Source organism: Mauremys reevesii, linkage group 2, assembly GCF_016161935.1.
Source record: "Mauremys reevesii isolate NIE-2019 linkage group 2, ASM1616193v1, whole genome shotgun sequence".
NCBI lineage: Eukaryota > Metazoa > Chordata > Testudines > Geoemydidae > Mauremys > Mauremys reevesii.
The window spans coordinates 89,298,486-89,442,664 of NC_052624.1; the positions used below are offsets into that span (position 1 = coordinate 89,298,486).

The 144,179-nt window shown below is 41.9% G+C and overlaps 1 protein-coding gene and 1 long non-coding RNA gene across 3 annotated transcripts; one reads left to right on the forward strand and one right to left on the reverse strand.

Annotated features, from left to right (window-relative positions):
- Window positions 1–8,470: 8,470 nt before the first annotated feature.
- On the reverse strand, window positions 8,471–55,416 carry TBX20 (T-box transcription factor 20). Of its 2 annotated transcripts, none has more exons than XM_039527294.1 (9): window positions 55,223–55,416; window positions 54,810–54,952; window positions 51,113–51,347; window positions 47,614–47,778; window positions 41,705–41,813; window positions 35,405–35,563; window positions 30,856–30,932; window positions 17,023–17,135; window positions 8,471–14,253 (listed from the first exon to the last, which is right to left on the reverse strand). In XM_039527294.1, exons 2-9 carry the CDS (start codon window positions 54,934–54,936, stop codon window positions 13,913–13,915), a joined length of 1,326 nt encoding a protein of 441 aa, XP_039383228.1. In that variant the 5' UTR covers window positions 54,937–54,952; window positions 55,223–55,416; the 3' UTR covers window positions 8,471–13,912. The 2 variants fall into 2 exon arrangements, with proteins under 2 accessions (XP_039383228.1, XP_039383227.1); XM_039527293.1 differs by having other exon boundaries at window positions 55,157–55,416.
- Window positions 55,417–58,163: 2,747 nt separating this feature from the next.
- Window positions 58,164–59,478, forward strand: LOC120396387. Its single transcript, XR_005593092.1, has 3 exons — window positions 58,164–58,246; window positions 58,399–58,473; window positions 59,037–59,478. It is a non-coding gene; the product is annotated as an uncharacterized LOC120396387 (long non-coding RNA).
- The last annotated feature ends 84,701 nt before the right edge of the window (window positions 59,479–144,179 follow it).

The following is a 144,179-nucleotide window of genomic DNA, read 5'->3' on the forward strand; positions in this document are numbered from 1 at the left end:
GATTTACCCCCCACAGGGCTACTGATGTGTAAGTTCTCAAAGACCTCTAGAAAAGCATCATCGAGCTTTTCAGAAAAGAAACAGCTCATCATCTCAAAGCCAACTAATAGAGCTAAAAGAATCAGCATGGATACTTGGTTTTCTTTCTTAACTAGAAGGAGGAGATTAACTAACAAATCCAGCACAGCCTCTATTCTACAAATGGATTTTCCAACATAAAGAAGCCATGGGGCTTCAGGTATTGCCAGAGTTGCATTGAAAGGATCTTCTCTATAACTTTCCTCTAAAAGGAATGTTAGAGACTGGGTAATAATATTACCAATGTCAAGAGATAGCTTAGCGAGCCAGTATCTAATAACTGCTTCGTTGAGAGATGTTATCCAACTCTCCTGAAAAGCAGCACTCGCAAACTCTTCCATCCTGTTACAGACTCGGTGTACCCTCACTGCATTGACATAGACCAGCTTGCATATTATAGCCTACAGTTCCCCAAGGACCTCTAGAGCCTCATTGAGCAACACTGACTATCACTTAATGACTGACTTCAGTAGGGTTAGGATCAGGACATTAGACAGTAAACGCCATTGATAAATTAATTTCTTATTTTTAGATAATAAACAATGACAACATTCTAATAAAATTTTTGAACTAATACTGTAGAATCTAATATTTCAATACACATTTGATATTGCTCAGCATTCTTAACATATAGTATTAAAAAGTATTCACTGTATACACATTTGTTTAGAAACTCAGTATGCCACTCTCCAGAGCATTTATCTCCTCCATAACTGTATGCTTCCAGTGGAATATTTACATGCTGACCTACGTATCCAATATAAATTAGAGTGATCCTATTCTCATTGTTTCTGACTCATCTCTGTTCAGAAGTATAGCCACTCTCATTGAAGACAGTAGTTCAGGATCAATATTTTATTTAATTCTTGGCTTCTCTGCTGAGACTGAAATCAAAGGTACCAACTGCAATAGTGTATTGTCTGGACATCTGCTTACTAAGGACTTGATGCTACAAGATACTGAGCACTTAAGCCTCTGCTTAATTTTAAACAGGTGAACAGCACCACTGACTTCAGCGTGGCTACTCATGCTTAAAGTTGACCATGTTTTTCATTGGCTCAGGGACAGAGTGCTTAGCAATGGCACTGACCCTGATTTAGCAAATCACTGAAGCACACACTTAAGTCTATCTATATTCAGGAAAACCTTTAAGCACATGATTAAAGTTGAGAATGTGCTCACAGGCTTTACTGAAAGTGGGACCTAAAAACTGGAGGCCACTGAATATCTGATAGCTGTTAATTAGATGTTTTATTACTAATGATCCATGCAGGATTAAAAAATGCAACAGATGTGAAAGATGCTGCATGCCATTACCAGCTCTCTAAGCAATCTTGTCTTCTGAAGAGCGACCAAAAGTGTATTTGAATTACTTCACGCAAATGGTGCAGTGGATTTCATGCTGTTCTTCTCATTTAAATTCATGGACAAAAACCTTTATTAATGTAGTGTTCAGGTTGCCTGGTAGTGCCTCACATCCTTCCAGAATGCTGAGTTCACCTACACTTAAGCCTCTGAAAACTAGAAATTGAAAAGTTTAGGTACACACCATCCCTCGCTGCAACCTTAATGCTGCCCTCTTACATGACACATATCAGCACTCTGTCTGTGCAGCTGCTCCAGAACACTTGGAGAACAGAGCTGAACGCTGTACAACTAACACCTTCTCTTTTGTAAGGCAAAACTGGTATAAGTGAGGTGTAGCAAACAGCAGCTACCTACCTACCCCTGGCCTACACTCAAACACTGACTCTACACAAACCACCCCAGACTTGCTAAATGTTACCTTCACCTTTGCCCTGAGGATTCCTGCTGAGCCATTGTCTTCACTGACCCCTTACTAAGCCCTGGAGATTACTGCCATGTATGCCACGACCTTCAGGTTGATAGCAAAAAAATGGGCTATACCTGGAACCAGCCAGTGAGTGGGCCCAGGAGAGAGAAGACTGAGGGAGATCTGTGGTGGGGGCCCATACCGGGGGGGGTGACGGGCATGAATGAATGATGATGATGATGATGATGCCACGAGAGTCCTGACAATCCCCATGGTAAGAAGACCCCTGTGCGCAGCTATGGACAAAACCTATATAACTCAGTGCTAAAACAAGTCAGACTGGATCCCTCCTGGCACATGTGCATGCACACACCCCTCCTCCTATCACAGTAATAGTTCTGCCAGGCTGCTCCAACTAATCCTGCCACCATTCAATACTGTTACCCTGAACAGAGAACGCGGCTGAAGTACATGCAGGTAAGTGTTGGGATCCAAATTTGTGGAGCACAACACAAACAATGGCATGTTCTCTTAGCTGCTGTTCATGTACTTATGCTAGCCCTCTTACTGAACCATTCCCAGGACTATTGTCAGCTCCAGGGGACAGAGGTAAGGTTGCATTGTGGGGCTGTCCCTTAGCTTTATATTGCCTGGTTTTCAGAAGTTTACATTTGTGTTACTATAACTCTTCATTTCCTGGTTTTTAGAGAGGAGTGTAGCTGAACTCAATGTTCTAGAAGGACATGAGGCATGATTTGGTAATCTGAACTCTAATAATTTTTTCCTCATAAATATGGCCTTATGAACAGTGATACATATTGGAACCTCGAGAAAAGAACTGTGCTACTCAAGCCAAATTTTTTAAAAAATGATGCTACACATATGGATTAGGCAATAATAAAGTAATTAGAGACCCTTCCCTAAGGCTACTCAAGCCAAAGTTCTCCCCCTAAAAAAATTTAAACCCCCTTTCCTGCAGGTAGAGAGTAGCACCATGCCCGGTAGTGACTCTGAGCTATTTGCTCATGGAAGGAATTGAATTCACAGACAATGAAGAGGGCTGTGATTCAGTGACTACAGCATGTTGCCATTACCTACTCTATGACTGAGGGATTAAATATGCTTCTACATGCTTTTCCCCATCCCAACCGACCCTAACTGATTCTTTGGTGCATCAGTTTAGCTCATTTTTAATCTAATGCCTGGGGGAAAGCCAACAGATGCAGAGGAGCACATGGTTCAGATGGAGATGCCCCTTAGGGATGAATTTATTTATTAAAGGGGGAATGCTACACCCTAATAAAGAGGATGGGGGGAAAGTTGGTAAAATACAGGTAGGAGCTAGTGAGAAAAAGTTACGGTAAATCAAACAGAGTCCTATTTAAATATAACCCGTGAAGGCAAGCAACTGAATATTGTCAAAATGTACAAGTAACAAGTGCTTATGTTACACATGCCAAAAGTTTAACTACTAAGATGGGCAAACTAGAATGCTTGGCATTAAATGAGGATATTGGAAACTTGGTAGAATGAGGATAATCAATGGGGCATGGTAATACCAGGGTTTAAAACATATAGGAATGACAACGTAGGTTGTGCTGGTGGCATTATATGCTGAAGAAAACACAGAGTCAAATAAGGTAAAAATCTTACATGAAACAAGCTACCATTGAATCTTTATGAAATTCCATGCTTGAATAAAAAAAAAAGTATAGCAGTAGGAATATACTATCAACCTCCTGACCAGGATAGTGACGGGTCAGGGAGATTAGAGAGGCTATAAAAGCAGAAAGCACAATTATAATGGGTGATTTCAACTATCCTCATATTGACTGGGTAAATGTCACCTCAGGGTGTGATGCAGAGAGGAAATTTCTAGGCACCATAAATGACTGCTTCTGGGAGCACCTTGTCCTGGAACCCACAAAGGGAAAGGCAATTCTTGATCTAGCTCTAAAGTGGAGCACAGGACCTGGTCCAAGAGGTGAATATATCTGAACTGCTCAGTAATAGCAACCATAACATCCTTGTAGAGGGGATAATGCCCAAACCCCACCGTGGGAACATTTAACTTTAAAAAGGGGAACTGCTTGAGAATGAATGTGCTTGTTATACACATGGGGTCTATTTCAAAATACCATAATAAAGGCTCAGACTAAATGTATACCCCAAATCAGAAGAACAGTGAGAGGACCAAAAGAATGCCACCATGACTAAACTGTAGAGTAACAGAGACCATTAGAGGCAAAAGAGGGTATGTTTTAAAAATTGGAAGTTAAATCCTAGTGAGGATAATAGAAAGGTGCACAAACTCAGGAAGGTTAAGTATAAGGCAGGCCAAGAAATAATTTTAGAAGCAACTTGCTAAAGATTAAAAAAAAAGTTACTGTTAGCCTTTGTAAGTATACCAGATGCAGGGAACGTGCCAAACAGGAAACTGGGCCAATAGACAACCGAGGTGTTAAAGGAGCACTCGAGCCAGAGAAGGCAATTGCAAAGAAGCTAAATGAATTCTTTGCCTTGGTCTTCAGTGCAGAAGATGTGGGGGAGATACCCAAAAAGAATAGTTCTGATGTGGGTGACAAATCTGAAGTACTGTCCCACACTGATGTGTCAATAGAAGAGGTTTTAGAACAAAGTGAAAATTAAACAGTAATAGGTCACCAGGACCAGATGGTATTCACCCAAGAGTTCTGAAGGAACTTCAATATGAAATTGTAGAACTACTAACAGTAATATGTAACCTATTGCTGAAACAAGCCTCTGCACTAACCTATAATGTTGATTTTTAAAAACAGCTCCAGAGGTGATCCTGGCAATTACAGGCAGGTGAGCCTAACTTCAGTACTAGGAGCATTAGTTGAAACTATAGTAAAGAATAGAATTATCCGACACATAGATGAACATGATTTGTTGCAGAAGAGTCAACACAGCTTTTGCCAAGGGAAGTCATGCCTCACCAATCTATTAGAATTCTGTGAGGAAGTGAACAAGCATGTGGATAAGGGTGATCCACTTGAGACAGTGTACTTGGATTTTCAGAAATCCTTTGACAAGATCCCTCAAAGGCTTTTAAATCATGGGATAAGAGGGAAGATTCTTTTATGAACTAGGAACTGGTTAAAAAATAGGAAACGAAGGGTAAGAATAAGTGGTCTTTCACAGTGGAGAGTGGTAAACAGCAGGCTCCCCCCAAGGATCTGTCCTGGGACCTGTGCTGTTCAACATATTCATAAATGATCTGGATAAGGGGAGTGAACAGTGAAGTGGCAAAGTTTGCAGATATCTTCCTTTTTGTGCAGCATCACAGTTAACTAGTTCCACTGATAGTCACCACTGTCACAAAGTTGCAAAAAAATCTTTGACAAAGTATATCATGTCAGGTATCAATGGAAAAGTTACTGTTAAGTATCATCATCCTGTTTATATGCATGTACCATTTTTGTATCTCAAGTTATGAATATTTGCTATGCATTTGTATCTAAAACATGTGTTGTGTTCCTCTGTGACACTTCCCCCCGGCCCAGATCTGCATCAACCCTAGCCAGCCTACTTGATGGCCCATTAAGAACAATCAAGTATTCTAGGGAGCCTCCTGAAAACTCCTCAAGAAGCATGTACTCAGTGAATGCCTTATGACTCAATGAGATGTGATAAGGAAATATGATCTAAGACTCCATCTTTTACCAGTGACTTTCCATGCTCATGTGACCATGGATCCCTTATTGGTCAGTAACTTTCCATTGCACTTGGGCTCAGCTATAAATTGCAAGCTATGACATCACTGCTTTGTCTTCATTCCTGCTTTTTCATCTCTGGACTGTGATTTTCTAAGGAAGCTTTGAACAAAGGATTGAATGACCCCCAATCTGCTTAGGTGATTTATTACAAGCTAGTAGATTTAACATCACTGCTATTATCCTGACCTGCAAACTCTGAAATCAAGTGTAATGTATCTGACTTTTATTAATATAAAAAGAAAAGTTATTAAATGGTTAAACCTTTTGTTTTTAGTTACTAAAGGAATTGGCAAGTGTGATATTTGGTAAGATCTAAAGTATACATATTGACCTGGGGAAGTGGCTGATCCTTTGGGATTAGAAGAATCTTATGTATAATTAATCTGGTTTTCAGTAACTTCTCATCATAAAGACCAGATGTCTGGGTGGTGATAGGGGATAGATTGCTTAAGGAGACTGTATTTTTAGCTTCTTTTTAAGCAGTGTAGTGATACAGGAGCTCACTTGTTACTGGCTTGGTGAGTTCACCAATTCTGGGGTGTACCTACCCTGGTTTTTATCAGCTTGTCCTGAATTTGGCACTCTCAACTGTGACCCACACCAGGAATGGTCTACAATAACTATCTTGAATGTTTTTGTAAATCTAAAGCTGACTACAGAGAGTTACAGGGGCATCTCACCAAACTGGGAGACTGGGCAACAAAATGGCAGATGAAAATCAACGTTGATAGTGCAAAGTGATGCGTATTGGAAAAAATAATCCCAGCTACACATATATAATGGATTCTTAATTAGCTGTTACCACTCAAGAAAGATTTTGGAGTCGCTGTGGATAGTTCTCTAAAAACTTCAGTTCAATGCATAGCAGCAGTCAAAAAGGCAAACAGAAGGTTAGGAACTATTAGGAAAAAGGATAGAAAATATCATAATATTATATAAATCCATGGTGTGTCCACACCTTGAATACTGCATGCAGTTCCTGTTGCCCCATCTCAAAAAAGGATATAGTGGAACTGGAAAAGTTTTAGAGAAGGGCAACAAAGATGATCAAGGATATGGAATGGCTTCCATATGAGGAGGGACTAAAAAGATTAGGATTGTTCCATTTAAAACAGATGACTAAGGGGGATACATAAAGGTCTGTAAAATCATGAATGGTGTGGGGGAAAGTGTTATTTACCCTTTCCCCACAATACAAAAACAAGGGGTCACCCAATTAAATTAGTAGGCAGCAGATTTAATACAAGAGGAAATACTTTTTCATACAACACAATTAAACTGTGGCACTCATTGTTATGTGATGATGGCCAAAAGTGTAACCAGGTTCAAAAATGAACTAGGTAAGTTCATGGCAGATAGGTCCAGCAATGGCTATTAGTAAACATGGTCAGGGTTGCAAACCCATGTTTGGGGCAACCTTACACCTCTGACTGCCAGATGGGGAAGACAGGAATGGATCACTAACTGCCCTGTTCTGTACACTCCTCCTGAAGTTCTGGTATTAGCCACCATCAGAGACAGGATACTAGGCTAGATAGCGTACTGGTCTGACCCAACATGGCAGTTCTTTGCCAACCTGGAATAGTCAGCTTAATCCTCAATAACTTTTCCAGTGTTGCTTCCCCCAAGGGCCAACAGGTTCGCACTAGCTGAGAAATCCCAAGTGGCTGATATCAGTTTGGGGAGGATCAGAACCATAATCAGAGCCACAGGTGTGTGCACAAAGACATTAGAAGGATTAGATTGTCACAAGGCTTTCAAAGGGGTTTTTAATCTAGGGAACCCCTTGCTCAAACAATCCCAAATATCAGCTAACCTGCCCTATCCTGGGCCCTTATGAGGCACAGCAATTTTCAAGACAGTCTAAGCAAGCAGGTGGATTTCGGACACTAATGACTTTTCTATTAAACAGTAGTCAAGTGTCAACTACACTTAACTGTAGCAGAGTTACCACTCTCCTATGATGACTGTGGCTTCAATATGAAGTTAGGCTACCTTTCACACATCAACAGTCATGCCTGACTTTTGCATGCCATCACAAAAGTGCATCAGTGATTAACTGGAGACCACCAGAAGGAGGAAGCTTCGTATAAATAAGGATTATATCAAAACACCCAATATTTTAATGAAAGAAAATGGATATCCACACATTTGCACTTATGTACAATTTTGTGATATATATAATTTTAAGCTGTTTACAAATAACATTTAATGCTTCAAATATTACATAATGTTGATATATTTCTAGCAGAAATAAATATATTGCACTTAAAAAGAAACTTTTCATTAGATGTTGCTTCAAAGTTTATGTTCATAACTTTTTTTCATAAAAAGATTTCCCCTCCATCACCCCCTCCCTACCCCCTCTCCCCAAACACACGCTTTCATTACATGGTGAATGTGCTCACTCAAGACATTATAAACAACAAATTAAACACAGCAAACAGCAGGTCTGTGGTACATTCTGTTAAAGAGGCTACACATCCAGTTTACCTTCCCTGTTTTTAAAAAGAAATCTTTACCCATTTCTGAAGGTACAATAAGAAAATAAGAGACTATTTAAAATGTGCCAGAAGTAAAATACAGCAAATTGTATTTCTTGTCCATATATTAAGATAAGAAATTACTTCACAGAGTGTTTATTTAGATCACTGCTCAATTTCAAAAGGGAAAATAATGCAATAAAAAGGTGTATGCAGTGTTGTTGTAGCCATGTCTGTAATATCCTGGGACTGACAAGGTGAGTGAGGTAATATCTTTGACTGGACCAACTTCTGTTGGTGACAGAGACAAGCTTTACATAAAGCTCTTCTTCAGGTCTGGGAAATATATTCAGTGTGTCACAGCTAAATACAAGGCAGAACAGATTGTTTAGCAAAAGTAGTTACTAGGCCACTTCACCTTGAATGGTCCCTTGAAATGTGTTAACTATATTAAACCATCTGTTTCACCTTGTTTTAGCTGTGACACCCTGAATATGTTTCCCAGACTTGAAGAAGAGCTCTGTGTAAGCTGGAAAGATTGTCTCTCATTTTACAGACCAGAACCCACATTCAATGACAGGTTACCAGAGAGTCCAAAATGCCACCTCACTGTAGGACAGAAGTTGTAAGTAGCGAAACCACATTTTCTGCTGCAGAAAGGGACAGTAAGGAGTGGTAAGAATTAGGTCTCACCAAACGAACATACATTTCAATGAGTAAAATTCACCCTGTGCAGAGAAACAGAATGGCTCTTGCCACAGAGCCTCTTCAAATAATGAGACATGCGGTGCTTAGGCCTGAATGCTGACTCTACATGGGGGTGAATTTCACCCAACTGGTATAAGCTTTCAGTTTAGGACACTTCCCAAAAAAATTTAAAAACATTTTTCCAGTAATACTTCTGATCTCCCACAATACACAAAGATCTCGTGGGATCTAAACAAGTCATCAAATCACCTTTGTTTTTAAAAACAAGTTGATTTTTAAAAGTCTAATATTTGCTGAATCTTGGGATGTTGCTCCCCCATGGGCCATTGCAGTACAGGAAAAGTTATTGCCTGAATGAATGGCCAGACTTTTAGAAGCACTTGGTACCTACCGTTGCTTTCAAGGCCTTAAGGGTGTGTGTTTGCTAGGAAATTTGGTAGATTTTTCAGCACTGGTGCAGTTCCACTGGTGCCACCAAAGATATAAGAGCTAGTGCAGACTATGCACAGGCCATGATGTCAGTGACAACCTGTAGTCTGTCTCCACTACACCTTACCCATAGGTGGGACTGCACCTGTGCTGAAAAATGGCTACAACATTTCCCAGAGTAGAGAAGACTTAACATTTTCCTTGGACCGAGCAAGGGCCATTTTTATCTGAAATGAAAAAAATCTCTTCTTAGTTTTGGAATTTAACCCATTTCGTCTATACTGCTTAAGTCAATTCACATGTTCTGTATCTCCACTACAATCAATGGCTCTGAATTTGTACCCAGCACTGTCCTGCAGAGTAGGCAACAGACCAACTAGGGCACTTCTGAAAACTGAACAGCTAAATTTAAGATGTGTTTTATGTCTTACTTCTTTCAGGTTTCCAGAAATAAAAAGGAAATTGGATAAAGGCATCTAAGTCATTTGCCTCAGTCTGGGATTCCTTTGATTGATACAAGATGTGAATATTTCTGGGTAACAGAGTAATTAAAAAAAACCCATCCAAATTTATTCATAACACTGAGCCAGGCAATAAAACAATGGACTGAAGATAATCTTACCATTCTGTTTGAAAAGCATATTTGGGCATGTTCATCCAGCCCTTTTTAAAAGAGAAGATCACCCATTCTGCTTAGCCGAGAAAGCTTGGGAAAATGAGGAGTGTTCTATATCAGGCATAAAATGTGAAATACATAGAAATATACCAGTTTAAATTATATTTGGCATTGCTAAGCCATCTACCAGTGGCAGACATTTTCCCTCAAAGTGATATCATTGGGATATTGGCAATTCAGGAAGAGATTACTGGAAGAGATTACTGAGCCAGCATCAAAGCAGAACAGGGATTCTTTTTTTAAGCAATCATAAAAAATTCAATGTTTAAGCAGTTAAAATCTGGATTACATTTCTAAATTTATCTACTTATTCAAATCAATGTAAAGCAGCCTGAAAATTGGTTACTAGTCTCCTCTGACAAGTTCCTACACTGGCATTGTCACTAATGTCACTGTCCAGCTAGCGAGACGCCATTAGTGAGATTGGAAAAGCTTGGTGAAATCTTGTTCCCATTAAAGTCAGTTACAACTTTGCTACTGACTTTAGTGGGGCAAGGATTTCACCCCCTAAGAACCGTCAGAATTTACACTCAGATACAGCCTTCTGCTGGAAGGCAAGGAGGGGAGCAAGTCAATAATATAGATCAGAAATTCCCCATACTTATGTCAATACTGGCATGGGTGCTCCCATTCAGTAACATTGCTCTCCTCTACCACCAACTAAAACCCTTCTACAAGATCCATAAGACTGAAGACCCCTGGATTAACGCTGCTGGATGATTTGTTTTCTTGGCTGCACTGATGGGGAATCCAATGGGTGCAGTGGTTCAAAAGGGATTATGTTGCTGTGGAGAGGAACTAGTCAGACAGCACAAAAGGAGGGGTTGACTACTCAGAGACCCTAAGGGATGTGGAATCAGCCTGTGGATCCTCAGTCACTGAGGTTCAAAAGCCTTGTCCCCTTCCTGACTGATAGGATGGCAAACCCCTCCCTGCTGTGGGGAGTAGTCCATGAGTTTTGGAGAGAACGTCCCACTCCATGCATGTTCTCTACATAAGGAGAGGGCTAGTGCCATATTTTTCATAGACATTTCACATTTTATTCCTAGTGAAGAAGCATTTGCCTTTCACTGGATATTTTAGCATTCGTCTGTTACTATACTTGTACCCTAGGAAGAAATAGAACTTTCTTTGAAATTTTTTCATACTCCATTAGCATCATAGCAGAAATTTCACATGGAGAATACTGGCGCTATTAGGATGGACTCATGAAAATGGCTAAAGAGGTCAAAGAATTTATTGCTTAGACTTCGCTTTATAGAGGAACAGCAGGTCAACGTGAGAAGATTGGTCTCAAATTATAAAGGCTCCATCAGCCTACCTGTTTCAAATTTACTTCTTGAGTCAACTGAAACAGAGAGCCACTGTACTTGCTTGAGCATTTTCTGGTACGTGCACACACAAAAGAGTTTTAAAGCAACTAGGCTGAATTCTTCACACAGTAACACTGCATGCAAAACCAGATAAGTTACCAAAGTTGCACAGGATATATACAAAGTCACAATTTTCCTCAGATTTTGCCATTAGCTAGCATAGGATTAGCACCTGGTTAAAAATGAATGACACATTTATGCTATGTAAGCCAAACAATTGAAAGGGGAGGGAAAAAACTGTCAATTGTCCCACCAAATCTACACTGAAAATATTTAAAATGTGGCATTATCTATATATTTGAGAGGTTAACTGTAACTTTTGCAGCATATGTATCTGTTCCACCAATATTCTCAGATTTCCCCAAAAGTAGGGCTCTTCATATCAAAACAGGGCATGATTAGCCAAAAGTGTGACTTCAATACAAATAACTTGCAGCTAAGTCTGACAGCCAAGTGCAAACTCCAGTATATAGGTACAGCTGGCCAAATACGACATCTATTTGCAGCCCATGCAAGCAGACAGAAGGCTTGGCCCAGTATATTGATTTGTGACATTCCCCAGAGGGCCTCCGAGTCCAAAAATCATGAATGGCATACCATGTTCACCCATTCAAAAACAAAAAACCACAAAAAAACCCACAAGACAAAAAACTCAGTTGCCTCAGATAATTTTACACCAGTCTTTGCAGCATCCCCTACGCAAAGTTGGGTGAAGACAAAATAATACCGCGATTACTGAGGTAATGGTACCTATTTGTTCAAGGGAAAAATTGGCAAGATTTTAAAGGCAACCAACTATTCTTGATTTATCAGTACAGGTCTCATCTGTGAGACAAATATCCTTTGTTTTAATCAGCTGCAACGGAACATAGCGTAAGAATTAGGCAAAGTGTGAGATGGTGTTACAGCATTTTGTGGCAGGACAGCAAAAGGCAAGTCAGTGGGCTACAGCCAAAAGACTGTCATGTGACATGCCTTTCCATTCACCCAGACGTGTGGCATATCACATAAAAAGCTGCGATCTCTACTGCATATACTGTTGTAACACACATTGGTCGGGTATAGAACAGAATAATGCGATGAAGACCGGCCTTCCACTCTAAGCCTTACTTCTGATCAGCCCCTACAGCCCCTGGTAAGTTCTCTTTACAGAACTCATGACTAGGGTGTAAGAACTGGGGTCAATAAGCATATGGTATTTCTTACCTATATACAGAAACTATACAGTGGCTGAGCTGATTGGACCCTGCTCTTTCATCTGAACGTTTATTCTTCACAGATGTTGAAATTCACCCCGTACAGAGAGCCAGCACAAGGCATCAACACCTCTTAAGACTTCAGTGGTGCACAGGCCTCAAGTTGGATCTCTGCAGAGGAGCACATCTGACCCATTATTCTAATTACATTATTATATTACAGACAAAAAATAACTAGAAAATCTGGATTGCAGCCAGAATCAGACCTATTGTTTACAAAACCATGTTTAATTAGAAACCCATTAAAAGATAGATATGAGTAAAATATTGTGGGCCAAATTACATGCTTATTTATACCCCAGACCATTCCACTGATCAAACTGGGACATATACAAGCACAGAATTTGGCTCTGGTCTGCCTGGCAGGACAGCATAGCTGGCAACATTATCCATCACCATGAAAATCAGAGGAGAAGCTAGTAAATTCTTATGCACTGGTCATGCACCAGGATCCACTGACATTTGCAAGTTGGATGGGCAGACCTTTATAGTAAAAGAATTTGGCTCTGTTCCTTTATCTCATACAAGTGCACATCTGGAGAGAGGGGTCCTTTAGTATCAGTGGCAGATAAATGATTCAGGGTGAAGATTTGAGATCTTTCATTTTCAGATTAAAAGTAACAGATCCTTCAGAATAAATATTTCCTTCCATCACTCCTGACAGATGCTTAAATTGCCCCCTTCTGGGATATGTGAGGAGCTCATTTTTAGACAAAGCACAGAATATAACATTTTTATATAGTTCTCAAACAGTCTTTTTTTTCCTGAACTGATAACTCTGTGAACTCAAAGAAAATAAAGAATTCAAGGCTTGTTGTGTGATCATATTTTCTTGGTATTTCCCCTTAGGAACTAAAACTGTTCTTATTGAAGATAAGCCAGTCTTTAAAAGAAGGACAATCTTTCCCCCTCCTTTTCTCCCAGCAAACTAATGCTGAGATAGCCTAAACATGCTCAAAGCTATAGCAATAAATCTTTCCATATTGGCTCTCATTATTCAGAAGGAAGAATGGACTCAAGTAAGAGTATTGCCTCTTTCAGGATTCTTTTAGCAGGTGGAAAAAAAACTATACACAATTAATTTGTACATTGCTGCGTAAACGCACCTTCTTACTTCGCTAGACATAATGCGCCTTTGGATCAAGCTGCACTTTGCTAAAAGTCCTGTGAACTTTGTGATCCATTTGGCTGTAGCACATAGATCCTTTTGCAACTCCAAGCTTCACTCTCTCTCGCTGTGACCCCTTGATGGAGGAATCTGTATCCATAATGCATTATGTTAGCCAGTCTGTTATGAGTTCAGCTCTTTCTCCATAGGTTTTTTGGGAAGGTCCCCTGTATTTTCATACCAAATTTGCACATTTAAAAATCTCGATTTCCCTTGTTTTATGTCAGTCATACAAATGGTGTCATCACTGCAGAGGAATGACGCAGTCCTTGAATAGCTGCATAAGGCCCTTGCTGAAAGTAATGGTGGTATCTGGGCATGTGGAATGATGGGAATGTTGGGCCACTACCTTGCATTGAGCTGGCTATGGCAGAAGGTGTAAGAGGCATTCCCAGGCGGCTGTATGGAGGCAGAGATCCTTGGATTGGATGAGGTATAGGTGTAGCTATGGATGCAGTGCTGGTACCAAGGGCAGTCAAGGACTGTGGGTGCTGAAATCCAGGAAAACTGGTTGAAGAGGATACCCAGGAGCTGAGGGATAAGTTATCGGAGGTTGTAAAAGCTGATCCTGCAAAGAAAATAAATGGCTGAAGCCTAAGGTAGCTAAAATAGCAAAGAGATAGAAAAGGAAAGGGAATCTTTCACAGCAAAGTTGACATGGAAGACATTCCACAGATTGACTGTGCACTTCATTGCCAGGGGATGTTGTGAAGGCCAAAACTATAATTGGGTTAAAAAAATAATTAGAGAAGTTCATGGAGGATAGCAGGGGTGCTGGAACAATTTTTAGAGTGGGGGTGCTGAGAGCCATTGAACCAAACTGTAAACCCTGCATATGATGGAAACCACTTCAAGCCAGAGGGTGCGGTAACACCCCTAGCATCTCTAGCTCCGGCACTTATGGCGGATAGGTCCATCAATGGCTATAAGCCAAAATGGGCAGGGATGCAGCTCTGGGTGGATATTAGACAGGATATTAGACTGGGCGGACCACTGATTTGACTCAGTATGGCCATTCTTATGTTAAGAGGGGATGCCATTGGAAATTAAATACTCTAAAAGAATTCCTTAACTGTTTAGATTATTCCAGGATTGCTCCCTTTTATACCTACACCTTAGATGAGGTTTCATTTTAAGAAACTGGTTGAAGTTGTTTGGAGAGCAAAATCAGCATTGCTCATTTATTTTACATAGCACCTCAAGGAATACACCACTTTAAAATAGAATTTTATTCTGCAGTTTGTCAGTCTGTAGATGGATATCAGAATGCCATCCACTGTTAATACTGGTGCCAAAAATGGAAACATCTGGCTAGCAGAGGTAAAGTCTCATTTTAGTGCAGCACTTTGTTAAGAAACATGCTCCTAACATTTTATATCAGCTGGTCACCAGGGCTGGTTAAAATTTTCCAAAATTTGAGTTTGATAAAAATTTAATCAAAGATTGATTTTAAAAAGGATTTTTTTCCAGTGAAATTTTGTCAAAATTTGGGGGGCAGTGGTTGGGGTCAGGAAACCAAATTAAAAAATAGGATCTTTTTGAAAATGTTTTATCAGTTTTCAGCGAGCTCTAGTGGTCAGATAGTAACCATAAGAGGTAGGATCAACAGACTTGCCTGGCTACTGAAATCTCTCCAAATATATTGGAATATTGGATGCATTGTGCATTGGATGCACAAAAATGTGCTCTAAGGCAGAATTTTCTAACCTAATAAGGGTTTATTTGTTAACTTCCAAAAATTGCTGTTTTCTGAAACCTCACACCCTATAGCATTTCTTTGCTATTCCTCTCCTTTGAGGATTTCAGAATTAGAAAAAAAGACAGACTTGTTTAAATTACATATGAAAAAAAAAGTTTTAATTAGCCCACTTGACAGCAATCTTTTTGGCATGCCTGTGGATAATTTGCTTTGATAACTACACTAAGGCCATGTCTACACTACAGACACTATAGAATCATAGCTACAAAGCCATAGATATGCCTCTATAACAATGTCATGTAGACGAGGACTACAACTACAGAAGAGGTTTTTCCACTTTTGAAAGTCAATCATTCTCAAAGTCTGATGCAAAGCCCTGGCTGGGATGATTTAGTTGGGTTTGGTCCTGCTTTGAGCAGGGGGTTGGACTAGATGACCTCCTGAGGTCCCTTCCAACCCTGAGATTCTATGTATATATGCACACACACAGTATATTTTTAACTGTAGAGGGGTATGTTGTGTACAGATACACATCTCCTCTTTGTTAATAGCTTTAGTAACCAGACTTCATGTTACCTTAAACTTGACATTTTGTGTTCTAGAAACAATGACATCTTCTCTGGGATTCTCAGAGACACCAGCATAAACTACTAGCCTGTGTGATCATATTTTCAGATTTGATTATTATGAGATAGGTATATCCCATATAATACAACTGGAAGGGACCTTGAAAGGTCATTGAGTCCTCCAGTCCAGTCTCCTGCCTTCACAACAGGACCAAGTACTGTCCCAGACAGATTTATTTTTGCCCCAGCTCCCTAAGTGGCCCCCTCAGGGATTGAACTCACAACCCTGGGTTTAGGAGGCCAATGCTCAAACCACTGAGCTATTCCTCCCCCCAAGACTTCCTAAACAAAATGATCAAACAAATTTGGGGTGAGGCGAGGACCCTTGCAAACCATTGCCTGTTGCAAGAATTAAACCCAAAATAAACTTTTGGAGATCCTGAAATAGTTTGCAGATGAAGCAGGTCATGAAGTCACCAGGCAGGGAATAACACATTAAGGACAGTAAGGGATACCCATAGTACTACAGGTCTATTTTAACTAGCATAGTGACTGCAGATGTAACTTGTCCAGCAAGCATCCATTTGGAAGGCAACTCAGGGTAGCAATTGGTAAAACAAGCAAAACTAAGTCATTTGGGAGTGAAATGACAGGAAGGATTGGGGCTTTAGTCAGCCAGGTTGTTACAAGTTCAAGGCCAATTCTCCAGCCTGCATGTTCCTTGGCACTGCTCAGGCAATGCAGCATAGCCATATTCTGGCTAGAGATGGCCAGCAGAGAGTTCTTTTTGGGTAAAGGAACGTTCCCTGGCATCAAGCTGGTGAAAGCAGCATAGCTCTCTCCTGCACCAAGCACCTCCTAACTCACCACCAGCATACAAAGCATGCCAAATACAGCTGGGGACTAAACTCCATTGGTGAAGGATCAGTTTGGGGCCTTATCTCAGTGGCATAAGTTAAAGCAACTCTGCCGAGCTGGGCAGCACTGGTTGTGGCCCCCCCGGCACTGCAAAGAGTTGAGATGCGGTGGAGAATTTAGCCCTTAGTGTGTTCTCTTCAATGTATTTTCCTACCTCTGCTTTGTGTTGCCTGGCTCTCATCTCCCAGAACATCATCTTCTCCGCCATAGGTTCTGATGGGGGAGCGTGCATAGGAATGCTTTTGAATAAGGCTCTCCACACTCTCTCTATGGAAGAAAGCAATATTGTACATCAGTAGCATCCTGAGCATTACCTCCTCTGTTTAGCGTATAAACCCCATAACCCATTGTATGCTGTAACTAAGCCAGATGTGTCTGACGCGTATGGATGACATCAGCTCAGACACTATAGCTGAATGAATAATTAAATTAGGGGGGGAAATGATGACCAGATTGTCTCTGCTCATGAAGTGCGCACCAACAGATCATATTTTCTCAAATTCTCAGAATCATTAAAACAAGATGTTTCATGCATTGCAGTTTTTCTGTGGCTTGTGTTAAAAATCCCAAATGCAATTAATATTGTTTACTCATTGTTGGCCACATCTTACATTGTATTGTGTCTGGTCCTGGAATGAATGAGAGCAAATTTACCACCAAGTTTCTTGTGTGTGTTTTCACAGACAGTCAATATAAAACCAGCCTAGGCAAGTATTTGAAGATGCAAGCTTAAAATTCACATTCTGTGAACATTTGAGCTAGTAAAACTAGGTCTGGGTCAGGAGTGATGGTCACAATCCAATTCACAATGAACAAGTGTCTACTTCACAAATACTACCATCACAGCTGGCACTCCCCTATTCTTGCAAAGACTATCAGCAAGATCAAGTCATAGGCATGGGCAGAGCTCACCCACAAGGACAGTCCCTCACAGTCAGGGTGTAGGCATATTAACAATACAGTACAGGAAATCTGCTGTGCTCCTTCTCATGTGGTACATATTCTGTGGACTAGCAGAGGTCTGGTAGGCCTAGACCTCTCAGCCTGGCACCTTGAACAAGCACTGAATTCACGCAAATAGAAGAAAGTCATAGCTACATGATGAGTAAGCCAATTTATGGAGAGGACCAAATTAATCCCTGGTATATTTCCATTTAATTCAGAGGCATTACACCAAGACTGAATCCAATACATTTCCAGTGTGGCTTTATATTCCTGTTCTCATCCAGGAAATCTAGTCTATAGAGGATTGGGGCCTATCTTACAGCACTTTCCTCCTACCAAACCAGGTTTTGCTCTTGCTGAGCCAGCTCACTCCCTGGGGTAATTCTGGCTGAGCTCTCTTACAGAATCCAGGCAAGCACTTTCCAGCAGAGGTAGATGTTTTTAGTTTAAGGCTGCTTAACAAAAACAAATCCAAACCTCACAGACTCCTCCCTCAAAGCCTGTGCAGGCCAAGTAGTCCCTTCCCCAAGTCTGCCCCTCACACCAGCAACACAAAATTTCCTGGCTCTTACCCCAGAAATAAAGGACTTCACACAATCTTATTTCTGTCCATTTTAATTTCTGGAGCAATTCCTCTCTGCAGTAGCTCCAGTAGTAGTTCATTGGGAGCACAGCCTCTGACCCCCCCCCCCAACTTTCTGATGGGTGTTACAGTCTCCCTTCTCTAGTTCCTGTTGCCCTCTTTTATACGGATCAGCCATTAAGGTCCAGCTCTTTTCTCAGGTGCAGAGGGCAGGGCTAATGAGCTAGCCAGCCAGCTGCAGGCCTCTAACCCCCCTTATACTTTCACAAAGGTAATACATCTGTTTGGCGCAGGTTTCTTTCAGCCTTACCATTTGATAATTTTGCTACATCTATTTTATTATGGCAATTCAGCTGTTGCAAAAATTCCAAGGAAAAACATTTTCCAAATAGCACAATAAATCACGGTGCCACATGTTTTCCTTTCCTACAAAAAGGCTATTATAGTCATTTTGTCCTTGGTCTATCGCTGGTATCATTACTTATGCTAGTCCCCTGGAAAAAAAATAAAAAGGGGATCTTATCTAAGTGATTTACTTGTGTCAGGATTGGAAGTGGACTGAAAGCAATGGCAGTTCCTACATAGAGGATGATATAATTGAATTATTGCCTTTTAAGTGATTGAAAACAGTGGGCATATCAGGCCTATCTCCAAGAAGATTTTACAAAGAAAAAGACAGACGGCATTGTTTATGTTATGTATTTAATGCCTCTTAGTCTTTTCTTTTTCAAACAGACTGGAAAATGTTACTTACCAAGAAAGAAAGAAATAAACATGGACAATAGGAGACCAGCATAGAATAATGAATTGGGATTGCCTTGGCAAAGTGGGGTAGATGCCAGGCGGCAAGCACTTTCACATTTGAAGGCCAGATATACAGCAACTAACCTTAAAAGCTCTGAAAAAAATAAATCACTTTCAGGTGATATGTCTGTATTGACTTTATTAGTAGTAAATGTCTGCTTGTAATGATATACTCTGATGTACGGTATGTAATAATGTTGTGAAACGGCAGAAACAATGCAGGCTCCAGTTCTAGTTCAATGGGCCAAATTCATCTGTAACCTTATGAGGTTCAATGGAGGTACATTACAGATAAATTTGGCCCAATAAATTTACCTTTGAATTTCCCTATGGGAATTTAAAACTAAATCAAATACCCACAATTATTGCAGACTAAATTCTTTCCAGATGGGTCACTTTGCTAGACAGAGAACTGTATTATCTTATGTGGTTGTCTTTTTTCAAAGGGAAAAGAGGTCTGACTTTTAAGTGAACCCTGAATGTGAAAAGTTTGAAAGTGGGGCACAGTATGTTAGGATTTTTTAAAAAATTATTATTACTGTTATTTTGTAGATATTGTGCCACAAATCATCAGATTCATTGTGAAAAGAAAAAGTATTTTAAAAACAGGAAAAAATTCAGAATGAGGAAACTGCGATTTGAAAAAGCAGCTCATGACACAAAAGTGTTAGTTCTGAGCTACAACCTTGGGCCAGGTCTACACAAAATTTTTTGCCTGTACTGTAATGTCACTTAGGGCTGTGATTTTTTTTATGACATTTTTATACCAGCAAAAACCCTAGTGTAGATACTGTTATACTAGCAAAAAAAGTTCCTTTGCTGGTATTGTTTATTTCATTGGGGAAATGGAATGAGTTGTACGGACAAAAGAACTCTTTTGCTGGTGTAAGCTGCATCTGCACTAGGATGATTTGCGGTTAGGGTTGCAATGGCAAACCCTTTCTAGTGCAGACAAGGCCCTGCTCTCTGCAGCTGAGGTTTAACATTCAAAATCTTACATAAGCTAATCTAGGCTGACTGCATTGCTGGTTTATGGTTTTATTACAAAACAACTAACTATTTTTAATGTTAAAGGTCTAGATTTTGAGTCACACAATGTGTCTGTATGGTGGAGTAAAAGAGTAAGACCTGCAACCAAGAACCGCCTCCACAGATTATCTGGAATTTTGGATTAGACAAAAGTGCACTATCTAGGATACCTATAGCATGACAATCTATATATGGAGATTGGGGATGGGGGAGAGAAATACTCAAAAAAAAAAACCCACCCCAAACATAGAAATGAACTTAATGGGAACAATACTCATTTATTTAAAACTTATAGTTTTATATTTATGTGTGCAAAAGGTCTTAAACAAATGAAAGGGATTAATAACTAGGCGGATCATGTCACAACATTTCTCAAAAGATATATGCAGATAATTTTATAAATCACTGAAAGAGAAATCAATATTTGCCATATTATGATTCTGTTCAATAAAAATACTTAATAAATGAAAACTGTAGACTGAAAATCAGATTGTTGGTGTTTTTAGATGCATTCCTTGAAAATGGTCAGAGTTGATCTATAATCAGGTGACCATCTTGTGAAAAATGAAGTAATTTCAGTTTAATCCAAGAAAAGCTTTTGGACTTCAGTTTGCAGATAGTTATTGCCTAATGCTTAACTCAACTGATTTTTACTTTATGCAGTTACTTAGATTTCTACAGCGCCTTCTATTTACCAGTAAATTTAGGTAACTGAATATTGCGGGGTTTAGAGCTGTAAGAGAAGTGGAGGTGAAGATGCTATCTTATTGCCAATTTCTTTTGCATGCTCTCCCAACATTTTTTCACCCTTCAAGCTCCCCTTTTAAACTTAGTTCTATTGTAAAAATGAATGAAATACACACATTAGTACCATAAAATAATATGATCAAATTGTGCTAAGTATACAACTGTACGATAATAGTATGGAATGGGCTGGAGACTAGGAAGAGGTCATAGAAGATAGGAGCTGAAGCTGTCTGAACAGGGGAGTAACTGTGTAGCAGAAGGAAACTGATGGCAAGAAGGAAACGGAGTTGCTGCTGGCCAGCATGGAACAGGAGGACATGCTGATGACAGGAGGCAGGATGAACAGGATAAATGCTAATGTGAGAAGGGAATTACGAGGATCTCAAAGAACTGTACGGTGACAGAAGCACATGGTGAGACAAGACTGGTCAATCAACCTTCATTTATATTGAATAAAATCCCTCTCTTCTCCACATCAGAAAGAAGCCATTTTGGTTTTGAACCATGAATCCAATAATGTGAACAGGTCATAGCATTTCAATGATGCAGAACCCATTACATGCTGCATATCAAGGATAGTAACACCTAACGATGGCTCGTGGAGAATATTTTTTCTTTCAGAGGATCATCAGAGCTTCCACATTTTGGCTGCAACATTAAGCCACCAATTCTAGTGTTGTATTAATCTGTGGGTTGGATGGCTCTGTCTTACCTCCTATTGTAACTCATTCCAAAGCTGAGGTCTCTTGACTGACAATGCTTTACCTCCAGTTTTCACAAGCACAATCTTAGGCCTTGTTAGCGGCGCTGTCCTGGAACAGCAGAACTATCTCACAGGACCATGAATTGACAGGCAGTCTCTGATGTAGCTGGGATCTGATCCACTAGCAGATTCAGACCAAGGATTTAAATTGCCACTGCCAGTGACCTGGGAGCCAGTAAAAAATACAAAGCTCTCTTATGTTCTTTGCAACTGAGGAGCAAGGCAATATCTTGCATAAGCTGGAACATCTGTTTCCTTCCATCATCAAACCCAAGTGAATTATAGAAATTCACTCTGGAGATGATAAAGGCAAGGATCACTATGGCCAGATCCTCAATCAAGATGAAAGGGGCTATGCTTCCTTGTAGGCAGAAGAAGGCATTCCTTTGATGACTTTTAATTAAATCTCTCATTTGCTGTTTGTGGTGCTCTCACTACAGCCCACAGTATAGTGTTTTCTGATCACCTGGGCTTTGCTGCTGCAATGTATTATTCATGGGCACATCCCATTCCCATGGAGTCACCATCGAGTCCATGGGGCCTATCTGTGCACAATACAGTGTATGGTCAGGACCATGGGCATTGAGTCCACTCTATTCTTGCATATACTTGAAGTTGTGTCTTTTTCTGCAGTTGGTATCAGTGCTAGAGAGCGAGTGTACATGGGATGGGGACAGGCTTTGGATGGAGCAGGCTTTAGACAACATTTTTTGCCTTAGCCCAAGGCAACAGACAAAGCTAATACATATCTGGACCACCCTGGCAGTGCTAGGTGCAGGTTAGGACCCATCTTAGACACATACAAAAATCAGGGATTCCTACATACAGCTCATCCAGCCATTCCACTATGGGCCTGGTTCGATGTCTATCGAAGTCAAAGTGGAGAGAGAAATTCCACTATGTCATCACCTTTTGCTTCAGGTGGCGGCAGAGAAGAGCCCTCTGCACCTGTAGTTCCTTGAGGAGATGCTGTCAGTCAGGAAGACCTAAAATAGCTATAGACATTATGAGCCACACTGACCAACCTGTCCATGTTTTCCCCATTTTACAGGAGCTCCCTCACTGTCAATCTGGGCGATAAGCAAAGCAATAAGGATCCCACCCTAATCCACTCCCCATGCCCCACTGTCTTTTGATGCTTTCCTTTTTTAAGAAAATGCAACGTACAATAGATTAATAGGAGGAAAATAATAAAGCTGACAACTGTGTTTTGCTGGGCCATTCAGTGCAACACAAAGAAAAATACCCAACAGGATACAGAGTGTATGAATTATCAGTTTACAGCTTGAATAACTTCTTTAGCTCTGGATTTCAAAGGTTTCCCTTTTTTGTAGCTGCCGGTTAGTACATTTGGAAGAGAGCCCAGATAACAGAAGACATCAGAAGTGAGGTGATGTGAAGACAGACAGAATAAATGAGCTCGGAAGGAAAAAAAAAAAACTTGCTGGAAGTCTCACTGTAGTAGAACTTTTTTTTTTAAAGGAAAAGATGACTAATTTGTCCAAGACTCAAGTGGTGAAAAGGAGTCCTTCAAAGAAAGGTGCGGGGGGAGGAACAAGTGCCCTTTTACTGAAGAGGGAACAGAGTGAAGTGAATAACAAACAATTATCTGAAACCCTGCTAAGGAATCGTCCAGCCACGATGCTTACTGTATACACACAACACACGATCAACAACATATACAGCACTTCAAACAAATTATGCTGATACCCTGCTATTGCATGCTGGCTTTATGACCATAATCCAGCTCTTAGTTACACCCATCAAGCCAAATCCTCATCTGGTGTAAATTGACATAGTTCGGCAGAGCTAGGCCAGTCGACACCAGCTGAGGTTTTGGCCCATCAAATTAAACGGTGTTGAATGGGTTAAAGTGAAAATAGAATCTGGCCCAAGGTGTGCTAGGGAGCCAAAATTAGCCACAGAAAATCAAAGCTAACATGCTAGGACTGGATAAATACAACACATGAAAAGCAAAGAGTCACAACTTTTAAAAGAAGATAAATCAAAATAAAATCTGTGCTGGTATTTGGAAAAACCGGGGTTTGGAAAACAGTAGGGTACAGGCTGGGTGTATCTCAGAAATGACACTTCCTGAGATGATGGCATCATCACAACGCACATACCAGCCATTAATTTTAACTTTGGAAGAGCGGTGATAAGCCTTGTACTTTGCATAAGGTAAAGTAGCAAGATTTAGACCACTATATGGAAAAAATAGTAGAAAGTATGGGATTAAAGCATGAGGATATTAAATATCCCTTCCCCCTCGTATACACCAGCCCCCCACCCCACTCCCCAAAAAGGGAAAAGAGCAATATGCAGCAAATCAGAAAAGTAAAATGTTTCCTTTATATTCCTCTCCCCTGATTTGCCAAACTGCAAACTCATATGAAAGTTCACTAGAGGTATTTACATGATTTGTTTCTTAAACTAATGACATATGAGGTCACACTCATCCATGATATTACTCCACTGGGTCAGATTTAACCCCAGGGATGCAGAGAGCGCTTTTTTTGAAGGTCAGGGAAGTGGGATGAGAGCAGTGTCAGTCCTGGAGGTGACTAATGCTCCCTCTCATGCAGGATAAGAGAAATCCACATAGAGAATCTCCTTGGCAGTGGAAATGACGTGCTTGATTCTATATTACTCTGCCCCTTGCGTAGTCCTTCACACCAGTGAACCGTGAGTGGAAAAGTGAGAAAGATGCTACCAAATCAGAATGTTAGTGTTTTGCACCCACTTTGCACTGGTGTAAATGACTACACATGGGGCAGGGCAACAGCAAATCAGGCCCAACAGGAGACTAATCTGGGTTCCAGGTGTTTACAATATTGGGAAGTGGACAGATTCCAAGGTTTCAGCTGGGTTATAGACCATGCTGGGCTGGAAAGAAAGAAAGCTTGGCTCCTGGCCACCAGGAGGCAGAGTTGGGTAGGAAAGCTTGGAAGAAACTAGATTGGGGGCTCCCGTATGCCCAGCACCCTTGTTCAGCCCCCAACCTGTGCTTCTGATAGGACCTGTCTTTTTCCAGTGCTGGTTCCTGACAACTCCTCCAGAGGAGGAACAAGCAGGGGAGGTGGGTCTTTGATCCATATTGGAGAAGAATTAGCACAGAGTTGTAAATTGCTTTGGAAATGGGGGTGGGGCCAGCAAAGGTGCTGATTTTCCAAAGTGCCATGGAGTGCTGGACCCCCAGCTCTGCCCCAGGCCCTACCCCCATTCCACCCCTTCCTCCAAGGCCCCACCCCACCCGCCTCTTCCTGCCCCTGCTCCACCCCCACTCCACCTCTTCCTGCCCAGTTCCGCTCCCTCCTCCGAGCGCACCGAGTCCTCGCTCCTCCCACCTTCCCCCCGAGCCTCCTGCATGCTGCAAAACAGCTGATCGCAGTGGGCGGGAGGTGCGGGGAGGGAGGGAGAGGTGCTGATCTGCGGGGCCTGCAGGCGGTGGGAGGCACTGGAGGGGAGCTGATAAGGGGGCTGCCAGTGGGTGCTCAGCACCCACCATTTTTCCCCCATGGGTGCTCCAGCCCCAGAGCACCCACAGAGTTGGTGCCTATGGGGGCCAGTGGCACTATCAAGCAGCATATGCCTCTCTGCCAGTTTAGAGGGCATGCATGCTTTCTGGCCCCTGGAGGGGGCTAAAAGGGGACAGGAAGAGGTCTCTTTTGATAGATGTTAGGTAAGAGGAAGGGGTCCTGCACTGGGTTGGAGAGCAAGAAAGGTACCGACCCAAGTCAAGTTTACCACTGATATCACCTAACTAACCACACAGTTTGACTGCAATGTAGATGGGGCTATGCCCATATTTGAGTGTTCAAGCACATTTCCCATTCGGTTTATGCCTTCATACAATATATTTCTGTACTTTAGGCATGAACTGCCTGATGTTGACCCTGATTACCAAGAAAACCAATATGAAATGCTGAGTTGGGGCTTCCCCACACATCTACTTTCCTCTCGCTCGCTCTCTCTGATGCTAAGTATTCTTTTGGTGTTCAGACCACACTTCTGCATTAAGAGTGTTTATTGGAGGTATGCAAGTGAGGACACCCCCTCAATTATCTTTAATACAGTCAACAGTCCATTCCTGAGCTTTCCTCACATGCACTAAAACAAAAAAAATGTTCAGAATAAGAGTATGATCCATCGATCGCACTCTGAACATTAGTTTATGGTTCAGTGGTTCTGTTGACTCCCATACTTTAAACTGATTGAATTTCTTGCTGGCTGGTGTGCATGATACTATTCCCAAGGCTAATTCTTCACCACAAGCCCAAAGGAGGCCTTCAGATGCATAGCAAAAAGTGAACCTACTGACCCTGCAATTTGACAGTTCCTATAGACTTTGGGCTCTTGTTCGGCAGAAGTATAAAGAGGCTTACTTCATACATGGTGCCAGTGATGTTTTCTTATTCTCAAGCTATTTTATAGCCTTCTTAATGATAGCTATTTTTAAAAAATCAGCATTCACCAGAGGTGAAAGTAAGCTGGTCCGGTCCGACATACCGTAAGAAAGTAAGAAAGCCGGTACACCTGACTGTACTGGGAAGGCCACTGATGGGGGGAGCAAAAGGGGCAGCTGTCCTATGGCCCGGTGATTTAAAAGGGCCTGGAACTCCTGGCAGCGGCCAAAGCCCCTGGCCCTTTAAATCGCCACTGGAGCCCCAGAGCTCCCGGACGCTGACGCCACTACTGCTACCACACCAGAGCCCTGGGACCTTTAAATTGCCACCGAAGCCCTGGGGCTCTCGGCTGCCGCTGCTACCCTGAGGCTCCAGTGGTGATTTAAAGGGCCCAGGGCTCCGACAGTGATTTAAAGGGCCTGAGGCGCCCAGCCACTGCTACCACTACCGTGCCAGCAGACAGAGCCCAGGGCCCTTTAAATCACTGCCAGAGCCCCAGGCAGCACAAGCTAGGCAGTGCTGAAGAGCTGTCTGGGGGAGTCTGGCCCCAGCCCCGCCTCTTCCCCCCAAGACCCCACCCCTTCCAGGCACCGAGAGCCTTCCCCCCACACACCTTGCCTAGGACCCTGGCCGCCCTGCATACCGGTAAGTACGTTAAGTTACTTTCACCCCTGGCATGCAGCAACAGTGACCACATCACAGTGTCTGATATATTATGTGTGACACCATGGTACATCATATGCCACAGTGTGATAATTGTTGTTAAATTTAACTTTTTTAAGGCACCTGCTGTAGGAGCCATCCTACAACAGAGCAAATGTATAGAAGACAAAAAAATAAATAAAAAGGGCCGCTATCAGTGGGTGAGTCAGTGACTTTTCTAAGACACAGTGCCTCTGGATACATTCTGCCCAGAGTAAGCATGGATAGATTACCACAAAAAGTAATTTGTGGAAAGGGAATAGAGTCTCTAGCTTCACTTCTAATGATTACAAAGGAATCTCACATCCTAATGTAAATTTGAAATATACCCCAGCCACTTAACATTTTTAATAGATAAAAGTTACGAATGGAAAGCTATCAGGAGAAGAAGACTATGCTCAGGTATTTGAATAGAAATGAAAGCAAGTATACTAACTCCAATAGTTAGAGGCGCTCAAAGTCTATTTCATTTTGCACATTCCATTGTCCTTATTTATATTGTTGTCACTTCAATATGTACAATGCAAACAGATTCAATCCTAAAGGCATTTTCAGTTTGGATTTCCTACATAGTGATCGTAAATCTGGAAAAGGAAACTTCAAATCGTTAAAGTCACATATTTATAAAATCATATTCAATTAGGTTAGAAAAGTGCAATTTCTGTCATCATGTCATAAAAAGATGTGTTTTTCTCTCAGATCTACTATAAAGAAAAGCTCCCTATATTGTTATAGATAGGGGCTGTTTTCAATCACTAACAAGGAGCAATCCAATTACAAGATGGTTTAGTGCAGTAACTGACTCCAGACTAATTTAATTTCTTTAGGTCTCTAAAGATCAATTGATCTGATTTGTTTCCCTCCCCACAGGCTGTTTAGGAAAAAGCAGACTTAAATACCTGGAAATGAAATCCAAAGCTTTGTCCAGTTTCACACTACTTAGGTCATCCTGAAAACTTGCAGCTGATGATGAATGAGTGCTCTCTTGGCCCTTACATCATGGGATGCTTCACAGATTGGAGATAATTAAGATCACTGTGCAACATTTCAAATTATTCATGCATGCACTGTATGCATATCTGCTTTGGGAAGCCCGTGCATTGAATGGAAAATCTACTTGCAACATCTAGTCAAATTTTCAACTAGAAAGAGATGTATGAATGTGTATTTGCCTTGCATATTCTTCTCCAGGACATGGATATAAAATAACAATATTGTTTATTTCAAGTGGTGGTCGTGTTGAAGCTATTTATTATTATAGCCAGATAAAACTCAAATTGCATCATTCAATCTATTACCTAAAATATTGTAATGCATGACTTTTAATGAGTGTCAAATATGAAAAAATTTATACTGCCTTATTATCCATTGCATAGGATCACTAGATCTTATTTTTCCTATTTCTTTTTTTTTTTTTCTGTCTGCCTTATTTAGCTGTCACCTTAGGTCTGGGGTAGACAACAGGCAGGCCAAATCTGGACCGCCAGGCGCTTTAGAACAGACCCCAAAATCTTTTTATTTTTTTATTATTATTTTCCCTGGAGTCTGGACATTGACTATACATTGACCAAGAAAGTGGGACCTTGACAAAAAATAGATTACCCATGCCTTGGGTGGTGCTATCATTGACTATTATAAAAACATACTCTACTATGATTGCAGATGTGCAGCTTACAGAAGTAACACTTATAGACATTACATTTCCTATTTTAACATGCTTGTATATTTTAATGCCTATGAACAGAAAAAACCTTTTACAGTTCTGATCCATTAGAATAAGGATAGGGAATAAATAAAAATCCTCAGCCAGTCTCTTATCAACACTCTTGTGTGTCACACTTTTACTACCTTGCTACTTGATGTGTTGTGTAACAGTGTAATTTTTAAAATGCAGTAGGCCACTAATAAGAGGGAATCTTTCCCATTTAATTGAAAATAGATGTGAGCCAGCCAGCCATGGACTAAAGGAAAAGCAGGAATCTCCTGTGGCTTCATGGTTTTCACATTCCATTTCTTGTATTCAAGGTATTACACTTGGATACCTTATCTTTGAGGGCAGCATTCATGCCTGATCAGGATAGGCTGTCTCAGGCTCTGTTCTCACACTTCTAAATAATCAAAATGGCACTGTGGATTATGCTTCACTTCTCTGACTTCATGCCATGTGCTGTTATTTTCGGATGTCCTTTGTGAAAACTCCCTTCGCAGCCAGCAGTTTCATTTCTATAGTCCCAACCACTTTATATGCTTGGAGGTGCTTAAGCGTTTTCTATTGGCTGCCTATTCAGAATTACTCTCTCATGCTCTTGTTGGGTCCTTTTGTGTTCCCTATTTAAGATGATCACATTTAGTGTTGGAAAGAGATCATGTGGTAGTCCTCGTCTCTTCCTACTTTCACTTTTCAAACAATTCTGGTCACTCAATTTGTTTACCTTAGTGTGCTGTTTTTATGACATGGTATGCTTTTTTAATTAGATGCACTTCAGTTTCAGTGCTTACTAAGACTTTCATTTGGGAAGCAGTTTTCACTAGCCTGCAAATATTTCCTGTGTTATGCAAACACCATTTATCACAGTAACTGTTCTTTGCCCTAATTATCCATTATACCACTTGTAATTCAGCCTCTGATTCATCCGTCTAACTGTTTAAAGTTACATGACTTACATTACATACCTATGTAATAAAGCTAATAGTCAATGGTCTTGCCTGACAGCCAGTTTCTTACGCAAAAAAATGTGCCTTTCCCCAAGTAATATTCTTGTTGGGATCAAAGCATTCCTGACATTTTGTAATGATTTCATATAGCAGTTTGCAATCCTCTTCATGGTCACACAGGGATGAACTATAGATCAATGTTTCTCTACCTTTTTGATACCAGGGACCAGCTTGCTGACTTCCTAAACTGTGTCAGGGAGATCCTAGGGACTGACGCCGGTCCATGGACCGGTCATTGAGAAACACTGCTGTAGATCATCAGTGCTTTTGGGACAGCCGCACATAGGTGTGTAGACACTAGAGGGTTTTATTTTCGCAGTTAATTTTCCAGTATCACTTGCTTCTAGGAAATTTTGAAAATGCTGTAACTACCTCCTTCCATTCTCAGTAAGATCCTCTTCCAGGCTGCAGGAGTCTGGTGGCTTTATTTGATCCATTTCTGCCAAAATGTTCGTCTATATATGGCTCTAGCTAATAAAGGCATGACCTAAAGGAGCACTGGGAAGAAACTGATCTTTATTTCCTAGTCCTTCGCACCCAACATGGGTCTGGGTTAGTGCCTTCATCACATGACAGGGCTAAGTATCCACTGACTACAGAGGCAACTCAAAGATACAAACTTCATAGCAGTCTCCAGACACATTCTCCCCCCGAATGAAGCTTGCAGTACAATCTCAATTAAACAAAAGTGGTATCTCTGCCATCAAAGTGGGGGTTATGGATTTGTACTGACAGCAGCACTTGCTGACTTCCGTATCTGGGACTTTTAAAACAGGCCACATGCAAGGTAGACAAAGTGCTAGGAGCCAAAGGGGCAGAACTGTTAATGCAGTTTTAACAGTATATTTTGGGAAGCACTCGTTTTCTTTTTCCTTTTGGGGAACAATGGATAATACATGGGCTTTTTAAAAAAACAAAAACAAACAGTACCATAGATCACATTTCCCAGAGGCCCAGCTCATCACCTTCAATAGGACTGAATGGCATGATAAGAAGGACACTTTGCATTCTGCAGCTTAAGAAAAATGGAAGCCATAAAAATGACCTCTTCAAGAAGCAGCATCAGAGAGAGGAATAGATCAGGCTCAACTGGAGCAGCTGTCAAGGCTCAAAACAGCTCTGTCTTCATAAGGTTTATAAGTATTTTTAAAGGAGGTGGAGGAGAGTTACTATATGCAACAAGATAACGTTAAAATGCACAGCTTCTCAGGAGTTGAAAGGATGCTTTTTCCTACAAACTCTCTCTTCCCTTTATCTTATCTGCATGGAAAGTAAACAGAAAGTCCCCATTACCTCTCGATATCAGTGAGTCTGGAAGAGTCCCGAAATCCTTTAGCAAAAGGGTTGCTGTCAATTTTCAGCTTGGTTATCTGGAAACACAGAAAAGAGCAACACAACATGACTGTGGCACGAAGGTTTTGCAGTGTACTAAGTGTTAACCAATCCATCCTCATGACCTTACAGCTACGTGTATCCACATTCCCCTTTCTTTTATGACTACTCTCTGGGCTGGATTGAGCAAATTTGGGGGCTTCTGTGAAGCCACTGAATTGGCACCATCAGCGTCAAAGCTCGAGATTCAAAGTTTGATTCTCCTCTCATACCAGGATAAATAAGGAGTCGCTCCACTGAAGTCAATGGAATTACACTGGTGTAAAACTGATGGAAGTGAGAGGATAAATCAGGCTTCCTTTCTGGCATCTGCCCCAAAGTCCTGTGTCATGATAGCTGACCAGGCAGGGCCAGTTCATGGGTCCAAAAGGATTGTGTGTGTTAACGGAGGGAGTTAGGGGAATAGTAGATTTAAACAGGAGCACAGGGAGCCTGTGAGGTGTCCCATATGTGGCTATAGTAAAGAAGGAAATATTTTGATTCTACCAGAGTCTCAAGCTATTGTCTCCAAAACAATCTCCATCAGCACAAAGCAGGTCATACATGAGCAGTAAACACCATATTAGCATTGCCTCCTACTTTTGGGGGAAGGGTCCCACAACCTGCTGGGCCTGCTGATTTTAAAGCATTGTCTCAAGCAGCCCTGACAATTTTGAATTTACTACAACTGATTCAAGCCAAACCTAATAAACCACAGAGACACTGGCACTGTTTTGTACAGAGAAGGGGGAAAACGTCACAGTTAAAACCAAATCTGGAAGGATTGAGTTAAAAGAGTGACCCTACTAAAACAATTACTGTCTTAAGAGATCGGACGTCTTACAACCAAAAACTCTCTCTCCTTCTTCAAATTCAGCTACTGGCTTAAACAGTGACAGCCTCTCATTTTCAAAATGAATGTGCAAGAAAGCTTCCTTTGAGAACCCCAACCTTCCTGGCTTAATCCTCAGAGCTGCTGAATGTCTTCCACACCCCTCAAGATCGGACCCTGTATATGTATAGAACATAAACACCGCTATGGTCCATACAGGCATTGTTAGAGAAGACAGAGAAAACAGAAAATGCAAGGAACAGAAGATAATAGGGAAGCAACTGTGGGGAAAAGAGGTAGAATTTGTGTTTGTTGACATTTAATGTGGTTAAAACTTGTCTAGGAGCTCTTTAAATATGTATTGCTCTTATAGCAAAATGATGTTATGCAGGCAGATGCAGATGCTATTTTCTGCCAACAATGATTCATGAAAATCCATGTATATTTATATAGTCATGTAAAATATGAGTGTAAGAGTGTGGTAAGGGGTAGGAACAGGATAAGGAGAGACGCTCTTTTGGCCTAGGTATCCCCGGCTCTTCAAGACTTTAAAGGAAAAACTGCAGTCATCCTGAGAAACCAATAGAGTTGCTTTGGCTTACACCAGGGATGGATTTGCCTTCAAGTATAACTATTTGAGTTATACTGTCCAGTACATTTTGTCCCCCTCTGTCATACTGCCTGCCGAGTCATTGTAAAGAATTCTTTGTGTATCCATCTACTCAAAATTGCCATTGATGGTTTCAATTGGTTTTGTGATAAAACTGATCAAACCTGTATTTTTGCTTTCAATAGGCTGATTTAGTGCTTAAAATTTGGAAGGATGCAACAAAATTCAGATTTGCCAAATATACTTTGCCCTGGTGGAATTAAAAGCTACTGGAAGTAAGGATTTGAAGCCTCATCCTGGGAAATGTTGAGCATCTCTCACAAAGCTGTGAGTGCTATCAGCTCGAGTTGAAGACGATGAGAGTCCAGGGCACACAGAATCTCCTGTGTAAACAGAGATTAGCACCACTGAAGAATCATCACCAATTTCATCCTGGCCTCCATCGTAAAAGGCCTGTGGTGTATTGGTCATCGCTTTGCTTATAAAAATGGGCCTTGAAAGTTCAGAAATTAAAACAAGCAATTCCAACTCCCTGAATGCTCACAGGCTTTAACAGAGCAAGGATATTTTAGTGCTGGGTGACTCATCTAAAACCAGAGAAGATTACAGCCAAATCTGACTCTCCATTCTGAGAGACTGCTCTTCTGGGCAGGAAGTCAGAAGAGTGGGAGGGAAGGCTTATGAAAATTAGGAGAAGCAAAGGAGGGATGATTTTTTTTTTCAGGTTGCTATCTACATTATACAAATGCAAGGTGTGGTCTAGTGGTCTGACTACAAGAAGTCTGAGAACTAGGAACTACAAATATATAGGCAGCCTAGTCTAGTAGATGCACCGAACTGCAGTCAGGAGACCTCGAGTGAAATCCTGGCTCCATTGATGGCAATGGCAAAACTCCCATTGACGTCAGCATGGTCTGGTTTTCACCCTCTGTCACTGACCTGCTGTGTGACCTTGAGCAAGTCACTTCACCTCTCTGTGCTGTTGTTTCCTCTCTTACTCCTTGCTTTGTCTATTTAGAGTTCAAGCTTTTGGGGGCAGGGACTGACTATGTGTATTTATGAGGACAAAGAGTTACAGTGTCTTAGTACGGGTTATTCAAGCACAATGGGGCCCCAATCTCAGTTGGGGCCATTAGGCATTCCCATAATGCAAATAAATGATAATAACTAGCGCTGATTGGGAATGTTCTGATGAAACTTTGTTTCCTTTGGAAAATGCTGATTTATAAAAACCGAAACGGTGCATAGAAAAGGGTTGATCTTGACAAAATCTCCCAATTCAAAACAGGTTTGCAATAAAGTTCAAATTTGTCAAAATGTCCTGTTTTGACATTTCTGAGATGAAAAATTTCATAATTGGGTTCAAAGCTACTTTCGGTTTGGAAATTTTAGGGGGAAGGTTATATTTTTTTTTTAAAAAGATCAAAATCAAAACAAAATGCTTTAATTAACCCAAACCAGGCTCATGAAAATTTTTGAGATTTAGATTTTTCATCCCGATTTGGGACAGGACCCTTCCTTAAATGCTAGTTCTGACACTGACACATTGTGTAGGTTTGGGCAAATCAAGTCAACCAGAGGAACAACTTCCTCAGGATCGCGGTTGCTTCTCCATCACTGACAATGTGTAAATCAAGATTGGATGTTTTTCTAAAAGATCTGCTCAAGGAAGTATTTGGGGGAAGTTCTATGGCCTGTGTCCTACAGAAGGGCAGATTGATCATCACAGTGGTCCCTTCTGGGTTTGGAATCTATTAATCCAGGATTCTTGACGGAAACCTACTTAAACCTATTTTTTGTGCCAATCAAATTGCCATTTCTCTAGTACTAATGACTTGGTATGACATCCCCCGAGTGAAACTTGTCCTATCTACCCATTCCGTATGAGACTCACAACCATTTCTGATTTCACATAGAAATAACATTTATCCTCAGAGACTGTCTCACAAACAATCAGAAGAACTTCCGCTAGAAAGCATTTAAAAATGAAATTTGACCTACAATTCAACTCTGTAGCAGTGGTTTGACTGTTAAACAAATGTATGCCCTTTAAATCTTAAAATATGAGATAGTTTGTTGAAAGTGTAATGTATTTAGCTTTTATCTAATAACCTGCAGAAATGTAATCAACCCCTCTTAAAACAGCAAGGAAAGAAATGGCAGAAATGAAAAAATGTTCCATTTTCATTAGTCATAAATAGAATGACAGCATCAATCTCTAGGGGTTCCAAAGATGTTCCATTGAGAAATTTTGCAGTCTTCATTGTATGTACTTAGGGAAGTTTTGTTTAGAAATGGCCATATTCTAAATGTCAGCGATAGGCACCAGTCTATTGTACAGAAGTAAATTCCAGTTTTAAATTGGATTTTTAAAATTTGGCTGATTTCTACAGAAAGTCAACGGAACACCCTTTTCTAAACAAATTTCTTACTGGTGTACCATCAAGATTACTGCATGACTAATTTTTTTTTGCATTCAGTTATAAACCTGAGTTCATTGGATCATTGGAAGTTGGAAGAGCCCCAAGGTGAACTGAAATGGTTAATTTGAAAAGGGCTAAAGAATAATGGGCCACAGCTTTATACACATAGAAATAAAGATAACTAAAAGGCTTGTTTTTATAACCTTTACTCGTGAATAATCCTTATTGTTCTATAAGTTGCTGTTGTTCTATGAATCCATTGATGTTATTAGCAGGGGCGCTAATTTGTATAGCGGGGGTGCTGAGAGCCATTGAACCAAACTGTAAACCCTGGATATAGTGGAAATCACTTCAAGCCAGGGGGCGCTGCAGTACCTCCCACACCCCAAGTTACAGCACCTATGGTTATTAGAACTACACATGTATATACAGCTTACTCTTGAATGGAAAGCAAGCAGGATCAGGCCCAAAGAGAGGAAAAAAATCCTTGAGAGCTCTCCTACATCAGAGAGACTTCTATGCTGAATTAAAAGGGGGAATTTATTAGCACAGAGAACTTTAGACAAGTTAATGAGAGTTCTAAAAATGATCTAGCATCTCACTCACCAACTGATTCTGGTAGGCAGTGACTGCTGTAAAAACTGTCTCTGGAAAGATAAACGTCCTGAACTCTTCAGATTTCAGATTTAGCAAGGAGGCAGTGTGGTCTTTCTTCTTAATGATGTGCACCCTGGGCTGGTACTTGTGCATGGAGTTCAAAATGATCTGAAGCAAAGAGTTACAAAAGGTTGTCCTGAGTTTAAGATTAAGACAAATTGAACAGAACATGACTGTACAAAGCCAGTGCACATTAAAGTTACAGGACTACACCATGGCAGCAGAAATGTAGATATGTAGGGGGTGATTGTCAGAAGTGCTGAGCAGCCCCTGCTTCTTTTGACTTCAGTGGGTGCTCACTTCTGATAACCAGGCCATTAGAGCATAAATTTCAGAAAATGGCCTCCTTTTGTGCATGCGCAAAACTCCTGAGCACACTCTCTCCAAGAATCAACTCTCATTCATCCAGGAGCTAGGGTTTGACATGTCCACATTCTACCACTTATGTGCAAGGGTGTTTGAAGTTATTAACTGCCTGTGCAAGTTTGAGTGTGCGCACAGGAGTGGGCAACTGCAAAGTTATGTGCACACAAAATGATGCCAGGCTGTGGCCCCTTTGGAAAAATAAATGAAGTCCTTATGGTGCAAACCTGGCTTTTAACGCAGCTTATCCTATATACTCAAATCTGACTGCTAAACTAACAGAAATGAAAAAGCAGAGGAGGACCATGAGTAATGCATTGAAAGCAATATTTGTTGCAAATTTTGCCATTTTTCTTCATTAATATTTGCTTGTGGGAAAAAAAGCCATTCTTGTCTAATCCTCCAACTGACTTCAGTGCCCACTGAAACCATAGGAAAGACACCTATTCACTTCAGTTGGCATCGGACTGAGTTCCATTTGCCCAGCACTAATCACAATACTAGAATATAAAAATGAAATGGAGAGTTAGGTTTGCACCATGTTTCGTTCTAGATAAAATCACGGTTTTGAGACTAAACTGGCAGTGGGATTGGGTAGTTCCGTTTCACAGGGCTGCAAGGAGGTCACAGGAAATTCCATACATCATCTGGAATAGCTAATCTACATTCAAAGACAAGTGTTAAACTGAAAGTCAACAGGAGAAATGCAGTCTTTCTTGATAACTCGGTAAATAATGCAGGCTACATATTGCATTACAGCTGCGCTCTTGCATCAGCTTTGTTACATCAGTGGATTCCTATTGTACCTTCTTCTTCTCCCATTGGGCCAAGTATTGCTCTGACTTGTACTCTGATTTCAGTGGGGTTGCACATGTACAATGGAGAGCAGAATTTAGTGCATTACACTCATCATGAGAATGAGACATTGTTTTAGTGCTCGGTGTAGTATGCAAACGTTGACCATTTCAGTATTCTTCCTGACTCACCTTATTGGCTTGCGCTCTGTTTCTGCATTGATTTCAAGCTCCTTGCTCTCCCCTTCAAGACGCTGCACAATACATCACCTCATCTACTCCTCTGCCCTTCTCCCACTTCCCCTTCCCTCCCCTATGCTGCTCCAAAGTTTCTCACCTCACCGCTCTTTTGTCTTCTTTGACCACTCCCAACTGTGTGTCACTCTCAGCCCTCCAGTCAGTGCACTTCAGTCCCCCTCTCTCTTCTTGCACACAAAACTTTCATAATCAACCTGGTTCATGAAGCGTATCAGCCATAAAGAAACACTGTACTCTGCACCCAGTTCAAAAGTGATGTGAATGATCATGTAAGTCAGTAGTTCTCAAATGTATTTGATCGCATCCCCCTTTCTTTGGGTCTGTAGTTGTTTGCGCTTCCCTCCCCCGCACTGCCACCACCACACAAGTGCATATACCTTAGGTGCATATGTATACTACTCTGTGTATGCCAGACAGAGACAAGGCATCTCATGTATGTACAAGTTGAACAGTCAATGTGGCAAGGCTTGTAGATATTAGAGCTGGGGGCATAATGCAAATAAGTGTCCACTACTATTTATTCACAATTATAAGCTGAGATTTTCAAAGTAGCTTCAGTGAGTTAGGCACCCATTGTCCATTGAAGAGAGTTAGTGTCTAACTCCCATAGGCTACTTTAATCATTACAGCTGGGATTTTCACTGTTAAGCTACGTTGACACCCTGTGTGTGCATTTTCTGTGAACACGCATGCAATCAACTTTTGTATCTAAAAACCTGAAATATTAAGGCATTTTAAGACCATTAAGACTCCCTTATGAGCCAACATGGCTTGTCAAATGCAATGAACATTTTAATAGGCCAAATAAGAGAACCAGTCAGAGAAAAGGAGCTTTTTAAATCCAAAGGTGCCATTTCAGAAGGCTTAAAAATCAAACCTGCTAACTCCAAAATATCATTGCCATAATTCAAAGAGCCATCTGTTTCAAAGGCTTCATAGAATGAATGAATTTGTTTCATAGGTCTATACCAGGGATGGGCAAACTATGGCCTGTGGGCCACATCTGGCCCGCGGGATCGTCTTGCCCGGCCCCGAGCTCCTTGCCCGGGAGGCTCGCCCCCAGCCCCTCAGCTCACTCGCTCCACCACTGGCGAAATATTCTGGGGGGTGGGGCTGTCAGCTCCTGGGGCAGCGCAGCTGCAGAGCCCGGCCTGACCCGGTCTCTGTGTTGTGTGGTGGCGGGGGCAGCAGTGTGGCCCAGCTCCAGCCGGCGGCATGGCTGTAGTGCCGCCAGCCACCAGTGCTCCTGGCAGCGTGGTAAGGGAGTAGGTGGCAGGGAGCAGGGGTGTTTGGGGTGGTGGTCAGGGACGGGGCTATGGATGGTGGTCGAGGGGGTTGAATGGGGGCAGGGGTCCCAGGGGACAGTCAGGAAGGAGGGAGGGTTGGATGGGGTGACAGGGGGCAGTCAGGGGAAGGGGTTCCAGGGGTAGTCAGGGGACAGGGAGAAGGGGAGGTTGGATGGGGCAGGGGTCTTGGGGGGGCCATCGAGAATTAGAGGAGGGTTTGGATGGGGCAGCAGAGGTCCAGGGGCAGTCAGGGGACAGGGAGCGGGGGTTGGGAGATAGGGCAGGGGTCCCAGAGGGACTGTCGGGGAACAGGGGACATTGGATGGGGCACGAGTCCCGGGGGGGAAGATAGGAGGTGGGGGCCACGCCACCACCACCTCCCCTAACTGGCCCTCCATACAATTTACGAAATCCGATGCGGCCCTCAGGCCAAAAAGTTTGCCCTCCCCTGGTATATACAGTATCTGGTGATGGTATTTACATATTGATAATTACTCTAATATGAAAGGACACAAAAATTAAATGGAGAGTGTTCTAAAATAAATACATAAACCAATATGTTCTTCCCACAACGTTTGGACCTGGTACTACAGTCTTTGTGTGGCATTGGATGTAAACAGGAGTATTGCATGCAACAGGAATGCATTGTCAGGTCCTTTGTCTTTGGTCAGATCTTCCTTTATGGGAATGCCATCTTCTTGTGATACATTGGTGCCTAGCACATTTAGGATCACACTCTAGTGGTTCCCTGCACAGATGAGTAAGAAAAGAGGAAAGTTCTCTTCCTTGTTTCTCTGATTACCCACTCGTGCAGGGGGTAGCCATGATCCTAGTGGTTGTATTCCTTGTGCAAGATTTGAGGGAGTCCTAGTACTGGCCATGTTACTATACACTGCAAAAAGGGTATGCATGGGTGAGGGTGTGGACAGGACCATCCTGCTGCATGCTCTAGTTAACCAAATGAGGGCAAAAGCACAGACTGTACCTCCAAAAGGAGGCAGAGGTGTCGTCTCCAGCACCACCAGAGGCATTCTCACTGCCTCACTCTCCTCAGGTAGTGTGGCTGCAGCCACTTCCACTGAGGCTGTGTCTATACTACACACCTTACAGCAGCACAGCTGTACTGCTGTAAAGTCACCCGTGTAGCTTCTCTATGCCAATGGGAGAGAGCTCTCCTGGTGGCATAATTAAACCACCTTCAACAAGTGGCAGTAGTGAAACTTCTGTCAGTCAGTGGTGTGGGGTTTTTCTCACACACCAGACCGACAAAAGTTTTACGAACAAAAGTGCTAGTGGAGACAAAGCCAAATTCAGGGCACATCCATGCCCCTCCCAAACATGTTGCTGTTGCTTTGAAAGTCACAATCTGGCCCTTACTTTCACAAAGTGAAGACATTAACAGCTCTCGCAGATATTCTATCAGATTATTTGCTATATCAGTGTGTACTCTTTGTGCAGGATTGTCCCCTTGTCTGGTATTCACAGAAGTGGGTTTCACTATAAGGTGATCATTTGCAGCATTAGCTCAGGAAAGTGATTTTTTTTTTAAATGAACTGCCTCGCATTTACAAAAAATATATTTGTTACAGCACATAGATTGTCAGATTTTAGATAGATAGATAGATAGAGATCATTTAAGAAAATAAATGCCTCACTCTTACAATGAATTCCACACAAGGGCATCCCTTTACCCTCCTGGAGCCTCACTGAGGTCAGTGCTCTATGCATGCACAACATTCAGCCCCACAGATCTCATTGCAGGATCAAGACCTTAGGGCATGATCCTACACTCATTGAAGTCAATGGCAAAACAAAAACAAAAAACTGGCTTTGCTTCTAGAGATCTCTTATGGAACATGAGCAAAAAAACAAAACAAAAACATGTTAGCCAGAAAAGCGGGGGGAGGATTAAAGAAAAATATAGAAAAGAATAGTGTGTTGGCATCCGTTCTTTTCTTTTTTTTGTTTTCAGGAGGTATGTTCAAAACCAGCTTTCCCTTCCTGGGGTCTCACTTATTAACACTAATTTACATAGTCTAATTCTTGTACAGGAAACCCTCCCATCCTAAGCCTACTCTTCAGGCTTGGGTTCCCTCAGGACTTCTTCCCACCAAGTTAGACAATTCACAGGGTCTTAAGCCTTCCCATGAAAAGGCTCCCAAGCAGAGAGTCACTGCTGATCCTCCCACAACCAGGTCAGGCTCCCAGCCACCTGCTCTCAGCCACATGCTTTCACTTTTCCAAGCCCCTTAACTTAGGAGGAAAACCTGGCACAGGTCAGAGTTGGGACTTAATCCCCTTAAAGTCCCAAATTCACCCTATGACGCTCTGTGTTTAGTTTATGTAAAGGTTGAGTGTCTCTATATCCAACACATTTGACTTTGGAGCAATTCTGTCTTTTTTAATGTTACATCCTTTGTTTCAGTGTTGGATTAACCCAGGGGTAGGCAACCTATGGCACGCGTGCCGAAGGCGGCACGTGAGCTGATTTTCAGTGGCACTCACACTGCCCGGGTCCTGGCCACCAGTCTGGGGGGTTCTGCATTTTAACTTAATTTTAAATGAAGCTTCTTAAACATTTTTAAAACCTTATTTCCTTACATATAACAACAGTTTAGTTATATATTATAGACTTATAGAAAGAGACCGTCTAAAAACGTTAAAATGTATTACTGGCACGCAAAACCTTAAGTCAGACTGAATAAATGAAGACTCGGCACACCATTTCTGAAAGGTTGCTGACCCCTGGATTAACCCTTCCTGGTGTGTCAGGACTACAGTACTGACACCAAGACCAGTCCACTTTGGGTCAGCAAGTAAAAGACATGCCCCTGTTGAAACCCTCCCATGTAGATTGCTTAGGGTACTGACACCAAATTCAGCAGAGCGGGATTTGCAAGTATACATGACAAGGCACTGGGTAGCGTCTAAGAGATCAGAGCACTATCCAGTGGGGCAAATCAAAGCAAAAGAGAGATGGAAGCATATTAGGCAAAAGCATGTGTGTCCCTTTTCTCTTCTCTTTGACACTAGACATTTGCCCCTCATTTAAGTCTGGATTCTGCCCTTTGATAGCAGTGGAAGTGGGATCAGAACACTATGATGATCTGGGCATTACCCCATCCATCCCGTTGATAAATTAATATACAAATGATAAATCATGGAAGCTAAAGATAGTTCTTTTTTTACCAGCTGTCTATGGCTTTAGACTGCAATGGGTAATGCCACACATTTCCCACACAAGGTAAAGGTGACACTGATGAAAGGTGTTGAATTCACAAGCCAGGGAGTCTGAAGTCATCTGATTATCTACAGAAGAGGGCAGATCAATGAGTACAAACTTTCCCACAAGCCTCTGCCATTGCACTGCCACTGATATGAAGGGACCACCTGTAAAGGTGGAAGGGTAGGTCAGTCTCAAAACCCATTTGCACTTTTGCCATTGGGATCAGAGTGCCAAGACGTGTGCCAATTAATGTCATACCATAACAGACTCATAGCGAATTTGTGTTGTCTTTGTACTCCTTACCACAGAGTAGGCTACTCACATGCCCATGTTGATCCAGTTCATTGTTCGTCAGTTTCACTTTTTCAAAGGACACCATCTGCTTTAATAATTGTTCCCCTGTAAATGGAGAATCAGGGTGCACATACAACCTAAACAAACAAACACAGAAGCCTTGCAGTCAGATTTGTGTAAATGGTACTGACTTTATAAACATGTATCCAAACAAAATTAAAATAAGTCTTCTGCCTTCATGATATCCAATGGCCTCACCAAGAGGTATTTTCTCAAATCTTAGGACCATACCAATCTACCAGCAAAGCAAAAGTTATAGGATTCCCTTAAGCTGCATCCATGAAATACCATACCTACTAATGAAAAGTTATAGAAGATATAACTGAGTTCTTCACCCACTGGAATATAATGAAGAATCCATCTTTTTTAAGACTTTATCATTCGCTAAGCATATTATTCTTTTATAAGCATAACTAATTGTATCTAAGCAGCGGATAAAAATAATCTAAAATGGAGACATTATTTCACTGTTATGTCTTTTTTCCAAATGAAAAATTGATCATGTCTTCCAGCAGCTGTACTGATAAGCGCTTAAAATAATGATGACTCCAGCTCAAAGAAAAAGACATACTGCAGTGAGAGAACTAGCCAGGCAATCCAGATAAGTTGTATTTTTTCTTAGTATTAACATTAACCTTAGTAATTATTTTCACCTGCACTGGATCACATTAGTTGTGATGACATTAATAAGAAGATAAAGGCTGCAGTCAGATACAGTGGTCTGACATGAAAAAAGAAGTCATTGCCTCTATGTAGTTAACAAGTTGCTACTTGGGAAAGCTGGCAGGATGAAAGGAAGCACAGAGGATGTGTGAGAGGCTTATGTTGTGACCAGAACCATTAAAGCGCTGGGCTCTTTAAATGCAGCTAGCATATGTAACTGGTATATAACTGAAAATGATTTAATGCTATTATTTGTTTGTGACTTTTAATTAAAGGAAGTTGTCCCAGATCCTCAGCTGGTGTAAATTGGAGTGATTCCATTTAAGTCAATGTCGACTAACACCATCTGAGGATCTGGCCCATTCTCTTCCATTGACTTAATTGGCGCAATCTTGGAATGCTCCCACTACGTCTGTGGGCCAGGTCTGAGACCCATGATAGAAATTACAGCTTATCTCTTTCAATGCATGATTGCTTCTCTAGATGCTTCTTTGCCCCAAAAAGAGTGCTGGTTGTACACCTCTGAGTGATAGGTCCCTGGTATCTGAAAGTGGTTGTGGGATGTCAAAACCGTGCACCATACTCAGTGTTGTTGACTCTTGTGGTTTTATCATGAGACTTGTGATAAATGGTGTTTATCTTAAAGCCCCAGCTCTTGGAGTCATGTTATTTCATGAGAATCTCAGCTTTCATTTTAAAAAATCATAGTTGTAGAGAAGTGATAGAAAAGTGTGAACCTACTGGCTCAAAAGCCAGAAGGTAAATAAAAAGGAACCCAAAATGTATAGTTTTAAATTTCATGATTTGTAAGCCAGTCTCATAATTTTTGGGAGCCTGACTCATGATTCTGAATGGTTGGGTTTGGCAATACTGCACACCATTATCACAGAGAATCAGTCTTACCAAGATATGACTAACTAGGACCAAAGAGCCAAACTCTTTCAGATGTATGTTTGGAGAGTGAATAGAGACCATTCTGTGTTTATCTGCTAGGCACAGTTACCTTAAACCAAACGCACACAGTTAACTCTTGCCACAGCTATGGGGGCTATACATTGGTTGAATACTAACCGTCAGCCTGATGGGAAAGTCACAGAGTGAGATCATCCCCCCCGTCCTACCCATGGTTGCTTGCACATATCAATGTGCACTGTTGGCCATGGGGATTTTTTGTCAGAGATTTTCCCTGTGGCACCATAGATCTCAGACACTTTTTTGTATTTTAACTCACTGGTAATTTTCTCTTTACACCTTTGCATGTGCCTTGCATTGCACAGAAATTTATGGCCCTACATGTTTGAACTGTACCGATCTACAGACTTCTCCCATAACCAGATCTGGTACACCAGACACAGGATGATTCAAAATTAGATATAGTGGCCTGCTGGTGCACAGAGAACTGATGATAACGTGCATACACATGAACAAATAGATTAGAGAAATAAACACAGACATTCCATTGGAATACACAGTACTCCCACTGAAGTTAGTGAGCACTCTGTTATGAGAGGTTGTTCAGTTCCATTTACAAAGATTTTAGGAACCACGTTTTGATATAAATTTACGATTTATTGTAAGTTATTTTATATTGCCTGCAACAGGAGTCAAGGTTTAAGCTGACTACTTTAGGTTCCTTATAGTATATTGAGCTTTCATTACATTTTCCTTTTGTTCAGTTTGTTAATATTGGCCTGATCCTGGAAGCCCTCCAGGCATGTGACTTTTAACTAACTTAATTTGTACTTTGTACAGACAGAAAGTTGGCAGAATCGGGCTCAAATTGCAAGTTTGAAAATGTAATAAAAAAAAGTTTCTTTGCTACTGTCTGCTACAGATGCATAAATATTACACATTCAATCCCCAGACCATTATGGGTTTTTTAGGCTAGCCACGTCACCAAAGTCAAAACATTTCTCAACACAAAAAAGGGAGAGGAAAGAGGGAAGGTACAGTGTAAAGGTACATGAAGGAATGTTTAGGACTGGTATTTCTTTCAAATGTTCTCTGTAGCTTGTAAAACAGAAAGAAAAAAAAAATCTATCCCTGGAAGCACTTTAAAAGCTTTACAAGGATTTTCTGAAAAAGTGTTTTTTATTCAAGCCACATAACTTGATTTAAATGTTGACAGCAGGAAGAAAAGGATATAATTGTTATTTGTAGTGAAGATCCAGGAAGGGATAATCTTCCCAGTGGCATCATATAGTACTTATTAATTTCAAGTACAGTTGTTGTTCTAGTGTTGAAAGTTATTTTTATAGTAAAATAAAGAAAAGCCTTAAGGCCCTAATCCTGAAGCAATTTATACATGTGCATAACTGTACTCCCGTGAATAATCTCATTGACGTCACTGAGACTATTCATGTTGGTAGAGTTATGTGTGTATGTATATCTTTGAGGGATCAGCATCTTAATGCCATAGGTTCTGTCTTATCCTGCAAACACTTAAGCACATAGAGTAGCCCCAATTATATGTCTCATGTTACTAAAGTTAAAGCCCAGGTGTGTTTGCTGGCTTAGGATCTTAGAAATCATTTAGGTGAAAATGTAATCACTGACTCCAGATAGTGGGAGCAGAACTGAACTCCAATTTAAGTCAATAGGAGTTTAACTTTTAATTTCAATTTGAGCGGGATCAGACCCTAAAACTTTATTAGGTGTAAATACAGTATTAAAATCCTGATTTTAAAAATAATTTCAGATCATGTGCGCCAGGCACAAAAATATAAAAAAGAAAGGGTCATTTGTTTACCTCTGATGGCAGCAGCTGAGATTTATGACAAACCTATGTAAATTGTGGGAATTCCCACTACACAGCTACAAAGTATTGTGTAAAGTTTGTATACAGTTATCTAAAAACCCCATAAAATCCCATAAGACCCCATAGCATCTCAGAAAGTACCCGAGGGATTCAGCATTTTTAAGCTCACAATACTGCAGTTAGATTATTCAGATTTAAGAGAGCAAAGAGAAGGCTGCAAGAAATCAAAAAAAGATATAGATGGGTAAACACCACTTAAAAAAACAACAATAATCAATTACTTACTTGCAGCAATAAATTTAAACAGACCTTATTTGATAAAATGTTAGCATTGACACTCCAAATCTAGCAACAGAGCAGTGTAACACAAATACACCAGAGCTCCCCAAATCCTGCCATACTTTACAGACATTATGTTCCTTCTCCCACAAGGAAAGATGATATTTTTCAATATGAAATCAAACTGTGAGTAAGCAGCAAATTACTATGTTAACAGAAGGGATAAAAGAACAACCTATAGCCATGGTAAAATGCATGTGTTAACCTTACATGTGAAGTTATATATTCCCTCTATATAATGTTACTAGAGAATGTTTAAGACAAAGACAGTCTAGTCTAAGTAAAGGTGACAAAGGGGTTTGTCCTAGAAGGAACATTGGTTTACCTCAATTTACATATTAACCATAAACAAAGCTATCAAGCTAAACCAGTGGGGTTGTCTTGAGCCTGAACTCAAGAGACAGAGAACTGATATGACTCCTACCCCTAGGCAGACACAGGAGACTGAATCCACAGAAGGCCTTCCTGACTTGGAGAACAAAGACAATTCTTTGGGAATGTAAGGGAAAGAGAGAGACTCCATCTTTATCTTTCACCTAAAAAGACAAGAGAAATCAGCACCTCATATTTCTGAGAAAGGTCCTGATGGAGAGACAGTCAGCCATGCATGACAACAAATAATTGGTGAGAGAAACCATCTTAAACAAAGACTGTACCTTGCTAGATTAAGTTTCAGACTTTTACATGCATTTCCACTTTTATTTGCTTGCACCATCTCTACCTTTATTTCTTTTACTTGGGATCACTTAACCTATGTCAAGTTGTTAATAAACTTGTTTTATTTTAATCTAAAACTAACCAAGTACTGTGTTTGAAGTGAAGTAGCTGCTTAATCCAGTTAATGTGGCAAGCTGCTGGATATTGACTCCTTAAGGGAGCAAACAAACCTTATTATGTCTCTGAGTGGGACAGGAGAGGGCTGGACATTTCAGGGCAGATGGTTTGGGGGAAATTCAGGACTGGAGATATGTTGGGGTCTCTTGGCTTAGAGGTAACCAAAACTGGTGGAGACCAGAGTGTGGCTGTGGTGTAACAAGCAGGCTGCTGGAGTCAGAGTTGTTGAACTAGGGCTTATCACACAAATACTCAGTGCATGCTTGTATGCTGGGGGAGAACATCCAGACAGGAAGCTACAGCAGCAGCTCATTTTAAGACACTCAGGGTTACAGGACAAGCAATAACACAACCTCTCACTGGCCTGGGTTGCAGCCCAAAATGCGACAGATGCCTAACGCTCCAATTCATAAAATCACCAAGGCATCTGCTTAAGTCTTATTTAAGTCGATGGGGCTTAAGTATGTCCTTAACTCCAACCCTATTCAGCACAGACTTAAGGACATGCTTAAATGTTTTGATAAATTGAGACCTAAGTGTTGAAGCTCAGCTAGTTCTGTACCGAAGCTGTGGCAGCCTGCCAGCATACATGTTCCACAATGAGTTCATAACCATGTTGTATCACTTGCTGTGAGGCAATCGTTTTAGAAGCGAATTGTCTGTTTTGTTCATTGTGAAAAAGGGGTTAACTTGTTTAACTTTATTTATTATTCCAAAGTTTCAGAAATCCTAACTTTCCTGAAAAAATTACCCATGTGTGTATGCATTTATATTGGATACATGCACACCAGACGACATCAGAGATGAGTATAGTATAGTAGTAAACTCATTAATTAGAAAACATTGGTCAATGGTTAGAAAATAATCTGGCATTTCTACTTGGTATCAAAGCTGTAATTTAATATTTCTACTGGCATTGAGCTGAAGGTGCCTGGATTGCTTTAAAAAGGAGGCCCGAAGGAAAAAAGTCATAACAAGAGGAAAATAAATGTCTTTTTAAAAGTTTCCTTCTCCATTGATCGTCAGAACCATTTTCTGTAACTGATCCTCAGGCCAAATCCTGCTTGCCTTTGGAACCTGTAGCATAAGTCAAATATTTGGCTCATGTATGGATACAGGACCTGACAGTGCACCACTGAAATTAATGGGAGTGTTGCCATCAGCTCCAGTGGGCACAGACTCAGGCTCTTAGAGCACTGTTTGCAATCAGCTTTGAAAGATCATTCAAAGGTACTTTTTCAGCATTTTTTTTTAAAAAGAGATCACCTATGAAATGAACAAACCTTGCAGGAAGCGGAGGGTCAGCTTTTCCAGCTACCAACCAGGAAGATCTGTGGTAAGCGTATCTATATCTCTTATTGTCCACCGGAACTATATCCATTAGCACTATGTACCTGGCCTCAGGATCCACTCCCGAAAAGGAAACCCTAATAGTAGGAAACATTCTCCTGAAATAGAGGGAAATTAGAAAATAAACATGAAGAGGCAGCAGAAAAAAGGAGCTTTTGAAATGTTGCTCCAAATTAAAACAAAAAAAATTTACATTCAAATCACCAGGAAGAAAGAAAAATGTCAAAATATTTATATTTCAGTTTGATGGGCATTTAAATAATCTGTAACCCTATAAAATACACATAGAGCTGATACTCTGAAATTAGAGTATTTTTTTGAGACAGGAGGAAATATAAATTTCTATATGATATATATTTTCTGCCTGGGAGTTAAAGTATAATTATTCTAATTTCTGAGTATCATTCCTATAGACACAGTGTGATTTTTTTTCTAAACACATATATATATATGCCATATATATGTATATATATATATATGCCATATATATGTATATATATACACATACATATATAGGAGCTGGGAAAATACTACAAAAACGATTTTCATTAGTATTTCTGCAAATGTTGATCTTATTTTCTTTTACTCTGTTAATGTTTTCCAGAAGTATTCTAGAAAATGAGCTTTACTTACAAGAACCCTGGTGAAAAATGAATTTTAAGACTAAATGCTCCAATATTTACCAAAAATGGCATATTAAATTGCTTAAGTAATAAAAACGGACACTTCAAATTGCAAATGTTACACCTGATGATGCAACACAAAACATACATTGCTATTTGATAGTTACAAAAATCATATAATCAGAGAATTAAACCACTACCAAGTGACTTACACTGCTACCAAACATAACACAAATTGTGAATTTTCAAAACTGTTTTTGACTGACCTAAAAACCAATTACTGGAGAAATGTATGAGTAACTTAAAATAAGTATGGGGGAGTTGCACATGATTTGTAAACCTAAAAAGGAGACATTTGTCAAATTTATATTATGATTTATTTCTCCAGGACTCTGTGAGTGTGTGTGCACAAATATGCATCAACAAAAGTTATAACACAAAGTAACAATTTTTAAAAACTATATAACATCACAACACTACATGTGCAAAGATCCATGTACATGGAACGGGTACAAAGAAGGGCCACTAGAATGATCCGAGGAATGGAAGGCCTGTCGTATGAAAGGAGACTTGAGGAGCTTGGTTTGTTTTCCTTAACCAAAAGAAGGATAAGAGGAGATATGATTACACTCTTTAAATATATCAGAGGGATAAATACCAGGGAAGGAGAGGAATTATTTCAGCTCAGTGCTAATGTGGACACGAGGACAAACGGATATAAACTGTCAGTCAGGAAATTCAGGCTTGAAATTAGACGAAGGTTTCTAACCATCAGGGGAGTGCAATACTGGAACAGCCTACCGAGGGAAACAGTGGGGGCGAAGGACCTCCATGACTTTAAGATTAAGCTAGATAAATTTATGGAGGAGATGGTATGATAGGATAATGGGCTTAGTCAATAGGTCAATTAAGTGCCACACTGGTAAATAGTACAATGGGTCAATGATATGATATAACCTTTTCCAGAGGGTATGGCTGGAGAGTCTTGCCCGCATGCTCGGGGTTCAGCTGACCGCCATATTTGGGGTCGGGAAGGAATTTTCCTCCAGGGAAGATTGGCAATGGCCTGGAGGTTTTTCGCCTTCCTCCGAAGCATGGGGCAGGGGTCGCTTGCTAAGGAGTGGGTGGATCGGCTTATGTGGCCTGCATCTTGCAGGAGGTCAGACTAGATGATCATAATGGTCCCTTCTGATCTTGAATTCTATGATTCTATTATCTGTCTAATGTTGCTCTGGCTTACAACTAATTAAGGGCCCAGTTCTGCTTCCACTGAAGTCTATGGCCATTATGGCTTATCTCTTGTTATTTCAGCATCTTTTGCACCAGATCCTGCCCAACTGTCAACAAAGGGCTTGAACTTACCCACTGAATCATTGGGAAGTCATGCAATTAATTTCAATGGGATCAGGATCAGCATGACCACGGAACAGACTCTATGATGTGCATAGTCTACAGGCACGTTCCCAAGCAGAGACATGTCCCCTAAATCAGTAAGGCCCCAAATCCAAAACCCAATGAAGTCACTAGAAGCCTTTGATGGGGCTAGAGGGAGTTGCTTCTTAAACTATAAAGGAAAGGAGACAAAGCAAAGTGGAAAGCATCTTCCTTAAATCTGCAAAAGGGACATTGGAAGCTCAGGCTTTTAAGGTCTCCACAATAATCCATCTGAAGTTCCTTCCTGCATTTACAAATAGCCTATTAAGATCTAATTCATTATACCTCCCTCAGTGCTTTTGAGCCTATCTGGGCCAATGTTTGGGAGCAATCTCTACTCAAAGGATCAGAACCAACAAGTGCTCAATGCTAATAGCTTGGGGAACATGCCTCTCCAAAGCAAACAGCGGGAATCTCAGGTACAAGAATTAAGGGGATCAGTGGGTGGAAGGAAACTGAATGATGCACCCTTCCCAACAGCTACCCCTCTTCCCAGTAGCTCTGGGTAGGATACTTGCAGCACCCGTTCCCCAGCACAACCTGGTGACACCAGCAACCTGGTGACACCAACCTGGTGACCAGCTGTTGATCAGTCAGCGGATTGCACCAGGAGCTTTCCCCTCCAGGAAGCTCCATGGTGTCTGTGTGACAAAGAACCAGCTGGCCCTCTCTCTCTCTCTGAGCATGAGGGATAGTGTTGGCATAGGGCCTGCAGGGGGCGCTAAGGGACTCTATAGTAAATCCAGGGCAAACAATTTTAAAATAAATGGGATTTAGAAAAAAACACTTGTTTCGTTTGGGAGTTCGGGGTCAAACTTGTCATTCTAAATACAATAATATTTTAGCCAATGTGGCGGGTTGGGAGAGGGAAATGCATGCAATAGTTTAGCACTGGGTGCAGACAGTGCAAATTGGGAGGATGACCCCGGATGCGAGCATTGCTCAGAGGCCCGGGGGAGCGACCCACCCCGCGGGCTGGGGTCCTCTCTTCCCAGCCCAGACGCACAGCGGGACAAGAATAAGCTTGTGCTTTGCAAACACAGCTCCCCCCGCTTAACACAGGAGGCTGCCTGGTAGCCCCAGCGAGTCCCAGCGCCCTTGAGCGCGTGCGGGCTGCTCCCAGCCGCCTGGCCCGGGGAGCCCGGCCAACCTGCCGCTCACTGATGAGCCAGCGCTCGCGGCTACTCGGCCTCCGCTCCACCTTGCCGGGTGTAGGGCGAGTCCCTCCCAGCCCTACAGCAGCTGGCCGCATTTGGGGGAGGGGGTAATTCCCTGGGGGGTTTCTTTACAAGTCCCTTTACAAGCCGGCAGCACAGAAAACGGGGCGAGTAAACCAGCCCCCCCACTCGTCCCCCACGCTGCTTTCCAGCCTTACCTGCCAGACTTGGTGATGATCATCTCAGTGCCCAGCTCGTGGAACTTGTCCCACAGCTCTTTGGTCTCCAGGCTGCAGGAAATCTTGGCCATTTCCTCACTGGGGATGATGGGGGTGGTGGGGATGAGGGGCTCGGTGCAGAGGGCGGAAGGGCTGGCGCTGAACTCCCCGTGGGGATCCAGGCTGGACAAGTCACTCAGCGGCTGAGCGCAGGAGGATTTCTCAACAAATTGTTCTGAGAGAGAGAGAGAGAGGAAGAGAGATGATAATGAGAAACGACCAGTGCTTTATAGAAGGCATTTAGGTTCTGAGCTGTGTAGACAAGGACTCCATCAGGAGCCAGGAATGCAATGGGCTCCTGTCTAAATCTAAACGACGGAATGGGGCCAGGTCTTTTCAAAGTCACTAAAGATTTTTGGGTGTGTAATTTGAGACGCCTTAAAATGGGCCTGATTCTCAGAGTCTCTCTTAAAGGTACGGCTATTCAGGTGTCACCCGGACACTGAATCGCTTAAACTAGCTTTGGGGGGAGGATCTTGGTCCCTGGGAATATTAGCTACTGGAGACACTGAACATGAACTTCTTTCTGGTGTAGTATTTCCAATGGACGAAACAAATGCAGCCCGTTCAGTATCATGGACATTCTCGCATCCCAAATGACAGAGTTCGCAAAAATAGGAAGCTGGGTAAGTCACAGCTCCCAGGAGGGAGAGAAATTTTTCCCTCGGTCTAAGGACCGGAAGAGAGAAACCCTGGCTTTCCCTACATCTGGATCTCAAGAATGTCGATCATTTATATACAGTGAGCCCAGAACCTTCCCGAGCCCAAAAAGCATTTCCAGAACTGAGTGTTCAGAGAAGAACATAAGAACGGCCACACAGGGTCAGACCAATGGTCTATTTAGCCCAGTATCCTGTCTTGGTGCCTGGTGCTTCCGAGGGAATCAGCAGAAACGGATTAAGTTAAAAGTTTCAAAAGAAAATAATCAACAGGCGAAGCGACTTGACTGTCTATTTGCACTGGTTTTCTACCCTCGTGTGACCAGAGAGCCTTGCGCGGAGGGCACCTCAAACACACAGGAAAGCTGATTGTCCAATATCTCCTGCTAATAGGGGATTTCAGTGGAAAGGTCACTTTGCCACTGACCACAAGATGACTAATTCTCATTAAAACAGGAGCATTCGGCTCCAGTTTTGATAAGGGCAGACTGCGCAAGTCAGTGTGATTGAATGCAGGAGGGTTTTCTGATTGTTCCTATTATCATAACCCTTAAAAAAGAAACTACTTGAGTGTGATGCAGGAGATATTTGGGGGATAGAAAGTGTTTTGTGGGCGGCGTGGATATAAATATAAAACAGAGGCCAACATAGTAAGAGGGGATTTTGAAGTCTTTAAAGAGATTAATTCTTGCTCTTCCCCCCATCCCTTTTGTTATAATTACAGCTTTGCAGGTATCCTAACGAGGTTGACCAAACACTTCGCCTTAAATAATTTAAACGACTGCGCTTACAGTAAAGAAAAGAGAAGAAAAATACAGCTAACACATTCTGAAACCAGTCAGTACATTTGCCAGAATACACGATTATTAAACAAACGCTGCACATGTGTTGTTTGGAAACTGGCGTCCTCAAAAGAGGTTTTAAAAATAATCTATATCTGGCGTTTGGATATTTTGCCAATCAGTAAATTATGATGTTTTGTCTAGGATAAATGTATGTACAAACAATTCAAACTATTATTTTCTTACTAAATAACGTACACGTTTTGTAAAGTACATTTAATAGTTTAACTTAATTGTCATTTGAAAGGAAACCAATTCTAACAATAATCTCTCCCATGTTATGTTAGGAGTTTAACGAACGCCACTGTCCTGGTTTCATTTTATATGATCTTGGATCAAAAATACAGCAATATGCCTTTCCTTCTATTTGAATCTCCAGACTCAAACGAACTTTCCTTGAACAAATACGCCATTAAAATCACAAAGCAGCGACTTCTCCCCCAAATCCTCAAAATACAAATATTGAATGAGGATATTTGGTGTACTAGATGATTTTTTAATCTGTTTTGGAACATGAATAGAAATCGAATATGACTTGAAGAAGTGTTTCCAGTAGAGATAGACAAAGCAGCGAATAATCCAAGACGAAGTTAAATATGGGATTCTGTGTCAAGCACACATTTTATAACGTATCCGGCCTGCATCACACCATAAACCAAAAATTAGAAAACAAAAAGAATACTTAAAACACATGAAAGATTTGTAGATCAGACAGCGTATAATTTTATTAGATGTAGCAGATATCAAGCGATCTGGCAATGCTGAATCCCTCCAATTTTTGATTTAATACTATTCATGTAGACCCTACATTTCTGGAGAAAATCTTTTTTTTTTTAATTTTCCTGCGAGTTTCTGGGTATAGCCATAAAAAATCTGGACGTTCAACTCGGTCGTCTTGAATCAGATTCACTAAAGGGTTTAAGTAATTTTAAGTGAACTCATTTACTGAAACTCACAATGACTTACTATTCAAAATGATTATGTACTAAAAATAAACAATCTGATTTTTGTTTCTTACAAGGTGCATAGGCTAAGTAATCAAAGGATAACAAACAAAAACTTTCAGAACCGTGTACATAAGTTTTATTATTATAGTGGAATAATTGTTTTCGGGTTTTGTTTGTTGTACTTTTTAAAGTACAGGTAATTTACATAACAATTTAAAGTAATCTCTCTTGCATCATTCACGTGAGTGGAGAGAAACGTATCTGCCTTCTGCCTTACAGAGTGATGTTTTCGATAAATGGTAACGGTTGTTAAATAAACAGTGTAACTAAAAGTGGAGGAATTTAGAAAATGGTTACTGGTTAATGTTCTAAACTACCTCGACTGAAAATGACGGCAGTAATAAAAAAAAGATGGCTTTGTGATAAGGTTTCCTTAGCTTCTGTAAGGAAAATAAATTTTAGAACTTTAAACAGAAGAAGCAAACGTTATTCTTTGATTTGTGCAGCAGTCTAAAGAATTTCGCAGTTAAACAGCAATATAAATTCCTCTTACTAGTTATTTATTAAAATTACTCATGTTCTCCCATTAAATGCAAGTATGCAAATGAAAATATGAATGTGTATATCATGCAATCTAGCTTTATAATTTGCTAAAATTGAATCCCAGATTGGTTAACTTGCCCTTTTATGTATAAGCTTTGCAACTATTACTCCCTCCAAAGCTCAGTTTTCAGCGATATCCTACTGGTTGCACTGGGTTTTGGTGTTATTCTGAGGGAAAGCCTCACCTTAAAAAAGTAATCAATGCCACAAGGAACCAATTTAAAATATAGGAAAATGGACAGACAATACTGAAATGCGTTGGTATTTCTTTGACCAGACTAAAAAGCACACAAAAGGAAAACCAGAACATGGACCAAGCTCAGCCTGGATTCTTCACACATCTGCAGCGAACAATTTAAACAATTTCCTTTACTTTCTTTGCTCCGTATCTGTTTGCTTCGCGACACTGTATTCTGACTTTCAAAGAATTAAGGGACACGCAACGCCCCTCCCTCCCAATAGATATTTGACTTCGTTCCTCTCTAGCTACCTGCTTCCTGTAGTGGATCGGAGATCCATTTGGGCAGGAACGACACAGGATCCAGTCCTGCGGCTGAGAAAGGAACAGCCCAAGATTACAACTTACCCAGAGGTTTGATGGTGCTCTCTGCACTTTCCTTTTCTTTCGAGCTTCCACTTGACATGAGAGCAGCAATGGAGAACGCGTTTGCTCTGGAGGAGAGCTGAGGTTTGGGGGATGCTGTGTACTCCATGATCACAGACTAAATCCTACACAAACCAAGCAAGAAGGTCCTAAATTGATCCCCAGCTTCCAGCCAAAAAAAAAAATCCTACAAAACTAAGCAGCGGAGCCAAGCAAGAGAACACGGGGCCAGCTACTCGGCCCGGGAACCAAACTTTGGAGATCTTGGGGGACCGGGAGAGGCAAGGAGACACTGCGGGGGGCCAACACTTTGTGTGTATGGAGAATACCTAGGGTTTCACAATGCCCGCGGGGTCGGATCTAAGGCCCCGGCCAGGATTAGGTTAAACTGTCACCATCATCTCCCGGGCGCTGCATTAGATGGCTCGCTGCGTGCGAGAGGAGCGAGTTGGCTCAGGCTGCGGCGACGGCTGCTCTCTGCGGGTGGGAGCCGGAGCCCGGAGTGGCTCAGAGGGCAGACGGGTGGACACTGCGATCAGTCGCACACTTTCCTCCGCCTTAATTTGCTGGCCGCAGAGATCCTATCGGCTGCTGGCCAATCGGCTCCGGGCCACGTCAAGGGCTTTCTGATCCTCTTGATAGGACGTGGGAGGAGGGAGCCCTGAGCTCTTTAAACTCCCCTCCCTGCCTTCCTATGTCTCTAGCCAAGAGGGAAGGAAGGAGCGGAGCAGGGAGAGCCGACAGACTGCAGCGGGTCACACACCAGCTATTCAGAGCAATCGCTGCTTGGAAGGACTACCAGGGAGGCTGGATTTTAGGGGACCGCTGACCGGTCCAACCCAGGCTTTGCTCATGGGCAGAGATGCATTTTCCACAGCTGGGATGGTCGCTCACTAGTGTGTGGAAGACTGTATGTTACAGAAGCACGAATCTGCCCCTGCATATGTTGTAGTGGCCTTCTGGCCCGGTTTTACTTTCGCTACATTGCACTCTCCAGCCGAAAACGTAAGGAAGGCGTTCTTATACCCGGATGGGATTTATTAATTACTGGGGAATCAGATTCCAACCTGAAACTTGTCACGCCCAATTTCAATGCAATACACACTTTTCTGTACCAGATACAGAAAGACAAGGAGCTTGGCTGTTGCAAAATGATAGATACAATACACAACCATCTCCAACAGCTGGCAAATCCACCTACCTGAAAATTAATTCATTAATTTGGAGCGGACCTAATCCATACCATTTTTTTCATTTTGGAAATAAAGGTGGCAAAAATAAAGGTTGCTCTTCTAACTCAACATTTGCTTTTCATTAGATTCTTATTTATAAGTTATTTTCCATAGAGTGTTGTGATACAGAGATTTAATATATGTTTTACATGGCAGATCATAAGAGAACAAAAATGAGTGCCAGGCTTCTGTAAATGCACTGTAGTGTGTGTGCACATATTTACCCTATTGAAAAGTTTCAAAAGAGCCTTTTTGATTTAGTGCGCATGTACAATATTTTAAACATTTCCTAAATACCATGAAAAATGGTTCCCTAGATGTCCTGGTTTGTAATGCGTTTTAAATGGGTATTTAAAGACTGAAATAGTGGTTTCCATAAATACTACAGGTTTCACAAATTAGTGCATTCTTTTGCTTTATTTTCCCCTAACAACTGGAAGTCCTTGTAAGAAATTAAATACTCTAAGAATTGCTCAGATAATGTTACATTTATGACCTACGTTTACAAAAGCAGAGAAAATCAGTGTTACGCCTGACATCCATCCTGAGCTCTGTGGTGTCTTTTCTTCAGCTAGGGACGGAATGAGTGACAATCTTTACAATGGATTTCCTGAACTGACACCACCCTTCAGCTCTTTGATTTTATATCTATAGCTATATGAAAACACACATGGCTTGAGTTTGATATGCCATTTAGATATGCATTTCATGAGTGGTGCAGCTGCGAGTTATCACACATAAACCCTCGAGTACGTTGCATTATATAGAATATTTTCTTATTTCTGTATTCTTTTTATTACCCACGCCCCAATAAACCCCCGTGAACAGAATATTTGTGGGAGTAAAGCGAGCAGGATTTTGGTCCATTCTCATTTTAACTGCATGGAGCAGCTGCTTTGTCATTTTGTCCTCTTTGTTGATTGTTTATATGTATGGATGGGATTGGTTAGTTCAGTTTAGACGTGCTATTGGTCCCGGTCTTTCTACACTAGTCCCACAATATTATTTGATTGGAGGATATCAGAATCAGGTGTACTCACTTCCATGAGCCTCAGAGAGCAGGGACCATAGTCCCATCCTGCTGTATTTCTGACTCAGACAAACTCCGATTGAAGTCCTCGCCCCAATAAGAATGACAGAATCATGCCTACATTCATTTCAACTAACCTGGATTAATTAACTCCACTAAAACAAGTTGATGTTCATCAGGTGAATCAAGCAGAGACCATCTGCTGGGTTTTATTATCGTCTTGATGACCTAATCACAGACTTTTGTAAGAGACATTGTTTAAATATAGGTAACTAAAGCTGTTAAATATTAGTCTTTTAACTATGATCTATCCCCATACGTATCTGTACACTAAGAAACACAGAGAGTTATAGCTAAATGGGTAAATGTGCCTAATTTCTACCTAAAAAGTGAACAGAATCACAGGGGCTATGCAATAGTGTAATTAGAGAGATGATGCTGGTGGGATTATCCATTAATATTTCTTGGGTCCCACCACAATTATGCACCATCTCGTCACTGTTGAAACAATCGTAGTATCATTTATAATGCGATAAAACTATCAAAAACTAGTGCCTTGTTGCTTTGCAATGAGCGAGAGTTATTCGTGCCATCATTTATTTCTTCCTGTCATCATTTCAGTTACATTCACCTAAAACAGTCGTCTAAGATTAAATGCCCTTTTAATTAATTAATTAGAATAGGCCGCTCCTAAAGGTTAGTAATCTTTACTATGGATTTTAGTGTGGTTAATCAACAATTTGGGACCCAGTCTTGTCCAATAGGAGTTTAGCCTGAGCCAGGCGTGCAAGATCGGTCCATTAATTAGTATTTTTCTTTCACTACGTACAAAATGAGCTAAGCAAATTTTACAGCATAAATTGTATAAAATTCCTGTCCGAGCTCCCTGCTTTGCAACTCTTTGGTTTTCCTTTGGCATATCTCTCGTTGCTACATTTTGGCTTTACGTCTTCCTTCGGTGACAGAAGGAAAGCAATAAATTGTGCTTAAATGCCTCTTACCTTTATTAGACCACTCTGTAACTAAAGTATTAAAGGGGGACGAGCCTTTTCCCACTGAAACCAGCGCCTGAACTCACCCTGACTTCAGTGGAAACAGAACCAGGCCTTTGTTGAGCAGCGAAGACATTTTCAGGGTGGACCACTACATGAGTTGCAGTACTTGTAAAATTTTGCATTTACACATATATATTCTGACATTTAAAATCTGGCCTATTTAAAAGACACCGGCGGATAAAAACAACCTGAACAATGATTAGCCTCACACCCTAAATGTCTTTCTCTTTATTTATTTTTTTATTTCTGAACAGAAACCACTGGTGGAAGTAACGTCGAAGCGCTTTTAAAAATCAACATGTTTCCATCGACTAGCATGCAGCCAGCAGGTCGGTAACATACCTGCCCTGGTAGCCTGAAATTCACTCAGGCTGTGGTGGGGTGACAGGCCAGCCTCGCTCAGCAGTGGTGTGGCTGGATTCGCTCTGAGTCCAGCCAGTCTCGGGAACTGGAAGGAAGTGGTCGGACTTTGGGGTGGGGTCAGATACTCCCTGCTTTGGACAGGACTTGGTGGCTATCACAGTCTGTAAGTGGTGTTCGTTCGGGGTACCCAGTCCAGGACCTGTAATCTGAGTAACACTCTTGCACTAGATCTGGGGGACGTTCATTGCAGGCGGCTCGGCTGGGTGGACGGGGACGACTGACAGCGGGTATTATTTTGGTCAATGTGTCTTTTCGAAGAATACGGATCGTGCGGCGGCTTTCCCTCAGTCCACTTAAACAGCTGATTTCAACGCACGCTGCTGCATCTCTCAAACCTTTCCTCGCTTTCTACTTTAACTGTCAATTGCTAAAGTTTTGCTTCGATTTAGTGCTACTCCGGTAAAACAGGGGTTCCCAAAATCAAACTCTATAGAGGTGGGAATGTTTACTTCAGTCTTCTTCCTTACAGGGGAAAAAACCCAATCAGGAATTGCTGGGAATGTTGTGAGCTCTCTCTAGACTAGGGGAGGCTGGCGGGGCTGTTCTGTATGCGCCTTCTGATTTGAATGGAGAAAGAGAATTCGGATTACCGGGGGATACAACCAAGCACATTTTCGGAGGTGACGAAGAGCTGTTAATTGCATTTCGCTTCTTCAACAGTGCTAGGTGTTAGCTTCTACGCTTTAAAAAGAAAAGTGACCTTTTTCCACCGGGCACGTAGCTCGTGTGCCTAGTAGTGACTGTGTTTCAAAGCAGACCAGAGTGGCCCCCTCACACCATAAATCGTTGTACAGCTACTTTGGAGGCTATTGAAACTATGGCCAAGCTACCAACCAGCCTTGTAAAGAGCTGGGCATAAAAATGGGACCCAACATCTAAATCAGGCTGGAAATGAAGCAGGGGGAAGTCAAGGGCCCAATTAAAGAAAGAGCTGCACATATGCGAGATAAACCGACGCTTGTTTGCTCTATTAAATCAGCTGCGCTTTCGTTATATCCCACCAGAATCTTTATTTTTCTTAGTTTTTCAGCTCGCTTCGCCTCCGATAAGGAAATGAGTCTTGTCTAGACACCTCGAGCACCCCCCTCCCCGCCCCCAGTCTTGTGCCTTGTGTAATTAATGAGTTTCGGCTCGAGCGGCCAATTTCTCACTTTGACTTCCTTCGGCGAGCTCCCAGACAAAGGCAGGGTCCAGGAGACACACGATTCGGGGAACCCGACTGCCAAGGGGGGCAGCAAAGGAAGAGAGCGGAGCTGAATTTGATCAGGCTTCGGTCCCTTCTCAGCCGAGCCCCCAGCAGAACACACGGGGTGGGCCCGCTGTCCGTCTGAACTGGCGGGGTAAACGCCACCGTGTGCTCTGAAAAGCGTTTAAACTGTTGCCTTATCCTTGTCTCGATCCGATCGTTTATCTCCTATCCCTTGGGGGAATTCATCTCTCAAAGCCAACCCCGATTTCCTGGAACATCGGTCTCCCCCGAAAGGAAGAGCCAGAGCCAGGAAACTACCGTCAGGCCAATTCCTGCTGCAGTCCTCACTCAGGCACGAGGCCCACTGAAGCCAGTGCCGGGCTTTCGCCCGAGTAAGGACTCCAGGACTTGACCCGTGGTATTCATACATTACGGGTTTGCACCCCCGGAGTGGAATTTGCAAGGAAGTTTATCCGTGACCTAAGCGCGAGCACTTCATTGAATTGCTAGTGTGAACCAGAGAGGATCAGCCGCCGCTTTGGTGGAAGCTTCTTCCAGGGTGGATCATGAGAAGAAAGAATCCACCTCCCCCCCCCCCCCAAGCCATCACTACAGAGCTGGTCACTTTGCAGACAGACACCTCGTTGGAAACCCTAGGCACTGCACTGCTCCTTCGTGCTTTCTCTGCTATTTCTAATATAAAATACCCCCCCCACACACACACACACACACACCCTACCCGCCGCCAATCTGGGACTAGGGCAGAATGAAAACCCAACGTCCCTCTCTCCAATTGACACGTTAGAACCGTGCTGGCCGAGCGCAGGAGCGTGTCCTTTTTATTACCCCGCTTAATCAAATCCTTCATCCGCTGCCCTGCGCCCTGCACACAGAAGGTGCATTTCCCAGCAATCTGCGGAGGGGTGACGGGGAGGGATTGAGAAGTTGGGAGTGGAAAGTTCCCCCAGCCCCGATCTCAATTTGCCCCTCGAAGCTTTCCTGGCTATCCAAGCACATGCAGGCGTTTGTTACCAACGAGTTTTAGGACTGACATTTTAGTCAGATCGGTGCCCAATGCCGCTGTCCCGGCGCGTTCTCTGACTACAATACAACTTCATTTTCTCCTCTGCAGTTACAAGCCCAAGGTGTCTTTTGCGATTGCAAAAGCGAAGTGGCAATATGGTGCATACTCCACGTACCTGTTCGCTTAGCCTGCATTAATTCAGGGACCAGTTTTCCCTGTGCGATTTAAAATCAGAAGCCTTTGCTCCCAATGGTAAATTCTCTCATCAGGGAAAACGGGTGTGTGTGTGAAACCGTGGTCTCATTTCTGTTAGTGGCAAAACTCCCATTGACTTCAATGAAGCCAGGATTCCACCCTCTGACTTTGAATAATTTATATTCTTACTTTATTTAGTTTATCGCAATACTTTTCTACACTAGTTAGAATCCCAGTGGGGAAAATATTAATGATCTCCTAACCTGCGAATGTTAGAACATTTAAACGGGCTCTGCAGTACGATGAAATCTAGGAAGAAAATTGGAATTCTGCAATACAACAAGAATGTTTCTTAAAAGGGTTAGTTTTGCTTTTCTTAGATTTAGGGCCCGATCCTACAAACGCTGATGTGAGTAGTCGTCTGGGTTTGTAGGATCGGGACCTTAGTTGATTACTTCTCAGCTGCACGCTAGGGACACTTGCCATTTAAGCAACTGTTTTATTATTTTAAAATATAAGACAGAGTCAAAATATTTTCTTCTTCTTACTTTTAAAAGTAATGCTGCCACGGTCAGTTACACAGAGGCAAATCTGTCCTTACTCGGACAATGAGTTTCAGAAGGAGTTTCCAGCACTACATATATCGAAACAAGCAACATCCATCATTTCCCTTGAAATCATACAGATATTATCCCACAACCTACCCCCGAGATAATTTGGGATTTGCGTCTGATTCCATCCCCCGGCCCCCGCCCCGCTTTGCTTATGTGTTCTAGTCTCCTTTAAGCGATTAGCATGTGCTAGACAGAATAATCACCCATTAATGTGATACACTATAGCCTGCCTGCCAAAACTACTGCTGCAGAATTCGGGTGCCATTGACTTGTGAAGTCTTGTCTGTTAAACTTTCCGATCATAATCGCATGTCCCAAAATCTTCCCATGAGCTGGAATTACACTTTTCCGGTTTTCAGGTCCAGTCTATATTATCAGCTGCAAGGTATCCAGTGCCTGCTGCTTTTTTGTGAGGTGTTTATATGCAGAGAGGGGAGACAAGCGTATTTGTCAAAATCAAAATGATGTATCCTTTAATGGGTTATAACCGAAACCTTGCTTTTGATGTGTACTGACACGGACACAATAGAGCACGTTCATGCCTTCTACATGCATTGCCACTTTAGAATAAAAATGTCACCAGAAAACATCATAAATCGCTACAACTCTATTCTTCTGTATCTGGAGTAATCTAATCTCGTCAGCTAGCGCTCGATTCAAGCCTCGTCTTTTTTTCCCTCGATGTACATAATTCTATATACAGCTCTGTCTTCCGGATTTATTATCCCACTAGATTGTTTGGTTTCGAAACAAAACCGGGCTGAAATCTATTTCTGAAATTGATACAGCATTTCCATTCCACCGATCACACATCGTGCTATGCCAGCTCATCAAAAACCCAGCTAACCTATATCCAATTTCACAACAAAAACACCTCAATGTCACCTACACTGAGAAGGTGGCTTATTGGAGCAAAACGCGAGGCGTTTTAAACCCATTAGGTATCTCCCAGATGCAAATCCAATGGTGGAAAGAGAAAGGCTCTATTAAGACCCGAGGGTTGACAATTAGATTATAGTCCAATTGCCAGTGGATAATGTGCTAAAAGCTTTCCCACTTAGTGTAACTCCTTACTGAAAATTATTCACACTTTGCAGGCTACTGCACTCCTACATAGGAGACGTCTTTGTCTATAGAGACAGTGGACAGTCAACCATCCCCTGAGTCTCTCTCTCTCTCTCTCTCTCTCTCTCTCTCTCACACACACACACAATTCATTAAACATATATGCAAAAAGCAATAAAACAAATGTATATATGGTGAATGCATGTCTATATATAGACACATACGCTGTGCATGTACTGATAATTATTTGTATCTATACACATACACATATATAAATACGTATATGCGTATGTGTGCTCAAACACGTATACAGTATGTGTGTACAAACATGGAGATAGAATGGGTGATGTACGGTTTAATGCTCCTTCTTGTGTAGCTCCATTGTTTGTACGTTTTGTATAAAGTTTACATCTAACATTGAAGTGATGACATTTTTATAAAGCTATTTAAATACAATCCAGCTTTTGCCACTATAAAATCGGCTCTGTTTTGAAACAGTCACTGCAGATGATCCAATATATATCAAAGCCGTGTACTTGGATTTCTCTGTTTCACTATATGATTAAACGTTCTAAGATTTGGAGTGAAAGTTTAATGTAAATATTAGGATTCTTGTTTTGGTTTAAGAGTAATTATTTGAAAGGCTGCGAGGGACCTATAAAACATGATCTTGCTAAGTACAGACTATAGGTACAGTTTTTTACCTAGAGGAAGTTGTTTTCCCTTTCTACGAAGACAGATTTTTAATCAGTTGAAATGGTTTTTGGAAAGCATTGTGTCAGTTCTGCAAAATGTAAACTGTACGATCGCCAGTGATATGTGTTTTATATAATGCAATCAATGAATACACACTATACAACCAAAATAGCATTAGGATTACAATGTTGCTGTCTGAAAGGGCTGTGTTAGACAGCACTAGCAATAAAGAAAAATCCAAGATTTAACCACAGATACTAACAATTAAAATCTTTGGAGATTTGCTGGTTAAAAAAAACAATTCAAATAATAACTGATCATACAGCAAAATACCTTTTTACATCTTAGTTAAAATGTCGTCACATCCACCCCGTTAGTACTTATTTCAGCTAGAGGATGGTATTGCTGACTGATAAGACAAATTCATTAACATAATTTAAACTTCAAATATGAGTTTTGCTAACTTGGTATGGTAGGAACCGCATGTTCAAAAATGGCATCTGAAATTCATCGTGAAATGTCCCACTAACTACAGAATGTTCTTAATTAAGTCATAGAGCATTTTCCCTAAGATTAATGAATTTGTCAGGAACAAATGCGAGACCTTGAATAGAGTACATTTTACTCTAGAGTACTTCAAGGGGAGATTCCCCTGAAGGAGGACTGTAGGATAAGGTGCCTAAAAATAGTGTGAGCTTCAAAGGAATATGACCATGAATTAATATTAACTGTTTGAAGTATAGAGAGTTTTAAGACTTTTTATAATACACATTTAAATCAAAATCTTTCTTCATTTTAGATACTTTGGACTTCGTAATATTGTATGATTGATAATCATGTTTTTAAGTTAGTTAACGGTGAGACTTGTGTATCTTTGTGTCCATTTTGTGGTAAGACTAGGTTTGACAGGTGTTTAATAATCTGTCTGTTCATCTACCAATTTAGGATATCACCCATCAGTCAACTCGCTCATAATGAAAGGCAGGTTACGTGCCACGTTTTAAGATCCCCACCAGCAATTTATCTTTCGGTCAAAAAGTCACAGCACTAAAACCGTTGCTTTTATGTGTGCTACAAAGTGTTGGGAAAGAAAGTGTGTCTGTGGGGTGTCCATTAGACTCGTAGGAAAAACGCATTACCAAAATGCACTACCAAGCCCATTTGTATTGTCTAACGTGACTTTCCCCTGCCTAACTCTTTATATATTGAGGATACGGCAGAAAGAAAGCGACAAGCGAAGAAACAAAGCCACCCAAACTGGTTTGACATGGGCTGTAGTTTGAATTCCCTGCTCTCCTTGTAATGCACAACCTCCAGGAAACCCCGGACTCATTAACCAGGGTCTACGAGCACGTAAGCAGAGCTGGGTAAGATTTCAGGAGGACAGAGGATGCTAATACAAGCCCCATACCGCAGGGGGGTTTTGTTTTTGTTTTTCACCCCAGCAACATTCCCATTGACTTCCCGGGGAGTTTTGCCCGGCTGAGGGCCGACGGATCGGGCCTGCTGCGCTGTAGCACAGCTGGGATGTCACCAGGAGGGAGCCCCCGTTGGAGGATCCCAATTCCCCTGGTTACAACTCAGCGTCCCTGGCGTGCGGCCGGGGGGAGGAGCGCCGCCTCGGCCCCAGGCAAACCCGGCCCAGGACCCACCGGCCCCTCCCCGGCCGCCCGCTTCGCCTTCGGCCCAGGGATGTGCCATGGACCGGCCTTGGCTTCCAGCTCTGCAGCCGAGCCGCTGCGGCGACCACCCGGCTTGCGCGGGGGAAGACGCTGCCGCAGCTCCTGCTCCCAGCCCCGCCCCGCGGCGGGTCCCCCCCGCCCCGGCCGCCCGCCGCCCTTGCAGCAGGGAAGCGGCAGCGGGCAGCTCCCCTCCCAGCCCCGGTAGCCGAGCTCGCGGGCGGAGGACGAACCCAGCCGCAGGCCGCCAAGCAGCGCGGAGCCACCGCTCGCCTCCTGCTGCCCGAGCAGGTTGGGAGCGCCGCGGAGGTGTCCTGTGCCCTGCAATGAGCACAGGGCGCCGGGAGCTGTGGGACATGGGCCTCTCCCACCAGCGAGGGATCCAGGGGGCGCTGGAGATCAAGACCGGGCTGTTCCTAACACTGTTTCTCCAAGTGGGAGTCCCAAACCAAAAGGGGGGCACAGGACTATTATAGGGGGGGTCTCCAGAGCGGTGGCTGTTGGCTGGGCACCCAGCTACCAGCAGCATCACAGAAATAAGAGTGGCGCGGTGTGGGGGGTTGTCACTTTTTGGGGGGATGAGGGGTCGTCGCAGCCAGAAATATTTTAAAAGGGGGTCCCAGCAAAAAAAAGTTTGCGAACCCCCTGGCCTAGGCCAGGGGATGCCTCTTGTGGATCAAGGGCCTGACCCCTTGGAGTTATTAAAAATCCCCTGGCATTTTTTGTAATTGGTGGCATGCTAGTTAGGGGCCTGGTCAAATTCCCAGTTAGGTAACCACTAGAATTGGTTGAAAATTGTGCAACAGAGAAAAATGGGGAGAAAAAAATAAAAGCTGTATTTTTCACTAATATTTTGTCAAGTAATCCCAGTTTGGAAAACTGAACCAGTTCTAACCACGTTTTACATTTTACCCCCACACCCACGCACACCCTCAGTCAGGTAGAGGGCTGGTTGGCAGACAAATGGTTCCTGGAGCCCTTCCTCCTGGGGTGCACAACAAAAACATTTAAAGGACTGTTCAGGAGGGGGCTAGCGTTTGGGTGGAATAGGTAGGTCTGGATGTTATTTCCCTTTCCAAGTTCCTTACAAAAATAGCAGGATACAGTATTCTTCACTCCCTGTCCCAAACTCTTGAATACTGTTGAACAGCTAGAGGTGGTTACATTTCAGTGATGGGTAAAGTGATCCCTATGTAATCTTTATATAGCAGTTTACAAGGCACATTGGGATCCTCCTGGATGAAAAATGGTATACAATCATATACTACTGTGTAGGTGAGAGAATAATTCAATTTAAATGTGTATGTACCCAGCTAGAAACAGACCTCAGTATTGTCACATCTATTTTATATCTTTAGATTTATAAAAATATGGACAGAATTATTAAAACCAACGGGCCTAATTGTAAATGCTTTGTCCCTTTCTTAAGATATTTTCTTCCTGTTTTTTTCCCCTCCAGTCTAGATTGCAGCTCTACCAAATCTCATTCATTTGAGAAAAGGATACATATTTATGTTTGGATAAATTTTAACGTACCTGTCTCCGGTGCAGAAGCTGTTTGCTGGAGTATTTCAATGAGACTTAAAAATCTCATTTCATTTATGAGTTTTGGAGGGCTCAGGCTGTCATGTCTGGGCAGGAATGTGTGTGTGCCTCTTCTCACCATGTTTTTCAGGATTGGACTCCCAATTGTGTTTTAACACAATAAGTCAGAAAAGCAGATCCTTTTTTGCAGGGTTATGTTTTTTCTTTCTCCGATTAGATGCCTGGGAATTTCTGGGAGTTTGTTTAAGCAGCTGCCAGATGAGCTGCCTCGGGGACTATCGGGTGGACTATCTGCTACTGGGTCATGCGATTGCACAGTAGTGCTGGTTAGAAAATGTGTAAACAATTTTGGAATGATTTTCATATTTTTTAATTAGAAATGTTTGATTTTTTTGTGTGGATTTGTTTTAGTTGCATTTTCTCCTCAAGGTTTCTTGAAATTCAATTATTTATTTTTCATCATTTTCCATTTTCAAAGTACAGTTTTGTTAGTTTGGTCACGTGGTGGGATTTTTAAAAAGTATTTCAAAATTTAAAAAATGATGTTTGCAATTCTTTATATAAAAATAAGTGATAAACCACAAATTGAGAATTTTTTCAAAGTTATGTTTAGAAAACCTTTTAAAAAAATCAAGTGGTATTTTTGATAAAAAAGTTGTTCTTAAAGTTTCAGCCAGCACACTCGTGTAGGGTCTGAGCTTGTGCCCACTGAAATCTATGTCAGAGGTCTTTCTGTTGACTTTACCCGGCCTTGGAGCAGACCCAATAGAAGTTTGTGCTGACCCTGCAAAAAAGATACATGAGGACTGATGAGGGTATTAGAAATAGGATAATGCTGGCAGGCTGGTGTCCGTCCCCAATGATTCAACCATCAGCCTTTTTAAAACAAGGGCCCGCAACTGCCAGAAAGTTAAAAAAGTAATCCCTGGACAGGCATTAAGATAGATGTTCAAAAGGGGCCTCTGATTTTGGGTGTCCAATTTAAGATGCCTCTGATTTTCAGTGGTGATGGAATGTTGGGTGCTCAGCACTTCTGAAAATCTGTTCCCAAATGTCTCAAACTGAACACCTACAATTAGAGATCCCTTGAAAGTTCCAAAGTTATTTGGCCTGTGTCTCCCTCCTCATGAGTACTATGTAGCAGGACAAGTCCCAAAGACAGTGCAGTTTATTTTGCTTTGAAGGCAGCTGTAGAAAGTATTACATAAAACAACCAGCCAGTTTCGAAGAGCTTCAATGGCATCTAATCTTTTAATTTTTCCTAAGGATTGAGTGAAAAGGTATTCCCCTGCTCTGTTTTCACACCTCTCTCCCCCACTCTGCCCTGCTTTCCACAATCTCTCCCGGTAGAGGGAGGGGAAATGATAGATTTCCAGGATGAACATATATTAATTAAAAACCATGGAACCATTATATGAACTCAGAATGAAGGAGGTCCTGGCCTAGAGACAATAGAGTGAAAAAAAGCATTATGATTTACAACTTTCCCTGATCATACAGAACACTTTGTAATTAAGTATGTTATATGGTCTAGGAAAGCCACTGCTGCTGCTTCTGCCACCAAGAAACTACTCCAGCAGCCTTCCACTGTCTGAAGCGTAACAGTGATGAGCACAATACAGAGATGAGTTGGAGGACCAATCGGACATGGCATGGGGGAGTCCCACACATCCACAGCTTGTTCCCTCAACATGGGCACTCAGTAAGCAGCATTCCCACACCAGGGTACAATGAGAGGAATCAGCTTTTGCTTATTTTAACAGGATGAGGAAAAGGGTTGGCGATTACTGCTGTGAAGAGGATTTCCCTCCATATATGGCATTAAGGCTGAAGGTTTTGAAAGTATTCAGATTTAGGTCTATAGGAACATGTTTCAATACCAGTAATACAATGTACTGTTGACTTATCTGGCAAATTTCTAAGCACTTAAGGAGGAAACAAGGCTTATTTTAAATAGCTTGCTTATAAATAACATTTGGGATAAGGCAGATTGGCACTGAAACAGTGTTTTCATTTCAGTGGTGTGAAGACAACTATACATGCTGTTTACTTCCTGTTCATGCTCATTTCCAAAGGAACAAAACATATAATAAAAAGTCAGTTCTGATATTTATACATTGGGCAATGAAGCCAATTAAATAGATGAGGTACCTGTAAAGCTCAACCATTCCAAGGGCAAAAATATTTGCTCTTCAGAAGTATTTTTATGAGCTACAGGGATTAGTCCTTAGTAGGAGTTGGAAGTACCCAGAGAGGGAATGAAATTCAGAGACAGAAAAATCACCCCAACTCTTCCATTTTGGGGCAGAATTTTTAAAGCAGCAGTTCCCAGGAGTCTCCCACCTAAAGGAAAGCAACTGTTCCATTTCATGAAACCTTTTGAGGTTTTGAAATATGTTTTTGTTCTGATGCGGAACCAAAATGACTTTTTGAAAGATTTTGCAAAATGGGGAGTGGAGGTCTTCACTGGGAAAAACCAAACCCAAACCCCCAAATCCTGTTCTTAACTCGGGTTAAATCATAATGAAAACAAGGCAACTAGGGCTTTATGTCAGGTTACCAGCTCAGGTTCAACCCCAGGCTACAACTCAAGTTGCTAACTTGTTATCTTGCTGTCAGCTACAAGCATGCAGAGGATTTTTTTTTGCTCTGAAGACATACCTATAGCCTGTTGGTTAGGGCACTGCCCTACTATATGCCCAAATCAGGGCCTTCAAACTGGATCTTCTGCTTCCTAAGCTAGCCCCCGAACCACTAGGCTGCAGCCTACCTCTTAGTCTAGCTCAGGAACGCTTCCTGAGGAAATTGTTGCTGGGACTGCTACGTTTCCGCAAAACATTTTGGGTTAGACCAGAAACAGTTTTGTCAAAAGTATTTCGACCATCTGTATTCTTACTCCCAAGCGGCACCCCAGTACGTAACTGCCTTCAAGTGTTGCCCACCCCCAGACAGAAGCAGTTTCTTCAGGGTGGCCAATTCTCACAATTTTATCATGAGTGTCATGCTATTTGGGTTTTCCTTAAGCCCCCAACTGTTGGAATCATACTAGCTAATCTCAGCTTTTATTAAACACAAAACCAAAACTACCCCCACCCCCAAACCCCCCAACCTTTCTAGCCTCATAGTTGCAGGAAAAAAGGTTGAAAAGTGTGACAACCCCCATCTACCCAGAGGCTCCAACACCAGGAAGCAAAGAAAAAGAACTTTAAATTGATTATATTTAAAATCTGATGACTTTTAAGCCAAACTCATGATTTTGGGGGCATGGCTCATGATTCTTAAACACTTGGGACTGACAATACTGTGGTTTCACAAAAGACAACAGATCTCTGCAGAGACTCCTGGGGCCAGATCTAGATCGCTGCTCTCTCCTTTTGCTCTGCTGCAGTAGCACATTTTTTAAAACAGCCAGCTGCGGAATCCTGGTGGGCAAGACAAACTCCAGGTGACAAATTCATGCACCCGGTCTATGCTACCTACTCCTGCCCTCTCCCCTCAGAGGGGCTGACAGGGACAGCCATGGGTGTGCTCTGACAACTCTCGCGCAAACTAGATGGCAAGTCCTTCAGGGCAGGTATTGGCTCTTTGCTGTTTGTACAGCACCCAACACAATGGCACCCCATCATAACATAAACATTTACTCCTAATAGCAAAAACAGCCCTAACTTATTCCAGCAACTGAATTGGCTGGAATCAATGTGGGATTCGATTGTGTTGAAATAATAGGAGTCCTATTTAAAAATCCACGATACAGCATGACCCTTTATTACATATGGCCAAATCCTGCTCTTCGGATTTTCATTGGGACTCCTTTTGTGACTACAGAAAGCAAATTTTTGCCCCATATCTTTTATTTTTAAAGCCAACTGATGTATATCTGGGATATTTTTCTAATACTGAAGTTTTTTATAGACTATAATTAATGCTATAGGGCTGGTGCTTTCCAAAATAACCCTTTACCCTAAAATATTGTGGGTGGGCATAAATAGTCCTATGGGAAATGACATTAGCCTGTAGATTTCACCAAATACTAAATGTTCCCCATGATTAGCACTACTAACTTAAAAGGGCCCAGAGTAAATGAGAATTGAAAATGAAAATCCGTTTAGCCCTACTAGAATAAATTATGTGGATTTACTAAGGACGTAGTAAAAGTGAGGCTGGCTCTTTAAAAGAAAGATAACAGTTTTAACCAGGCTTTAAGATGGGGAGGCATGGACCCAATTAGCGAGCATTTTACAGCAGCTATTTTATAGCAAAAACAGAAACACACAGTTATTTTTGACCTCAGAAACAGGCATATTTGACACTTTCCCCAATAACAGAAAGAAAATTGAGAACAAAAGCTAAACATTGAAGACAAAGGGATTGTAAGAAAGCCAGTAGGATTTGATGCTAAATCTCAGCAATAGGACTGCATGTTAGCGGGGCAAAGTAGTTTCAGTGAAATGAAAAATTATAACTGTAATTACAGAATTGTCATTCCTTCTGTAGGAACCCCACATTTGCTTTGAGTCAGCAGGGCGTAGTGAATAGAACACTAGACTGGGACTCAGGAAAGCTGGATTCCATTCCTGCCTCTGGGTGACCTTGGGCAAATCATTTCACCCCCCAGTGCCTCAGATTTCCTGTCTGTAAAATGGGGCTAATGATATTGACCTCCTTTGTAAAGCACTTTGAAATCTATTGATGATAAGAGCCAGGCATTTATTATGATGATGACTTGCAAAACTGGAAGTTTAGAAAATATACCAAGCTGTAGACTTTGCCTGATTTGTTGTAAACAAAACAGCCAGACTTCTATTCTTAAATCTGCTGTTGCCGCTTATTAAGGGCTGAAGAGTCCAACTCATTCATTTATGCCTAATTTAAAAGATTAATCCTATTTTTAAATATGTCTAATCAAAGCTCCCCTCCCCCCCATTTCAGCCTTTTCTTAAACTCTGTTTGTAAAGTGGCCTGAGCCCTTTACTCTCAGTTGTTTCTAAGGAGTGAACAGTAAGGCTGTGTGTACACCAGAGAAGAATACCCATGGTAGTTCCAACAATAATCAAGGCCATCTGAAATCTGTCACTTGTTATTTGCTAACTCCATGGCATCCTTTTCTTCAATTTGTCAATGTAGATTATGCCCACAAATAACTATTCCCAGTAGTATAATATGGCTCGCTACTTAGCATCTGTCAAACAACTTGCCATCAGCTTTCTACAATTGATGTTTTCAGTAGATTTCTGCTGAAGACTGAAAAAGTTTTTCTGACCTCTTCACGACAGAGGATTCAAAGACCATCTGAGGCAGCAGTCCGGTACTGCAGTATGCCATGAGAGAATGAGAATTAACTAAGCAACAATTGAATTTGGAAATGGATTTAGAATAGCCACTGACTGCTGCAGGAGAGAGAGTATTTCTTTAGTGCCGTTGCCATTAACTTAGGTCACATAGATTAAACTTTAGGGACTTATTCCTCTCTAATGTCTGACCCAAACACTGGAGGATTGAAGGGATGCAGACTGCTAAAGTCAAAACAGTGAGACCAACAGTACTGGTTCTTGCTTTTACTGATCTTCCTCACGAACGACATGAGCAGACAGTATCAAATGTATCACAGATTGGCCCCTTTACTACTAGGCTGAGACCCAGATTAGTTTACTGGTTCTTCCTCTGTTGGTCAGCAGGAGTAGGTCCACTATGAGAGTGGCATGCTCAGTGCTGGGGAGGATGGGATCATGGGAGTGGTCTATGCATTACTCAGCAGCATGCCCCCTTCTAATTGAGGGCTTGAGTCTGTTCCCACTGAAGATAATGGCCTAACTACTATTTGATTTAATGGTGCAGAATGAAGCCCTAAAGAAGTGGCTATAGAAGTCTATGCTCAGAGGCCTGGTCACTCCTCATGAAGAAAGCTGTGGGCAGGGATGCAGAATCTCAAGGATGGGTAGGCCAAATCTGAGTTTAAAAGAGGGTCCATTAGAATTCCTTAAAGATGTGACGTAAACCCTGTACCCCAGGGGTTGTATGTGTGTGTGTAGTGGAAGTGTCAGTGCAAATTCCTGCAGCTTGTCCTAACTGGGCATACCTCTTTGTTGATTGTAGTATGTGTTCTTAATATTAGGTTGTGCAGTCACTAGAGGCTGGTGGATCAGGCACAGTGGCTTAAGGAAGGGGCTAGAAGCTGGATTAGTGGGTGAGACGAACAAGCTTGTGGCTATATATGAAGCATAAATAAAATGTAGCAGAGCAGCAAGGCCAGAGAAGGGGAGGACTGATCATTCCAAGAAGCATGTTTTTAAACTGAGAAGACCTTTCTTTCAGTCAAGTACTTTTGGTCTCACATGAGGGTTGCCGCAGCAGCACAGCCACTTCCAGGGCTGCAGCCCTCAACATCTGTAACTCACTTTGCATTGCTAACTAAAAGCTGATGTCTGCTTTTTAAAAGCACCAGTGTCTCCCAAACCACATGGGCGTTTAGATACAGCTGGATCATGGTCCCTTTCAAGCACAGATCCAGAGCAGTTTGGCACTGACACAGCTCTCATTTTGCAACATTTTCCCTGTTGTGGGGCCAACTGAACTGATGGTTGTGTTAGAGGTTTTCTAATGAAGGTTACATTTTTAATGGATAATTTAACTTCTCAACTGATCTCTCCAATGGAACGTTGCTTGGACAGGTAGGATCCAGCACCAAAGAAAGTGTCACTTTTAATAAGTGACTCAATATTTTTCTGAATTACCTTCCAACTGTCATAAAATAATATCTCTTATAAAAATTAGAGATAGAGCTGGGAGAAATACATGCAACCAGCCATCTACTCAGTTCAGTTTTTTCTGCTTGCAAGCTAGCCACAAGACATTCACGATTTCCCCTAATGTGTTCTTTAGCCGCTAATTTAATGAATGATGTGGCTGAACAAATGACATTCTTGGTATTATCCCTGTATTGGGTGTTTGATTATTAGTTATTCTGTCTTTTTAGTTTCTTATAACATGCCTCTAACTGTCATATCAGAGAGTACGTTTGTTAATGTTTAGGAGGTTATGTAAGCCATATATTATTGTGTCTGTTCCTTGTAAAGAGGAGGTATGCCCGACCAAACCACTAATGATCTGGGGTGGTGGGAAGGGAAGAAGAGAGAGATTATGACACTAGAGAAACTTTAGGACATTGAAAAGCTTTTTCTGTCCCTTTTTGTACAAAAGAAAAGACATCGTAGCGGGCTCTGCATATGGACCCCAGATTTAAAAATAGCTGTGTTCTCTTCTCACTAAAGACGAGAGAAAGACAGAAGCCAGACTTATTGGCTGGTTAGCAGACTTTACATTCACTTCTCTGCCACACTGATACCAAATAACAGTGCATACATACACACATGTGGTCCTGTTTGAAAGGTTGTGGCCAGTCCCTCAACTGGCCTATTTAATTGTCTGAGTGCCAGGGACTGGAGGAAGAGTGAAAGGATTGGCGCATTGAATGTAGGATGATAGGACAATCCACACAGCACAATTTAATTTATTTCCCTAGGGCATCACTTGAATTTACCAGTATCTCACTTTTTGAAACAGCCTATCACCAATGTCACAGTCACATAATCATGCCCAGCAAGAGCTAGGAAAGGCAGGTCAGATCTCAGGAACAATCTCTGTGTTAGGGAACCAAACTCACTTTAGGGGTTTAGGGAACAATCATCAGAAGTCTTCCCCCTGCAGTGCTCGCTTAGCAATGTGCCATTCTTATGAGTAACTGCCATTGCTGGCTCGCACACTCACACATGCATACAGTCTACTCAGAGCACCTCCGGAGGAAGGGAGTGGTGTGCCAAAAAACACCCCCTGAAAAACCAAACTCACCAGAGAATACAGGGGTGGTCCAACAATGGATACCACCAGCATGGCAATATCACAACCACCAAGCGCCTCTGCTAGTGCTTTGCATTATGTGTAGCAAAGACACAGCAGCCTATGTTTGTACAAACTGACTGGAAAAAGCAGGAAGTCAGGGCTGTGGGAGGGATACGAATAAAGGGTTTGGGTTACAGGTTCTTGTCCATCCACAGCACCTGCAGTTAGCAGGGGCATTCAGCATTGAAGAGGAAGATCCCTCTGTCAATGACTTCTCGTGGCAGGCTTCTCCCAAGTGAGAGAGTTGCTGATGAGGATGTTGATAACTGGCACTGTGCTAGGCTGGTTGAGTCCTGAGGGCCAGGATAAAGATGAGGGTTTCTCTATGGAGCACCTGAAAGCCGGTGAAGAAGCTGTCTGTAATAGGATGCTGACATGTTACTTTTCCATTGTCTCAAAATTAATCAGATTTACGCCTCGGGAGAGAAAGAAGAGGCCCATAGTACTTGTGGGATAAGATCACAGGAAGCAGCAGAGGTAATGGAGCTGCCCAGGGTATAGTCTGTCGTGCTTCATATAGTCAGCCAACTCCACCAACAGCTGAGGAAAAAACTGGACACTGAACTTGTACGTGTGGGAATATTTTTCCCTTGACAGCAGTGATGAAATCCATGCAACTTGTCTAATATGTCAGCAGATGGTTAGCAACAGACTTGACCCCGGCTGGGTGGGTACCATGTCTGTGCAAAAGCATAGTGATAGGGAGGTACGTAACGAGAACCAGGTTGAACGGCAGCATGGCTGAGACAGAGAAGAGCTTTCCTCATGATCACTGTGGTGTGTCAAGAAAGCCTTGTGTGAGTCAGAGTAAAAGCAACATCACAAGTGTGGCCAAAGTATTCCATACAAGATCTAGTGTAAAACAACCCAACAGACCCTGGACAAGAGTTTTAAGGGCTAAAAAATATGCTTGTATATAGGCTGAAGCCTTATTACTGAATATTGCCTATGCAAAACATGCCAATGCCTAACTTACTGTTACTTCCAGGGCGCGGGTCAGGGCTTTTGGGGACCAATGGCTGATGCTGTTCTTTATCTCCCCCCAAAAGGCATAGTTAGAGATCTGCACATGGCCAATATAGCAAGCAGAGAGTGAGAGGGAAGGTACAGCTGATCTTTAACAAATGGCCCATTGATCGAACAAGTGATTACAAGGTCGTGTCAGCTGTAGCAAGAGCACCAAGATCAAACCACCAAGGCATGCACTGTATGCATGTGTAGATTAGAGAAGCAACACACTGCCACTGCATGTTGTGATAGAAGAATGGCCCACTCCTTCCCTTCTCTCCCAGCCCAGGTTCCTGGCCCCAGACAGTGGGTGAGATGTGAGGAAGGCAGTGCATGATGGCTATTTCCCACAAGGCTCACTTTGTGCAATGCCTGATCCTAACAGAAAGGGAATGCGACAGTGAGTGTTGTCTGCACTTACCGGGGATCAATGCTGCTGTGATCAATGCAGCAGGGGGTGGAGCCCCGTGCCCTTTAAATAGCTCCCAGAGCCCTGAGGTCGCGGGGAGCTCCAGGGGTTATTTAAAGGGCCGGGGCTTCAGCTGCCTCTGCCACCCCGCTCCTTTAAATAGCCACTGGAGCCTTGCCGCTTCCCCCAGGGCTCCGGCGGCTCTGCGAGGGCGGGGAAAGTGGAGGAGGGGCCGGGGAGCCTCAGCCTCCCCAGATGGGAGCTCAGGTGGACCAGACAGGACAGTCCCATGGACCGGAGTTTGCCCACCCGCCCTCCCCTTTAGGAACCGGTTCTACACTGGCTTCTAAATTTAGCAACCGGTTCTTGCAAACCGGTGTGAACTGGCTCCAACTCACCACTGGCTTTTGTCACTCGCTTCTCCACTGTCAGAGCAGCTCTCATTTTAGTATTGCTGCACTTCAGGGCTGGGGAAAGCTCCTCACACAGTTCCTGGAAAGTGGCCTTACACATTTGAAAGTTCTGCAGCCACTGTTTGTCATCCCATAGCTGCATAATGATGTGGTCTCACCAGTCAGTGCTTGTTTCCCGGGCCCAGAAACGGCACTCAGCCATGTCAAGGTGATGCACGACTGTCACCAGCAACTGCAAACTGCTCCGCTCTATGTCTTCCAGCAGGGCTGCTTGCATGGCATCGCATTGTTCCGCACAATGGCTCCTGTATCAGCAGTGTAAATACTGCAGGATAAGACTCAAGGTGTTTGTAATGCTCACAACAACAGTGTACAGCTGAGCGGGGTCCGTACTTATCATGCTATGGTGTCTGCGAGGGTAATCCAGGCTTAGAAAAAAAGGCGTGAAAAAGGCTTGATTTGTTTGTCATTGATTTCAGGGAGGGAGGGAAAGAGCGGGTAAGTGTATCATGGGAGGCTAACGCCATGTTCTCATAACCACCTGCACCAATGTTTTGGTGCCATAAGCTATTGCAAGCCCATCCCAAAATTCCACTTGGATAGCTACCCACAGTGCAGTGCTCCATGCGTCAGTGCAAGCCCTGCTAGTGAGGATGCACTCCGCTGACCCAATAAGCATAGTGTGGACACAAAAAATTGACTTACTTAAATGGGAGACTCAATGTCAACTTTCATAAAGTTGACTTAACTTTGTAGTAGGGTTGTCAATTAATCGCAGTTAATTCATGTGATTAACAAAACATTTAATCGTGATTAAAAAAAGAATCATAATTAATCACGGTTTTATCACACTGTTAAACAATAGAATACCAATTGAAATTTATTAAATATTTTTGGATGTTTTTCTACATTTTCAAACATATTCATTTCAATTACAACACAGAATACAAAGTGTACACTGCTCACTTTATATTATTATTTTTATTACAAATATTTGCACTGTAAAAATTATTAACAAAAGAAACAGTATTTTTCAATTCACGTCATACAAGTACCATAATGCAATCTCTTTATTGTGAATCTGTAACTACAGATGTAGATTTTTTTTTGTTACATAACTGCACTCAAGAACAAAATAATGGAAAACTTTAGAGCCTACAAGTCCACTCAGTCCTACCTCTTGTTCAGCCAATCACTAAGATAAACAATTTTGTTTACATTTACAGGAGATAATGCTGCCCACTTCTTATTTTCAGTGTCTCCAGAATGTGAGAAAAGGCATTTGTATGGTACTTTTGTAGCCGGCATTGCAAGGTATCTACGTGCCAGATATGCTGAACATTTGTATGCCCTTCATGCTTTGGCCACCATTCCAGGGGACATACTTCCATGCTGATGACTCTTGTTAAAAAAATAATGTATTAATTAAATTTGTGACTGAACTCCTTGGGAGAGAATTGCATGTCTCTGGCTCTATTTTACCCACATTCTTCCATATATTTCATGTTATAGCAGTCTCAGATGATGACCCAGCACATGTTGTTCATTTTAAGAACACTTTCATAGCAGATTTGACAAAATACAAAGAAGATACCAATGTGAGATTTCTAAAGATAACTACAGCACTCAACTGAAGGTTTAAGAAACTGAAATGCCATCCAAAATCTGAGAGGGATGAGGTGTGGAGCATGCTTTCAGAAGTGTTAAAAGAGCAACCCTTCGATGCAGAAACTACAGAACCTGAACCACCAAAAAAGAAAATCAACCTGCTGGTGGCATTTGACTCAGATGGTGAAAATGAACGTGCATCACTCCACACTGCTTTGGATTGTTACCGAGCAGAACCCATCATCAGCATGGATGCATGTCCCTTGGAATGGTGGTTGACATATGAATCTTTAGTGCATTTGGCATGTAAATATCTTGCGATGCCAGCTACAACAGTGCCATGCGAATGCCTGTTCTCACTTTCAGGTGACATTGTGAACAAGGCAGCATTATCTCCTGCAAATGTAAACAAACTTGTTTGTCTGAGTGACTGATTGAACAAGAAATAGGACTGAATGGACTTGTAGGCTCTAAAGTTTTACATTGTTTTATTTCTGAATGCAGTTATTTTTTGTACATAATTCTACATTTGTAAATTCAACTTTCATGATAAAGAGAGTGCACTACAGTACTTGTATTAGGTGAATTGAAAAATACTATTTCTTTTGTTTTTTTACAATGCTAATATTTGTAATAAAAATAAATATAAAGTGAGCACTGTACACTTTGTATTCTGCATTGTAATTGAAATAAATATATTTGAAAATGTGGAAAACATTCAAAAATATTTAAATAAGTGGCATTCTGTTATTGTTTAACAGTGTGATTAATTGTGCGATTAATTTTTTTAAATCACTTGACAGCCCTATTTTGTAGTGTAGACATGGCCTTAGTGTCGCTCAACGCATAAGAATTGTTTCTACCTTTGTCACTCTCCCCAGTATTTGATGGGCAAAACTATATCAAGAAAAAGCCTAACTGAATAGAGCCAGCTGTGCTGGGACTGCTGCTCAGGCAGAATCAGCTCTGGGAGATCAGGGAGGTGACACCCTGAATATGCGATGAGGACAATGAAGAGGTAGAGGTGGCAGTGGAAGCTGCTGGAGCCTGTCACAGTTCTTGAATTCAATCCATAGGCTTTCATTTATAGAAGAATATGTTTTCCAGCAGCACTCCTACACTGCTGCCTGTGAAACACACACCCTGTAATTGTGAGGAGCGAGAGATTGCTCCTGGAAAGGCCGATCACAGCTGAGGAGGACAAATGCCAGTCAAAAATTCCAGCATCACATTCTGAAGGCAGTCAGGTTTTAGCTCAGTCATCTCCTCCGATGCAGTAAACTTAATATGCTACTGTGTAAAAACCTTAAAGCTTTAACGTCCCCCAGATAAGGATTTTGGGGGTGGCAAATCTCAGTATACAATTGATATATTTCACAGGATACAAACACTTAGATTTATATAAATACTCTCAGAACATTCTGAGATAGCATTTAAAGATGCAACTAAATCAATCTCAAGTTGATACTAGTGACCAAAATTTATCTGATGGCTGTTTAGTAGTCTGTGGGAGGAAACTAGTAGTCTCAGTCCAGAAGTGTGGTCGTATCATAAAAACCAACACAAGGGGCACCATGGCTGCAGTCTCAGAGAGATCAGTGAATTCCAGGCTATGATCTGTAATGAAATAGGTGCAGGTAGACCCCAGAACCCACATGGAGCCACTTTGAAGCCAATGGGGCTCTGTGGCAGACACAGGAGTCTGCTTGCATGGATCATGCATGCACGCAGTATTTGTACTGATAGAACTATTTCAGATTGGGGGTGTGATTTTTACTTTCCAGTACAACTCCTAATGTGGATATCAGTATAAAGGTGCCTTATACTGGAAGAGCTGATTCTCTTACAGGAGTAAGTTGTATCTGTAGAGAAGGTGCCTTATTATTACCAATATACCTGCATACATACAAGTGTGTGTGAGGGGTCTCTCTTTAACTATACCAGCATCGTTAAAGTGGCAGATCATGTTTTGGACAAGCCTTTATTGCAGGATTGGGGCCCTAGATTGCAAGATTGGGTCAGGGACTGTCTCTTACTATGCATTTGCACAGTACCTAGCACAATGAGGCCCCAGTCTTGGCTGGGGTTGCTAGGCACTACTGTGATGCCAAGTTAACAAATAAATAATAAATAATAATAGGAATGATAATAGGGAAGCATTCACCGCTACGTCCCTTGTTTTCCATATTGTAGGGATAAATAAGAGGCTTTGGTCTAAAAGGCTGCCAAGACAACATTAAAGAAAGAAAACCAGAAAGAAGGAGGGTAGAAATATGCCGCCACTGAAACAACACAGTTCTCAGGGATTAGAAGGATCTCATCCAGCTTTCATCTCAAATTTTTCCATTGTGCTCATTTTTCCATCAAAATAAGAAAAGTTATTAAAACGAGAAGATTAGCGCTAAGAACAGTGCCAATTTTTAATTTGTTTGGAGAAGAAGGAAATGCCCTGCACCTCAGTTGCAAAACAAGTGTCTGGAAATGATCTTGCAAACAAACATGTTTGCACAGAATTAGGTGTTACAGCAATAGATGCTATTGTTTAATCAAGCTATTCAAATGGGGCTACCTGTTCTCAACCTAATTTCAGTATTATGTTAGAGAGAGAAGTCTTTTGGTACAAGATCTGACAGGCATGTGTTCTTGAGGAAGTGGAGGGGAAGCCCTCAGTTCATATGACTAATTAGACAGACTTCATGCTGGGTTGCTCTTTTTTGATGCTGATCCCTGTACTAATTGTCAGTTTATTCCTCAGGAAAGCAAGGTTGAGTTCAAATGCTGCAGTGCCTTGTTCCCTATTAGCTTTCCTGACCTTATACTGATGTGAATTGACAAGGAACAGACCGAGGGGGAGAGGTTCATTCCACTTAGAGTGCACATTTTAGAGTTTATTCATAGAAAAACAGGAACACAATTAACACACTCTCATAGGCTGCAGTTATCACTTAGATAAAGTAGCCAATTGTTTCCCTGCAGCAACTGGTTGAGGAATTCTAGGAGAAGGAGGTTTGTGTCTCAGTGGGCGTCCACGCAGATGTATTTATATAATGAACTTTGACACTGGCAGTATTTTAGATATTGCACTTCTTTTTTAGAATAGTGTAAATTTTTATTTTCTTAACTGGATTTCCATGAATGCTTTTTTTTAAAACAGTAGAGCAAAAACCAGAATACAACACACACAGACGTTAGTTGCTGGGTTATTTTTCTTCTTCACTAAATTTGCAAGCAATCTAGGACCAGATTCCATAAACTACAACTGAACTTCCAAACTAGACCCCTCAAACCTTTACCCTCTGCCCACCAACCAATTTTACAGGGCTTTTTTGGCTTTCCACAGGCTTTCATGGTGTGCGAGTTGGATTGAGTGTAATCAAATCAGACATATAGGGCTCAATCTTACACGATACTGAGCACTCTGGCCTCATCTCAGCAAAACACCTTATGTGACTTCAATGGAACTACTCAGATGCTTAACGTTAAGGACATGCCTAGGTACTTTGCTAGATAAGGACCAGAGCTCTTTCAGAGGGAACTTTCTATGGGCTCAATCCTGAATTACCTGTTTCTTATTTGATTCACTTAAAAAAAGCATAAATGAGGCATCAAACCTAATGTAAACAATCACTTCTTCCTTGCCTAAATGCCTAACACCTAAATTATAATTAAGGCATTATGCTGTCAAAATATTTCCTGGGGACTGTGCCCCTTTTTGCTTCTTTATGATGAATATCCAAGGTCTACATTAATTCCTTCCCTGTTTTTATCTCAAGGGGAAAAATGAAGTCTTGCCTTTCCTGTTTTGATGGAGGACTCTCTGACGATCACACTGAGTATTTTGAGCTTTCCCAGTTTCTAACTGAAAAAGTAGGCACATTGATACTTTAACAAACAGACCTTCTGTCCCACTGTTTATAGAGCATTTGAGTTAAATTGGTGTTAACAAAGAACAGAAGAGTATTTTGGACACAGTGAATAAAAATCATTTACCCTCTCAATTGGATTTCACTTGCTCAAGATGTGTTAATCCTACTAGCTTTCCAGTTGCCCATTCCAGGTAAAACAGGGTAAACAAGACCTGAATTTATTATCTTAAAAAAAAAAAAAAAGCAGAAAAACCTCAAACACAGTGGACATTAAGATTTGCATAGTTCCAGTGCTTAATTTATGCCAGGGCTTGCCTGAGCCCTGGCATCTCTAGGCTTGGCAGTTCATAGCCCCCGCACCTCTGGGCTTATTGCATCAATTACGAAAGTAAAAAAATTGCTTGAACCCTGGCACCTCTTTCATTACAAATTAAGCCCTGCATAGTTCTCTATACACTGTTCTACAGGGGGAAAGCCCCTATTTTAAATATGTACCATCTTGGTCCATCAAGCCACAGTTAGATTCCACTGCATGGTAAGTTATGTGGAACATTTTAATTTCTGGATATGGCCGAATTAGTACATCCATCTGCGTTACTGCATGGAAAAATGCATGGGAGGAGGAGGATGTAGACAAAAAACTCAGCCTCAGAATAAGTTGATCATGCTGCTACTGTCAACAAGAGTAAGGCTAAGAATTGAATGAACAAGGAGACTCGGTAGGGTGTCCATATGTCCCGTTTTGGCCAGGACAGTCCCTTTTTTAAGCCCTGTCCCGGCCGTCCTGCCTTTTTTTTTCCTCCCAAAAGGAGGCATTTGTCCTGTTTGCTCTTGCTGACTTGATCTGTTGGCAAGAGCAAACAGGACAATGCCCATTTTTGTCAAAAAAGTGGGGCGCAGTGTAGAGGGGGCGAGCAGAGATGCCAGCGCCCTGCAGTGTGGAGACGGGGCTGCAGAAAGCAGCGTTTCAGCATGCGGGGCCCCCACCGGGTTCCAGCGACCTTGCAACAGCCTCTTGCGTGGCGGGGAAGGGGGCAGGGTTCCAACAACCGGCAACAGCACTGGGGGGGGTGCCCGCTTGGGTGAGTGGCTGGGGGTGTCCCATTTTCTCTTTGGGCACTCCCTACAGGTCAGGGTTGAAGCAGGGCACAGCCTGGGGTTGCTGCTCCTTTGTGCTGCATTTACTTGTTTGATAAAAGAGGACCTCAAGCCTTGGAAAATTTAACACGGGGACGTGGTACTCTCTACAGCATCATCCTCTTGCAGAGCCTAGAGCTTTCCATGCAGAAATCTGGTAGGAGGCGGTGGGGGTGCAGTGAAACAGCTGCTCACCCTAAAGGCGCCTTGCACTGTAGAAAGGAGATCCTAGTGTAGATGAGTTTCTCTTCTCTGGATCTCCATGCAAGGTTGCAGAGGAGAAGTGTCCTGAATCACTGGGCCACCAAACCCCTCTTGGAGGGGATGATCCAACAAGGTGAACCTCTCTGACCAACTGGCATGTTTTTTTTCCAGTGGAAAGAGCCAATCTGACCGTGTATTTTTACTCTTTCTCAATACACATTTGCCAAAATGCACCAATCTAAGTGGGGTGGATTCCATTCGAAAGAACACTCATCCTCATTAGCCCTATCATACATTTTTGTGGCTAGCTCAGATTTTGAGTAAAAATCTTTGGAACATGCAGCAAATTTGCTTTCAGCCCAGAGGTTCGGTCCTTTGCTCATGATTTCTGACCCCCTGTTTTGAAATGAATAACTTTCCCGAAGAGGGCAGCCACACTGACCTCTGCCAAGGCTTTTAAAAAAATGAAAACCAAGTGCAAAAAGAAATCTGTCAACTAGCTAAAAAGCCAATTGCCAAAAGCCAAAAACAAAAATTCAGAGATTCATTTTAATCAGAAATTGCCAGCAGATGTGTTTCCTGTGGCCACCACAGTGAGGGAGAGGAAAAGTCAGCGGGACTACTCAGAGTTGCACAGAGTTTGCAGAATAAGGTGCTTATTCAGTGGCTCAGTGGACAGGGATCCATAAGGAGACTTGGGTTCTGTTCCTGGCTTTGCAACTGCCCTGCCCTGTGATGTTGGGTAAGTCACTTCACCTCTTTGAGCCTCCACTTCCTCTCCCACCCCTTATTTTACTTGTCTCTTCAAAGAGTACGGTCTTCAAGACAGTGGCTCTTACTATATGTTTGTACAATGTCTAGCCAGGGGCGGCTCTAGAGCCCAGCGGGGCAAGCACCCGCCTGGGGCAGCCCTTTCCCAGGGGGGCGGCAGGCTGCGCCGGTGGACCTTCCGCAGTCATGCCTGCGGGAGGTCCACCGAGCCCAGACGACCGGACCTGCCGCAGGCATGACTGCGGGCGGTTCGCTGGTCAGCGGCTCGGCTGGACCTCCCGCAGGCATGACTGCGGCAGCTCAACCGGAGCCGCCGGAGCAGCGAGCCGTCCGCAGCTGCGGGAGGTCCAGCTGAGCCGCGCGACCAGCGGACCCTCCGCAGTCATGCCCGCGGCAGGTCCGCTGCTCCCGCGGCTCGAGGGCGCCTCCCGGGCATGATTGCTTGGGGCGGCCAAATTTGTAGAGCCGCCCCTGTGTCTAGCACAGGGGTGGGCAAACTATGTCCCGCAAGCTGGATTCGGCCAGCAAGCCGTTTTAAGCCATCCCGCGAGAGCTCCCACTGAGCAAGGTCTGGGGCTTGCCCCACTCCAGCCGGGTCACCGGGTCAGGGGCCACACCACATGGCTCCTGGAAGGCCTGGCATGGCCCCACTCCGAGGGTTGGGAGCCGGAGAAGGGACATGCCACTGTTTCCGGGAGCTGCTTGAGGTAAGCACCGCTCGGTGCCTGCACCCCTGAGCCTCTTCCCAGGCCCCAACCCCCTGCCCCAGCCCTGATCCCCCTCCCGCTCTCCAAACCCCTTGCGGAGCCCCCTCCTGCACTCCAAACCTCTCATCCCCAGCCCCACCCCTGAGCCCACACTCCTAGCCAGAACCTGCACCCCTTACCGCACCTCTGCCCCAGCCCTGATCACCCTCCTGCCCTCCAAACCCCTCAATGCCAGCCCAGAGCACCCTCCTACACCCCAAACCCCTCATACCCAACCCCACTCCCACACCCCAGCCCCAATTTTGTGAGCATTCATGGCCTGCCATACAATTTCTATTCCCCAATGTGGCCCTCAGGCCAAAACGTTTGCCTGTTTATGCTGTCAAGCTCCATAAAGGAGCCACCGAACAGGGCACAATCTGACACCATGCTTTCAGAACTAGTTGAAATTTTTTGTTCAAATTTTTTTTTATATATATAAAAATAGCTTTTTTGTCAAAACAGAAATTTCCAAAGGAAGCATCCACTTGAGGAAATTTTTACCAAGCCCTAAAAATGGAGGGGTTTGTGATTTTTTTAGTGAAACTAACCCAAAAGTCAGTTTTCAGTTGTAATTTTTCAGTTGCCAAACACCAAAAAGTATTTCCGATTTTCAATATAAATCCAAAAGCTTTTGAAGAAATTTTTCTATGAAAATGGACATTTTCTTTTTTGTTGACATTTTTCCACAGGAACAACCCCCCTCCCCAGACATTTGCTAATATAAAATAAATCCAGAGGCGGACACAATGACTGTGCCAAAGAGCTTGCAATCCTAATAGATTGCTTCTGTCTTCTTTTTACATATTATTTGTATTATCATAGCATCTAGGAGCCCTAGACATGGATTAAGACCCCGCTGTATTAGGGGCTGTACAAACACAGAACAAAAAGAAAGTCTGGATACAGAAAGACCAATGGATTGTACAAGGAAACAATGACAGTATTGGTCAGCATGACCGGCAGTGGTATTGGCACAGCTCAGCATAAGGCCTGGTCTACACTTAAAAGTTAGGTCGACATAGCTATGGCACTTGGTCTAAAAAATCCACACCCCTGAGCACCACAGCTATGGTAATCTAAACTGATGGTGTAGACACAGTTAGGTCAATGGAAGAATGCTTCTGCCAACCTAGCTAGCTTCACTCAGGGAGATGGAGTTACTACGGCAATGGACAACCCTCTTCCGTTGCTCTAGTGTGCGTCTACACTATGGGGTTATGGCGGCATAGCCGTGGCACCATACCTATGCTGCTGCAGCCACTGTGGCATGCACAAGTCCTAACTGTTGTCAAGTTTTTTTGCAAGCAACACAGTAGAGGAGGGATTTTATGAGGGATTTGAAGGAGAAAAAGGAAGTAGCTTTGTGGATGTTTACAGGGAGCTCCTCCCAAGCATGAAGGGCAGCATGGGAGAAAGCATGAAGGCAGTTATTTGACAAGTTAACTAGTGGGGGATGTAGGCTGGCATGATTGGCCAATTGGACACAGGAGTACATTTTGACACTGAATGAGAAATGAAAGGTAGGTTGGGGGTAGGCCAGGAAGGGCCTGTCCAGGGGGGTTTCAGTCTAAATAGATTGCTCTCTCCTTCTATTTCCTGAAAAACAGAAAATGGAGCATGTGGTGTATGGAGAGAGCTTTCAGGGCCAGGATGGAAACACACTGCATGACTGACTCTAAGTTCAACTATCTGTTGTATTGTCACTCTAGAATTTACTTCACACTCATGCTTGGAGTAATTGCCCTTACACAGTTATTCCTGATGGAGGCTGAAATCAGGACTATTTAACATACTGGCACTGTACATACAGATATAATATCTCTTAGATTAGGGAAGGGACATGCAGTTTCAAGGCTCTCATAAAAAGCTATGAGACAGTCCCCCTTCCATTCCACCCATGGCTAGTTGGAGCAGGCTGCCAAGCTTGTAACTGCAAAGATCAACACAAGCATAAATAGACACTACCCCTTCCCCCCGGCACCTTTTATGCATGAGATTGGCATGGAATTAGCAGAACAGCCTTGGTGTCACCACTCCCAAAAGCAGGGGGTGCTATTTTAGCACAGTAGTAACTGAAGAGCCTAGTTGTCACTGATCTTGACAGCTTTTAATTTAAATCATGAGTTTTCCATTTTTAATATAGTCTGGACCATATGTCAATAGAGGGCTTTGGTTTCACAGACACCTGCCCTCCCATTCACAGTGGCACAAATTACCTCTCCTCCCATTTGTGATCACATAACATCCCTATGGGGTGGAAAATGTGTATTGGGAAACTGGTTAAAATATAATGGAAAGGCATAAAATGTCATGCCCTATATATCAACTCCCTGGCACCACATAGCCCTTCAGACCAGAATACTAGCCTACCCTATCTAGCCATCACATCCTTTACCCACCTCCCTCACCAAATGCCAACAAATAAACAGGAGACTTTCAGTATGCCAGAAGGCAGGATCCTATTCAAGATAAGGACATGATCTAAAACCTATCAAGTCAATGGAAAGACTCCCATTGACTTCAGTGAGTTTGGGATCAGGACCTACATGTCACTCTAACTCCCTCAAATGCTGTCTTTAATAAAAGGTTTTGTTGGTCCTTGGGACATCTATGATGTCCTATATATCTGTTAAAGAACTGGATTTGCAACCTGTTCCCATATATCCTTATCTGTATTTCTGACCTTGTTCACATATCATACCATTTAATATATAGTTACAAAATAGGACTAAACTATTTTATAGACATGTAGGAAAAGGCATGTAAGCAGCAGAGCTCAGTGTAATCAATGTGATTAAACAACTAAATGAAGATAAATGAAAGTTGGATATTTTATTACCCGTCTTTCACACATGAAAATACAAAATGTGAGGAAAGCATTGCAGTAGAATATTTCAGAGGAATTGCTTAGTTCGTGTTGTTGGGGCATCATTAGAATGCACATTCATCAAAGGTTTTGCCAAGATCATTACACAAAGAATTTGTTCTGGCATTATCCATGTGCGACCCAGGTCATGTGGAATACAAAAGAACAGCATGAAGTCCTTGCTGTGATAAAAGGTCATTCTCCAACATCTACTGAAGCAAGTCCCATGAAAATAGTATCTTGATATTGCAGAGAACATCAATCAAGTGCTTGGTTTGCTGACATAGTAGTAACCATACGACAGTAATTAACTTAACCATGTCAGTAGAAGCGAGCACCTGGGTGGTAGAATCTCCAAACTGAAGTTCTCTTCTTCAACCTCATTGTTCAGAGATAAAATGGCAGAGTACATGGCAGGTTCAATAAATGGGCTACAGGGTCACCTAAAACCCAAAGACGCTATTCTTTTCATTGCATAAAATGCTGTACTTAGACTAAACATTAGATGATATTTCACATTTTGTGCAAAGCCTCAATTGTGCAAGGGAAATGGGTGCTTATTAACTCTTCTTTTGCCGGAGTCAGATAGATAGACTGACACCCACACCCCTCTTCCTATTTGGAAATAGTTTCTACCATTTTCCCTTGTTCACTATAATAAGGCTCAGTTGGGCCAGATTTTTCAGAAGTGCTCAGCATCCAATAGCTCCCATTAAGAACAGCTGAGGGGATTGAACCTTTCTGAAAACATGGTCCCTTGTGTACAGATACAGATCATCACTGCAGGAGGAAAAAGACTAGGGTTGGTTCAACAGACAGCAGAGGAGATACTTGAGAATTGTGATAATAGGTTATAGTGATGGAAAATAAGCAAATAATTCTGTCCTTGGTATTCCTTGCATAGATGTAATAGCATTGGTACTCCTTGCATGGATGTAACAGAGGAGAATTTGGCTCTGTAGTTTCCAAAAAAAAGAAAAAGAAAAGAAGATTGTGTAGTCCCAAATATACTCATGACATTTCTAGAAATGTCTGGCCAAAGATTTCAGATATTCAGACTTTGTAAGATAAATTTGTGTCAGATTACAACATGTCTTCCCATTCCACCAGCATACATTGTCCAACAGGCCAAATTCAGAATTCTGAAATGGGTATAATTTTAAATTGTTCTAATTTCATTTTGGATTCCTTAGTAGATCTTGCTGTGTATTTGAACATTGATTTAAATATATACTTTGAGAGTCACATTCCCATTTATCTGAAATACTGTAATGCACAAGTGGGATAAAACAGTTCAAATAACATTGTATTATAATTTCGAGGTAAAATAAGACCAGGATATACATTTTAATAGGAGATGGTTCTTGTGTTCTAAGCAAAAAAGAAAGCAGATAACTAGAAATTCTATGAAGTTTGGGCTGTCAATTGATTCTCAAGTTTACACCCTTGCATTTCTGCAGTTGTGCTCTATGGATTTATATTTGGGCTTCAGGAGTGGGCTTTTAATGGAGCCATTGCAGCTCTGATAATGTGTGATCCCAGTTCCACACATAAAATTACAATAACTTTAGTGAACAATAAACATGGAGCTAGTTATGAAAAATGGGAAGAGGAGAGGGAAAGAATCATGAAAACCTTTGTGAAATTTCATTTTTGCAAAATGACCCTTTTTAACTAATTTGCTGCCTGCTCTAGCGTCCTGTAACAAATAAAACCTGAAATTAGCATAATACAGCTGTCAAAACAATAAATATGCCTGTTTGGGCCTTGCAGTGAAAATGAGCATCTGAGCGAGGGTGGGGGAGAGAAAGTGATGGAGGGAGGGGGATGGAGTGAGCAGGAGTGGGGTCTTGGAAAGGGGCGCAGAAGTGGGAGGGACAAGGGTGTTTGGTTTTCTGGAATTAAAAAGTTGGCAACCTTAAATCCATCTCCTGTGAAGGACAATGGTAGTTTAGTCATCCATTTAATTGGGAACAGAATCCCGCCTCATAATATGGTAACGTAGACTCCTAGAGCAAATGACAAGTCCTTCCTGCAGCCACTGCCACCCCTGCCCCCCATAAAGAATGCAAAACTGTAGTTATATATTTTTTGAATTTTTAAAAAAACATAGTTTAAAAGCAACAAATAAAAGCACCCGATATCACCAGCAAAATGGGTCAGAACCAAGATTGTATGGCAGAGCCTAATATAAATCAGTAGTCATATAATATAGTCAAGGTGCAGAAATCTGGCTTGCAACTCTGAGCATACGTAAACATGTAAGGCTCAGCTTTCAAACCCATGTACCTGAGCTGTATACGTGGAGCAAATTATTTTCTTGAATAAGATATAAAATACGCCTGTAGAAGTGTAAAACATTTAAGCTTAGGAGAATCAGGAAAGCCTTATGTCCCCTATCCATTTACATATACAATTTTTCACTTTGTTGCCCCTTCCTGCCTGCTTAAAAGTCATCCTATAAAGCTGAAGTCCATAGTGTTAGAGTGCATACTGCCTGAATTACATTAATAACTGAACTATTTGAGTAAATCTAGGCAAAAAAATAGGGTGTTTTTTTTAAAAAGCAACAACAGTGTACCCTCTATAACCCTATAATACATCAACTCAGCTGTGTTCTCTTGATTTTTATATTTGTCACCCTCTTTTTAATACTTATGCAAGATATTTTTTGTTGCAGTGTCAACAATTCTGTTTAACTTTTAAATCCAAAGTTAGTTTTAGTCTCATTGTAGCTACTAAGTGCAATATTTTTAAAATGGATTCCCCAGCTGTGTGATAGTATCCAGAGGTCAAAGAAAAATATATTTGCACAGAAAAGAACGGAGAAGATTGGCATATTATTCAAATCTGACTATCTGTCTAGAAGACAAAAACAACTCATAACAGCAATTAAGATGGCATTTGTATGATTTTATAAAATAAAGTCCTAACATGGAAGTCCAGAAAATCAGTTATTCTTCTGGTTAATGGAGCTCCTAAACTTCAATACTACCTAGATATTGACAAAAAGTTAACAACCAAGCAGAAAGCATAGCAAAGAGATTTTAGAAATGTTATCCAAATTCAGCCTTATGTAACTTTTTTGCCAAGTGTTGCTGGAAGCAATAAGGTTTGGGTTCAGTAGCTAGAAGTCCCTTTTAAAACTAACTCACACCTCCAGTTTGAGCCCCCACCCAGTTTCTGGGATCATACCTTCCCCAGATGCCCTTAATAAGCAATATTTCTTCTCTTGCAAGCACTGAGGCTGTGTGTGAAACAAGAAAAAAAATATTAGGGGAGGAAGGAAATATAGCATCAACTTGGGAAAACACCGCAACAATACATTTAAATGAATGATAAGTAAAACAGTAACTTTGGCAGTAGATCGTTAACTCTCTCCTCTCCTCCCCTCCCCCATGTGAATGTCTAATAGGTCTCTTTAACATATCACTTCCCCCATCTCTATTTGCTAAACCCCCTCTTGCTTTGGTTTCAGCCAGTAGTATAGTGCCAGAATCCTGAGGTGCTCTTGGGCAGGCCTGTCTGCAATCTCTTAGGAAGTGCTACTTGGTCTTGTCTTGAGACTCACCACCTAATCCAGCTCTAGTGATTTCAGCTTTACTTAGTGGCTTAGTCAGTTCTGTCACTCTACTGTTTTCTGCATCCTGTCCTGTTGAAGAGTTGTTCCAACAATACCAGGTTCTCAGAAGAGATGAACCAGTAGCATATAGAACTCCTGAGCAAACTCCTTGTCATTAGGGATGCATTCCTTTGCAGGGATTAACCTTGCCTTTCTCACTTTTTTAGTTCACTGTCACTTCCCAACCAGTTCTGAGTTTGGGTAGAGTTGTGGTGGCTCTCAAAAAGTGCCACTGGAAGAATTCTGGGTAGAGAGTTTATGCAAAGGAATCTCTCTGTAGCTATACTTCCCCATGTTCACCATGGAAGAGAGCTCCTCCCCTTCTGGAGCTTTTGTCTATTTGGAGTTCTGGGTAAACAGCTGGTGTAGATGGCTGTTCTTCCATCTGTTCACCAACAGATGGGAGCAGAGAGCTCTTTAACCTCTAAAGCTTCAGGCCACAGGGTTTAGAAGATATTTTGTAATCATCAAAGCAAAGAGGTTACATAACCCAACATGCTACATGACACCTTCTTAGCAACCAGTTTAGTATCGGTGGGTTCCATTTAATCAAATTACATCTTTTAAAATTACATCAAATTCCAGAGTTGGTTGGAAAAAGGTAATTTCTCTCCTCCCCCTACATTTTCAATGAAAATATTTTTGTTTTTTCATTGAAAAACTAAACCACTGATTTTTTTTTGATTTTTTTTCTACTGAAATGAAATATTGTTTTTGTTTGGAAATGAGTTCTTTATATAGCTCAAAAAATAAATCCTAATTTTGAAAAAAATGAAAGTTTTCACCAAAAAATCCTTTCCTTTGAAAAACCATTTTTATAAATAAACTTTTGATGAAATATGTTAACAGCTGTAGATTTTAACATTATGTGGCAGATTGCACAGCTAAGCAACATGCCAGGATTGGGGGTGATATAAGCTGTCCTGATCATGGGTTAGCTCTGGCAAGCATTTTACCCTCTGAAATGCCCTGGAAGACAATGGGAGCATGTCTACTGCACATCACCTTAGGTAGGGTCAGCATTAGATGCCCATCTGCCATAGCCTCACCTCCTGTCCATCCCCCTTATGGTGGATAGCTTCTGTGGAATGGAGAAGGAATTTTAGTGCCAGTCAAAATCATGGCCTTAATTAATAGACAGTATCCCTTTAACATCATATTTTATGTTGTGGAAACTCTTTTATTCTTTCAGGGCTGAATCTAAGGCCCATTGAAATCAGAGTCTCCCTTTTGACTTCAGTGGGTTTTGGATCAGGCCCTTGTTAACAATTCCCTCCTCCCAATTTTATTTGATTTTTTTTAAAAGACAGATGCTTGGGCCATATCTGTTAAACTCTATATTCTGCTAATGGAGCTCAGGTTTCTGCAAAAGAAGTGTTACCAAGTTCCCCTAATGCCCATTGCTTGGTGACTCTAGAAGAGAGACTTAGTCCTTCCTGCAGGGGAGAGATAAGAATCATCTTTTAAAAAAAAGACACTTTTGAATAAAATTAAACAATTCAGTGTCAACTGAGGATACTATTGGCCTGTTGATTAAAAAAAGCTTGCTTTACGTCTCATTTCTAAAGGTTTGGAGCCCGATTCTCCCCTCAGTCTGGTGAGAATCAGGGGGAACTCCAGTGAAGTTGTTACACTTGAGTAAACTAGGTGTGAGAGGAGAATCATGCCCTGAGTTTCTATATAATTTATGTTTTAATCACTTCCAGATTAAATGGCACAGTGGATATACATTGGTAAAACCTCTTGATCATAGTCCTCAGCTGGCTGTGTGAAACATGGAGTCATTCATTCAATGTTATACCTTAGCTTGAAAAAAGAACATCAGGAAATGGGTTATGAGAAATGATTGCTGCTGGTTAAACATCATCCCACTGGTGCTCATGTGCTAAATGCCACGTTACACACATTCCATGCTATATTCTGGACTACAGGGAGGCAGGGCATTTAGAGAATGATGCTGTGTCCAAGGGTGACATTATAGACAAGCACACCTTGGCTATTCTTTGGTTAAAGTCACTCACAGATTAGTAGAGGAAAAGAAAACAGTAGATCCATCCGCCCATCACAATAATGTGATAAATGTAGCCTCTTTGTGTAATGTCAGCAATTTGCAATTTCCTCCAGCATATTTGTTATTCCAAAGTATTTGACAGACTTTCCCCCTCCACCCCCAAGATTTTATCTCTGTGAGCTGATCACAAACAGTTCTCTGAGAATAAATGATACTCAATATTTGAGCTGTATTGGTTAGTTTGGTCAGGTAAGCCACATGGAATTGTTTCTCTTCCCTGACTGGATGAGCATGCAGGCTGTTCTGGCACAAATGCTCATGCAATGTGCAGGTAAAAATTGGTTTCTACAAAGGTGTATGTGAATGATTTTGATTTCCTATGAAGATATGTATCAGTAAAATCTGATCACTTGAGTATTCACAGAAAGCAAACACAGAAGGGAGTTTAATATGACAGAAGAGAATTCAAAAACTTCACGGGAATGTTTATAGGCTTTCTTGCACTCTCTCACCACGTGCTACAAACAGCAAAGCTACATCTCTGAGACACTAAATGCAACTTTTCTGAGCTGCTATATTGAAGACTGCACAAATATTCTGAATGTAGTGATCCCCTCTTATTTTGAATAAGCTATTTGTATCAGTTTGAACCTGTTAGTGGTATACATCCTTGTTATCCACATAAGTGTTTGCATTCCACTTGACAGAACATAAATGTTAACATACATCCTCCAGATATTACTTAAGGAAAATTCCCACTGAAATCAAATCATTGGACCTTTTTTCTCAATAACCATTAAAAGTTGTGGTTATCTTACCTCATAGTTCTTCCTTAGGCACCTTCTATTATGTCATTCAGAATTTTGGTTCTCTGTATTAATTAAAAAAGATGACTTTCTATAGCTGATAATCCCACAATATCCACCTAAAGGCATTGAAAATGATCCAGATGAAGAGTGGGGAGTTTAGAGAGATAGACAGACAAATGATTTGGTTCTTGAAGTTTTGATCACATTAAACAGAGGAGCAAACTAACCAGGGGAAAGCTAAGTGAAGAAGGTACTGGAAGAGGAGGTGAAAAAATGTGAATGATCTCACTCCATTATTTTCAGTGGGGTCAAACCCATTTTGGGCCCTGATACTGTAGGGAACGACAGAGCGGTATTTTATTTTCACACACTATTCGCATGTGGAATGAAAGGCAAAACGAGTTCTGTGGAGGATGAATACTCTGAGGAATGTTTGGTTCTCCAACTCAGCCTCTGCTTTTATCCCCTGCTGCAATCCTTTCATTTCAGAAAGCTCCTCATGAATAAATATGACCTCTGATAAGAGGACAAACTGTTAACAGGAGGCACTAGGCATGTTTCCTTATTGCAGCCACATACAGAACTTGAGTAAAGCTAATGATCAGCACATTACACTTCATTAACAGTTACCATCTTCTCCTGCTTTTAGTTTTTCCATTTGGTCTTCTGCAATCCCAGGCTTTTATCGCCAGGCCAGCTTGATAAAAGTCCTGCTTAGCTGTGTCACACTGCAAAAAGGATTGTTCGCTCAGGAACATTCTCACCATTTCTAAAGAGTCCAATTTTTGTCTCACTTGTACTGAAGGATACTTGCCTCTGGGGGTGTTTCAACTCCACTTGAGTGCTGCAATTTTACATTAATACATTTATTCCAATGAAAATGTTAATAAATATTTAATAGGTACTGTCAAGCAACGCATTTAATCTTTTTTCCCCTCAGGGTTAGTGTTAGATGAAGCACTGGCAGAAGACAGACATCATTTACAAACAAAATGATGAAGTTGTTCGTATCGATCACTACCATGTTGGAACAGGAATACCTGTGACTTATTTATAGGATTAGGATGGTCTTTCTGTTTTTGGGACCTAAGACAATAAATTCTGTCAGCCCTGCAAATACTTACGCACATGAGCAACTTTTCAAATGTGAGTTGTCCCACTGAGCTAAATGGGACTACTCACATGAGTAAAGACACGTACTCACAAGGGGTTTGCAGGATCAAAGACTTAGAGGTTCATTTTATAGCATCATAAATAAGCCATGGATAGTCCAGAAAAAGTACCAGTCAGTCTCTAGCATTTATCCTTGTGTAGTATAAAGCGTTTCTGAACATTTAGTGATGGGTGAACCTCTAGAAGGTCTGGAGATCCAAGCTCAGATAAGCAACAAGAATCCAGAAGTTTATTCAAGATTGAGCTGTACTATATGAAACCCTTGAATCTGCAAAACTGTGATGGAAAGAGAGAAATAGCCCCTTTTCCAACAAAAAAAGTTTTTGTAATGAACAGTGCTTGTTTTAGGAGTCACAACCATTTTTGTGACAAGGAAGAAAAGTATTTAAAAATTCAAGATGATTTTGTAGAAGATTTCTGTCATTTTCAAGAACTGCTACAAAATTGTGGTGAATTTTCACTTTTTTGCATTTTGTCTAGATCATTTGCAACTGGCCAAATCAGCTACATGATGTTGTTTCTAGTTTCCTGATTGGCCAAGCCTGTGCCAGGTAGTCAGGCTGATTAGCAGAAGCCACTTTTATGCAAAAAAAAAAAAAAAAGTTTGCATGTTGTGTCTCAGAGACTTTGTTTTTTAACAAACCTCAAAACCTAGCAGTAGTAGCAGCAACAGGGATGCACTGTTTTCCACTGCAGTGTGAGGGGAGGAAGTCTACTAACTAATCCTTTCTTTCTGAAAACATCCAGGATTTTAGAAAGCTGTGGCTCTGCCTGGTGCCCCTCTCCACCAAGGATGCTGAAGGTGGCAACAGGCCCACAATCCTTTCCAGGTAGCATTAATGGGTGGAGGAGGGCAAGAGGCAGATGACAGTGGAGCTGATAGACACACTGAAGAGTTTATACGCTAAGTAGACATAGATGTGACTGAAAAAAGGTAGCATTGTCATCCTGTTTTACAGTTGTGAAACTGAAGCACAGAGAAATGAATGACTTGCCCAAGATGGCAGCACCCGAAATTGTACTCTGATCATCTATATCCCAGCCAGTGCCTTAACCATAAGACCATCCTTCCTTTGTCTTTTATGTAGTCCATCTGTTTGTTACTGACTTTTTTTCATTAGCTGCTAGGCCCCCATCCTCCTCTTTGCTCCTGATTCCCCTCTCCTTCAAGGGTTGTCTTCCCATCCCAAAGCCCCCTAGGCTTTCCTGTTACCACCTGACCTCACTGCTTGCATATTCAACCATACTAATGCCAACACTCAACCATACTATTTCCAAAATCCTTCTGACAGTAACAAATGCCATTTGATTGCTACTTGTGCCCTCCCCTTTTCTCCTCATACGTTGTCATTCAGCTCATCCTAAAAAAGCAACAGGTTGACTGACAGAATAAGGTCTGAGTCTATGCTACGAAAGTCACTAATCAATTCAAATCTCTTCATCCTAACTGGCCTTAGCAGAACGGCTTTTAAAATCATTTTTTAATTGAACTCCAAAACATTTAGTTCCTCTGGAAAGTTTAGCATCTACCAACCATTTCCAAGTGGTTTCTAGTGGTTAGGCAGTTTGTTCTCCCCACCCCCTCTTTGGCATGGCTACACTCTAGAAGTGTTCAGAATACAGCTGAGTGGGAACAACAACAATAAAATCTTGGAATTTTTCACGGAGCAGCTGCCCAGCTGACAGGTCAACCTCAGAGCCAGAGACCCTGGGAGTCCTGCCTCCATTGCAGTCCCCCCGATGGTCCTGCAGAGAAGCTGGTCTGGTGAGCTGGTAGAAAACTGACCTGGTTTCCATCTGAACTTTGTTTAAATAGACAGAAAAGTGTTTCCATGGAAATTTTTCAACCAACTAGCTCTAGTGCAGAACCCAGCAGTTTCAGTTTGCCAGGTTCATATGAATATTTGTTTGGATTCATGTGGGTTGGAACCTTTGGAAATTGAAGCTTCTGAGCTCTGCACAACTCCTGTCCTAACCCAAAAGTAAGTCCCACAGATGGGATAGAAAGAACGTTACAGAAAATCCAGAAGCCACTTAGACATTCTGCTAAGGACACAGTTACTAGTGCAAACAAGAGGAATAATGGCATTTCATATTGTCTAAGTCTTTAAATATTACCATATAAAAAAAGATGAGTTTTGTACACAAATGTCATGCAGATGTTTCATTAAAGGTGCTTCATTATTTGTTACAGTGTCTTGGTTTTCAAACACCTAGGAAGCAATTTCTGCCTTCTTAGCAATTCTTTAAACTGTAACTGTTAAAGGGGAGTGGGGAGAAAGTGCCAAAATCGCTACTTTCCTAGGGACAGTGGCTACAGGGCAAGACTGACCTGAAATTAGCAGATAACAGCAGACCTTAGCTGAGGCTTTTATCGGCTGTTTGTGCTCACCGAGGCCAGATGATTTTCAAGGAGCTGCTTAGAGATTTAAAGCGCTGATGTGACAGGAACCCTTTGATTCTAATGTTCCTGCCTTCGTCTTGTAGCCAGTGTTTATGTAAACTTGAGAAAAACTGCCACTACTGTTCATCTCTCTCATTTTTCAGCCTTAATGGTAATTACATTCCACGCATGACAGGAGATTTAGCATTGCACTCAGGACGGGGGTTGTAATACTATCTTTGACATGCCATTGCTATGCGTTAGGTCACAGTTTCACAGAGCTCACCCGGAGCAGAGATGGGAGTAGAACTATGTCAAAACTTTGGGGTGGTGGGTGTTTTAAAATATGTTCTGAACTGCTTACAGTTTTAAAGTAAATCACTTTAGGCTGAAATTTTCAAAGCGGCCTAAGGGAGTTAGGCACCCAAATCCCATTGAAATGCAATGTGAGCTGGGGACCTAATTTCCTTAGGCTCCTTTGAAATTCTAGTCTTAAAACTTTTTGTTTTAAGTATTGAGCCATTTTCCCCTCAAGGACCGACTCAGCAAGCAATACAAACCATGGTGTATGTGTGTATATACAGACAAAGCATAGAGATATACCCCATCTATTTCTCTCCCTTGTTTCTAAGCCCCCAGCTCCATGTTCACTTCTGCATGGAGGCCTCTGCTCTTTGGCTCACAGTTCTGTATCTACGCTTGTATCTATGCAGGGCCTCTTTGGGTGCCATCTCTCGGTCTGTAAGGCCTTCCTTTTTAGTGGCCAAACTCCTCCTCTTGACTGCCAGAGTATCATCAGCTTCTTCCTCCTCTGCTCTCAGATTCATTTCTCTCTCAGCTGCCACACTCTTAACGTTTTCTGTACCACATCCCCTTTTCTCCTGCTCATGTCCTCTCTGCTAAACACCCTCATTCCCTTCCCCTTCTCTCTGTAATACAGGCCTTGCTGCTCCCCCACCCCAAACCCTAACTTCATCTCTTGTCTACTACAGTGTGAAAAAGATGGTTTGTTATTTTAATGCCATACCTGCTTGTAGGATAATTAACCTTTGTTCCAGTCTGTGTACCATTTGGTGTTCCCGCTACAATCTGATGGGCTCAATGCAGAGTGGGGGAAGCTAAGTGAATTGTCACTAACTTATTCATACCTTCTAACACAAAGTTGTCTGAACAGAAACTTGAATGATCAGCTTGGAGGTCACAACTTTAGAGGCTGCTTGTGAAAATGGGGCAATCTATATTGTCCCTCCCCCAAAGAAATACCTTACTCCTCTTTTCTCTAAAAACAGCCATACATCACAACATGCTCAAAAACGTAATCCCTGTCACCCAGCAGTCCCAAGCAAGTCTATGACAGACCAGTGGGTGAGTACAATGAAGGGAAGACATTTTGGTATGAAAACAAACTTCATTCTCAAGCTTCCAAGTATTGCAACACATATAAATGGGACTTCTCTCAGGCACAGTCTAAAGTCAATGTACCATATGGACTTACTTCAGCCAAGTCTCCACATAAAAGGGTCTCTGCTCCAGGCAGCAGTTCTTCCCCGGCAGTTTTGTCTGAGCCTTGGCTTCAGGAGCTTTGCAAACCCTTTTCCCTCCTGAACAAGCAGAGGAGAAATTCCGCTTCTATCATGAGTGTCAAACAGCCCATGGCTCCCTCTTCTCTATTCCTAAAACTTAATAGGCCCATTCTGGAGGACTCTCCCTCCCTGATTAGCAGCTCTGCCGGTTTCTATGGGGTGGGGAAAGTCCTCTGCAAGTTTTTAACCCTTTCCTTGCCTTCTGGGTATGAAGAAAGGACAACCCCATCACAGGGGCACCTTGGTTCGCGATTTCAGCATAGGGGCCTGGAACCAAACCAACACAGAGAAGGAACTCATCTATAGAGATGGTACTTCCAGATCTGAATTGAGTGCACTGATGGGGAGTTACAGGGAAGCCTGAACTGCTGCTGCTCATGCTGTTCTTCCTCCTGGGAGAAGTAAAAGACTTCTGACTGTCTGGCTCTGAAGCCAGCACCTTTCACAAGCGTTGAATTCAAACAACGGTTTAAAACACATCAATTAAAAACATTTTTTTTTAAAATTTGGCTGAATGGTGTCTTTGTTTTTGCTCATCTCATGCTCCATCCAGAGAAAAGCCTATAACATGCCAAAAGCCACATCCGGTTTGTTTCAAACACAAATTCCTTGGGGGTGGGGAGGAGGAGTGCATCTGTACTTTTAATCTTGACTACCCGGAGATGAAATGACTGAGTGGTCTCTGAGTTTTAATGGAAATGTATTGTACACAAATCACATTAGTTTTCATTTTTAAAATTACAGATTAGATTTTAAAATTCCATGCTGCTTCCAAATTCATTTCTAACTGCCTTTGCAGAGTTCTAGCTCTTGGCCCTTGCAGAACCTACTTTAAAAAAAAAGGGAAAAAGAAAAAAGCATCGATTGATTCCTGTAATGGAAATGGAATCTCTGCTTGTCCTTATTACCATGAGCATTACTACCCTTGTCATCACTAGCATCATTATGCCATGAAGCTTTATTCTCAACGCAGTACATGGAGGTGGAGCAGCAGAAGTGGCCCACGTACACCCTCTGTCTCTGTGCTCATAGCATTCTGTGCAGAGCTTCACAGTCATCTGTCAGTGGTTTTCTTAAGTGGCACTTATCTTTTCTGCCTAATGAGTTACAGTGTTATTGTTTGTATCACAGTAGTGCCTACAGGTCCCAGCCAAAGATCAGAGCCCACTGCATTAAAAGCTGCACAGACACATAGTGAGAGAGTGTCCCTGCCTCAACACGCTTCCAATTTAAATAAAACAGAGAAAGGGTGGGAGGGGAAAACAGAGATGGGAACTGGCTTACCCAAGGTTACTGGAGGGCTTATCCTGCACCCCCTCTCACGTGTGGAGTCCCATTGGTTTCAGTGGAGCTCCACATCAGATAAGGTCCCTAGTCTTTGATAACATAAACAGTAATTAGTTCACAAAGCAGAGCACACAGGGCACTTGTCAGCCAACAGCCAGGTAAGCAATTTTCTATTTATAGTGCCTGAGATGAGATTCTGGAAATACGTTTTCTTTGAAGTGGCACATATATGAATACATTTCATATAGCTATACAGAGCCACATAGGGCTGCTATTTACTCCATTGGAAATCTGGATCAACTCCAGTAAAGTTAATGAAAAGGCTGTGGATTGACACCAGGACATGGCCCAAAATAAATAGACACCTATAATAAGAAATGATATATTACTGACTCCCTTTCTCACAGCACTGGCTTACAGGACAACAAATAAGCAAATATCTAAGGGCTTGCCTACATGGGGAATTTTACCAGTATAATTATACTGGTATAATGATACCACTCTAGTTGTTCTGATAAAAGTCTCCATGTAGATACACCTATTCTGGAATAAGAGCGCCTTTTTCTGGTTTAGCTTTTGTTCCTCTGAAAGTGATATAAGCTAAACCAGAAAAAGGCACTCGATATACCCCAATGGGGAGTTATACCAGTGTAACTATAGCAGTATGATTCTGGAAGCGGATTTCCCCATCTAGACAAACCCTAATAGTGTCAACATTTCTCCAGAGTTCCTGTCCTGAAGTTCTGCACAGCAGGATAACAGCTATGGTAGGATCGAGCTTCCTTAACAATGAATTACACCTCAGTAAGAGTCATGTGTGCTACAGAACCAGTGTTCCCTCCACGCTAAGCAGTGTTCCCCTGCACTAGCAGGATGGCTCAGAGGCCCAACCCCCTTTAGGGACACATTCAAACTGTATCTATCTAGGGACTTATCTGGCTCCTATTAGCACAGTAAATGAGCACTTCACAATCTTCAATGTACTTATTCCCAGCACTCCACTGAAATACTACTTTCTGAATTTTACAGAACTAAAGGAATGCGTACACCACAATAGTACACCCACAGCTGGCCTGTGTCAGCTGACTCGCGGCTTGGGCTGCGGGACTATAAAATAGTCCCGTCTAGCTGTTTGGGCTCAGGGTGGTGCCTGGGCTCTGGGACATTTTCCTCCACACAAGCACAGTCATAGAAGTACTATTCTCCCACTTCCATTGGGCCATACAAATTCATAATATGGGAGCACAAAACATCCCTGACTTCTGTTGCCCAGGTGCATCCAGCTCCAGCTGTGGGAGAGGCACTTCCTGGCTGAGTGCACTGGTTCAGCAGCCCCTCGCTGTCATAGTTCCATTCACGGGGAAATGGCTCAACTCTGGCTCCACAAAGATTGTGAAGAGCAGAGCAGGCCACAGTAATGCTCACAGCACTGACGATGCTGGAATCCAAACTGGCCTGTAGGCCTTCAATCTGGTAATTAAACCTTCTTTTACCAAGGCCCCTGATATCAGGGTACAGTTTCAAAAGCCCAGGCAAAAGGGGGCACTCAGTGTCCCCCAAAATAATGGTGGGGACAGTAACTCTGCTTAGGACACAGTCATTTGGTGGGAATAGTGTCCCAGCCTGTCCATGAATGTAGACTCCTAATCAGTGAAAAACCCCACCATCGTGACTTTTTCCAATGCAGCCCACATTGACATTCATAAATCGGCCTCTGTGCTCCATGAGGGCCTGCATGGCAATGGAGTAATACTCTCTACGGTGTACGTACTCATGTGCTCCTTGAGGAGGGCAAACTATGGCAACATGGGCCCCATCAATGGCCCAGCACAGCCTGGAAACCCATACTATAGGATCACAAGGGTCCCTGCTGACCTTGAAATCTATGAATCTCCTTTCTCCCTCTGTTCCTCAGCAACCCTTTCATCTACCATCATGCTTGGTCACTCCTTGCCACTTTCACAAACCAATACGTGATATAATGGATATATAAGCCTTCATATATAAACACAATATTAGTCAAAAATCAAACTCACTCATCAAAGTAATGAAAGAAAGATACAGCTTTGTTATTTCACTTTTCCATTTCAATTCTGCAAATGAGGCAAATGGATATTAATTTCTTGTCATTGGTGAAGTCTTGTAGCTGTTTGAATAGATAACTGATATATGCAGCATGGCCCAACTCTGCAACCATTGAAGTCAATTGCAAAGCTTCCACTGATTTCAATAGTACAAGTGTGACGCTACAGTCTATATGATTTTATAAAAATTTGATAATGAGTGAATATAATGTAACTGGAATATGCTTCATGCAAAAGGTCTCTTGTGAGGTATTGTAATTATGCAAAGTGTGGGCCATTAATGGTGGTTTGGAATCCTGATGACTCCCATTAACCAGGACAAGTGACTGCAGATGGCTCTGTTTTACCTGGAAGTCTTCCTGTATACGTGTGTGCTGGCAAGTGGGCAATAAAGTCTTGCAGTGACATGTGATCATGTCACCTGAACTGGAATCCATCTTTAACCTGGTGTCTGTCCATTGAGAAGGAGGGGGCAGGAACCCAGAGAGGGTCAAAAGGATTCCCGCCTTATGCAAAAGATATATAAATGGGTGGAAGAGAACAAAGGAGGAGGAGCCATCATGAAGAATCCCCTAGCTGCCACCTGAGCTGGAACAAGAACTGTACCAGGGGAAAAAATTGTGCCCAGGCCTGGAAGGTGTCCAGTCTGAGGAAAAAACTTACTGAAGCATCTCTAAGGGTGAGATTATCTGTATTCAGTTTGATTAGACATAGAATTGCATGTTTTATTTTATTCTGCTTGGTGACTTACTTTGTTCTGTCTGTTACTACTTGGAACCACTTAAATCCTACTTTCTGTATTAAAAAAAATCACTTTTTACTTATTATTTAACTCAGAGTATGTATTAATACATGGGGGAAGCAAACAACTGTGCATATCTCTCTATCAGTGTTATAGAGGGTGAACAATTTATGAGTTTACCCTGTATAATCTTTATACAGGGTAAAACGGATTTATTTGGGTTTAGACCCCACTGGGAATTGGGCATCTGGGTGTTAAAGACAAGCACACTTCTGTGAGCTGTTTTCAGCTAAACCTGCAGCTCTGGGGCAAGTAATTCAGACCCTGGGTCTTTGTTGGAGCAGACACGAGTGTCTGGCTCAGCAAGACAGGGTGCTGGAGTCCTGAGCTGCCAGGGAAAACAAGAGCAGAGGTGTCTTGGCACATCAGTTGGCAGCTCCCAGGGGGGTTTCTGTGATCCAACCCGTCACAACAGGATCAATCACTATGCTTGGAGTAATGTTGGTTAAACTAGCTGATCAATATGATACATGATCAGTCTTCTCATCTGATATAGTCTTATTATATAGCCCATTTAAGCATAAGGCATTTAGCAAGCTATAATTACAGCATTTAATAATTTGGTCAATATAGGAGCCTACCAGTTTCTGTTCTTTAAGTGGAATAAAAACATGCCCTATGGCCTTACCGATTTTGTAAAGTAGTCGGGTGATACACCAGATTTCCAATATCACTTCCCCCCTCCTTCTATCTTAGAATTAAATGAAATATTTCTTCCAGGACTATTAGAAATTCCAGCCAACAATCTTTTACCAGACTTACTATTACTCAATATTGTAATGACAAATCAAACTGATTCCAATTTTACTGCCTTTTTAAAAAATGAAACTACAATATCCCAAAATTGGATACAGATAGAAATGTCATGCTTGAATAATAAGAGTATAATAGTAGTAATATACTACCGACCACCTTCCCAAGATGGTGACAGTGATTGTGAAATGCTCAAGGAGATTAGGGAGGATACAAAAAACAGAAAACCTAATAATAATGGGGGATTTCAACTATCCCCATATTGACTGGGTACATGTCACCTAAAGGCAGCATGCAGAGATGAAATTTCTAGACACCACTAATGACTGCTTCTTGGAGCAGCTAGTCCTGGAACCCACAAGGCGAGAGGCAATTCCTGATTTAGTACTAAGTGAAGCACAGGATCTAGTCTAAGAGGTGAAAATAGCTGAACAACTCAGTAACAGCCATTTTAATGTAATTAAGTTGATCATAATTGTAGAGGGGAAAATACCAAAGAAGTCCACCACAGTAGCACTTTATTTCAAAAAGAGAAACTACACAAAAAAGGGGAAGCTAGTTAAACAAAAATTAAAAGAAACAGGCACAAGAGTGAAATGCCTCCAAGCTGCATAAAAACTTTTTAAAAACACCTAAAGAGAGGCTCAACCTAAAGGTGTGCCCCAAATCAAAACACACACACAAACAGAAAGATGACCAAAAAATGCCACCATGCCTAAAACAACAGAGTAAAAAGACAAAAAGGCATAATTAAAAAATTGGAAATCAAATCCTATGGAGGAAAATAGAAAGAAGCATAAACTCTGTCAAATCAAGTGTAAAAGTATAATTAGGCAGACCAAAAGAAAATTTGAAGACACAAAAACTAATAGCAAAAAAAAAAAAAATTAAGTACATCAGAATCAGGAAGCCTGTCAAATAATCAGTGGGACCACTAGATGACCAAGGTGCCAAAGGAGCACTGAAGGAAGACAAGGCCATTCCAGAGAAGCTAAACAAATTCTTTGCATTGGTCTTCTCTGCAGAGGATGTGAGGGAGATCCCCTGAACCGTTCTTTTTGGGTGACAAACTGTCCCAGACTGAGGTGTCAATACAGGGTTTTTTGGAACAAACTGATAACTTAAACAGTAATAAGATGTCTCCAGGACCAGATGGTATTTACCTAAGAGTTCTGAAAGAACTCAGATATGAAATTGCAGAACTAACTGTGGTATGTAACCTATCGCTTTAATCAGTCTCTGTACCAGATGACTGCAGGATAGCTAATGTAATGTCAATTTTTATAAAAGGCTCCAGAGGCAATCCTGGCAATTACAGGCCAGTAAGTCTAAATTCAGTATCAGACAAATAGGATGAAACTATAGTACAGAACAGAATTAACAGACACATAGATGAACCTGATATGCATGGGTGCTGTCGTAAACATGGTTTTCATAAAGGGAAATAATGACTCACCCATCTATTAGAATTCTTTGAGGGTGTCAACAAACGTGTTGCAGGGTGATCCAGCTGATATATTGTAATTGGACTTTCAGAAAGCCTTTGACAAGGACCCACACCAAAAGCTCTTAAGCAAAGTAGGTAGTCATGGAACAAGAGGGAAGGTCCTCCCATAGATCAGTAACCTGTTAAAAGATAGGAAACAAAGGGTAAGAATTAACGGTCAATTTTCACAATGGAGAGGGGTAAATAACAGGGTAATCCCCAAAGAATCTGTACTGGAACCGGTGCTGTTCAACATATTCATAAGTGATCTGGAAAAGGGGATGAACAGTGAGGTGGCAAAATTTGCAGATGATACAAAATTACTCAAGATTGTAGTCAGCTTTGGTCTTAACTAGGAGTTACAAAGGGATCTCCCTGAACTGGGTGACGAAATAGCAGATGAAATTCAGTGTTGATAAATGCAAATTACTGTCTACATTGGCAAACATAATCCCAATTACACATACAAAATGATGGAGTCCTAATTAGCTGTCACTACTCAAGAAAGAGATCTTGGAGTCATCATGGATAGGTCTCTGAAAACATCTGCTTGATGTGCAGTGGCAGTCAAAAAAGCAAACTGAATTAGGAACCAATAGGAAATGGATAGATAATAAGACAGAAAATATCATAATGTCACTTTGTAAATCCATGGCACACCTACACCTTGAATACTGCTTGAAGTTCTGGTCGCCCTATCTCAAAAAAGATACATTAGAAATGGAAAAGGTACAGAGATGGGCTACAAAAATGAGTAAGGGTATGGAACAGCTTTCATATGAGGAGAGATTAAAAAGACTGGGATTGTTCAGCATAGAAAAGGAGATGATTAAGGGGCAATAGGATAGAAGTTTATACAATCCTGAGTGGTGTTGAGAAAGTGAATAAAGAGCATTATTTACCCGCTTCATGTAACACAAAAACCAGGGGACATGCAATTAAGTTGTTAGGCAGAAGGTTTAAAACAAACATAAGGAAGTACTTCTTCACACAAAAGTCACGGTCAATCTGTGGAACTCATAGCCAGGAGATGTTGTGAAGGCCAAAAGTATAACTGAGTTATAACTGAGTTAAAAAAGGAATTAGATAAGTTCATGTAGGATAGGTCCATCAATGGCTATCACCCACGATGGTCAGGGATGCAACCCCATGCTCTGGGTGTCCTTAAACCTCTGATTGCCAGATGCTGGATGACTGGATAAATTGCCCTGTTCTGTTCAATCCCTCTGAAACATCTGGCACTGTCCATCATCAGAAGACTAGATGGACCTTTGGTCTGATGCAGTATGGCCGTTCTTATGTGAAATCCATGCAAAATCAAGTGACCCCTTTGGAGGTTGGGAAGCAAAACCACAGGGCTACACCAGGGGTTTTTGTACTACTTCACGACACCATGGCCTGTTCTTCCCGCTACATGGTTTCAAGGAGCTGCTCAGGTATGTGATAAGTCACATGGTATGGCTTTACCTCTGGGCTGGTTTGGATTTGACATTCCATAGGATATGTTCACCCTGGCTGGGTGGAGAACACAGTGTCATAGTGGGTTAACACATTCCTGGCTTGCCAGCATAAGCGAGGAGTAAGACTTTCTACTACTAGCATGTCTTCAGTGCCTGCTGGCTCTTGTATCTGGGGGCCCAGTCTCCAGGGAGATCCCTGGGATCTATGAACTAGCTTTTCTGAGCTAACCAGGGTTTTAACATATTTACATGGAAATACTTGTGTTTCTTCTTTTTGTCCGGACAGTGAATTTCATAATCATCCTTTCTAACAGGCAAGGTTACACCAAACTTGAAGTGTTCTGGCCTGGTTCACTATATTCAAATACATCCAGGCCAAGGGGTAGGAATGAGCATCCCCATGGACACACGTTATGTGCACTGAGTCATTCCCTCACAACTCTTCTGGATCCAGTCAGGTGTCCCAGACCAGGATCTGGGAGCACCCAGAGTCTATAAGTTGCATCACCATTCAGACCCCAAATGCTACTGAACCTACTAATTCCCAGCAACAGCTTTTGTCTGTTCTGCCAGAAAGACCCCACCATTCTACAAAAGCATACACCATGAAGTCACACTCTATCAGGGAACACAAGCGGCTGACATGCCCTGGCTTTCCACATCAGGAACAACGATTGGCCTATCAGGGGAGGCTTCCATGTCACCTGCTCGGCCTGCTCCAGCATGAGACTCTGCATTTCCCCTGTGATGGGTTTTGATGTGGTGTTGCCTGGTGCCTTCTGGGAGGGTCCCCCTCATTTCAGTGCTTTTCTGGGCACCTGCTAGTCCTTTCCCAGTACCTCCAGTTGACTCCTCAGGAGGTTGGGGCTGAGTTTCATAAGACCTGGGCTGTTCAGCCTGGCCATTCAGCCTGTCAGCATGCTGGGGTCTCTTGGATTGCCCCGGTTTGAATGGTGGTTGACAAAATATCTAGATACTGTTCAAGTACCACCAACTACAGAGTCTCATCCAGAGTCTGTGGATGGCCCAGTCCTTTAGCCACTGCACCACAACCTGGGATCGTGTCCCAGTAGGAGGGGCTCTGTCTGGAATTAGTGCCATCTCAGGTGATACCTCTAGTCGGTCGAGGAGGGTTGCTTTTACGGCATCATAGTCCTTTGCAACTTCATCTTCTTAGGCCTGCTAGGCCAACTGTCCTTCCCCCATCAGAAAGGGGACCAGCCATGCAGCCCAGGTGGTCTTCTCCCATTGAGTGGTAGGGCCTACCATTCAAATGTAGCAAGATACACCTTGGGGTCATCAGGGATCCCAATTTGGAAAGGGCAATAGCTGGTGCTGACGGAGTCACTTCGGAGTGGGAGTGGCCGGTGATTCACTCTAGCATCGCCTCCTGAAACTGCTGCTGCCACCATTGTTGCTCTTGCTGCAGCAGCAATAGCTCAAGGGGCACAGCTTGCTGCCGCTGGGTAGCTTGCCAAACTTCTTGCTTCCCTTCCAGGAAAAGCTGTTGGGCCTCTTCTGAGCTAGTAGTCAGATGATCTCCTCCATGGATCCCCTTTATGGAAAAAAGGGGGAAATCGATTCCACTTCTGGCACCAAGTGTCAGCCGACCAGGCAGCCTAGCCTAGTGGCTGGAGCAGGCAGCAAGCCTAGTGGCCATAGTCAGGACTCAAAGTGAAGGGCCAAACTGGAAGTCAGAGTCAAGGATTGGGAGATGGTGTCCCGTAGTCAGGAGCCAAAGCCAAGGGTGAAAACCAGAGGTCGGGAACTGGAGCGAGCAGGCTAGCAGGCAAGGAGGGGTTCAAGGCAGGGGCAGGACAGAGACAAGGCTGGGTGCCACGCAAGAGCAGCAGGAACAAGGTAATACAGGAGCGGGCACAGTAGTGGGCGTGAGCATTGAGAAGGCAGCGAGCTGCTATGCCGCTAGCTTAAGAGCCAGTCTGCTGGGCCCTGCAGCCAGTCAGGTGGTGTGGCTAATCAAGCATCCTGCTGCAGGCCAGCTGTGCTGATGAGGCTGCCTGGAGACTAGCTCTGCTGCAAGCCTTGATTCCTGACACCAAGTTGTAGGAGGAGGGGCTGTTCTGTGATGGTACTGCAGGTGCTCCCCAGCTTAGGTGGCAAGGTTTGGCCGCTTGCTTGGATCAGGGTACCCTGTGCCGTAAGTTTGGCATCAGTCTCTAAACAAGTAACAAAATAGCAACTCAGGATTCAGCTGTCTGTGCCTTTAAACAAAGGGGGGAGAATAGTTTCAAATGCAAGTGTTTAGCTGCAGCACTTAGCACAAGGGCCTGGCCTGGGTTAGCCCTGAGGCACTCCTCTTCTGCCCCAGTCTCAGCCACCTCTACCTCTGAGCCAAAGCAGGCAAGCCTTCTTAACTGGCCTGCTGGTTCCTGATCGGTCAGAATTATTACTGGCCCTTCTAGACTTCTGGAGGACTGTCTTGTTGCTCCCCTGGTCTGAGTGGCTTTTTCTTGGGAGGGGAGTGTTGGGGTGCTGATGCCTCCAGCAGGGGACAGAGAAGGCTTGATAGACGCTGTCACAGAGGGGAAAGGTTGCATTTCTTCCACTGTAACAATACTGTAACAAATCTGAGATAAAATGAAACCCTCAAAATAGAATTCAAACTCTCCTGCTCCAACAACAAAGGCCTTTACATCTTAAGCTAAAGAAGATCCACATGGATTAGATGTGTAGAAGTTCTCATTCCATCCAGCAGAGGGCAGTGGTGCACATGCACTCTAGTCTACCCAATTTATTACACTATTGATGTGCACTTAGTTTCAGGAAAGCTGTTGCCCCGGGTATTGAAAAGGTAACCTTCAGTCAGAGGTGAAAGGAAGTTAGGCCACTTACCAGTACAGGCGGAGGGGAACATTTTCAAAAGCACCTAAATGACTGCTTAAGTCCCATTTTCAAAAGAGAATTTGGCACCCAGGGCTCAGACCCTCAAAGGCATTTAGGGATCTATGGGAACTAGGTGCCTCAATACTTTTGAGCATCTGGACCTTAGGAACCTAACTCTAATTGAAAGTCAATGAGACTTAGGCTCTTAAAACACTTGGGCCTTTCTAAATATTTTACCCATAAACCAATATTTTCAAACCTAAAGTTGAGTTACTAAATCTACACTTAGGTTCCTAAATAAAAATGAGTGATTTTCAGTGGTGCTGAAGATTCACAGAGTGCTTGCAGCTCCCACTGAAGTCGGTGGGAATTGCAGTACTCAGCACTTTTGATAATCAGACTAGTTTTATTTAGGAATCATATATAGATTTAGGCACTTTAAGCACCCAGGTTTCAAAATGTAGGTCAGAGGCTATTTGCCTAGATGCTGTGTTTGCTGAAATACATTAGTGGAAAGTGGATGAAAGAGGGTCAGTTCAAAGAAAGTTGTCTTATTATGTTACCCTCCTCTGCCCACCAAGTCAGAATGAGGGTTTCAAGTTATAACAAAGCCGCACCTGTTTTGATCACACTGACTTTCCATAGCCAGAAAATGCCTTCCCCATTCACTATATGAAGTCTGAAGTGTGTTGGAAATTAAACTGCTTGTTTAAAAACTACTGCCTGGCAGTCACTAGGCTGCTGGGAAGTGTCATCATTTGTGACACCAGCAAAAAGAAGACTTGACATCCCAGAGTGCAAACAAGTTTTAAACTGATCTAACAATAAAGAGTTTTTTCACATATTTTTAACTATAAAGATTTTACTGGGGTTGCAGAACAATGCTACTAATTACAGTGTTAAAATTTTGTATCCACTAGGGCTCTTGTGTTTCTGCAAATATTTCAATGTACTAATGTGGTGTGATTGCATTTGCATTTAAGGAAACATATGAGCCATTTACAATTCAAAATATTTTTCTTGCATGGTAATATGACTAGGAGTCCTTGTAGCATCTTAGAGACTAACAAATTTATTTGTTAGTCTCTAAGGTGCCACAAGGATTCCTCCTTGTTTTTGCTGATACAGACTAACACGGCTACCACTCTGAAACCTAGTAATATGACTGAAAATCATAATAGCAGATTTGATTCTTTCTTTAATCCTTCCGAGAAATTGAATCAGCTCTGACATCTTTTCTTTTTTCCTAAATTGTGAAAACTTTGAATCAATTTTTAATAAGATTGTAATTGACAAACCCATTGGAACATTAGTGAACATTTAAATACTAATTAGCTAAGCCACTGCTAATCTCCCCTCAGCATAGCTCGCAGATACAAATGTCAATTAAACCTGAGTTTGTCCCCAAGGAAGGAAAGGTCAGAGGGTAGTGTTCAGTCAGCTGTGAGATTATGTTAACACAGATTTAGAAGTAATAATCTCAACAGAAAAAGCTAAACTTTCTTTTACTTATTTAAAATAATTACATTAAAGATAGGTGTGTAGGGATGGGGGACGCTCTAGTCTAAAGTGAGTCAACAGTGTTGTTGGCACTTTATCAGCAGCCAAAGTCCTATCAATTCACTGCCTAAAGAGTTGAACACCACTTCTTTCCTTATTTACGGCCAAATCCTGGTCCCACTGAAGTGAATAAAAAAACTCCCATTCATTTAATCTGTGCCAGGATTTGGTCCTTGATGAATTTCTTAAATCCTTTAAAAATATTCCAAAATTGAGACAGTTCTTTTTTCTTAAAGAAACCTCTTCATTTCTTCTCCGTCCTCCCCAACCTTTTAAAGTTCATTTGTTCTAGTGAGTCCAGGAATGGCACAATAATTGAAATGGATTCCCTACACTGGATTTCTTTTGCTTCCCTACACACTGGGAGCTTTATGCTCAGATTCATCAAGCACTTAAGCATGCATGTAACTTTAGGCGTGTGAGCAGTCCCATTGAATTGAATGGGATTACTCATGAGTTTAGAGTTACACATGTACCAGTGCTTTTCTGAATCAAGGCCATAGAATTGTAAAGAGGCAATGTAGTGTTTGAATCTGCAATCACTTCTCACTTAATGATCGTTTTAACCTATAAGGCCCTAAATGGCCTGTGACCTACCTATCTAGGAGACAGCCTCCCTCCTCATGACATACTGCCACAGCTGTAGGTCAACCGAAGATCCTGAGCTGAAGCCACATAAAAAAGAAGGGTTCAGATGGCATGACAAGCTCCATGAGGGACCTGGACCTTTGGAGCACACTTCCACCCCAGCTCTGTAACAGTCCAAGTTTGTCAGCTTTCAGAGCCTGCTGCCAGGACCACTTTTCCCCCTGGCCTATGAGGAGATGGGTGTGGGCAGCACCAGGGATGGGTTATGGATTGTGCATGGGAGTTGATTAATGTCTATTGTATTTACATTGTCATGGGGTTATTTGATTTGAACTGGGGAACTGACAGGCTCATTTATTTATGTAGTATTTTTTGAAAGATTGTCAAGGGGCCTGGGAAGACAGAAATCTTTCTGCTGGGTACAGTCCAGTGTTATAAGGAGTCTTGTTCCTCCTTGATGTGTCAGCCTCATAAGGAGGTGGATTTAGATGCAGATTGAGAGATTCTCACCCCCCACTCTGGCCCCTTTACATCAGGTAAAAGGTCAGAACCAGCATAAGGGGGCTCTGAAAGCTTTATAGCCAGTTGAAGGAGGATTCCTCTGGCACAAACCCTGTGGAAAACAGCCATAAGTGTGCCTTCTGAGAACCCCCTCGGAAGCCCTGGCATAGTGGGTGTGCTGGGGCAGAAGGGTTGTCAGAGGCAGGATCAGACCGGGCACCACTGTTGACATTCCAAGCAGTGCTGCCCCCCATAGGGGAGGCTGCCATGATTTATACATACCCCCAGAATTGTGTCAGTTATTCCAGGGGCCTCTCTAGGCCCCACAGCAGCCCAGGAGGGTGCAAAGGTGCTTTAAAACTACTTTTGCCTCTCTCTCACTGGGCTGCGAGTTCTGCACAGTGCCTATAAGGGACGCAGGACAGAGTCTCATCCGCTAAGCCAAGCTAAGAGGCTTGGCATCACTCTAACCGGGAACTTCTATCCAAACATGCCTTTGGATTAACGTCACTCCCTCCTCGCAGGGCCACTGGCAGTGCTTATGCATTGCTTACTCATGCCACCTGCCTTTAAGGGCTCTCACCGTTGCCTTTAGATCAGCAGGCGACTGTGCCTTGGCAATGGGCAACTTGTTCTCTCTTGACATTCATGTCATTTTATCCAGACACGCTTTTAAACACCTTAAAGCTTTCTTTCAAATAGCATGACCATGGCTGGCTCCTTGTTTATAACCTTTCCATTTCCCCCACTCTCTTCCCTTGTCCTAGTTTTAAATGAAGATGCTTTTTTGGTGAGATCTAGACTGTACTTTAAGAATTGCTGTTTAGAATCTTCTGCATCTTGTTAGGACCCCTTTAGAAATAAAGGGTATGATTTTAAAAGGTGCCATATGCCCCCTCTGTGGTGTTGAACTCCCTCAGCTCACATTGGCTTCAATGGGAATTGAGGGTATTCATAATTTCACAAGAACAGGCCCAAAATTGTTATTAGCATTAGTGAGAGATCATTGAAAATTATTACTGAAGTCAAGGTTTGAGCGTAAAGTGATTGCAGGATAGGCCCTTATTGGTTTAGGCAATTCAACAAAACATATAAGCACATAGTTAAGTTTAAGCCCATACTTATGCACTTTGCTGACTGGAGATGGACTTAAGCATGATCTTAAAATGAAGTATATGCTTTGCTGAATAAGGGCCTCAAATACCTTCCCCTTTAGTTATATTTACTGTGCTTTCTTCTCATTCAACTTTCTAAGGATAGGCTACTGCAGACTGTTTCCTGAGACATACAGTCTCAGAAATGTAGCATTACTGATAACCCAAATAGCAAAATCAATCATTTCAAACAAGCAAAAAAAAAAAAAAAAGTGCATGACCCCGAGAGCAGTTTTGAGAAGTATAGAATACTAAGCTTTTAGGTATTTGAGCTCACCCATTATGAAAATATACAGCTCTCCAGCATTCGACACATTGGAGCACTTTTTCCTCATGATATTTGTGACAGTCTGAAGCAGAATACAGTTTGAGGTAGGGTTGATGCTGGAAGCTAGTGTGCACCATGTCAGAATCCTCTTTAAGAGTCAACGGCATTGACGTGACCTAGCCTACTGAGACCTAATATGCAACACATGGGTTCTCTCTACACTCTTGGAATAACTACCCAACTGTGCCTTTTATAAAACTACACAAAACTGCCTTTTTTTAAATGAAAAAAGCATACATTTTAAACGAATGTAAGAAACGTGCTGGTGAGTCATTATGGTTAGCAAGCTAAAGTTAAGGAAATTCAGTCAGGATACTTGAGGAAATCATAACTGATGTTATAGTATCATTTGGGGACATATTTTCATACAAGTTAAATGTATAAATATCGTTATCCTTATTCAGTGTCATATGTGTATGGTGCTTTTGCAAATAAGATAAAGATAGACACCCTAGCTGATAACTTTGCAGTCTAAAGCAGTGGTGGGCAAGCTGATTGCGGGCCACAAGACATTTTGCTGACGTTAACCATTCGCAGGCACGGCTCCCCGCAGCTCCCAGTGGCCGCAGTTCGCTGTTCCTGGCAAATGGGGCCTTAGAGAACACTAAAAATGTCAGAAGTTAAAATCCACTGTTGAGCAAAACCAAAACAGGCATGTGTATCCCTGCAATACTCATGCCTACATTAACAAGTCAGTTGTGGCTCCAACACTCAGTTATCAGCTCTTCTCCCACATGAATTCCATATCCCATTAGGGAACCTTTATATATCCTATTATGCTATCTATCCAGCTACAGTATCTTGTTGGGTTCCAGACCTTTTCCTTATTACTATCACACTCCACTTCCAGTCACTGGTTCTGCCTCACATTTCTCCAAAACTGATATAATTTGCAATTCAAAAAGTATGTTACATAAGGAGAGGGGAAAGCCCATATTACTGTGTCTGATAAAGGCTCCATTTGCTCCAAAATTAAAAGGATGCAGATGTATTTTATACTGCATGAGAAAGAACACAGCTCAAAGGTTAACAACGGCAAAAAAAAATCCTGACTTCTACTGTAATGACTAGAGAAATGTTGCTATCTAATATGTTCAGGCAACAGAACTATCAAAGAGAAAAGGTCAAAGGTACCGTCCCTCCCAAATTATATTCTCATATAAAATCTGCTAAATAATGGTCCAGATCCTCAGTTGATGCAAATCAATGAAGAGATGCCAATTTATGTAATCTGGTGCAAGAACACATGTATGTACAAGACTCACTTATTTGGCTTAGCTTTCACATAAGTAACAAAATAAAATAATTTAAAAAAACGTATATAGGTACAGAAAAGGGGAGAAATTTGTGCTAGACTAAGACACCTGTTATACTTTTAAGTTGCAAAGTGCCTAGAGACCATGGTGATGTGCTCAGTATAGAAATTTAGATAGATTAGATATCTAATCTCTCTAGCGTGCCTTTCATTCCCAAAATGGTTTACACACTTTACTATCACAGGCTTCTTTCCCAGCTGCCCCTACCATTATATACTCACCCTTATGATGCAGTCAGAAACTGCTAATGGAAGTCCCAGGTTACACAGCAGAAGTGCATATCTGCAGGCTTTTTACAAATATAAACCAAAGGGAATGCTTTTGCTTTGAAAATGTGATTAAACTATCTCAGTCACTTAGAATTTGCAACACTGAGTGCAGAAATGCCTAGATACCTTTGTAAATTTGGGCCAAGGATCCTAGCAGAACCCATGGGCATATTCAACCCCACTGAAGATAATCCAAATTTCAGGAGTCCAGCAAAGTCTAGAGAACACAATCTTATTTTGAATATCTGCCTGTGAGTGATAACTTGTGCTGGTGAGTCAAGCGAGCAGAACTTGTTTTGTGGGAAGAACTTGGAACCTTCCTCCCACCCCCATTTGACCTCTGCTACTCCCCTAATAGCTCATGGAGCAGCATCTGTTTGCTAGCACTGTGCACACAGTAACGATTAACTCAGCTGTTTGAAAACAAGAGCAACTGGTGTCTTCATGCTCAACCAAGAAAACATATATTCACTGCAGCTCATTAAGCAGCATTACCAGCATTCATGTTCTGATGACCCAATGTTCCCCCAGGTAGAGCAATGCCACGGTCAACCACTTCATCTTCTCTACAAAGGGAGTGAAGAAAAAGAGTGACATGTCAGATGGGACCTTGTTATTATTCTGCCACCAAACCGAAGATTGGGGTGATACCCATGCCTTGACAGAGCTCACTTCCCTCTCTGGATATGGCTTACTCATTTTCCAGACATGATTTATCTCAGGGCCTCAGAAAAACACTTCTGAAGAGCAAAATTTGTGGCCTTTGGAATGCATCAGATTCCACCAACTGTCAGTTATTTAAAGAAGAAGTATTCTAAAGGAGGATGTCTCCCCCACCCAATCCCTACTCATAAGTCTTCACACACATGCTTTAAATGACACAAACTGAACAATGTGCCAACTATCATTTTTATTACAGAAATGCCAAAAGCCTCAAATGAGATCAGGGCCCCATTGTGCCAGTCAGTGTGCAAATGGGTATCAAGAAACAGTCCATGCCCTGTAGATCTTATAATCTAATTAGACAAAAAAGGCCTGGTCTACACTTAAAAGTTTTGCTGGCAGTACTATGTCAGTTAAGTATGGGGGGTGGCGGGTGGGAAATCAGACCCCTGACATAGCTATGCTGGCAAAAACTCTAAACCAGATACTGTTATACTGGCAAAAAAAAGTCCTTTTGCCAGTGTAACTTATTTCATTTGGGAACTGGTATAAGCTATACCAGCAAAAGAACTCTGCAAGTGTAAGCTGTATCTCCACTGGAGGGTTTACTGGTATATCTAGTCTAGCTATGTGGTCCGCCTCCCAGCTTATTTAAACTCCCCTAGGCATCTCAAAAGCCTCTTGGCTCTTGCTAGCTGTCCCACCTTCCTTCTCCTTCACGATAGCATAGGAGAAGTGTTTGCAGGTCTGGACAATTGCCAGTTTTGGATCAAGAAGGAATTTTTCCCAGTGGACCAAATTAGCAGAAGTCTGCCAGGCTTTTTGGCCTTCCTCACAGCATCATGGAAGCACAGTTGGGTTGTAAGCAATAGGACTTGAATGTTTAATGTTAGGAATGGTAAGACTTTAGCTCATTACAACTTGTGGCCATTGTCCAGTAGGGATAAAGACTAAATAAGAACCGGTAAATAAGAACCTGGGATTTCACTGGTGGAACTTGTGCCTACACGAGAGAGAGAGAGAGACCTGAAATTTTCATGGACTAAGGTCCCCCCCTGGTAACCTCTGTCCCCTTCTCCCCCTTCATGCAGAGGAAAGCAGAGAGGATTCAGAACCAAACTAAATCCTAGGGGTAGGCCTTGGCAGGTCTACCCAAAGTTATTGTTTGTATGGTGTGAGCCCTATAACCCCACACGGGAACGGTTAAATACTTGGTATGTGAGAGCAGTGTTTCAATTAATAAAGTTGTGGCCTGCTGTTTAGATCCATCTCTGTGTCTGTCATTCATTCACCTGCGTGACCTGATAAATGTTTGTTTGTTGAATGGGAAAAACAAATGAATAGATTCCCCAGTCGGTTACCCCTCCTCTCAGCTCCCCACCCTGCAGTGCCCATTTTAAAAAGGTGTTGATGTGAAAATTAGGATATACCAGTTACCACAATCAGCTGCTTTCACTCCTCTGTCAACATAGGACTCTCAGCTGCTTTTCATTTATTTTATTTTTTATTTCCAGTATTAATCTTAAAAGCAACTGTCTCCTTCCAAACTCATCATTCGACCCAACAAAAATCACCGAGACACTACTGTGATTAAACAAAGCCAGGTGATATTATATCACCTCTTCCTGCCCCCTCCGTAGACAGGAGATATTAATAGATGGCAATCAGACATTACCCGGCCTACTGAAGCCTTCAGCTTAACAGAAATGTCCTTCAGTTTTTGTTTTTTTATCTTTAAAGCTCTGCTTTTCCACAAGGGGTGGGGAAAATATCAACCGCTAATCAGTAAACATGCTCACATAACACTGAAAATGGAAAATGTGCAGCAGTCAAAGTCCCTGGGTTTATATAACTAAGCTGCTTGTTAGTGGGATAATGAACAGAGAACAACGGAAAGCTGAGGAGTGGGGAGCAGGAAAGTGCTGAGAATCTGCATTTTGCTTTTCTTCTTCAGATTGAGACAAGATGCCCACATGCCCCTGTGAGAGCCTACTATTAATTATTTCTTTATATGGCAGTGGTGCCTAGGAGTCCCAGTCATGGACCAGGACCCATTGTGCTAAGGTCCGTATGGACAGAATAAAAAAGATTGTCTCTGCTCCAAATGGTTTACAATCTAAGTAGTCTAATAATATAAACAAGGCCTAGAAATGAACATTGCTTCTTATCCCTTGTTCTTTCTCTTTGGGTTCTCCTGATCCAACTGTGGTTATTATAGGTGTTAGTTAAGATGTAATTGAGGTCTTCACTCCTTTTTCACCTTGATTTGTACCACTTAAACATATTTTTACCTCAGAGGAATACCACAGATAATCTGACTGAAGTCAGCAGTAAAGAATCATTTACTTCAATGAACATTAGATAAGGCCCTATGGACATAGAGACCACTGAAGTCAATGGGAATATTTCCATTGATTTCAGTGGCTGCTGGTTCAGACCCTGTGTGAGCAGTGTACATACTTTCTGTGCTAAGAGACTGATGGGGTTCAGCAATTTCCTTCTGTGAGAAAGAACAGTTCCTTTCTGGAATCCTTTGCAGTAGTTCTGCCTGAGGCACTATAATAGAGTTGGATGGTTTCACCAAAGGCTTACTTTTTATTTTCTTGTCCACATAAAGATCCATGTACATCATTATACTTCAAGATATTGTCTGTTAAACAGCAACAGCAGTGATGATTCTAGTTAAAAGTGTAGGGCAGTTTCCACATATAAAGCGCCATTTTCATACGTTCTGCAAAACTCGACATTGGTCTAGAGTGGTGAATAGTCTGGACTAGTAGCCATGGGACAGATTCCAAGCATCTAAAGCAGGATAAAATTCTTCAGCCAAAACTTATTCACCAAATTGTTTTGGTCAAACAAAACCCAACAAAATTCCCTCCCAAATCAAAATGTTTTGGCTTGGCATTTTGAAATATTTCAATTTTTCAGTTCAAAACTACTGTTTGTTTTGAATTGTAATTCGATTTTATATTTTTTTAAAGGAGGTTTTAAAAAACCACAGGAACAGTATATTTTGTTTGACTCCAAATTAATTTTTATTTCCAATTTTTTTTGGTTTGTCACAAATGTCACAACATTTTTGGTTTGAGTAAACCTGAAACAATTTTTTCACCAGTTTTTTGGTATGGCCACTGAACCAAAAAAATCAGTTATATGCTCAGTTCTACCAGCATCCCCATAACCTGGCCGTAGGCTGGGAACGAAGGTGGAGTGGTAATCATTAGTGTAAACTGCAGTAGTACTTAAAATGAGGGTGGGATCCCCTGCATGATGCAACATGTTATTTGAGATGCTATTTCTCTCCCTATATCTGGTCAAAGCATGTAAGATAGACCTGCTTTCCAGTGTTCTCAGCCGAGAACTTTTGCCTTGGCAATTCACTGCCCCTGACGATTTGCCAGAACCTAAGTTTGGCAACCTACAAGCTGTATTAGAAGACTTTTTGGCTTAATCACCTTTTGATTAAGTTTTATTTTTATTTAGTTGCCATCAGGGCAGGCAAGCCCTTAACAGTGATTGATTTTATTGAGCCATTTCTAGCAATGACTCAGATATGTTTGCTTGTTTTTAATGCACTCAGCTACCTCTGCAGTAAGTCCAGTTATAAATAGATACATAAATAAATAACCCCTAAGCTGCCCAGCTGACCCTAATAGTTCCTTCAATTAATATTTCAGTGTGCAAAGAGCAGACCATTGGGATAGGAGTTGGAGCAAGATGGGAGAAGAGAAAGCAAGAAGTAGGAAAACCTGTTTATAAAATGGTAGAGTTAAGGCTCTCATCAATATACTATCTGAGGGCTTCACAGACATTAATTTGTTCTCACAGCATCTTTGTGAGACAGGGAAGTATGGAGTCTAGCACAACCTGGTTGTGGCCAGTAGGGCTTCCGCAATACAAACGTTAAACAACAACAGTATTATCCTCATTTTACAGATGAGAAACTGAGGCACGGAGAGATTCAGGTCCTATTTTTACAGAAATGCTGAGCACCCACAACTCCAGTCGGACCTGCCAGAGCCCTGTACCTCTGCAAAAATCAGGGCCTAATGTGATTTGCCCAAGGTCACACAGGAAATCATTGGTAGAGCTGGCAAACAAACACAGGTCTCCTGAGTTCTAACTCAATGATCCTTCGTGCCTTCATATTTTACATTAATCGTCCCAAATTTCCCAAAATGTTTCTAACAGACATCTATTAACCCTGATCATAAGGTAGTTACATGCTGATGGTCAAGGGCAGAGGCGAAAAGACCGACAATTAATCTGTGCTAACAAATCTTTGATTTCCGTTTCCCAGCAAGATATAGTGTGTGAGCATTAGGAAATCAAGGTTGCTTACTCTTCAGTATCTAATTGCCCACATCATTTTGTATCACCTCTATTCTTTGTCACGAACTGTTAGCCTTTTGTTTGTTACCTGCTGGAAATGGGATAATCTGGAAAAAGGTTTAAGCTTTAGAATTAGATTTGGAATGTCACATTCTGGAGGCTCGAAAATCATTTGAAACTTTAAAGGGAAAAAAAATTCCATGAAAAATTACTCAGAATCAAGTAGAAAATATTTTTCTTACTAAATTAATTTGCATCTCATGGTCTGAAACAATAAATAAAGGCTCATTCTCTGTTTTGTCTCCCTCTCAGCCTCTTTCTAATTATATCCCTCACAAAAACTAAAATCTTCAAACTGCAAATCCTGGAAATATTTTTCAGCATGTCAATCTTACTATGTATTTTCACTTTACCCTTTATTAAAGCCCCATTTATCTTCTAACTACTGTACAAAATGTTCCTGTGCTAGGGCACATGTGAAGTATGCAGTTATGATACAGCAATTACAAATTAAAATAACAGTCATTATATTCCTTCTTCACTCACCCAACTCACTAGCACTGGCAATTTCCAGCCCCCAGACCATCTTCAATTAACCTCCTCTATGAAAGGCAGGGAGAGTAGATGGCTCTTGAAGCTTGCTCTCAAGGTAAACAAGTCTGAGCTTTTTTACACCATCTTAGAGAGAGGAAGGGGAAAGCAAGTTCCAGAGTGGAAGACACTAAGGGTACGTCCATACTACCCGCCCGGGTCGGCGGGTAGCGATCGACTTCTTGGAGTTCGATATATCGCGTCTCATCTAGACGCGATATATCGAACTCCAAACGTGCTCCCGTCGACTCCGGAACTCCACCACCGCGAACGGCGGTGGCGGAGTCGACGGGGGAGCCGCGGACTTCGATCCCGCGCCGTCAGGACGGGTAAGTAGTTCGAACTAAGGTAGTTCGAGTTCAGCTACACTATTCGCGTAGCTGAACTTGCGTACATTAGTTCGAACTCCCCCCCCCCCTGCCCCAGTGTAGACCAGGCCTAAGCATTCCATTCTCCATATACTTTGAATGGGAGTTGTGTGTCCAAATATCCCATACAATACTTTGAAATTATCCTGGGACCTGATCCTGCAAACACACACGTGAGTTCAATGTGACTACTCTCACATGTAAAGTTACTCACTTGTGTAGTGGCTTGAAAGACTGCTGTCTTGAAAGACATAGTATATAATGTATCAAATCAATGGCTTCCTTTTTCTTCTGAACTTAAGAGTTTCTTGTTATTAAAAATCAATCCATCACTTACAGCACTGTTCTTAAAAATAAAACGAATTGATCCGTAGCATGGGAGCCAGATATTTCATTTCCCCTTCCTCCTGCCCCAACCACTCTGCTCACTTGAATTGTAATAGAGGGTATTTTAATCTGTCCTTTTTGAATTTGTTATACATTTACAAAACCCCAAACAAAGTGAGAACATTCCATTTGGTGACCAATCCTCCATAGTGCTGCTTATCTGTGTATTTACAAATGTTGATTGTAAGAGAGACAGGGCCAAGGATTTAGCAATTCTCTTGCTGGCCCCATATAAGAGAACTTGAACCTATTTTTTTTGTGTGCTGGCAGATCAATTTTTAATGTAATGTAAAATTTTTCTGAGATGCATTCTTCCTTCTCATCTATTCCATTTAATATTATTTTAGTGGAGAGGTGAATTTTTTATTTATTTATTTTGGTAATCTGGTGGCATTGCCCTTTGAATTAGTCTATAGTGTTTTATAATTGACAATCTATAGGACCATATATTTACACTAGTGTAAATCAGGAGTGACTTCACTGAAGTCAGAGGAAGGACACTGATGTGAATGAGAGGAAAATGAGGTCCAGAATATTTTTTAAAATGTCCACACTGGGTGTATATGTATGTATGTGTCATGCAATAGCTTCTGTGGTATTTGAAAGGATAGTAAGGCCTGAAGAGCCTGTATGTTCACAGAGGATCTTATCAGTTGTTGATGAGGCCCTGTCCAGTCTTACAGACAGGCAGTTTCCTTCTGCACTGGGGCACTAGCCTGCTGTGGAGCCAGCAGAAAGGTGATAAGCCGCAGAGAAGATTTTTTAGGAGTCTTGCCTATCTTTCACACCAAGTGGCCAGAGCACATTTTCCACAGTTGCCACTTACAGATATGCAGGCTGTTTTCGGATAAGGTCAAGAAAGAAATAGGAAAAGGGAGCAAATGGTTTCCAGTTAGCTTCCTTTCAGAGTCCCATAGGAATCTGGAGACCTAGGGTTAGACCTAATTTCTTTTTTTTATATAAGTCTCTCATGGCTTATAAGTGCAGCCAGACAAGGTAGCTATGGAGTCACTCAGAGAAAGAGACAGATTTCAGACTAGCTATCAGTAATTCACTGTCTGCAACTGCCAGGCAGGAAAAGGCTGAGAATTCTGCCAGTTGATAGGGAAAGCCTGAGCTAGGCCAAGTTGCAAAACCTTTCAATCCTGTTACAGGAAATAGGTTTGCAAAATTTACCTTTAGCCAAACTCTTAGTGACTCTTTCACAGGTCAAGTACCAAGGCAACACAGCCCCAGAACAAAAATGTGTCTCTGCTTTCTTCGAAAGTGGATCCAAATACTGGAAGAGAAAAGCCTCATCTCTCAGTGCTGTTTCTCTTACTCTAGATCTCTAGGGGAATGTGAATGCATTAGGACTGAGTTTAACATTTGTGTAAGATAACATTTGGAAACTCCATGGGAGGCTTAAACTGATGTCTGAGGTGGCTATATCTGAGAATCTGATTTTTTATGAGGCATCATCTGACTGTTTGACCCCTAGCCTTTTCTAAAAATGTTTTTTTAATTACGTTAAGAATTGAAAATGTAATAGTGTCGGAGGAACATATGTAGCACATAGAAAAGATTTTACAGTGGTTTCGTTGAGCTAGAATGGATTGATGACTTAGTCCTTGAACTAGTGTTTCAACAAATAGGTACCACACTACCACTGTCTCATCCTACAGAACAGGAATGCTTCCAAACCATTTCATTTTTTCAGCATCTGCAGCACCTGGCTCTCCCACTCTGATAAAAATGGAAAACATTTATTGTGGGCTTTTATAGAACTGTCAACTCAGGCAGGTAGTTAGAAGTTTACCCCAAGTTGTGGCGGCTGCAAGACCATCTCTGGGTACTTTACAGTGGTTCTCAAACTTATTTGATGTCACCCTCCTTTTTTGTGCCTGGAGTAGTTTAGGCCCCCTGCCTCCCGCCACACAAGTACATATACTGATTTAAAACACAACAACAACAAAACCATGCAGCTCTCACTAAATATTAAAAGCAGTAAGGCATTGATTCAAACAGAGCCAACAATCCATTGTAATAAGAGCAAAAGCAAAACTGTGATTGGGGTCGATGCTTACAATTAAATGTTCACACTGTGTCGTAGCAAACCGATTAATGTACAGATGGCAACGACTTTATATAATGCTATGTAAGCTTAACAGAAATCTGTCAAAACGCACAGCGCCATCTGAGGACCTGATATGTCTGGAGGAATCAGCTTTGCTAGTTATTCATTGCTGTAGGTAAAATGTGCGCAGTAAGTTTATTTTTTCCTAAAGCTTCTCACCTACCCCAAATATACATTACATACTAACCGTCCCCACAGAGGGCCTACCTCCTAGTTTGAGAAGCTCTGCTTTAAAATATATTTGTCTGACACTCCCTTGTGGAGTGGATTATTTTAGCATGCAGCGTAACATTTACATATTAACTCTAATTCTGTTTTTTCCTGTGATGCAATATCCTCACAATCCAACAGGTAAGAATGTTTACTTCTACAGTGCAGAGAAGTTCATCACATTAATGCTGTAAGATGCATTGTCAGATGCTTTAAAGATTAATTTTATTTAAAATTAGTACTTCTCAATATTACAGTTGACTAACCAGCCTTAACCTTGAATAAAAGGATGCTACAGCAAAGCGCACATAATTCTGTACAGGCAAATTTAAATCTCTATTCTCTAAAAATGGGGTTTATCTTAACAAAAACAAAACAAAACAAAAAAAACCAAAGAAAAAAATCAAGAAATGACTTCTATAAGTGTAGCTGTTTTGTTTTGCTACACAACAAAAAGAGAACTTCCTACACCAAAATGTTAGTTCCGGGGAATCACCCATACTAGTGTTTAGCATCTTTGAAAGATGGATACAAATTACATGTACATTACTAAGTGAGTGGCTGATGCTTTTGAATCGGTTTGTGGGTTCTCAGTTCAACTAAATCTGAACACTGAGGCTTCAATTTTCAAGATTTTGTGTACTTCAGTTTCTGATTCCCAACCTTAAACACCTTACATGGCCATGGCTATGAAGCACTTCTTGAAAATCAGGCTCCTTAAAGTTGTTTCAAGCTGCGTACTTCAGATACAAGGAGATATTCCCATTCTCTCCCCGCCCCCCATGATGGAAGAAATAGGAGTAAGCTTACTGAGCGTGCACCCTCATGCCCCAACTCTTCCTTCTCCCATCTCTGGTTTGCCATTTCTTTAGAACTAACGAGGTAAGGGAGTACCACTCACTCACCCTCGTTATATAGCTCTGCATTACAATTGTCTGTCTCGCTCTCTTTTTGCTATTCTACAGCACAATGTTGTCTCTTTGTCACCAGCCTCACTAAACTCACCACCTGGATAATACCTCTGTAAATTAAAACCTTTCAAAGTACATTTCCCAGAGATCTGATGTCACAAAGATGGTGTGTGTTGAATCAATCATTAAAGGGTTCCCGTGGCTTTCGCAGCATGTTTCCAGGCATTAAAATAGTCTGATTACTTATCTTTGGTGAGAAAATCCAAAATATGGTCTTTTAAATATGAACCAAATCCCTTGTAAACTCTTTGGGACAGGGACTGTCTTTAAGTTCTGGATCTATACAGTGCCTTGTACAATGGGATCTTGGTCCAGGACTGCAAGTCGTAGGGGTTCCAGTAATACAAGTAATATATAAGAATTTGCCTCAGCAAGGGTTGAGCAAAAACCAAAGAGAGACTTCAGAATTTGGTCCCATCTTTACGGTTTCCCAACCTTCCCTCTGCAGGCCTCTAGCCCAAATGTTGAATGCCTAGAGGGCATATTTTTATTTCCTTTCATCGTAACAGTAAACACCAGAATCTTTCCTAATTCCATATAGCATGCTATCCAGGAGATTTGGTTCTTCTGTTAACAGAGGCAAGCAGCAACCCTTGCAAACAGGCTCCAAGATCTTAACTGACTTCAGTCAAGGCAGTTTGATCCTGTGATGTCCAAGACATTTAACAGAGACTTTTTCTGTGCTCATGTTATTTCTTTGCAAAGTGATAATGCTTCTAATTAGTGCTGAGACCTCCTGAAACGTTTGATAGGATTTTAGCTATTCTGAGTGGGGGGTGGGGATTGGAAGGATGTGGGGGTAGGCTTGGCCTGCCAATAGACTCCCTGGGTTACTGTTGGTGGGGGTCCCAGCCTGGATCCCAGACTGGAGTCTGAGCCACTAGGCTCCCAGCAGTAATGAGGCAGGGAGCTGGAATGAAGAGAAGCCATTAGATAAGAGAGGGCAAGAGGGGAATGTTTTGCTGACAGAAAAGAAATATACTTGGGACTAACTTCTAGTGCCAGTGATATTTTAATCTCATTGGCAGAGAACAGCTCTTTCAGGCAGGCAGAATTAATTTAGTGTTTTCAGTGTTCTGCCTCCAGTGTACTTCCAGGCTGACTGTAAATGGCACACCCTCACTGCTGTGTGCAGGCTATGCAGGACCTTTGTAGAATTCCTATTATGTGACCAAACCACTTAAAATGTATATATAAAAGAAAAAAAAGAGGGGTCTGATTCTCCTCTGACACCAATTTCATGGCAGTGTAACTAGAACTGCGGTGGAGTTACTCCAGATTTACACTGGCATAAGTGAGAAGAGAAACAAGCCCATAGACTCTAGAATACCTAATCTTAGTGGTGACTGGTAATGAGGATCCAGTGAGATTCAGAGGGACCTGAATGAGAATTGCTGTGTTTCCCAACTCATGACATGCACTGTTCAGTCAGGCTCAATCCTGCCCTCAAGTAATTCCCACTGCGAGCAATGTGGGTTAGGCAGAATTTCCTCCTGGCTACATTTAATACTGATTCATAGTGCATGAGGGTATAAATCAATGCAAGTTATGGCCCTAACAGTGTAGATGGCAGATGATATTATTCTAGTTCTTCCACTGCAAGTAAAATTACAAATATTATACTCTTGTGCAGAAAAGAACAAGTTTGTCATTTCTTTCCATATCTGAGCATCCAAAATATGACAATTACACAAAACTAAGAGTTTAGGAAGAGGACAAGTAGTGTCATCCTTTCTAGTATCAGTAATGACATACTATGCCACAGATATATACATTGTAACAGGCATAAACCACAGCATTTTTCTATACACTAGTATGTTAAAAATCTGTCTGTTAGAGTATCTTGGTTTGTCTACGTTGTCCTGGTACTGTATTCCAGATTGTTTTATCTTAGACCTCTGCCCTGCCTTGTCATACATTGGACCTATCACCACCATCAAATAGAAATTTTCTTATGAGAGGATTTTTTTTCCTGTTTGATATAGGACATTGGTGATTCTAGGACTTCATTTCCTAGGCTTGCTAATGAAATAGTTCAAAATGTGAAAAAGATTAACTTCCTCCACTTAAAGTTGTGCATGTCATATGGGACGAAGTCTTCTGTTATATCTGTACAGCCACATTGACTTCAGTGGGGTTTCTCAAGTGTTACTGAGGACAGAATTTAGTGTTTTACCACTGGATCATGTGTTATCAACCTGACCAATTCCCCAATGTATTTAAAAGTTGCAATTTAGCTAGATGGATTGGGATTACCATTGCTGATGGGCCAGAAGAAAGACTCTGGCAATGTTCTATCTGGTTTAATTCCCAGAATGTCAGATGAGGGCAGGAGAAAGTGGGGTGTGAATTATTGCTCACAGAGAAAAAGAGGTGTGTCTGAAGATACCCTGCCACAGTAAGTCAGCGTGTTGCACACGTCCACTAAGAGGTTCCACATGAAGGGGCTCTTAGTGTGGTTCAAAGTAATTACAAATATATCTGCCAGGCAGGCAGAATATTTTGCAAAGCAGAGGAGATGGCTTCTCTCTCAGTTTATTTATGGTGCTGGACACATTTCTGGAACCAAAATGGAGACTGTGCAGTGGGGAGACATCTCAGCCTTGGAGACCCTGGCTTCCAGTCTTTGGGGGAGGGGAATAAGAGGGCTGCAACTTACAATGGATCATATTTTGTGACTGTATTAAAAACACAAAATTATTCCCCACTCCTATCACTTGTTTGCAACCTTTGTTGAGATTCCAGAGGGCTTTTATTTTTCCTTTTGATTTGTGGGTTTATATTACTCAGAAATGCTTTGCACTGCATATTCCTTTTCCTGCCATTCAAGAATATAAAAAATATCCAGATAAAAAAAAATTAAGATAGTGGTCATTCGAAGGAAGAAATACTAAACAAGTACACAAATAACATGGACATTCAAATGGAAACATACAACTTCACAAAACATAGCGGAATCAATATAAACAAAGAAAAATTAAATTCACAATCCTGCATATAAACAATAAATATTGAATGTGCTGGACCTGGGTATGTGTGTGTGTACACATGCATGCATTTTAAAGGGTGCATTATTGGCCCAAGAAAGTAAGCTGTAGCTCTTGATAAAGATTCACTGGCTTGCTGAGAAAGTCTTGCATTGGCAGCAGCACAAACACTGGGCCACTTGTCACTGAAGGCTGTAGTATATGAATTGCTCAAGAACGCATCACTCAGACTGATGGGGCTTAACCAATGTATGTGTTTGCCTAAACTAACAGCTAATTGGAAGTGGGGAGCAACTCCTCAAGAAGAAGAATTCTTTTCCTGATCTTGATTAACTCCCTTCTTATTGTGGTTTACAGAAATATGTCAGCATTCTCCATCAATCTGCCAGCAAGTCTTTTCTCTAACATATTTCAGCATGCCACTTTGCCTTTCACTGTGGACAGGTGCTGCCACAATTGATATTGCTCCTACATGACATCAGACAGTTTTACCTCCTTCGTCAGGCTGAGACTTCACAACTTCAAAAAATCAGCAACTTCAAGCGTGTTGTTGCAGGCTTGAAAATCAACATTTCTCAAATATCCTTTTTGTTTAATTCCTTGAGGAGAATAGACATAGGAAATACATGATGGTGTGGGCATCTTTGACAAGTAATGCAGCCATACCAAATGTGAGTCAATAAATTGTATATACCAAACCAGTATTTTGTATATGCCACATTTTTTACTAACAAGCTATTTTAGGAATGTTTTAAGAAGTGTTTAAAAGTTACATTGGGACTATTTCTTGTCTCTCTCTACCTTTATAGCCAGGTGTCTTAGTTATCATGAATCCAACTGTGCAGGGTTCAGAGGGGAGAAAAAATGATTCCATATCGCTTTTCTGGCCATAAAACTGAGACATTTTTCAAGTCTGATATTTTCCACTGCTGAGGTGGGCTCTGAGAGAGTATTGTGTATCTCCTTGGGAAACTGGAAATCTTCACTTCTCAGTGTCTAAAGCTCTCATTTCTAACTTTGCAGGATGACAAGATATTGAACTTTAAAGTCATGACTACAGCTGGTCAGAAAGTAAGATTTTTTCCCCTCCGTTGAAAAAAACCCTTTTACTTTTCATTTAAAACAAAAACAAAAACCCCCACACATGGAAAACCAACAGTTTCAGGTAAAAAATTTCCATTTTTCCATCCAAAATATTTCCAATGAAAACTCAATTTTTTCCACAGAAGACAGGCACTTTTCATGAAAAAAAATCACATTTTGTCAAAAACCCAATTTTCTGTCAAAAACAGTTTAATGGATAATTTTCAACTAAACCTAATCTTGACATATTTAAATATAGAAAAGATGTTATTCACTCAGCACGAAATCTTGTCCATTGTGAACCTGACGCAAGGGCAATTTTGAAGGAAAAGCCCAAATTGAGGGATAAAAGGAAGAAACATTTTTTTGGCAGATTGATTTTTTTTTAAATGGCAACTGTTCCAGACTACTCAGCAGTCTGAATAAGTCTCAGGGGAGATGCATTAATGGGCAGGTGATGCCACTACTTTGAAATATGACTTCCTAAACAACAGGGCAGCTGCTTGCAAGCAAAAATAAGTGCATGGTTGGGCTGGTCAAATAATGAAAAGTTATTATTTGTGAATAAATTATTGGTCAACTGAGGAAAAAAGTGTATTAAATGATTCACTAAATACTACTTGAATATCTCTAGAGTTGGTCAAATATTTTTTGTTCACGAATGAATTATTCAGAAGAAATGTCAACATTGAATGGATAAATTACTTGCAATGAGTAATTTGATCAACTCTAGTCAACAGTATATTTATTGTCTGAGTATCCTCTGGCATCACAAATGAGCCAACCAACAATAACTTGTTTAATAGATGTCACTGGCTCTCCCTTCTCTATTGCATCAAACATAATCTGTTTGTATTCACTTCCAAGGACCTTCATAGTCAATCCCCACCCTACCTATCTCCTCCCATTCACTATCATGCTATTTATGCTCCTACTGTAATACAAATAATTAACAACAATACAGTAAACCCACTTATGAAGAGCATACCAGCAAAGGTTTTAAATGGCTTACGTTATCTGTGGGTTTTTCAAGTGGCATGTTCCCCACAACAGAAAGGGGCTGCCATTTTGGAATCACTCTGTCAGCTTGCACTCTTTCGGGGGGTGAAAGTTGTATATTCCCAGAATCCAAATGCTTCTCTTTCACTGGGACATACTTGAGTTGGGATTAAATCTTCCATGTACACAGTTCATGGGAAATTACATGGGAGATCAGTTAAAGCACTGCAGATATAACAGCAATATCTTGATACTGGCTATATTTAATAAATACTGGATGCTGGCAATTTAAAGTTTACCTTGTTTTCACATGGTATGGCTTGATTCTTTTACACGTTGATCAAATGAAGGAGTTTATTCTATATGTGTTCTTATGTCACCCTCATCATCACAATATGTGAGCCCCTTCAGTGCATTAAGTGATGTGACTGACATCTGTCATGTGTAGTTTGATCTCGCTCATTCTCTTCTCAAGGGGACCATTGTACACGTGAGAACAGCCTGTCAGCTGCACCCTGGGATCACTGTGCAGCACACCTCTAGTGGTACACTGAGAAAGAGATGAACAAACATGTAACACATAGGAACTATGTGGCAGTTTGCAAAGCAGCAAACTGAGGGATTTACACATTAGTGGAATGTGTAGCTCTTTAACATTCTCTGAACGTCTATAGGTGCTATGAAGCATTGAACCCCCACTCATAAGTGTTTTCTTTCTATCTCTATTTATGTATTTATTCGTAAGTGTATTTTCCCTTCTGTGGGATGAAATCAAAAAGATCATTAGAAAGACTTGGTACCTCTGTCTTTTTACCTGTTTGGTGATCAGTCAAGAAGCAGGAAGAGGTTTCTTGTACAGAAGAAAGAAGCAAAGACTTGAATGCATGCTGCTCTGATTATTTTTTTTCACTTAAAGAAGATAGGATGGGTTAATTTCTCAGTTCTTCACAATTTATCTGTGCTGAGCTGGAAGAGTGTTGAGTGGGAAAGGGTTTCATTGTCCACTAGGGCCTTATGGCTCTTCAACACCCACCACTTCTGCCTCATGTCAAAGAAAAGCAAATAGGTTTATTAAATAGCTGTCAGGCCGAATGAGGCTGTACAGAGAACAAACAGAAGGGAAATTGGATTAGAGGCAGAGTACATGCCACACTAAACAAGGGTACAGATTTACAGCTTTTACTGTACACTCGGACAAAGAACTTTCAAGGTGGATGCAAGAGTTTTGGGGAGGGGAGAGCACACTGAGTGGTGTATCACTTCTAGGATTAAAGGTCATATTCATCACTAGTCACAAGACTCTCATCAAAGTTCCTAGAGAAATGACTTTTGGCAGCTTTGCTTAGTTTCCTAGTAGACCATTCTCTGCATGTTGCCATTACAATTTGCGAAATGGGAAGGTAGCATTGTAAAAGCCAGAAAATGTTAACAAGGAAATCACCATTTGAGAAAAATGTTAGGTACTTTGTTTCAAAAAAAATAATAATAATAACAACACAGTGTAAATGAATTAACTTCAGAGCTACAATGCACTAGTTTTCCTTCATGAGGCACCAGCTCACAAACAAGCTCTGATAGGTTGAACTCTTTTTTAAAAAGTACGCTAGCTATCCTCATAGACATCCCTACCAAATTCTCTCGGCTCAGTGGAAAGCACCGACATACTGTATTTTCAATCATTTTCAGCTGGAAGAAAAATTGTACTTTACCATAGGGACAGCAATTGTATCTTAATGCTTTGAATGATACAGTAGAAGATGGCCAGAGAAAGCAGCAGACCTCTGTTGGTTGCTGATCTTGTGCAATAACTGAAAATGACTTCCACCCATGTTGCTACAGCAGCCTCAACTTTTCTTCCACTGATCGAAAAGCATCATTGCAGAATACTGCTTTGAAATGAGGCATGAGGTCTTGTCTCTCTCTCTCTCTCTCTCTTCTCCTGGCCTTGTTCTCACATCTCGCACGCTCTCTCACACTCTTTTGCAGACCTTTTATTTCTGTCTCGCTGAGGCCAGGACCAGATTAAGAAACCTAGGTCCCTAGGCACATCCTCACATTGGGTGCTGTGGCCTAGTTCCTGCCTGTGATGTTAGTCTTAGCAGCTCTCACATAAGAGCCATCTGTGGGGTAGGTGGACTGCTCGTGACCTCATCTTTGTACAAGCTGAACCACCATTCCGTGGCTTCAGGCAAATTGGGCTCCATCCCAGGAGGAGTGACTGAGACATGACCAATCCAAGCAGAGGATATGCCATGCTGGGGTGATAGAAACAAGCATTCCCTCCCGCCCCTCCCCGCCCTCCGCCCGCCCACACACACAGAGTCCTCTGCTGAGATGGTGTCAGTAGGGATCTCTAAAGCAGTGGGTTTTCAGTGTTAGGGCTTGGCTACACTGGAGAGTTGCAGCGCTGGTGGAGGCTTTACAGTGCTGCAGCTTAGTAACTGTCTACACCTGCAAGGCACATTCAGCAACTCCCTGGCTGCAGCGTTGGCTGTACACCAGGTCTGCTTGAGGTATAACGAGTGCAGCGCTGGTGATGCAGCGCTGCTCGTCAAGTGTGGCCACACACCAGCGCTGTTATTGGCCTCCAGGGTATTAGGAGATATCCCAGAATGCTTTTAACTAAATTACTCTCTTTGTTTTGTTATGATGCCTCTCTTTGTTTTGTTGTGAACTCGGGGATCCGGGAGCTGCTTATCTAAAAAACAAACACAGCTCTTGTTTGCTGTGATCAATCTGTAAGTGACTGAACAATCAACTGAAATAACCCACTACCTTGCTGTGAATGAGGCAGGCAGGGGGATGAGTGTTTGCTTGAGGAGAGAAACAGCGGGGGCGAGGGGAAGAAAGGGAGTCCGTTGGAGCAGCTGCTTATCTGGTCTGCAGGCTGTTTGCAGTTAAGAGTAAATGAGGGGTCGGGGAAATTTTCAGATTTTGCAAGGCAGGGAGCTGATACACAGTGTCGGCGCCAAAAATCCACTCTCTCTCTCCCCCGCTCCCTGTCACACTCCACCCCACCCCCGTCTTTTGAAAAGCACGTTGCTGCCACTTGAACGCTGGGATAGCTGCCCATAATGAACCACTCCCAACAGTGCTGCAAATGCTGCAAATGTGGCCACACTGCAGCGCTGGTAGCTGTTAGTGTGGCCACACACCAGCGCTTTCCCTACACAGCTGTATGAAGACAGCTGTAACTCCCAGCGCTGCACACCTGCAAGTGTAGCCATACCCTTAGTGTCTCATTGAGATAAGTGGGGTAGTTCACACCTCCAGGAGCTCTTGTTTCTGGCTTCTGCAGACTCAGGGAGATATCACTTCATTAGTTACAGTCAGGTCAAGTTGTCAAATTTTGTTTGCAATGGTGAGAACTGGAAAAAAATTTAAATGAAAGCTGAGATTATTTCATCAAACAAGAAGCGCTCTGTGTGTGTGTGTGTGTGTGTGTGCGCACGCACTACTTATCCAAATCCAGATGTACTTTCTCTCTGCTTTTAGCAGAGGAAGAGTGACTGGCATACTGCCCCTGGATCCCTCCTTAGTTTAACTCCTGATCATGCCCTAGTTCAGCCCAGCTGGAGGTTATTTTCTCCTCACATTCAGCCCCTTTATTCTGTTCTCAATCCAAGGCTTCAAGTCAAGCCTGGCACTACCGGGGGGGGGGGGAGGGGAACGGACGGACACGGGAGACATTTGTCCCCTCCCCCTGAAATGATCTTAAAAGACTCCAAATTATTTTCAGAAAGGCCAAAATATATACAAAGTTATCCAATGTTATGTCACAGAACAGCAGCAGATTAGAGTCTTCATCCTCTATATAAATTATAAATCACAGCAAAATACTGACACACTAGCCACATGTTTTTTTTTAAACTCTTAAAATCCAAGATTTTCCAGGGGTCCAACTGGCCCCTGGACTCCAGGAAGTTTGTTTTGCAGATCGTGATATCCAGAGCCCCCAAAATACCCCCTTCACCCTCTGCTCACCACAGTAATGGGACCCTAGAACCAGTACTGCTTGCAGTTCTCTCAAAGAAGCACCAGATCGGTCACTGCATTACTTCATAACAAAATGGTAGATCTAGGACCGCGTCTATAAATATACATGTAATGCTATTGCTTCATTTGATGGGGCCAATGAAGTGCATTTTAAATACTAGATGGCAGGTTCTGAGAAGATACCAATGGGAAATGGACTGCATTTGCTTCTCAGGCAACACTATATGATTGAATCAGCCTTCTTAGAGGTTTGTGCTAACTCAGCAGAGCCTGATGTGATGCATCCCAACTAGGAGATGCAGGACTTGCCGAGCCCAAGAGTTAAAGTTCATAGATGTAAAGGCCAATAGGGATCCTTATGATCATCTAGTCTTACCTTGTGCATCATACAGACCAAAAGTATTAGAAAATGTACCACAGTAACCCGAAGCTGAAAGGTTCCCAAAGCATCATCACGTCTGCATAGTGCCTCACTTGTACATTCCTGCACAGTTAGAGGGAGCAACCTGACCTGACAAAGCAGGGAATTTACAGGAGGATATCCCAGGATGCAGTGCTGCACTCCCTTTTTGCCAGTCACAAGGCCATGTCCATGCCCCACCCCTTACTGGTACCACACACTTCCTCAGATTCATCTCAGAGCTTTTTTGTGGGTGTGGAGGCCCAGTCTGTGACCTGAGGTAACACAACCCATTTTAAAAACATTCCTCCTCCCCCAGCTACTAATTTAACCTCATCCCTCATCTTTCCACAACAGCTTGCTGGTTAACATGCTGTATCCCCACAATACCACTCTCTAAGCACATGGATTCATGCTATAACAGTGGCACACATTAAACAGCTTCCTATTTTTGTTGAATGGCCATGTCACAATTGCCATAACTCATCCCAAGCAGCACGCTAATGCAGGTTAATTTAATGTTTGGGCCTGCATCGACCTATACATTTGCATGATCTTTGTTTACAGTATTTTACTGAGTTACTGCAATCCACATTTTCATTATTTGGAGTTGAATGGTATCAGAACCTTCACTAGTTTACTGACATCTGTAGTTCACCTGTTCTTCTGGCAAGCAAATGGGAGGGTGTGGGGAAGGTATACATAGTGCATATTCCCTACCAAGCTGACAGGTTCTAGTTTGACATTCTGATTTGTACCTTGTATATGAGCGAATCTGCCTGCTAGGATGTACCTTGCTACAGATTTCCTAGCTACTGTTTTTCTAACAACTCCTCCACTAATTCCTTCACCCACCTACTTTGAATTTGTAACATTGGTTGCAGCTCACTGATTTAAGTGTGTGTACGCAAACAGATCACTGACATCATCCTGCAAAGGGATCTTCCTGCGTGAATCCTTATGTCCACACAGACCCACCTATCTCAATGGCGGTCCATATTGGTGGCTCTTCAGACAGCATCCAGGCCTTAGGAGGAATTCGTTATTCACCCTGATACATTCTGCCTGTATGAGCCATCTTTACTTTTGGTCTGAGGTATATCCTGGGATGGAGTTAGGAGGCTAAGAATTTCTGAATATCCTGCTAGTTGAAGCTTAGTTTAGATCAATTGACAGGGGGACTAATGGTGTGTCTACACTGCAATTAGACAGTTTAATTGCAGTGTAGATTTTGGTGCTCAAGCTGCCAACAAGCTCTGGAACTCTCCTACCTCCCAGGGTCATATAGTCTGAGTCCAGCCCAAGCTGGAATGTCTACATTGCAATTAAACAGCCCCTTAGACCGAGCCACACAAGTCCGAATCAGCTGGCACAGGCCAGCTGCAGGTGTCTAATTGAAGTGTAGACACACCCTCAGTCTCCCTCTCAGTTGATCTAATCTGTGCTTCAGATAGCAGAATTTTCAGAAATTCTTAGCCCACAAACTCCTGAATTTTAATCCTGATTCTGGTTATGACTCACTTTCTGGCCTTGGGGAAATTGCTTAACTTCTCATCCACTATTTTCACCCTTCATAACTACATTACAGGGGTAGTATCAGGTTTAATTAACATGTAAGGAGCTTTGAAGAGGAAAGGCACAATATACACATAGTAAGCATTTTTGTCTATTCTTCTATATATTTCTCTGACACTTTTAAAGATGTTTTTACCCAAATATTACTTTGGAACCTCTCCTGTAAGTCATGGTACTTTATAAAATTTTGTGTCTTCATAAGATATGGGTCCTTATCTTCCCTTGTTCCATGTATTGGAGAACATATACCATTGCTAGTCTGTTAAAAACATTAAATGTGTTGCATAAGAGTATAACAAAACACTAGCTAATCCAATTTCAATTTTCCTGATATATAACATCTGAAATATAATCCTTGGCTTTCCTCTTCTCCAGAGAAATCTTGAAATCCAGCAATTCAACAAATTAAATACCTTGATAGGTACATAGATAGAGCTAGAGGGAAAATAGGTCAAGGCAACACATCTTAATGAAGTGAGAGGTGCTTGGATACTATGGTGATGTGAGCTAGACAGATGGACAAACTGACAGATGAGAGACAGTGCCATATGTCTATACTATTGGTCTCCTACAACAATCAGAATAATTTGTTTCACATTTTGGTTGCAGTTAAAATTCCTGGTATCTAAAGGCCTCATCCTGCACCACCGAGGTAAAGGGGACTTTTGTCATGGACTTCAATGGGAGCAGGATCCAGCCTTTAATCCCTTCTTGTTGAAGTGGAAACCCTTGTTGACGTGATCTTTAGGTCCATCGACAGGTCCCATTTTTCATCCAATAGGTTCATTTTGGAACCAGAGTGGAAATACTTTATTGTGGACACAACCAGAGTAATGAGGATGTAGGCTGAGCTAGAGATATCATTAATAGCAAAGGAAATGTGAATGGTCATTTTAACGACTTTAACCCCTTCTTTGTCATATCCCACATGATATTTATGGTGAGAGTATCTATGCTAAGGGAAAATAAAGGCAGTGAGAGAGGACACCATGGCTTAGAACAAACTTTAAACTAAAGTAAATCATTTTATTCTCACCTGTGCTATCCCAGCCTGAGGTAGGGTGTTCATCCAGAATATCATTTCTACCGTGAAATCAAGTTGATTGACAATGTCAGCTATACGTATTACGTTATATTTTTCGTCCAGAGTTCCAGGGGTTGTTGGTTGCATTTAATGTTGTTATAATCCAAAGATTTGCAAAAACATTTGTAAATGACCTTTCTTGAATCTAACAGTGACAGCTGATATTAAGCTACACGATCGGGGGGGATTAGAATAGAAAACAACAAGAAAATCCCCACCACAAATGCTGTCAATAGCAGAGAAAGGTTTATCACGATGGCCTACCCATTGTCGTGACCCAATTTAGAAGTGTCAAATGGCAGTAATTCACTGGGCAGTGCAGGTGGCAATTTGACACTTTTAGGGCTAAATCTCATGTCATCTAGCCACATGCGTAACCCCACTCACCCCAGTGTGACTACTCCTAGGAGTAAAGCAAGCAAGATTTGGCCCTTAGCTAGGGAAAAAGAGCCATTTGTTTAATTAAAACATTCATGCTTCCTATCTTACATTTCCTGAGCTGAGCCTGGTGTACTCTCCAGATCACCCAGCCAGAACAATGCTGTGGGTGAGAGAGAAGGAGCTCTGCTCGCTGTCATTGTGTGTGGATAATCTGCCTTCTGAGTGACAGGCACTTTTCATCAGCAGTGACGCAGGCTGGGCTGAAGTGTTGATCTCTGGGTCTGACTGAGGCCTGTCTGGCTCTCTGAATGGTCCTACACTTTAGCTCGTCAGTGAGGCCAAGAAATTAGCCATTTGTGCTTTGTGCACAAGTAGGCTCCTCCTGGACTTAACAGACGAGACTAGGTGTTGTCATTAAAAATAAATTTAAAATAATTTCCCAATCTCAGAGAAGGTACCTAATGTACCAGTCACCTGGTGTTCTGTTCTAGGGTCAGGGTGTTATTTTATGCTGTAATGGCAATTAAATCCAGATTAAATCTACCTTGGAATATCCTGAGACCAAAAACCATAATATTTTAATTTATAAGAAATCACATTTATTTTGTATTGCCTAGTATGTTATAAAACACAAACAATTCCTTTCATTCTCCCCACCACTTCAGAAGGAGACTGGTTTATTGTTCCACTACAGAGGAACCAAAAGTTCCATTGATATACTGCAGGAGTTCTAAGTGGAAGGTTGTTTTCGAGTGTATCTTTGCAATGATTCAATTACTCTGCTTTAGGATGCTGTGGCTGTGCTTATTTTTATGGTCATATTACATGCTGATAGATCTTACTTTCTAATTTCACTAACATCAAGCAACAGTACCTCACTCACGAATTATCTGAGCTGTTTTAGCTCTCTCCATAATAAAACATAAATCAGACAGGAAATGGACCAGCAGAATGCCTGTAAAATATTGCACAAATGCTAGAGATTGTCAAATAGACATCAAATCAAAAGTTTGATGCATTTATAGGCCTTTTTGTTTGTTTGAAAATCATTCGTGCATAAGACAGGTCTTAGGTGTATATGTGTGTGTGTGTGTGTGTATTATTATTAATTTTTTGCATTGCAGGAGCACTTAGGAGTGCCAGTCATGGACCCGAGCGCCAGTGTGCTACGTGCACACACACAGAACAAAGTCCCAAAAAGCTTATGTAAAATATGTAACTGTCAATATTTATATATTTTTTCCTCTCTTTTATATATATATGAGAGAATGATTTTCAAAAGTGCACAGTGTTGGTCTAACTTCCATTGACTTTAGTGGGGGCAGATTTAAGCCAACTCTTTTTGAGTGGGAGTAGAGTTAGATTAACAATGAGCACTTTTGAAAACGGCACCTCTAATTCATGCACACATATCGAGCGAGTTAGAAAGCACTGCAGTAAAAATCACAATAAATCACACAATGGCACAAACATACAAAGCAATAAATTATACAAGACACAAGAAAACTCATAATGCTAAACATGACATTAAGCAGAAAATGAAATTAATTGAAATCACAGTAGTGCCTCCCTAGGAAGAAGAAAAAAAGCTGCAAAACTGATAGTATTAGAGTAACAAAACCAGGTTACATGTAAAAGCTGCCAGAGCTTGCTTTTTCTATATGAAGTAAAATCAACAAAGGATTAAGTGTACCATTACTTTCACTGACCAGAGGTTTTGCCTTGAGCAAATTTCCTGCACACTGAAGACAAAATTGGAGGAGAGAGAGAGGTTGGCAGATAAGAATGTTGAACAAGATATGGAGAGTAGATAGGATCAACAAACATATAATACAATTGTACGGTTGTTGTATTTAGTGTGCAGGTGGTACTGCTGGCCTGTGATATTCAGGAGATCAGACTAGATGAGCTGGTGGTCTCTTCTGGCCTTAAACTCTGTGATACAAGTAACCATTAAGCCCTTTTGGTTGTTGCATGTGATGTGCTTCAAAACAAACTATACCCATGAACCCAGCCTCTGCTGACACAGTTTAAGGCCTGTCAGTTTCCATAGCCAATGGTACACAAGGGAGTGATGTGACCAGCATTTTGTCTCACTGCCTTTTACTTCCCTAGCCCGATGGATCAGGTATCCATTTTGCAACTGGGTGAACTGGAGGCAGCCTTTCAGCATGAGATCAAGTCAGATTCAAACCCCAAACTTCCAGGATTGTAGTCCAGTGCCTTAACTACTCAGTCAACATGCCTCCTGCCAAAAACATGGTAAAAGGGTTTAAAAAAAAAAAAAAAAGCAGCAGCGCGGGAAAGATTCAGGATTGAAGGGTTTGTAATATCCCTGAATAAGTAAAGTAGGAGGAAGAGAACAGAATATATGGTTAGGTACCAAAAGTTAATATAGTGTAAAAAATTAACCGGAAATAGCATGGTTCACATACAATATCAGAGCCCATTAGAAAAGAAAAAAAAATGGACTGTATCTGTTATAGTAGCGGAAAGGTAGATGCTTGAGTCAACCAATGGCTTCCCTTGTCCCTGAAGAAAGAGGATATTTATAACAATGTCCCTTTAAGGCAAATATAATATAGTCCAAGACCCTCTGGTCCAGCATTACTAAAAAAATAGACTAGTGCATTGGCTGTTAGAATGTGAAGCAAACTGCTGAAGTTCTGCTAGTAAAGAACATTCAGCCTGTATGCATGGGTGCGGCATTTACTTCCACAAGACAGTACAATAGCCTTTGAATGTGTGTTTATCATGTTATCCACAATAGTTGTAACAAAACTTCTAGAACAGTGCACTTTTGATCTATCACTTAGAGAGACAGTCTACAACCGAGTGGAAATATGCAGTTGGCCTCTCTCGTCATAAGAGATGTAGATTCTTAGAAACAGAAAGGAGGGCCAGATCCTCAGCTGGTGTAAACCATCATAACTGCAAATCAGTGGAACTGCTCCGGTTTACACCAGCTGGAGTTTTGCCTCTTTGTTTCTGAAGAAACAAGCAGATTTATCTTGCATGCCAAGTTAGATGCAAACAGATAGACTAGGCCAAGTTCTGCTCTCAGCTACACCAGCATAACACGATTGACTTCTGCAACAATTTCAATGGGATCATAGGGGTGTAATGGAGATCACAGTATGGTCCACTATTCCCATCCTTAGTTTTATCTTAATGTAGAAATAACTGGAAAAACCAGCCTGGGAGCAGTCTTGAGCCAAAGTTCTGTGTTTAGAGCAAATTGATGAGACAAGGCTGAGAAGTTGAAATCCATAACCCCCAAGTTTCCATACTCTGAAAATACTCGAGAAACGGCAGGGGGAAAGATAGAAAAGGAAAGCCCCTTTTCTCAGAAGAGCAGACTCAGCTCCCTTCCATGTCTGTCACCGGTAGATTTAGCTTACAATAAGGGTGTCCCTCCCTCCCTCCCTGTGTGATGTAATAAAAATGAAGAGAAAACAAGGTAATATGGTGCAAACAAAGGTAAGTGTATTCAGGGTAAAGGTACAGAAAACTGGGAAAGATGGGATGGGGGAGGGAGAAGAAACACAAACTTAACCATACAGTGATTCAGTGACTGGCTTTAGGAGCTTGAAGCTCAGACCCACAAAACCTCCCTTGGCATTCAGAAAAACAATAAATGAAACCCCAGTACAGAAACCTTTCCTTCGATTTGGGCACAGTGGACACAGCGTGCAGGTGCGAAGCCCAGGACCTTCTCCTGTCCGGCTGATTTAGAGCCTTCGAGGAGGACTACTGGGGAGTCCCGACAGCTGTTGGATTTCGTCACAGGCGGAGAGACTCTCTGGGATGATGGACACCAGGAAAGCAGAACCCTCCACAGGTAAGATAAATTCAGTTTGCTGTTGCAGGGATAGTGGTGAAAGGCCTCTCCTTCCTCAACCTCGCTGCGGAATAGATGGTACTCTTTTCTCTAGCTCTGGGGCGTTAGGAAAACCCAACCGTGCACGTGCTGCCGCTGGAATGGACAGCACAGAGCAGGTGCTGAGCAAGTTCTTATATAGCCTTTTTGGCGGGAAAAGTTCTGAGGAATAGAGTGTTGGGGGTTGGTTTTGGCTGGAAAAACTGTTTCAGTCGGTTTGAGCCAGGGAAATCCAGTGTCTTTAACAGTAAACAAGTCTGTTTACAGAGATGGAGTCTGAGGGTCACAGATGATATACTCCATATTGGATTTCATTAAAGCCAGTGATTTAATAGCGTGTATAAGGTAAAGGTTATGTAAAACAGCTAATTAAACACATTTAAACAATACCAACACAACATTTCTTACTATCAAGGCCATGGTCTGTTATTTAATGCAGAGATGAGCTGAAGATATAAAGTTCAGCGCTAGATCCAGATTTTTTCCCCCTCCATGTTTGTAGGTGTTTGGATCCAGGATTTTGATTTGAGTGACATTCCTCATAGAAAGGATTTTAACTTTAATTTTCAGGTGATAGTCAAAGACCCTGAAGAGTGCCACACTAAGCACAGAGTGTCATTAACCTGTGACTCCAGAAGAGCAGGACTTGTAGTTGATTGTGAAAGCTTGAGCTAGATAAGACAGACAATCAGCTCTGACTCAGCCAGTACAGACTTCTGGTCTACTTATAAGAGAAGACAGGTCAACATTTCTTTCACAGTCCTCAGGATTTCAGGAAAGTGTCTCTGCAGAAGAAAGGGGGCGGAAATGAAACCAAGTCTCTTTTAAGGAAGAATTAAGTACTTAGGAGAGCGGGAGGTGCCCAATTATTTTGGGCAGAGATTGGGCACCAGCTCTCACGTGGCTTACATGCACCTATGCACACTACAGCACTTCAGAAAGTTGATCTCTAAGAAGCAGGCACACTCAGCAAAATACCCAAGAAATGCAAATTCTGCTGTTTCAAAACTCCAGTAAATGAGGTTGTTACAGGAGAAGAAGTGAAGACACCCTGAAGGGAAAGGAGTGAGGAGGTCAGTTCCCTTTGTTTTTGATTAGCATGCTGCCCTCTCTAAGGATTACCTTCCCAATTTCTTCAGCTACTTCTCAAACGCACAGCTACATACTGGTCATTTTACTGCAACATGCAGGTTTTCATAGAAATTACAGGGGGGAAAAGATCTACAGTATTAAGCCATCAATCCGTCTTCTGCCAGTGCACAGTCACTGCTAATGAAACACGCAGTCTAATATTGAAATACTGAGGTTTACAGGGTTGATCTGGAGAGACGGACTGTGAGGCACGCTTCTTGGCTAAAGTGCTCATTATTATAACATCCCTAATCCAACGGGTCATTAGCGGCACAGAACTCTGGATCATAAGATCCAAAGTGCATGCTTCGAGCATTTGAGCTATCAAAGAGTAACTCCATTTTCTAGTTTTCTGCTACTGAAAACAAAAGGGCTGGTTAGTCAAGCCACATTATAAAATCCCATCCTGAATATTTCTCATCCAAACAGCAGCTCATAACATTTATGAAGTTGTGTGCCTGAAAATATCAGTGCCCTCAAAAAAACCTACCTGATCTCTGTCACCTGACAGGACTATGCAGACTCAGGGAAAGCACAACACAGCTCGCCAGATTTTGTGTTGTCACCAAAGAACTGTTAGCACTGTACACAGTGAGGGACCTTCACTGGGAATTGGCTTCTCCAGTGGGTTCTCTGTTTTCACTCTTTGGTGAACACTGCTAGCAGGCATTTGGTTGACTAGTAAAACCCCCTATTTGTCACAAGCACAGACACTGGCTTTCTATTAATATTATGTTCCATATCAATGAAGATTCTAGTGGAGCCAATTGTTACTGAAACATCTGCACCCGTCCCTGATGCTTTTTATTACCTTGTTCAGCACACACTAATTGAATTGAAAATTATTCACAGGAGGGCTCCCTCCCCTCCATTGCCCCTCCTCCTGCTTTCTTCCCTTCTCCGACCTGAGTGAAATGACATGTCTCCTTCTGTGCTAATAATACATCTTTAATGCTGATGCTGCCCCTCACAGAAACATTACGAGAACCGATGGGGTGGGGAATTCAAACTTTCACTGCTGCAAGGCCAGGGGCGGCTCTAGACATTTTGCCGCCCCAAGCACGGAGGGGACCAGCAGACCCTCCGCAGGCACGCCTGCGGGAGGTCTGCCAAAGCGGCGGGACCAGCGGACCCTCCGCAGGCATGCCGCTGAAGGCACCCTGCCTGCCGCCCTAGCGGCGACCGGCAGAGCGCCCCCCGTGGCTTGCCGCCCCAGGCACGCGCTTGGAGCGCTGGTGCCTGGAGCCACCCCTGTGCAAAGCCACTCCTTCCTTTACAATAAAGCAAAATGCACAGAGTTCTTGCTTTGGGAAGCAGCATTCAGATCAGTTCACAAGCTGGCATATTATGTATGTATATGTTTCTCACACACACACACTTTCTTTCCCCTTCCTACCCCACTAACAATGGTAAAACACTCTTTTGCCATAACTAATAAAGACCACACAGTATGAAACGTTTAGACGATTTGCTTATTTTAAAACAAAAAACTCCCACATGCTTCTGCA

Excerpts from the sequence above, each read along its gene's own strand:
- TBX20 (XM_039527294.1), bottom strand. The coding sequence starts at position 54,936 with ATGGAGTACACAGCATCCCCCAAACCTCAGCTCTCCTCCAGAGCAAAC. Across the intron at positions 51,348-54,809 it reads GAGCACCATCAAACCTCTGG|AACAATTTGTTGAGAAATCC; the intron begins GTAAGTTGTAAT and ends TCTCTCTCTCAG. Across the intron at positions 35,564-41,704 it reads AACTGGATCAACATGGGCAT|ATCATTTTGAACTCCATGCA; the intron begins GTGAGTAGCCTA and ends TCTTTGCTTCAG.